The sequence below is a fragment of the Equus przewalskii genome, chromosome 2 (assembly GCF_037783145.1).
Source record: "Equus przewalskii isolate Varuska chromosome 2, EquPr2, whole genome shotgun sequence".
In the NCBI taxonomy this organism is placed as follows: domain Eukaryota; kingdom Metazoa; phylum Chordata; class Mammalia; order Perissodactyla; family Equidae; genus Equus; species Equus przewalskii.
In genome coordinates this window covers 110085806-110229984 of record NC_091832.1, presented here as the reverse complement: position 1 = coordinate 110229984, position 144179 = coordinate 110085806, and the positions used below count along the sequence as shown (strand labels likewise).

The window sequence follows — 144179 nt, the reverse complement described above, 5'->3', positions numbered from 1 at the left end:
CACCAACAGTGGACGAGGGTTCCCTTTTCTTCACATCCTTTCCGAAACATATTTCTTATCTTTTTAATGATAGTCATTATGACAGGTGTAAGGTGATATCTCATTGAGGTTTTGATTTGCATTTCCCTGATAATTAATGAAACTGAGCATGTTTTCATGTGCCTGATGATCATAAAAAGAAAACAAAACAAACAAATGACAACCACAATTAGACTATGAAAACCTAATTACAGAAACAAAAGGAGTGCACAAGATAAAAAAATATATGTATGACTATGGTAAGAATCAGGGTCAAAATGTTTACTGTGTTTAATCTTTAAATTTGACTCAACTTTCTATCAATTAAGACAAAAAAAAGGAGGGCAGGCCAGAGTAAGATGAATCACAGAGATGTCATGAAAAATGGAGAAGCATAACAGTTCTCTGTGAGAAGCAAAGGTTTTCTTAATATTTTATTTATAAATAGGTCATTATAGGACATAGAATAACGTAATAGAAAATACCTTCAATAGTGTTTTTGTTGTTGTTTTTATAGAAAACAGGAAAGAGTATTTTTATTTGACGTACTTGGAGGTGAAATCTGATAAATTTATGTCATTAAATACTATTCAGGAGTTTATTTGTATTTTTGATTCTTCAGCAAGGCTAATAGTGGGCTGAATCTTAGGCCTCACTCAGAAACGCTTGTTGGATGATTAGAGCTCCAGGGGTGGGCATCGCAAATGAATCAGTAGGAAGGATCAATGATAAAAGATGTTTTGATAACAGAAAATATAAGTAGATCCAATGGTTTATGAAAACTCCTTCTTGATCGTTCCCTTTTTCTGGATTCTGAGTATGCTGTGGATCATCCACCAGCAAAATCTGATGTAGGAAATAGCAGCCTGTGTTCTTCCTGTTCAGAGAAAAGAATTCACAATGTGGAAACAGCTGAGAACACATATTCAGAATATTGCTACAATGCAAATACTGCATAAAATGATTATTTTTTCCCTAGGAAGGACTGGTCGGTACTATACAACATTGAATTCTCTTGAAATACATAAAGTTTACTTTTTAATGTGTGATAACCTCTTGGTTAGCTTCTGGGCTATAAAGTAATATGAGGAAACCAGTCAGTCATATAGAGGGAGTAGGTCAATGTGGAGACTGATATTGTGTGTAAGAAGCCCATAGTGAATATAAATAATCAAGAGGTATTAAACAATTGAATGCCTGATTATTTGAATCAATCAAATTATCTTTTAAAAATAGCCTCCAGTGTATCTGGAAAAGATTCATTTTACCACTTAATCTCTGGTAGATTATGACAATGACATGCTTCCCCCAGTATAAGACGATAAAGAAAACAAACACACAAAAACTCCAAATTGAAAAAGTTAGCTAAATGACCAAACTTTTATTAAAAATTTTTTAAAAATCTATCTTTTAAGAATTTCCTTTTGAAACTTAACTCTGTTACTAAAGATATTTCACTCTAGGAAATAACTACTGTCCAATACATTTTACTTATATCAAATACTTCAATTACAGGCTCAGTGCTCATTATGAATATAATCAATATGCTTATTTAGGTATATTTTCAATACATGTCAAGCATATTTTAAAATAATTCAATTAAATAATAATTTGTTTATGAAAAATAAAATCACTTTTTATTTGTATAATAATGCAATACCCTGCATTATCCATTTTTACTGATACTTAAAATGTAAAAAAAATAAGAGGAAAAGAAAGACAGAAGGAAGGAAAGAAGGAAGGAAGAAAAAAGGAAGGAAGGAAGAATGGAGGAAAGGAAGGGAAGAAAAAAAGGGAAGAGAGGGAGAAAGAAGAAAATAGCTAAGATAAATGAAAATGCAGATGTGTGGCACTAAGGGAACTTGGACTTTCAAAGTGGTAGAGGTCATGTGCAAATCCACACAGATGTATCTAGCATAGGTAAAAGAGAAATATTTTTCTATACAATTTTACAGCTTATTCTGGAATTCTAGCAAAACCAAAAGAGAATTGAACTGAACATTTTGTTTATTAAATGTCGATGGACAGCATAGTAACAGAAATGACATTGCCTCTGAAAACTTCCATATACATACAGAAACAAGTGCACCATCTCAGAAAGTGTTGAGACCCACTGTCAACAAGAGAAAATACTCTAAACATTTCTGAAAAAGAAAAATAATGTTGAGGACTACCAGATATTAAAATGTAATTAACTAAAACTTACAAAGTCTGGACCTTATCAATACATCAGAAAAAATGCAGATAGAAGAGCATACCATGTTTTGCCTATCATAGTGTCAAAGATTTAAATGAATTGTAATGCTTCATGCGGAAGGGAGGAAGTGCAGTCTCAAATTCTATAGATTTTCAGAAGAATAATTTGGCAATGGGGACAAAAATCATTAAAAATGCACAGACCATGTGACCCCCAAACTGGATTTCTAGGAGTTTATCCTCTACAAATGTAGCTATACGCAAAGATACATTACAAGAATGTCTATCACCGTATTGTTTATAACAATAAAAAATTGAGAATAAACGAATATTCAACACCAGATGATTCATTAAATAAATTTATTTATTCAATGAAACGTGCTACGATTAAAGGTGATATTGTTTGTTATATCAATATATAATAATGAACTTTTATATACCATGCATTGATTTTGTAAGGTGTATGATTGTATGTCATATATACACATATATGTTCTAGAGAGATATATAGCCAAACTTTAATATTGATTACCCGAGAGTGACCAAAATGTGTAAGATTTTTATTTTCATTGTGATTCTTTATGTAATGCAGTTTACTTCTCCCTTGTGAGCATATAGTATATAATCAGAAAACAAGTTTATAAAAATAGTCTCTCTGAATTTCTAAACAGTAATTACAGAGAGATTGTAATGAACAATAAGTAATCCGTAAATATTAAGATATGTCAAATAAAATAGATAGTATTTACAGGGTAAAAGGCTGCAAACACTTATTATGTATCACCTAAATCTTTTTCAAAATTTCAGTAAGTAGCTATGGATTAATTTCTCCAATAATGGTAGAATTACAAATAATGTTTTAATTAAATCTCTCCAATAGAAAAATTGTAGAAATGAGTTACCTACATGAGTTTTTGTACATATTTATGAACAACAAAATAGAAGGACAATGGAAAAAACTATTACATTTCATATAGTTAAATATCATTTTACTCATAATTGCTCAATATTTAAAAAATCACTTTTGATCAAGGTGGTTATAATTTATCATTTAGTACCAGCTGGTCTCTGGTTCCATTTGATACACTGTAGAAAACTTAAGAAATAGCTTTCTTGTCCTAATGTGATGAACATTATGGGGTAATGAAAAAATTTACTAACTCTTCAAGCTTTTGCAGTTGTTTAAGGGGCAATGCAGTGGTCACACCAGAGCTTACCATTTCAAAGCCTTAAATTATTCCTAATGATTTGGTAATATGCAGCCTGTTTGGGGAAACCTCCACTTCCTTCTCACAAACAGTGGCCAAGTAGCAAGGCATGGTAACAAAAAATCAGCAAATGTAAACTCTATTCAAAATATATCTTGTTAGTTTCATATGTTGTGTGTATGTGTATGCTTCAAGACTGTTAATAGAAAATATTGATCACTTCACTGATTCATTTATAAACAAAGCTTTTGATAAAGATTGCATATATGCCAATGGCAACCAAAAGTAAATAGGCTTCAGATTAAATCAAATACCTATTCCTTCTTCTATACAGATCAAATGTATACAACTCTGCAAAATGCTAAGTATTTACAGTTTAAATTACATATAATAAATATAGTTCTAGATTCAAAAATGACTAATTCACAGCAATAAAATTTATTAACTAATCAACAACTTTTTTTATTTCCCCATACATTTTATTAAGCATGTAACAAGGTATAACAGTATGTAACTTACTGAAATCTGTTAACAAGGTGTAACATATATACTTCTCCTTAGGGAGTTTTCTGTCATCACCGCTTTTCCAAGCTCCATTCTGTTCCGGGCATCATAGACTGTATTTGATTAAGAAACGTACTTATACAGCAACTATCTGGTTATATCCAGACAGTTTCTTACTGACACAATGTTTTTTTGGAGTCATTCTATTCATGATGGTACCAAAGGGAAAAAAATATTCTCATAGCCATGGAAAGTCACTAATTAGAACTGACAGTTAATCTACAGGACAATAAGTTCATCTCAGTTCAGTAGACAGCTTTAATTTCATAACTTTTTGTTCACTCTTAATGGAATCAAAGCATTAATAAATCAAAGAAAAAGAAACTATCTTACTGCAATGATAATAATAAAAACACCACAAACAAAAATCAAGAAGCCATTTTTCTTTTCCATGTATGAGCTACACATACATAGAATTGCGTTTTGAGTGGGGTAATCCCAGAATCTGACCATCTCCTTAAGTATCTGGGCTTTCTTCCTGGCTGACTGGACACGTGACCTGTAGAAAGTCTTGAGGCGTCTCCAATAGGGTATACAGCAAGGACCTAGAGATGACGTTCAGTATGACGACCAGTGTTTGAATGCTGGCTCTTATTTCAGCTATGGCACTAAAGACTTTTCCAATTCTTGGTTCCCAAAAGGAGATATGCATGTCTCAAATGAATTCGTGGAACAAATCATGATTGGAAAGAATTGGGCCTCACCTCCTCCCAACAATCTGGATAGGAAAGGAAGAAGACAATAGGTAGCTCACACTTTGGGATGACGATGAGACCAGATGTTTAGGATTGTCAGCTCTTTTGCTTTAATTCTGTAGGGACATTTCCTCTGAATTCTCTAGAAAAGCTCACTTCTAAGTTTTTAACTGGCATAGAGGTGTCAAAACTAACCAGGGAAGAACCAGAAGCTTAAATCCCTAAGGCCTAAGGAAAATTCTAGTGCTGTAGAGGCTGCCTTTGATACTCATGACTTCCACATCAAGGAAATATACTTGGAAGTACATTTGAGGGGAAGCGGCTCTCCCCTAAGTTATTCAGTATGGTGGCCTTGGTCAGTACTGAAAAAAACAAAAACAAAACACAAACAACAAACCACCACCACCACAAAAACCTGCAGGCCCACTGACGGAATGAAATACAAACCAGAACACTGAAAGCAAGTCAAATCATCTAGTTACGCTAAGCAGGATGGATTTAATTAGGAAGCCTGAAGCATTATATGACACACACAACACAAGTTCCATTCTTCCTAACCAACTTAACATATACAAGGAATTAAAAATGCATCATTTCATCCACCAAGGGGGAAGAAGCTTCTGATACTACCAGACCTTGTTTCATCACTCCAGCCCCAACGTAGGGCTGAGACAGGTGAGTTCAAAAACTATTCCCGGAGCTGAGGAAGGCTCCAGCTGGCGTAGGCTGACATTAACAGTCAATAAACCAATGAAATCATGAACAAACATTTGGCCCTTTTGAAAGCAACTGTATGTGACTGCCGGCCAGAACATGTGAGAACAGGGATAGCCCGTGGCTCAATATTTACCTGCTGCAACATGAAAGGGCTGAACTTAGATCAAGAAACAAAAATATTACTAGTACTTTGATAAAAGTGCTAATTGAATGCAGTGGAGGGATCAGGAGGGAAGTCATCAGTGTTACCTGTCCCAGGCAGAAGTCAAGTTCCCAATACAGGTTTTACATCTCCTGTGAAAGACAGGGGGAATTTGTGAATCATACGGTGCAGTGCAGTGATGAGGGGATCACGGGAGAAGATTCCCTGAGGTCAGATGCTGGCCCCTCATTTACCAGCTCTGTGTCCTTGGGCAGCTCGGTTAAGAGTTTTATCTCTCAGTGTCCTCTGTATGTGAGGGTATAATGATAGAACTGGAGTCTCAAGGTTTCTATGAGGATGGGATAACTTAATATAAATAAAAATCTTGCAAGATTCCTCAGCTAAGAGTAAGTGCAATGTGTTAGGCTTTTATTACTAGCATTCGGGCATATACAAGACCATGTATTCTTTTTTTTTCTCCTTTAGGAGAAAGAGCAGAAGCCAAGAAGAATTACTCTGACACGTTAATAACTTTGCCCATTGGACTTGGTGTTTTAGGAATGTTACCTGACAGATGTCTAAGGATAGATCACCTATATCTAAAAATTTCAAAAAACATTTCATTGATTACTTCCTAATTTGTAGTTAATCCAAAAAACATTCAGCTTCATTTTCCAAATATACCATAAAAGGAACTGGTAGGTAATGTCAGCATAATACGTTTTATCCTAACTTTAAGTTATTTTCTGTTGAAAATCACTAAATCTGTGGGTCCATTTAGATATAATTATCACCAAAAACTACATAGAAAAAATGATTTTTATTTGAAAGCATGAAATAATCTAGAAGTATCAAGAAATTTTCTTAACATTTAACATATATTAAAAACCAAAAATCACGCCTTTAGATTATTAGGTCTTCTATCCTCAAATTACAGTGAAGATGCCTTCTGCTTGAAGTTAGACCCACATATTCTGAACTCCCTCAGTATTGGTCAATGAGGAACATCATTCACTTAGAATAAGTCCCACCCCTCCCCCAGATTCATCAGGAGTAAGTCTTATACTTGAGGACAAACCTCCCCCTATCTTACGTGCCTCTGTGAGTAGCAATCAAAAGGGAGACCCACATCTTCATACCTCCATACACCTCGACCCTCTAGCTTGCTACCACTGTTCTAAGTCTACCCAAGTCATTATTCCCTTTTTCCTTGCTTGGGTCAGTCATAACAAAAAGTCCCAGGACCACAGTTTATCCTTAATTTTATTTTTTAAGAATTTTTTTTTTGACAAATTTAAGGTTCACAGCAAAATTGAGGGGAAGATTCAGAGATTTAACATAAACTCCTTGCCCCGACACGTGCAGAGCCTCCACGTTATCAACATCCCACACCAGGGTGGCACATTTATCACCAACATCAACATTTGTTACCAATAGCCTACATCGACACTTCAGAGTCACCCAAAGTCCATAGCTTACATTAGGGTTCACTCTTGGTGTTGTACATTCCCCCGGTTTGGAGAAATGTGTAATGACCTGCATCCATCATCACGGTATACAGAATAGTTTCACCGCCCTAAAAATTCTCTGTGCTCTGCCTATCTATTCCTTCCACTCCCAACTCCTGGCAACCCCTGATCTTTTTACTGTCTGGATAGATTTGCCATTTCCAGAATGTCATATGGCTGGAATCACACAGTATGTAATCTTTTCAGATTGGCTTCTTTCACTTTGCAAAAGGCATGGTTTCCTCCATGTCTTTTCGTGACTTGGTAGCTCATTTATTTTTAGTGCTGGATAATATTCCATTGTCAGGATGTACACAGTTAATCCATTCACCTACTGAAGGACATCTTGGTTCCTTCCAAATCTGGGAAATTGTGAATAAAGCTTCTATAAACATCTGCATGCAGGTTTTGTGTGGGCATAAGCTTTCAACTCATTTGGGTAAAAACTGAGGATTGTGATTGCTGGATCATATGGCAAGAATATGTTTAGTTTTGTAAAAAGCTGCCAAACTGTATTCCAAAGTGGCTGTACCACTTCGCATTCCCACCAGCAATGGATGAGAGTTCCTGTTGTTCCACATCCTCAGCATTTCGCATTGACGGTGTTCTGGATTTTGGCCATTCTAATAGGTATGTATCTCATTGTTGTTTTAACTTGCATTTCCCTAATGACATAAATGTGGGGCATCTTATCATATGCTTATTTTTCATCCAAGTATTTTCTTTTGTGAGGTGTCTGTTAAGGTCTTTGGCCCATTTTTTAAGGTAATTGCTTGTTTTCTTATTGTTGTGTTTTAAGAATTCTTTGCTTATTTTGGACAGCTGCCCTTTATCAAACATGTGCATTTGCAAATATATTCTCCAGTCTGTGGCTTGTCTTCTCCTTCTCTTGACATTGTCTTTCACAGAGCAGAAATTTTTAATTTTAATGAAGTCCAGATTATCAATTATTTGTTTCATGGATCCTGCCTTTGGTGTTATATTTTAAAAGTCATCATCATTGCCAAGTTCATCTAGGTTTTCGCCAATGCTATCTTGCAGGAGTTTTATAGTTGTGCATTTTCTATTTAGGCCTGTAACCCCCTGAGGTATTTTACAAAGTATGTGAAGATAATGCGCAGGAGGATGGAGGAATCACAGTGACAACACTTCTGATGCTGAAGAGTTTCTGAGAACTCACAGCAGATCTTTGCAATGTCATTTTTGACCTGTGCATTTAAACCAGGAGCAGTTTTATTCTGGTGGTGGGAGCAAAAGCCTCATTGGAGTAATTTTAATAGAAAAACTTAGAGGTACTATAGATATTCTTTTGATGAGTTTTGCTGGAAGGAAGAACAAAAAATGGGGTAATAATTGGCAGGAGAAAGACAAAAAAGAATATTCTATTCTTTCTTTTTCTTTTTTAAATCTCTTTTATTTAAAAAAAGTTTTAGACAGGAAAAATAGTAACGTGTTTGCATGTTGATGAGATTCATTCAGTAGAGAGGAGAAAATTGACGTTATGGAAAAATGATTAGAGGGACATCCTAGACTACGTGAGAAGGAATGCAGACTAGAGCTCAGATGAAAGGACTGACTTCGGATATAAGCATTGACAGTCTATATACACACATAGTTTATATATGAGCATTGGTGCATAGTAGGGTAAGTTTTCTAAAAGTGTCTTCTGTTGGTTGACCAATTTTTCCTGATTCTTTTTATTCACTAAATATTTTAGGCTCCCGAAATACTGGGATCAATACATAAATGAAGCTCCAAATTCAGGCCTACACATAGTATTTAGTTCACATACTCTTTGTGCTGATAAAGTAAAGCTGACTATATGGAAACCTGGAGATACAACTCACTTATAAGTGTATTCACAGGGTTACATCTACCACAATTCCCTAAACCATAATCCATGAGGGTTCTGTATTTCAGATACTTCATGTCAAAGGTTTCTGACAAGTATGTTGGAAAATACCTAGGAGACAAAATCAGTAACTTGGAGGGCAGGTGCAGAAGCCATGACACATTGAAGAGCCCGCAGTGGGCACTCAGTCAATACTTGTCAAACAAAATTTGATTTGGGGATTCTGCGTTGGTGTCCCAGGCTATGGTGTGAGGTTCATAAGGCCAGCATGTATAGAAGTGAATACTTTACTGTTGATGAGAGAGATTTATACCTGCATGTCTAAGGAAGCCACGGGCCCCTCGATTTGCATTAGCTACTATGGTAAGCAGAATAATGACCCCCAAAGTATCCAAGTCTTTACCCCAGAAGCTGCAGATATCTTACCTTAAAGGGCAAAAGGAATTTTGCAAGTGTGATTAAGGTTAAGGACTGTGAGATGGGGTTCATCTTCGTTTGCCCGTGTGGACCTGATGTAATCACATTCAGAGGGGCAGGAAGATCCGAGCCAGAGGAGATGCTATGCCGCAAGCACAGTGGGAGTAATGTGGCTACAAGCCTGGAAACAAAGACAGTCACTGGAAGCTGGAAAAGGCAAGGAATGGATTCTCCCTCAGAGGCTCTAAAAAGAACACACTCTGCTCACGCCTTGATTTTAGTTCTTTACAACTCATTTATGATCTCTGACCTCCAGAGCCATCAGATGATAAATGTGTGTTGTTTAAACCACCAATTTTGCGGTAATTAGTTCCAGTAGAAACATGAGGAAGTGTTAGGAACATTAGGAAAGGAATGCAGCCAAGAAGGAGGATGTGCATTAATGAGTACATTACATAAACGCAGATGTACAAATACTGTGCTCACGATATGTAAGCTTCCTAGTGACCTATGCCTTAAAATTAAACGATGATGGACAGTTAAAGTAAAATATCTACCAAAGAGAAATAAATTGCAAGTCAGTATTAACAAAATCCTAAGTGTTGAGGTAAATGTTTTTAAGAAATTATTTGCATAGAAATAACTAAAAGTATTATATATAAAAATTTACCAATACAGAAAGGTTAGGTCAAAAATATTTATAAAAATATCCTATTGACTCTCTTAAGTGTTGATCCCTCTGGCCAAAAAAAAGCAAAGATAACTATACCCTTGTGAGGCAATCCTGTACCAAACGCTCAATAGCATTTTAAGTGGCAATCTGTCAATTCTGTCTCCTCCCTCCTTCCCCCCCTCTATATGCCACACTCCCACCCTGTGTTTCTCTCTCTTTTCTTCTCTTTTATACTTCCAAGTTTAATAGCAGATGCCAAGGAAAATAACTTGTCACTTTAGATCCCTTTCATAGCAAATACCAAATGTAAAATAAATGCCTACTTGGATGCATACGTGTGTGATTAATTTAGCGATCTGATGAAGCTAATACTCTGCACAATTATGTCCAGATTCAGGCAGACAAAGATGAGATAGAGAGGACTGTGACAAGAGAAACAGCTCTGAGGTGGTGATGGACCTATCTTCCTTTGGAGAGCTATGTCTATCCTATTTCACCCTAATTCTTCTCAGCCCACTTGATTTGAATCAGAATCATCTCTGTCCACCACACAACACAGACAGGTCATGTGACCCAAGTCAGGATAATCAGAGTAATTCAACTGCTGAATAGGGAAATTGACTCCTTGATAGTCACATGATTAAAGACAACAGGTCAAGTTCTTCTCTGGAAATTTTGGGAGAGCAATTGAGAAGGACAATCTTTCTTTCCTTGGAATTTTAGCCACTTTGCTAACACATGAAGAGAAGATATCTTAGAATAAAATCAGATGGAGATAAGTAAGTGAGTAGATGGAGACGCAGAGGGAGAGAACAAGAGAGAGCAAGCATGGGAGTGCACAAAAGCTTGATGTTATCATTTTAAATTCTTGGTGTAGCCTTGCGCAACCTCCACCAACCCAGTTTACCAGTTATGTGAGACCAGCTTGGGCTGGGTGTCTTTTATTTGCAACGATAATAGTCGTGATCAACGCAGAGAAGGTTTACTTTCTTTTATGCTATGATACATCTGTTTTAAAGGTAATAGAACAGGAAAAAAATGTAGTTCTGCTATGATAAAATGAAATCATTGATAGAATTCAATGATGAACAGTTGGTGGAAATATAATAGTCTGAAATTAAAACTCGAGTACATAGAACTAATCGAATCTAGTGCAAAATCACCGGAGAATCGCAATTTCGCACAAAAAGCAAGGGAAAATAATAAGTAAAATTACTTCAAGGAAGTTCAGTTTGGAGATATGAAAACCAAGAATCACTGCCAAAAATCACCCTATAATTAGAATCACTTAAAAATGACAGTTAAGCCTCTTGATTTGTTTTTGGACTGCTTTTAATGTAATTTTATAGACTGTAAATGAGTGGCAATGTTTAGCGTAGGAGGATTTCAATATAGCACCAAGATGACAAGTTAATATTTGCATGGTGCTCAGTGTGGGTAATCAGTTATAAAAGTGAGATTTTCCAGTTCTAAGGATTGTGCATGCCATGAATATCCTTAGTCCACATATTTACACATAAGAAGAGAAAACCTTTCTTTATTGAGGCAAATAGACTGCTCAAAGTGACTTTCATTTCTGCCTTTTCATGGAGGAAACAATAGTGGCTCATTGACTACCATTTTGGAATTCATTCCCTGAGCACATTTCTCTGTCAGCTGTTCAGGAGCTACACTGCGTTCAGCTTTCACTGGTTCTTGTAGGGTGGTGAGAATGTGAACAAGGCCAAGGATGAGATTTATGGTCTTCTATACCAATAATCCATTTACAACTTCCTATTATGCTTTAAATGAGAAGTACAGTTGCTTAGGAGAAGCAGAGCATAGATATATGTAGGTTTAAACGTAAACCAAAATATTTATGCATTAACTATAGTAATATCATTATTAAATTAGAATCCAAAGACGACAGTGTTTTCCAAAAATTTTTATTCTCGTTATAAAATAGTTAAAATCTCACTGTTAAAACTACACGAAAGGGCCTGCCCCGTGGCCAAGCGATTAAGTTCATGCGCCCAGGCTTCAGTGGCCCAGGGTTTCACCGGTTTGGATCCTGGGTGCAGACCTAGCACCACTCATCAAGCCATGCTGTGGCAGCATCCCCCCAGCACAACCAAAAGGTTTTGCAGCTGTAATATACAACTGTGGACTGGGGGCCTCTGGGGAGAAGAAGAAGGCAAGAAAAAGAAGATTGGCAACAGATGTTAGCTCAGGTGCCAATCTTTAAAAAAAGAAAAAAAAAAAACTACACGAAGGAAATGACATTTAAATACCATTCATAAGACAAGGGAACTTCCTCAACTTGATAAAGAATATCTTCAAAAAAACTGCAGCTAACACCATATGTAACGGCAAGAAACTCAAAGCATCCCCCACTAAGATCAGGAATAAAGCAAGGGAGTCCCCTCTCACTGCTCCTGTTCAATATGGTCCTGTGAGTCCTCAGTGCAATGAGCCAGGAAAAGAAAAGAAAAGGTGTGTGCAGATTGGAATGGACGAAATGAAACTGTCTTTGTTTGTAGCTGACGTAACCGTCTGTACAGGAAATCTCGAGCACACCTTGCAAAGCAGAGCACTCCTGATTCAGAAGTCGGTTCGGTGCTCTAAGCTTGCTTCAGCTTGGTTTTATGCCCACTCCCCACAGATTTCTGAATCTGCTGACAAGGAACGTATTGAGACGGTTAATTCTTAAGGCAAAAGCCACCAAATATTTTTTGAGGAAGCACTAGGCAGAATTGTCTAAGAAGCCAAATTCTTCATGATTTCTCAGTGCACATTTTCCAGTTCTTTTATTACTTGCTATATTGTAATGGACTTGTTTTTCTCTTTCTAGGTCAAGATAATTTTAAAATTTTGCTGTCATGAAAGAAAATTGGAAGATTTATTCTGTCTTTTTTTATTCTCAAGTTTGGATCTTACTAAACTGGAAAATTTTCTCACTTTCAGCAACATTACAAATGAGATATAGCTATTTTGGAATCAAAGAAATGAGAGAACTAGAGAAAGAGTTATTATAAAGGTTCTTTTTAAGTTTTATCTGGCAGAGCACAGGCAACAATGTATACAGAGCAATAATTTTCTTCCCTTGAAGGACTGGCTGCTATTGAAAGATGGCAATGCCAAATCCTCATGGAGTTTACAGAAATAAAACATCACAAATTACAAATATGCTGAAGTCTCCTCGCTTCTGCCCTGTCAACAAATTTAAGGTGTAATCAGAGAAAGAGTGGCATGAATGAGTCTAAAATATTATACTGAGGTTTGAGGAAATCTTAGAGAACAGTCATGGAAACCAAGGGAAAAAAAGAATTTCAGTAAAGGAATGAAAGTTCTGTAAGTATAATTTAATCAAGGAGAAATAATCTTAAAGGGGATCATTAGACTTGGTCATTGAAAGCACTTGTGTCAGAATGACGGGGGACTTCACCAAGGCAAAGGTCAAGAATTGAAGAGTATCATTTTGCATGGAGATTTGAACACGTGATTTTCTCTAATTCCTCTTAAACTTTCTAACGACAGTAATGAAATTTGAAAATATACGATCCACAACCATACAGAATAGCATAGAGGAGACGGCAGCCGGTGAGAAGTATCAACGCATTTTCTGGAGATGGGAAGCAGAAGGATGGATGAGAGGTAGATGAATTATAGCACAGAAAAACCTGAGAGCTAAGTGTCTGCACAGGAGGGTAATGAGAAGAAGCAGTTGTGCTATAGAAACCACCGTTAAAGTTTCCTATATTGGAGGCACAAGGTACCACAGTGAGGTAGGTGTAACCATTTCTAAGTTTCCTGAAGGAGGAGTTAGATTGTCCAAGACATTCCCCAAAGCAACACAGACATCTGAATGGCCCTTCTTGAAGAGGCAATAGATGAATGCTTATTCTCAGGAAAAATCATGTCTAAGTGATCCCAGTCTCAAGGGAACCAGGCATAGCTGAGGGTGAGGATGAAAAAGTGTCCTGACAATCGGGGAAGTAAAGAAATTGCTCATTAAACTTCATAGTTCCTATGCTATTTCTCCACTCAGTTACCAGTATGAAAGCAGCCAGATGTGGAGCACTAGGCCAGAGGTTTGAGACTTCATCTCTGAAAAGATTGACTGGCCTAAAAAGATCCAAACAAACAAACAAAAAGCAAAACAGAAACAAACAATACCTACAACAAAAAACTACAGACATAAGCAACTTGAGATTCCACAGAACTTTATCATGAAGTCCATCATTCAATAGGCCCCATCCTCCACACACGCTCACAAACACACAGAGCCTCAGTAAGCTCTTAAATATATCATTCTAAATGATGACGCAATAGCCAAAGATCAACAGACACTTCATGAAAGCCTATAACATAATAATGTTAAGACTATCTCCCAGAAAGGAGGAAAAAAGGCAGAGTTAGAAAATAGAAAAGGAAAATGGAATATTATAGTGGAGGATCCATTTCCAACTATTGTGCATTTTAGAAAGAGTGAGTAGAGACAACACATAGAAGATTATTAAAAAAAGAGATATTTCCAAAGTAACGTATATGTGTGTCCAGAATAAAAGATCCTACGACTGTCCATCATCACAAATGAGAAAAAAAGGATTCTGTCAGGGACTTTCATTCCAAAATTTTCAGAGTAAGGGGAATTAAAACAAATCCTAAACGAAGCAAAGAGGAAAAAGACCCAAACAAACAAAAAAAGTAGAATAATTGATTACCAATCTAGAACTCTAGATCCAAGCGTCCACCAAGGACGAGATGACAATTAAGTTATTTTTATCACATGCAAGTCCTTACAAAAGTTTTACTTCCCATGCAGCCTTCTTCAAGAAATTACTGCAGGGTAAGCAGTGTGGTAAAGGAAGAGTAAGTCATAAATGAGTAAAACATAAGACTCTGGAAACTGGGAACCAGCACTGGAGAGGGGAAGGACAGAAGGTAGAAGGAGATGAAAGGATATGTGGCTCTATTCCAGCTGGCGAGAGGTCACCCAGGGCAGATCGGAGCAGCTTCAAAAGAAGAATTAGGAAACACAGATTACTTCCTTTCTTCAACTGGAGTGAGAAAGATTTTGCAGTTCGTTTCAATATCTTGGGAGAATGAAGGAAGATAAACAGCTTGTGGGTTGGTACAGAATTAGATAACTGTGTCCTCATACAACAGTGGGAAATAATTAAATAATTTATCAGAGACATAATCCATAGTAGCAGTATAAGCATATTATTGAGCAATATGGTGATGAAAACCAGAATAAAGCAGAATAAAATAATTTGAATGTTTGCCTCTGTGGCACAGTTTGGCTAGTAGGCTGGAGCTTGGAGTAGGTTGGCTAATGATTTTTCTTTTAATTATTATTATTATTATTATTAGGCTCTTACTATCGTTTGGTTTTAGAGCATGTACTACTCTGATAAAACCATAATGCATTATTTTAAAGGTGAGTGGGTAGTGGGAAAGCAATATTTATTATTACAAATTACTTTTACAAGATGTCTTAATAACTTAGTTTCAAAAGAGCATAACTTGAAGTATGGGACAATGTTCAGGGTTGCCTTGAAAATGCAGATTTTTTGGTTTTAAGGAGGAGTAGATGAAAACACATTTATTTCCTGAAAGTAAAATTACTGTGGATGAATTTGAACTTGAGTTGATTATTTGAATGAAAAGAGACATAAATGATGGAGCTAAGTCCTGGGAAAGATGGAAGAAAATGAGCTCAAAAGTCATGAGTAGAGGAGTTACACCCTCTAATGGTAACCACACATCATTAAATATTTATCTTGTACCAATCACAAAATATCTCATTCTGTTATCACAGTAATTTTATGATGCAGTCATTCTGATTCCCATCTTACAACATGAAACCTAAGTTTCAGAGGTTAAGTGGCAGAACCAGAGATTGAACTATCTCGATCCTAAATCTGCCAAGTTAAACTTTCTAAGCCTCGGTTTCATCTGTAAAACGTGAGCAATAATAGCACCTCCTTCACTGGATCATTTTAAAGATGATTTAAAATATGTAAAGAACATAGGGCCACAGCTGAACAAGAGTGCCTCTTCAGTATTAGTTAGCGCTCATCATCATTTCTGTTTTTGCCATTAATATCCCAACTCATTTGAAAACGTACAATTACAAAGAGAAGTTAAGTCTGGTGAATTAGAAGCGAACTTGCAGCTACATTCACATTATATCGTATGGCTAAAATATCATTTCCAGGAAAGGAAATCTCTTTAAAATCATACCAGAAATAATCAGGTAACCTATTGCTCAAAAAAAGCACAAAAAGGAAGTACAGGCAAACTTTTTCAAATCACAAATTTTAAAAGATTTAAGCAATCACGACTAATTTCACGTTTGCCAAAGAACACTAAAGGCTTTATATAACACTCATTTGTAGCTGGGAAAACAGACTTCCAAAATATTGACCACTGTTACAATCGAAAATTAACACGTGCATCTATCAGTAACACTTACAGTGATGGTCTATGTGTGTGATTTAAGTATATAACAGTCACATGCACAGAAAACTTTACGGTGCTGCGTATCAATCTTATTTTCTGTGTTAATGGGCCCATGACTAGACAGGAAGGAAGCAAGGAGACAGGAAGAACTCTACAGACACAGAAACGCACCGGTTGAAGTCGTTTTTCATTACTGAGTTCTTGAATGATTTTCACTTTCCAATTTCTGAAAACCAGTTTTCAGAGGCAAAAGAAACCTTCAATCTTTGAGGATTCTTTCTTTTTCATCTGAATCTCAAGTCGTAGAAACCAAGTACAAGAGTGAAACTCACTCACTTAAATGGAGAAATAGAGGTTGTAATGAAAACCCAGAAAACTGTGTGAGCACATAACTCTTCAACAGTGATAGCAAACAGATAGTATGGGCATATACCTCAGCCTCCTGGCCTTAAGCTGGCGCCACTGCTTCCAGACCTTGGAAATCACACCATTGCCACTCTTTCTAATTCCGTCATATAGAATAGTTTAACTTCCCTTCACTTCTTAATTTCTTTTTTTAGTGTCAATATAATAAAAAACAAACGTACACAATTAACCAAACAACAAAGCTACGTAAAACATTACTACATTACTAATGTTACATGATATGTGCAATCAGCTGCTTCTTTGTCTCCAACTTATTTGTTATGTAGACTGTGTCCACCTTTTATTGATGAACCAACAGCTTTTAAAAGCATGCAGGTAGAAAAAATAGGCAAAATCAGAACTACTTGGCTGCAAAAAATAAAGCTGGCCAGGCCAAAATTATCTTGTGCAGGAAATGAAATTTTTTTAATGGCAAATAGCAAATTACATTAGTTACATTAATGTAATACAATATTTGTTGTTGGCTTGTCAGCCCATTTAAGTATTTAAAGAGAACTCTTTCCAAATCCTTTCTCTCTCCTAGACAATATGCTGCATTAGCTATTCAATTAAGGAATATGCTGTCAGCTTCATTTTTAATAAATGGTTTTAGTTTCTCTGATACACCTATGCCACTGTTAGAAAAATTAATACCAGAGAGTCACACTTGGAATCCAAATCCTGGCATGACTATTGGCTTAAGATTTATATCCTCAAACAAACCCCGCTAAAAAAATATATATGAATTCTTTTGGTCCAACAGTAGTTGCACCTGGAAATTAGGAGTTTCCATTCTACCTATGTAGAAAGAATCTGCCTTCCTGGGCTGAGCTCTTTTGTCTGCCAACATAAAATCAGTATCCTCATGGGAAAGTCAGAACCACAGCAACACTGTGCTTCCTATGGAAAAGAGGCTGAGCTGAAACATCTGACAGCTCTGCATTAGCTTGTTGCATTAGAAATTGATGTATCATTGCCCCTGCTTTCACGTTCTGAAGGAAAGGAGAAATGTGGAGCTGCCAGACATTTAAGACTCAGCCATTCATTAGACAAGAACTGTTATATCAAATCAGTGATTTTGCTCAACTGAAATGTCCTGCGGCTTGAGCTGTCACCAAGGAGGATGCCATCTATCCCTTCCCTACACTGTTTGACATGAAGGCTGGGGTTCATCATTGTGACTAACATTTGCACTCAGGATTTTCCTCTCTGAGGGTTTGTGCACATCCGTGTGTGTGTGTGTTCAGTTTTAGAAATTCTAAATTTTAGTAGAGATGTTCCAGTAGTAACAAAAAATAATAGTTTTAGCACACAGCTGAAATACCAGTTCTGAAAATGTAAATTTTGTATTTTCTTAAGCCTTCTGTTGACGTGACTCTCCCTGTTTACTCTTATAATAAGTGAAAACTGTCAAGAAAAGATGTACAAATGTTTGTGTGGAGCAGCAGAGAGAGGAAAGGGCTTAGGTTTTACGTTACTTTTTGAAACTTAGATTAAAGTACTTAGGAAAAAACTCTAAAGCAAAAATGCCATATTCTCTTCTTATTAGAAATGAAAACAAGTTAGAAGCCAAGCAAGAAGGAGGAAGGATGTAAGCATGTATGTGTTCTTTGCTTCTCCAGGACGGGGGGGGTCTTTTAATGTGAATTGCGTGAATTCTCTGAACATCGGAAATATCTATGTTTAATATAACCACATAGTTATATTCTACTTTCAATACGTTCTTTTTTGTTTATATCATTCTTACTCTCAATTGCTTTCCACAAAAAGAGAAATTGATTTCTATTTTTTTAAACTAGAAAATCTTTCAATCTTCATTATTTATATAAATTTAAATTTTTTTAATTATTGCTAAAAACAACCATCAAAAATCATTCATTTAATACCACACTCTAGACAAGGCCCTGAAACTGAATCATGGGAAGAAGAAACCCATTATGTTCAGTGAAACTGCTGCTTGAGATGACAGCCGTAGGCCACCCACGAGGAGGGGCTGCTTAAAGGTAAGAAGTTTTCTTTACCACATCTGTCCCAAAGGAAAAGCTAGACGTGGAAACTACAGGAAAAATGTGAAATATCAAGAAAAAGAAGAAATTGGCCAGGAAGTCAATCGCGACAAAGTCATAATATCTGAAGTCTAAATAGATATTTAACTACAGAAATTAAATGTGTTCCTATGGAAAGGTGCTAAAATGTCAATATCCAACCATTATGCCTTTGAGTAATAAGAAATAAGTCTCTATGGGGTCAAGCTTGCCCTCGTAATTTATTAAGACTTCTGTAGTACAACAAGACCTATTTAAGTATCTTTAAACCATGAGTGGTATATTTAAAAGGAGTATTTATCCTTATCCAAGCTGTTTGTTATAATAATTAGTCCTTCAAGGAAAGGAGAAGATACACTTCTCGTCAAATGGTTTAGCAATATGAGTTTACCAGAAATGATGTAACTAGGCTTTATGGGAAGTTCTTTAGTGAATATAAAAACGCACAAGGTTTCAATTTAATCAGATACATGAAATAAACTCAGAAAAGAAAATGACGGAAAATATTTTTAAATGTTCTCACCCCAATAGAAGCAAAAAGAAGAGAAATATCAAATTAATTTTTGATCTTATGACATTTTTTAATTAAAAGATCAGCAAACTCCTCAAGTCTTTATTGTATCCAAGTCTACAGTTACTGTCCTTGTGGTAAAGTATGTGAGTAGAAATCCTTCCAGGAGTGTTGACATTTTCCATTACCATAAGTTGTCAAATTTTCTGTATAAATGCTTGAATAGTTTTTCAAAATTTCCATTCTGGAATACTAAGGAAGCAGTGTTCTTGAGATTGTCTTAGGAATAATGTAAGACAGCGTTTAAAATAGAAAGCTCAATGAACGTTCAATTTATGATTTAGAGCTGAAATTAAGATTTACTATCTATTGATGGGTAATATGAAAACAACTTAGTTCCAACCTGAAGAGCACATAGTGCTTGAACAAAATTACAGCGCATAGATGGAACTTGTCATTCCAATGGATGACTCATTGAAAACTGTTCATAAAGTAAATTGGAACCTCAACGTGGAGTACTAGCATAGGTCATTTATTATTGAGAAAATGACTTTTGATTACTGTGCGAGGCATACGTAGCCTTTACCCATTTGCAGTGATTTGTACTGAAAACAAGTGAACAGCTGCATTTGCTCCCTCAGTTACAAAGAAATTCCAGCAGCGGTGTAGGTGGCATGTGAATTAAAGAGACGTTATCCACACACCCTCCGCCATTCCTCAAAGGTCTTTTGGTGCCTAACAAAATGAACAACAACATCTATATTTACAGGAAAGTTCTTGAAATTCTATCCAATCACCTTTCTCCTTCCTTAAAGCTTCTTAACTACACAAGAGAGATGCTGGGTATCTCCTTTTTATGCTGCTATTTTCCGCTTAAATTTGGTGGTCTCTTTCTCTATCAGAGGTACTTGTTCAGAGAAAAGACAGAGTCAAATGCAAAATGAAATACTTTGGCATATTTAGCATCCTCCATAAGGTAATGTTCTTGTTCTCAGTCAAGAGCCCTTGTTGCTTAAAATAAATAAACAACAATATAACACCACAAACATAAGATGAAAATTTAATAGAGCTTAGAAGCTTTTAATTTCAGAAAAACAAATGATTTCTTTTGAAAGCCTATGTTAAAAGTTATTCTCATAGTACTTTTGACTGCCTCGCTGTGTAATTTAGCACAGGTCTTCCTAATCCCTCATTTCCACATAAGTAAAACAGATAACTTTATTTAAACAAAGGTCTTGAAAAATCCTATGATACAAAATGATGCTTGTTGAAGTAATAACTTGCTGAAATCATGTAGATTTTGTTAAAGCATCTCTGTAAGTTGTAGAGAGCAGCAAAGTCTGGAAGAGAATTATAGAATGTTCATATTTTTAGGATGCAGTGACTATGTTTCAAACTAATCTTATATTTTGTGCTATAATTTAACAGAAAACTATCAACTTGAATAAATCTCATACTGTAAAACTGAATAAAAATCAGCCTGACTTGTTAAACAGGATGCATCCATCTTCTTGTTTGTCTCATGATTAAATGAGACAAACAAGAATGAACTAAAAATTTTAAAATATACTTAATGTAATGCTAAAATACAAATATAATGCTCATTGTTGGGCTATTTTCTCTCCCTATCCTTCAACATTTTTTTCTCTATCTTCCTCTCTTCTGTATGCATACAGCATTCTTTCTAAACCTATTGCCACACTCAACTCTAGGAATCCTCCACTTCATCATGAGACACCTTCGGAATACTTCTAGCATTTGTGAATTTCATGGCATATTATCACAAGATTTTATACTCTACAGCATATTGGTATCTATGTATCTCTATGTAAGTTCACGTGTCTGTAAACTATATGGACATGGAGATGTAAATCTATCTATCTACTCTCCAAAAATGCTTACAAAGCCCTCTGTTATCTCCTATATCCCTAGTCTAGAATATGCACAAATGGGCAACACGTGTGAACACACAAACACAACTTGATGAGTCAATTGACTGTATGATTGTTTAACTATCTATTCTTCCTCTCTAAGGAAGTGACAGAATTAATGTCAAAAAGAAGCAACAACGGTAATCTGTTTTTATTAGAATAACTTTTGGTTTTTTATTACCCATAAACACATCAGCAAACTGAGAATCAAATAAGAAGAAATGGGTTTAAGCTACAGTGAAGAATATTTTGCTTGTTGTTATTAACAATTCTACCTAGAATATATCATATTTATGAAAAAACTTGTATCATGCTTGGTCAGACAGATAATTTCCTGCATCTGTGCAGTTAACTTATACATTACAGCCTTCAAAATGTATACATATTGAAAAATGGAAATAACTATAAAAAGATTGATATAGGGCAACAAATAGAAAATAGTAATAAATATGGTAGCTATTAATACAACTATTTGTTGTTAGTGACGTAGAGTCAATTCCCACTCCTAGTGACCCTGTGTACAACACAGTGGAACCCTGCCCAGTCGTTTTGTGTCGTCTTCTCATCTTCTAGATCTATATCAGACAATGCTCTGCTGCTATTCATAGGGTTTTCATGACTAAACTTTTTGGAAGTGGGTGACAGTTTCTTCTTCCTAAATGCAACTATATCAGCAGTCTAATTGGTACATTTACATCATTCATGCTCAAATGCAACAATGTAAAAAAGAATTATACACCACAAGCAAGTGGGATTTATCCCAAGTACACAAGTCTAGTTTAACATTATACAATTAATTTATGTAATCCCTCATGTCAACAGGCTAAAAAAGGAAAATCACGTGATCATATCAATAGGTGCAGAAAAAGCCACTTGACAAAACCCAACACCCATTCATGATAAAAACACTCAGTAAACAATGCATAGAAGAAAACCTTCTAACTGATAAAGAATATTTACAAAAACCCTATAGCTAACATCATATTTAATGATTAGAAGTTTGACATTTTCCCACTAAGATCAGGTTCAAAGCAAGAATGTTCTCTCTCACCACTTCTTTTCAACATTGTTGTATAAGTTCTTGCAAATAGAACAAGATAAGAAAAGGAAATAAAAAGTATGCAGATTTGGGGGCTGGCTCTGTGGCCAAGTGGTTAAGTTCGCGTGCTCCGCTGCAGCAGCCCAGGGTTCGGATCTTGGCCGTGGACATGGCACCACTCGTCAGGCCACGTTGAGGCGGCATCCCACATCCCACAGCTAGAAGGACCTGCAACTAAGATATACAACTATGTACCGGGGGGTTTGGGAAATAAAGCAGAAAAAAAAAGATTGGCAACAGTTGTTAGCCCAGGTGCCAATCTTTAAAAAAAAAAAAGTATGCAGATTTGGAAGGAAGAAATAAAACTCTCTTTGTTCACAGATGACATGATTATCTATGTAGAAAACCTGAAAGAATTGACCAAAAAAACCCTCCTGGAATTAAAAAGTGATTATGGTAAGGTTGCAGAATATAAGGTAAATATACAAAAATCAATTGCTTTCCTATATACCAGCAATGAACAAGTGAAATTTGAAACTACAAACATAATACCATTTACATTAGCATCCCCAAAACTGAAATGCTTACATATGTCTAATAAAATATGTACAAGATCTATGTGAGGAAAACTACAAAACTCTGATGAATGAAATCAGAGGAACTAAGTGAATGGAGAGACATTCCATGTCCATGTATAGGAAAACAATACTGTCTAGATGTCAGTTCTTCCCAACTTGATCTACAGATTCAATGCAATTCCAATCAAAATCCCAGCAAGTTATTTTATAAGTATTGACAAACTATTTCTAAAGATTATAAATGGAGAGGCAACAGAACCAGAATAGGCAATACAATATTGAAGGAGAGGAACAATGTTGAAGGACTGACACTACCCAACTTTAAGACTTATCATAAAGCTATAGTAAAGAAGAATATGATGTTGGCAGAGGAACAAAGAGATCAGTGGAGTAGAATAGACATCACAAAAACAGACCCACATAAATACAGTCAACTAATCTTTGACAAAGGAGCAAAGGCAATACAATGGAGCAAAGATTTTTTTTTCAACAAATGGTGCTCGGATAATTGCACATCCACATGCAAAAAAAAATTAATCTGGACACAGACCTTACAGCTTTTACAAAAATCAAAATGGATCATAGGGGCTGGGCTGGTAGTGTAGTGGTTAAGTTTGCATGCTCCGCTTTGGTGGCCTGAGGTTTGTGGGTTTGGACTTACACACCAATTATCAAGTCATGCTGTGGTGGCATCACACATACAAAATAGAGGAAGATTGGCACAGACGTTAGCTCAGGGCCAATCTTCCTCACACACACACAAAAAAAAAACCACAAAAGCCATCATAGACCTACATGTAGAACTCAAAACTAAAACTCTTAGAAGATAACATAGGAAAAAACCCAGATGACTTTGGGTATGGTGATAACTCCTTAGATACAATACCAAAGACGTTATCCATGAAAGAAAGAATTGACCAATTGGACTTCATTAAAATTAAACTTTTTTCTCTGCAAAGACACTGTCAAGAGAATGAGAAGACAACCCATAGACTAGAAGAAAGCATTTGCAAAGTTTTATCTGATAAAGGACAGTTATGCAAAATATACAAAGAACACAAGAACTCAATGATAAGAAAACAAACTGATTAAAAAATGGGTCAAAGATCTTAACAGATACCTCATCAAAGAAGGTAGACAGATGATGGAAACTGGTCGTATGAAAAGATGTTCCACATCATATGTTACCAGGGAAATGAAAATTGAAACCACAGTGGAGCAACACTACAGACCTATTAGAATGGCCAAAATGCAGAAGACTAGATGCTGACAACACTAAATGCCAATAAGGATGTGGAGCAACAGAACTTTCATTCACTTATGGTCAAAATGCAAAATGGTACAGCCACTTTGGAAGACAGTTTTGGGTTTCTTACAAAACACAACATACTCTTAACCATACAATCCGGCAATTGTGCTCCTTAATGTTTTCCCAAAGGAGTTAAACATTATGTCCACACCAAAGCCTGCATATGAATACTTATAGCAGTCTTATTTATGATTGCCAAAACTTAGAAGCAACCAAGATAACCTTCAGTAGATGAGTGGATAAATAAACTGTGACATATCCAAGCAATAGAATAACATTCAGCACTAAAAAAATTTGCTATCAAGCCATGAAAAGACATGGAGGACACTTAAATGTGTATTATTAAGTGAAAGATACCTATATGAAAGCCTGCATACTCTATGATTCCAACTATACGACCTTTGGAAAAAGGCAAAACTATGGAGTAGTAAAAAGATCAGTGGTTGCCGAGGGTCTGTCAGGTGGATGAATAGTCAGAGCACAAAGGAGTTTTAAGACAGTGAATTTACTCTGTATGATATTATAATGATGGACATGTCATTATGCATTTATCTAAACCCTTAGAATGCACAAAACCAAGAGTAAACCTTAATGTAAATTATGGATTTGAGTGACAATGATGTGTCAGTACAGATATATGAATTTTGACAAATATACCATGGTGGTGTGGAATGTTGATACTGAAGGAATCTATGCATGTGTAGGAGCATGGAATATATGGGAAATCTCTATACCTAGCAACGTTTTGTGAACCTAAAACTTCTCTAAAAAATAAAGTCTATAAAAAAAAGATATACTTCTAAAATTTTTTCTTGAGACTGTCAATATTTAAAGTAGAGAATCTTTCATCTGCTGACTCTTATTGGTAGGATACATCTTCACTTGAATAGACTGATATAGATGTCACCGCATAAGTATCAGGGATAAGACAGGGAAGTAAATTGTCTTAAAAGTTACAGCATAACTTTTAGCATATAAATATTTGCATCTGGGCACCCAAATTGTTGTTCATGTAAAAATCAAACCGTAGAAGGAAACACTAGCATGAAGCAATTTTCCAAAATGTTTTAAAAAGCACAGAGGTTGAGTAAGAAACAATGCAGCTCAAATAAAATTAACATTTTCCCTTGTCAACACTCTCTTACAGATGGTCATTTGTCAGTCCAATATCAAAGAATCACTCTACGATGAAGGAAGAATAATTGATAAGGTGATGATTCCATTTTTTTTAGTACTTGCACTTTTAAGGATTTTAGTCAACTAAACATTTCCACCCATTCTAAAGTGATCATTCGATGGCTGCATATATTGGCGCCCAAATCCATACAGGAAATGAATAAGGGAGGAATGGTAATATTGATGGTTTTATTTTCCTATCATTTCTTCCTCTGTAAAGTTCCCCTTTCCTTCATTGTTAGAGTTAAGTTGCTTTTCATTTCAAGTGAGAAACACTGCCTGTGGCTCTGTAGAATAAAGGGAGTTTTGTTTGAAGCATACAGTGGGAGTTCACAGAAAACAAGAAACCACCGAACAACAAAGACTTGAAAATGTCTGCAATCTTGGAACCTCCAGGGACTTTAATAGCAAGTTTGCCTACGTCTCCCTAGGACACTGCCATTAACCTGTGTTGATGCAAAACATTTCAGTTCAAATCGCAAATTTCCGAGAGAGCAGAGCTGATTGCTTTACATGGATCAGGCAAACCACTCATATTCGGACAGCATGCCTTTGCATAAATATAGCCTCTGGGTACTCAGACCCACATATTAATTGATTGGGATCATTATAAGAAAGGAGATAATTATGGTCAATCAAGCAGAAAGCCTAATTAGTGCATAAATGGAATGACACTTTTGTACACTTACTTTATTATAATTAAAGTGTACCTGGATAAATAAATAAATAAATAAACAGCAAGAATTAAAACCAATAATTTAAACTAGCAGGGAATTTCAACCCTGCATCCCATCTAAAGCATTTACAGCTCTGGAGTGGGCATATTTTTTAAATGAATGATGTGGACATTTTTAACACTACATTGCCAAACAAAAAAAAAACCTGACAAAACAAAAAGTCCAATAGATTTTAGGTAAAAATATGCATATATTGTGGGCTTTGTTGTTTGCCTAGTGAGCATCCATCCTTCTTATTTGAACAACTATCCTGTTCCATGTTCACATTTTCTTTTCTCTCACAGGCATCTTCAGAAGATGATGTGATCCTTCTACACTGGAGACGTTGGGTGACGAGCCTGAGGATATCCCCACCTTTTTTTTCCTTGACCAGTGATGGGTTTGCAATGAGCATATGTTAAAATTAAGGCTCCTGGGAGGTCTTCAGGGAAAGTTTTCTCAGCTTTCCTGGGAGTGACATGCGGATGTTAAACCTTAATTATCACTGCCATCTTGCTACATGGAAAGAAAAGCTAAGAGGACTATGGGGAAATACACCCTTTTGGGAGTCCATCATCCCTCAGACAACCACTTATATACGTCAACATATTTCCTTTTTGCTTAATTCTGTTTGACCTGAGTATTCAGTTACTTGCTGATGACAGAATTCTGATATGCCTTTTCTCTTTATGAAATTTTGATAAGATATCTGTATAAAGGAATAGAGACAATGCAAAGTTATTCTCTTAGTAGTAAGTATAAATACTCCTTTTTAGGGAAAGGTCCATTTTTGTTGAAACTGGCTTTAGGCTTTGTGTAGAAAAATGAAGCTACTCTAAATACCAAGGAGGGAGAGGAGAGAGCAAGACTAGGTTCTACACGGGAAAACAAGTGAGGGTGCAGTCCAGCAGCTGGGGCCTGAAGGAGGAGCTCAGCCAGAGACATTCCGGCCAGGAGTTCCCCACGGCCCTGTGTGCACCAAGTGATGTGGCACCTTTTTATGATCCCACAACACTTTGGAAATAAAAAAAGAAGAGATAATTATAATATATTTGGTTATATTAAAATCCTGTGGAAGTCAGTAAAGGCATCTCAGTGAGATTTGAAAGCATCGAGAGAATAAACCCATAGGGACAGGAAACAAATAACATCTGTGTTATTAGTGGACATTGGAATGACATCCCCCAAAATGTTAATGGTGAGCATCTTTGTTGAGTTTTCCTCATATTTTTTCTGTATTTTCCAACTTTGTGTTGTTTTCGCTCCAGAGGAAGTAACTTTTCATGATCGTAACATGAGAGGTCTATTGAGAAAGCCAATGCCCGGAGGCAGAAGGACACTGGTAAATCTTAGAGAAAGTGAGACATTTCAGTGATGGTTATCACAATGTGGGTAATGGACTCAGATATCAGGTGGTGTTTGACAAAGCGATAAGTAAAATGTATCAGATCTGTCTAAAGAGTAAAAGCAAACCTCGGACACACCAGGATGACAAGAGTAGTAAAAGGATCTGATAATTGGATATTACAGTAAAATAGCTCATGGCTGAAACTGTGAATAAGATAGAGCTTATGACATGTTGTTAAAGTAAAAAGACCTTTATCTGCCCTCCCACAGTGTAAATCACCCTTCAGAGAAAAAGAGAGAACAACTCTTGTAATGGTTCAAGGGAGCCTGTCATCCCACTAAGAGAAAATAAGAAATCATACTAGTTGTTATCCTACCAGTATATGTAAATGTATATTTTTAATAACTTTTTAAAATAGAAGAACAGCTTTTATTTTTTAAATGACAAGGAATTACTTTTTTTTTTTTTAAAGATTTTTTTATTTTTTCCTTTTTCTCCCCAAAGACCCCCGGTACATAGTTGTGCATTCTTCGTTGTGGGTTCCTCTAGTTGTGGCATGTGGGACGCTGCCTCAGCGTGGTCTGACGAGCAGTGCCATGTCCGCGCCCAGGATTCAAACCGAGGAAACACTGGGCCGCCTGCAGCGGAGCGCGCGAACTTAACCACTCGGCCACGGGGCCAGCCCCCAGGAATTACTTTTTATAAGACTATTTTTTTAGAGCAGTTTTAGGTTTACAAAAAATTGGGAGGAAGGTACAGAGATTCCCCATATACCCCTGTGCCACAAATGCATAGCCGTCCATCACCAGCGTCACTAACCAGAATGGTGCAGTTTTTACGACGGATGAACCTACGTGGAAACATCTTAATCACCCAAAGTACATAGTTTACATTAGGGCTCACTCTTGGTGTTGTACATTCTGTGGGTTTGCACAAATATATAATGACATATACTGTTTATATTTTCTCATATTTTCCTCCCTTTTACACAAACAATAAAAAGATTTTTTAAAGAAATATCATGACCTACCAAGTGTAAACCCAACACTACTTTGTAAGGCCATTGAATTAATTCCACCTGCTTCTTTAGGAAAAAATCTGTTTTAACTAGATAAGTTACAAAGCTTTATTTTTCCCTCTCCCACCATGTTTTGCATTCTACTTATACCTATAATGTGATTAATGACAAGAATACATAAAATTATCCCCTGAATGAGTGAGAAGTTAGGGGAAAAAAGGATAGGCTTAGTTAATAAATTCTTGAGAATCTGATATTTAGTCTAATGTTGTGGATGTGAATAAAACTTTACTTACAAATTTTCAAGTTTCTACTTGTCTTTTATTTTAAATGCTACCATTACTAAGAGAAAAAAACACTTAGCCAAGGCCCCATTAAATCTTTTCCTCCTTCACTACACACTTTATGATTTGTGCTCTTTGTGAACTTGATACATCACAAGAAAACATAAACCCTTCTCCATAATATAACTGTATTTAGGAAGAAATTTTGATTTGCTGAGCATTTAGCATTACCAATGCTATTTCATTAAGTCTTTCTTTGTTCTTGGAAAGCTGAGTTTAGGAAAGTACTATGACTTTTCTTTTTCAATTGGGAAACATATAACACAACTGTAATTTTCTAAATATCTTTTTGAGATGCTGATCAGCCCCGTAGTTACTAATTAGTCACAAAACATGTATCAAACACCCTTCATATAGGGCATAGGGAACATAATAAAAAAAAAGGAAATCTATTATAAGATATTTGAGTAATTAACAATTCTGAGATGTTAGAGACATAAGAAACGAACCTGCAGACACAGATAAGCTAGGTAAATACTAGAAAAGTAGAAATAGCTTTTAACACTTTTGAAGATGAATAATGAACTTTTACACAAAGATAAAAGTCCAAGTGTTTTTCTTTACTTTTTATTATTTAGATCCAACTTTATGTTTCAAATTTCCAAAGACTTTAATAATTTCTTCTTATAGACATATAATAATAAACACAAATATGGTACCACAAAGAAATCAAATTATTGTAATGAGACGGTTACATTACTGCAGTAGGCAGAATAATGGCTCCACAAAGATGCTCCCAGAACTTGTGAATATGTCATTTTATACGACAAAGGAGAATTAAGATTATAGATGAAATTAAATTTTTTAATCAAATGGTGCTAGATTATCTGGCTGGATATTTATCACAAAAGTCCTTGAAAGAGGAAGGCAGAGGCAGGAAAAGGAGGCCAGGGTGATGTGATATGAGGAAGACCCAAGCTGCCTTTCCTGGCTTTGAACATGGAGTAAGGGAGCCACAAGCCAAGGAATGAGGCTGACCTCTAGAAGCTGGACAAGGTGAAGAAATGGGTATTCCCCTAGAACTCTCAGAAGGGAACCCAGTACTGCTAACACCTTGATTTTACCTCAATGAGACCCATGCTGAACGTATGACCTAAAGAACTGTAAGATAATAAATTTGCATCATTTTAAGCTGCTAAATTTGTGGTAATCTTACAGCAGCAAAAGAAAATGAACACTGACTTTAGTGCCGGAAGTGGGAAGCTGTTGTAACAAACACAAATTTGGAAATGGCTTTGGAATTGTGCAGAGGAGAGGGGCAGGAAGAAGACTGTTAGGATAACAGTGGGTGTTAACATTTCTGCAATCGAGGACTCCAGTGGAAGTGAGGAGCATGGTAGAGAAAATCTAAATTACCTCGGAAAGCTCCCATATCATTGTGAACAGACTGTTAGCAGAAAGATGGGTGTCAAAGGCGCAGCTGCTGATACTGAGGGCTGGGGAAGAAATGAGGAACATGTTGGAAGCTGCAGGAAAGACAATCCTTGTTACATAGGCAGTGTAGGGGAGGAAGACATTTCCTCTTCCCAAATGTGGGTTCGTCTGGCCGGAGAACGAATTAAATTCACATGAGACAGAATAGCAAGAGAAAATTAAACAAAGCTTTATGAGGAACCATGGCCCGGGGCCTTTCTTCCTGAATGAAGAAAGGGCACCGAAGAAGTGGGGTGCACATAGTGGTTATATACCCCCAAACAGGGTGTTTCACATGTGATTGAAATGTCCCTCCCACAATAGTCACAAGATTGCCCTGTCTGCACAGCGCTTGATGGACAGAGCAGGTAGTGGGTCTGCTATCTCGGTGGGCGTAGCAGGAGGCAAGTCTATTGTCTGGAGCTGGGCGGTCACAGGTGAGTTCAGCAATCAGTTCCTAGACTAAGGAAAGATGCTTAATCCTTAAAGAAATGCCAATGTTGGGAGGGGGAGGGAAGTCGGTTACAGGAGGTTACCAGACTAGCACAATAAAATGCAGATTTAAGTCCTTGCCTTTGATATTGATTAAGAGTTTCTAGAGAGAAGGTCATCTCCTTTCTTCTTCCTGGTACAGAGAGGGAGGCACATTTTACAGATAGAGATTTACCTTACAAATGTAAATGTGTCCTAACAAAGGGCAAGTTCCATTCCTCAGAGCCTCCTTCCCTGTCCCAGTTTATCAAAAGCAATCAGCCTCAAATAATCCTGATGCCAAAGAGATATATCTTGGGGTGGCCAATTCCAGGTCCCCACAGCAGAAATCTTGGCAGTTGTGTGTCCTGTAGTTATGTGGAAAACAGAACTCATGAGAGAACTTAGGTGGTATTAAGGAGGCTAATCAGCTGACCTTGAGATGGAAAGATAATCCTGGATTATCCAGGTAAACACAATGTGATCAGAAGGGTCCTTGTAAGAGGAAGAGGGAAGCCATTAGAGGAGGTCAAAATGATTTGATACGAGGAGGACACAACCCGCCATGGCTGGCTTTGAAGATGGAGACAAGGGGCCAGGAGCCAAGTGTCAAATAAAAATGGCAAGTAATAGGATATATTGGAGTATATGAGGAAGCCATTTTGGTGTAAACCTAATTCGGCCTGACCTTGTCTTTCCAAAAGGGCCTGACCGAGGCCGTTGAGCATGCATTGTATATCTGCTTTAGAGATTCCCTATGGCAAGAGCAAAAGGCCCTTGAGATAAAGGTGCAACTTCCCTCCCCCTCCCAACGTTGGCGTCTCTTTAAGGATTAAGCATCTTTCCTTAGGCTAGAAACTGATTGCTGCGCTCACCTGTGACCGCCCAGCTCCAGACAATAGACTTGCCTCCTGCTACTCCCACCGACATAGCAGACCCACTACCTGCTGTGTCCATCAAGCGCTGTGCAGACAGGGCAATCTTGTGACTATCGTGGGAGGGACATTTCAATCATATGTAAGGCACCCTCTTTGGGGATATATAACCATTCTGTACACCTTATTTCTTTGGTGCCCTTTCTTCCTGGGCCATGGTCCTCAGATTTCAGCTCAGAATAAACTCACCCAAATTTTCATTTACAGATTGGTTATGGATCATTTTCGTCGACACAAGGAATGTGGGTCATCTCTAAAAGCAGGAAAACACAAGGAAATGGTTTTTCCCCAGGTCATTCAGAAAGGAACACAGCCCTGCTGACATCTTTATTTTAGCTGAGTGAGACGGTGTTGGACTTCTGACCTACAAAATTATGAGATCATAAATGTGAGTTGTTTTAAGCTACCAAATTTGTGGTAATTTGTTGCAGCAGTGATAGAAAATAAATATAATTACCTAAAGCCACAGTTCTCAAGGTTTCTTTCCTTGTTTTTTGGTAACTAATATATCTGAGATAATTTCAAACTTAGGGAAAATCTGTAAGACGTACACAGAAATCTGTCTACCCAAATTCATTAATTTTTAACATTTACGCATTTGCTTTTTATCATTCATTCTGATCCCCTCCCTCTCTGGGTCCCTCCCCTTCCTCTCAGAGTTGAGTGTACATTGTATATAACATGTCATTATTGCTGTGTTTTTAGTACGCATTCCCAAAGAAATAACACATTTTTCTGACAAAACCACAGTAAAATTACAAAATGTAAGAAATGTTACATTAAGTTAAAAAATCTTTGCCTCTAAAGTTGACCGAGATTAGTCACAGAAATGTCAGCACTTTCGTAATAGTTGAAATTAACTTGTGAGAGAAAGCGTGAGCCCTGAGCAGTGGTTCTCCATGTGTGGTCCCTGGAACACAATTACCGGCATCACGTGCTTACTTACTAGTGAAGCCACTTCTCTTCCTATCCCACCACCAAACATATTACTCAATTAGAAACTGTATTACCCAGGCCCAGAAATCTGTTTGTTAACAAGCCCTCAAAGTCATTCTGATATGTGCTAAAATTGGAATATCGCAGGTCTACAAGCTTTAGGCAACTAAAATTCTTTACGTAAGGAAATGAGTGTATTGAACAAAAACAAAAAAATTACTGACCTGCCTGCACATCCTGTCAACTTCTAAGAAAGGACAACTGCGAAACCTAAAAGTCACGTATGTTTCTGTTGTGCTAAACTTCACTTGCAGGCACTAAGTCCACGGTGCTGACTGGGCTGTGAAGAATGCTTGAAAGGGACGGCATTTTTAGGACTGCCTAATCCGGTTTCTCTTCACCTCTGGGATGGTCAGGACACTCTGCATCTTACGTAGTGAAAGCGCTAGGCATTTTGCACAGAACACAAACCCTCTTTCTCTGTTTCTGCTCTTTGGGATATAAATGTTCACAAGCGTTTTCGAAAGCATCACACCAGCATATATTCTACTTACCAAGGATCTCAGAAGCTGAGAAAAACTGAGACCCTACTACATATTTCATATACTACATGTGAGACTATACTACATACTTCGTGCCCGAAGTATTGCACAAACCAAGGTCCCAAACAATAATTCTAAATAAAATGCAAGAAGGCTGTATCTAGCCAAAAGGATCTTAATAAGAAACAATCTAGACCTCTAAAGGTTTCTCATATAATCAGTGGACCTTGTTGACAAGGAATTACAAAATTTGTATAGGCTTTTTCTCTACTATATAAAATTCAGAAAGCTTGAGGAGTTACAGTAAGATGAAGACAAATGTTATAATAACTCTTTGCTATCTTGCATAATACTATCCAAAAAGAACAAGAAGGGGCCAGCCCCATGGCGTAGTGTTTAAGTTCGTGTACTTCATTACGGCAGCCCAGGGTTCTCAGGTTTAAATCTGGGCACAGACCTGTATACCACTCATCCAGCCTTGCTGTGGCGGCATCCCATATACAAAGTACAGGAAGATTGGCAACAGATGTTAGCTCAGGGCCAATCTTCCTCGCAAAAAATTTCAAAAAGAACAAGAAAAAAAAGAAGCTTCCATGTTAGAGGCACATGCTGAAGTGTTTTTCTGTGAAATGAAATGTTGTTGAGGTTTTGCTTCAAAATACTTCAGAACAAAAAATAGGAGAAAGAGAAATAGATTCAAGACTGCAAATGTAATAATTAGTGAAGCTGGGAAATTATTAAACTATTATTATTGTTTATTTAAAATTTCTCATAATAAAAAGTATAACATGAAAAAAATAATAAAAGATAAACCAAACAAACCTAAAAGACCAAAAAAAACTGAAAGAAACAGTATTTCTCTACTTTGAACTTTAAAAGAATTTTTTTACTTAAATGACTTCTGTTCGGGGCCGGCTCTGCGGCCGAGTGGTTAAAGTTCACGTGCTCCGCTGCCGTGGCCCAGGGTTCGGATCCTGGGCGCAGACATGGCACCACTCGTCAGGCCACATTGAGGCAGCGTCCCACATCCCACAACTAGAAGGACCTGCAACTAAGATATACAACTATGTACACGGGGGGTTTAGGGAGATAAAGTAGGAAAAAAAAAAAAAGATTGGTAACAGTTGTTAGCCCAGGTGCCAATCTTTAAAAAAAAAAAATGACTTCTGTTCTCACAGATGTGTGTTTCAGAGGAAAGTCAAGAGTTGTGGTAATAGAGGAATAAAAAACATGATATATTGAAAGAATTGATACTGTTTGTAGAAATACAGATTATATTACAAAGGTATAAAGAGATACTTTATAAAGGCAATCATTTCAAAAATAGAAAAAAAAACAGTATGGAGTAACTGTATCTCAAAATACTAATCTTTTTAAATTTGTTTATATTTTGTTCATTTAGCTCCCTCTAGTTTATACCAAAGCAATACACAGCAAATCTTTCATATTTGTTGTAAGATAGATGTAACCTGATGCTGCTTAGTGCACTAGTTTACCCCCCCAAGAAGAGCTGACACTGGATTTGGAAGAGGAACAGGAGGACGTGGAAGGGCATCTAAAATGAGAGTGGAAGATGTGGAAGGGAGTGGAGTCTTCAAAGTGGGGAGAAGCAGACAATGTAAGTAGCAAGATGTTCTTAATGGTGGAAATACCCTCCAGCCTATCGCTGGACAATATACTGTCCACCATTCTAGAAGACTTGTCAACCCCACAGAGAGAGGAGCTGGATTCCTTATTTGGGTTCAGAGTCAAGATAGGATACTTCTGAACATGGCAGAATCGAACAGAACCAAGAGGGCAGGTTCCTCTGAGTCCCGCGTCTGTAATCAAATGCCCACTGTTACATCAGCATTTGTTCCAAATCAGCCTGGGCTATCTTTTGCTTAAGATCTCTGAAAATGGACTTTTGTGTGTTTTAATGTTTTCATCGAAAGCAATGCAAAGAATATCCTTCATTTGTAAATATGTTTTTTCATTTTGTACTTATATCCATTACAATGTAGAATCCTGAAGTAAACATATTAATAAATATTTTATATATGCATATGCCTGTGTAACAGCCACACCTGTCAAGATATAAAGAACTTTTACCACCAGAATGTCTCCTCCTTACCTGTGCCTATCAGTCTCCTTTGTTCTGACTTCTATCACCTTGTATTAGTGACTTGTCCTTAAAATTTATTTAAATTTAAATAATACAAGATAGACTTGTTTTATTGGTTCCTTTTGCTCAATATACTGTCTCTGAGATTCGGGCAGGCTGTTGTGTATATAAGTGCATTAAAAATTTTTGTATTAGATAGCATTATAAGCATATACCACAACTTATTGATCCATTCTTCTTTTCACAGATATTTGGGTTGTTTTCAGTTTCCTTTTGACAGCAATTAGCTGTTTCCAGTTTAGTGCTATCTGGAGGAAAGCTGCTTTGAACAGTATTGTACATGTCCTTGATAGCCAAACACAAGAATTTCTTTTTAGACATACAAATGGGAGTGAAATCCCTGGCTCATGGAATAGGAATATGCTTAGTTTTAGTAGGTACTGTCCAAGAAATTTCCAAAGGGTTTTTTCTTTTAATCAATTTACACTTCATGCTACAAAATACAAGATTTCTAGTGGCTCCACGTCCTTGCTAATAACTGAAACTGTCAACTTTTAAAAGTTTATCCATTCTAGGCGTGTAGTGCTATTTCATTGTGGTTTTCATTTTCATTTCTCCAATGAGTAATGGTGTCAGGCATGATTTTATAGATTTATTGGCCATCTGGAGATTATTTTCAGTTAAGTGTATTTTCAAGATTTGTGTCCAATGTATAAATTAGGTTTTTTTCTTTTCTTCCTTGCTTGTGGTGGTTCTTTATAGATTCTGGACATTAATCTTTTCTATATAAAAATTTTAAATATTTTCTCCCAGTCTGTGGCTCACCTATTTGCTTCTGAAGACCGTATTTTAGTGAATTGAAGTGCTTACTTTTAATAAATTCCAATTTATCAATTTTTATGTCTAGTACTGTTTGTGACTCGCATAATATATTTTGGACTCTACAATATCATAAAAATATCTTCTATATTTTCTTCTATAATCTTTATTGTTTTATCTTTTGTGTTTGTGTTTATGATCCATATAAAATTGAAATTTGTATATTGTTTGAGGTGGCAGTCAATTTTGTTCCTGCCAAACTTATTGAACTGATCATTCCTTCCCCAAATGAATTACATTGTTTCTTTTGCCATAAATTAAGTGGACATGGTTGAGTGTCTTTCTATTTGTCCCATTTGTCAATTTATCGAAGCTTGCATCAATTATACACTGTCTTACCAAAGCTTTAAAGTAAATTTTGAAATATGGTACTATAATTCCTCCCATACTCTTCATGCTCTTTAAATTTTCATTGCCGATTCTAAGTCAGTTACATTTCCATATAAGTTTTAGGCTTTTGCAGTCCTTAAATTTTTGAGTAAAATACCAGTCAGGCCTTCTGGACTTAAAAGATTTTTCTTTTGTGAGGGGAGAGTAATTACATAATTAATATCTTTAATATAGAGAGGATTATCCAATTTTCTATGTTTTTTCAGGTAAGAATAGTAATTTTATATACCAATTTCTATTTAAATAGGGCATGAAATATTGCTTGGATTATATTCAGTTTCTATATCAATTTAAGGATAATATTAACAATATAAAATATGAATCGATAATTCACAATTATTTAATCAATTAACAAGGTGTATATTCTCAATTTTAGGTTTAATTTTTCTCAGAAATATTTTGTAGTTTTAAATTTCCAGATCATCTATGACTCTTTTTTTCTTTCTTTTTTTGCTGAGGAAGATTCACCTTGAGTTAAAATCTGTTCCCAATCTTCCTCTTTTTGCTTGAGGAAGATGTGCCCTGACCTAATATCTGTGCCAATCTTCCTCTATTTTTTATGTGGGTTGCTGTCACAGCATGGCTGCTGATGAGTGGTATAGGTCCATGCCTGGGAACTGAACTCAGGCTGCCAGAGCGGAGCACACTGAACTTAACCACTTGGCCACAGGGCAGGCCCCTATGACTTCTTTTTTGAGATTTGTGTCTTTGTGTTCAATAATTCTGATGCTACTATAAATGACATTTTTATATTTAATTTTCTGGGTTTTGTTGATATAACTGGGTTTGTATGTCAATGTTAAGTTTGATGACCTTACAAAATTTACATCTAAACTCTGATAGTTTCTTTACAGCATTTTTCAAAACCAAGACATTGAATAAAGACAGCTCTGACCATTCCTTTCCAATAGTCATGCCATTTTTCCCCTCACGTTATTGCACTGGCAGTAATTTCCAGTACAATACTTCATTCTGACCACAGAAGACATGCATTAATATTTTGCCACTGACTTTAATATTATCTGTAATTTTTAAAAAAAGATAGATAGATGTAGAAATAGATAATAGGTAAATATAGATGCAGATACTCCCTATCTGATTAAGGCAGTCTTTCTATTAGAAGCTGATTGAGAATAGTTATCATACATGGGTGTTGAATTTTATAAAATATATTTCTAGCATCTACAAGACGATTACATGCTTCCCTCCTTTATCCTACAAATGTGGTGCATTGTACTGATGAAATGTACTGATGCATTGTACCACTTCCAGTGGTAAAGCCCACTCACACTCCTGGCATTGTCTGCCCTTGGACACAATTAATCAACCTCTTTATGATCCTATTTGTCGTTATTGAGACTTTTTACATTTATGTCTATGAAAGTTAGTGTGCACTTAATTATCATTTTTATGACAATTTTATGACGGTTTTATTTTTTATTTCATTATTATTATTTTTTGCTGGCGAAGATTCACCCTGAGCTAACACCTGTTGCCAATCTTCCTCTCTTTTTTTTGCCCCCTCCCTAAAGCCCCCGTGCATAGTTGTACATCCTAGTTGTAAGTCCTTCTAGTTCTTCTGTGTAAGCTGCTGCCACAGCATGGCAACTGGCAGACAGGTGGTGTGGTTCCGCGCTCAGGAACCAAACTCGGGCAGCCGAAGCAGAGCAGGCGGAACTTTAACCCATAGGCCATCACGGCTGGCTCTATCATTTCTTAAAATCTCTTTTTTAAGTTTTAGTATCAAAGTTTTGTTGATCTCATCAACTAAGTTTGTAAACTAACTTTTTCTATTCCTAGGGAGAATTTGTACAAGTTTAGCATTATTTCTTCCTCACCTGTCTGGAAAGATTTATCAGTGAAGCTGGTCCTCTTGCCTTTAAAGGGTTTGTTATGTTTGTTTTGTTTTGTTTTATTTTGTTTTGGGTTGAAGAAAGGATTTTCGGTTCCAGATTCAATGTCCTTAGTAGGTATAAGCATACTCAATATTTTTACTTCTGGTGGTAGTTTTTGTTAAGTTCTGCAGAAAATTATCCATTTGCTATATTTATGTATCTATTGTCATAAACATGTTTTTACAATATCATCTTATTAATATTTATATGGTTATAATTCCATATCTCTGCCCAATCCTTCCCGCTGTTCCGGAAAGAATAGAGATATAATTAGAGTGTGCCCTGAGGCAGTCATCGAATTCATCACCCAAATCTCTTCCAGTAAACAGAATGCCTCTTTGACCTTACAGTACTCTCAAACGAAAAAGTGTAGCTTATTAGTTTATAGAAATTGCATATGTTTATGTGTTTGTTGGTGGAAGAATCCCAGATTCCACCTCATCATCTGCAATGCTTCCAGGCAGAACCAGTTGTAGCATATTTCAGTAAAAAGTCTGTCGTCTTTTATGTAAGTGAGTTGGTAGTTGGCTATATCATAATATATTTACATATGTCCTTTAAATATTAAGTATGTTTAAATATCTACAGTGTTGAATACACACTTTTAAACTAATAGGAAACATCCACACCATGGAAAAAATCCAGGACTTCAGTAAATAATGTTAAAGCCCAGAAAATTATTACATCATAGTATTTTAGTTTACTACCTTAAATTCAGATTTTTAGAAAATTCAGGATGTATCCCAGAGGAGATTTTGGATAGGGAGAACTTTGGAATTTGAGTTAATGATAGTAACAAAATCATAATTAGCAATAATGAAACAACAATATTATCTAACACTTATTAAACACTTTCAATTCACCAAATATTTGCTAAACATTTTACATGAATCATCATATTTAAAAATTTCATAATAATTAGAAGCAACTGCTGTTAAATGCTGTTCAATTTGTGCATATGAGGAAGTGAACTGAGGCAAGTTCATTAGCTTTTTTAAAGTCTCAATGCAGGAAAGTGCTGGAGCTGTAAGATGACAGAAACACCGTTCTCTCCACCCATCTACAGTGGGCGTAACTCTTTTGACCTAACAGCAGCAGAGCTGGTCAGGTGTGGCTTCTAGACTGAGGTACTATTTAACCAATTAATTCCTCATGGTGGATGAATTTATGAGCTTCCTGTATCAGTGTCTCAGTAGGAAGAGAGACGGAGTGAGGAATCAGTTAGCTCTAAAAGAACAGTGGCATTCTATACAACTGATGAGAGTGAAAAAGAGCCATTAGATTTAAGGATATCAGTTAAACAGAATTTAGCAAAAGCATTATTCTAGGAATAAGGTAGTGTTAAGTTTGTTAATTGTTAGGTAGGTACGTTTTCCAATAGAAAAAGACACCTAATTGATGGTCTGGAAGAAAGGAAAATTAACTCAGAACCTCAGATGTTTTGTTTAAAAAATATCCTAGATTGTTCAAGTTAGTGTAGAGCCAAAGACTCCTTGTCATTTTGTGAGATTAAGAAGTACACTATGTTAAGAAACCCTTAATCAAATGAGGGCCTTAAAAACTGCAAATATCATTAACTTTGAAATTTACATTATTGATTCTTAAAAATAATTGATTATTTGAAAATAATTCTCCCAAATGAGGATAACTGAGATCAGTAAGGTCATTTCCCAGACAGTAAACTTTTCTGGAGATGTTTTTAAAAATATAAAAAAGAAAATCTTCATTCTTATTTTCGGTTAATTTGAGCATGCAAACATTTTAAATGGAAAAAAAATTAAGTGAAATTGGTGTTCCTGAAATTCAGAATATACAAAAACCTTTCAAAATGGTAAAATCAAAAGCTCCAAATATAACAAATTCCTCCTATGCCCCTATTTTAAAATATGAAGACAATTTGAGACCGATACATAGTGGACAATAACGAACACTACATTCCCACAAACGCTCTGGGCGCCCTATAAAGCTTGGAGTCACAGGTGGTCTGCTCCAAAATTAGAATCAAATTCTGCTCCTGTGAAAAAACTTTTGAGTAATGAGTTTCAACTTCAAAATTACATTCAAGTGACAAGGTGATCTTTTATAACTTGCCTGCATATATTGGGTTTATTAGTATTTTAAGTAAGGATTTAATCTGAGATGTCTGAATAAAAGAACAGATGGAAGCTTTATTTAAATTTAGAGAGAATGAATACCACATGCTGAGCTCAATAAAGCAATTTAAATGTTTTCTATCTGATATAAATTTTATTTAATGTTATAATCAGCTTAGGAATTCTAAAATACTAACTATAAAACAACTAATCCTACCTATGTCTTTCATCTGTATATAACCAGAAAAATATGTTCTAAGAATATGGAGATCCTATTTTTAATTCTTTTGAGAAACTGGGTAAAACAGGTAAGTTACAATGCAAACCTCATTTCAGCTAGTAAATAGTATCTTCGAATTAACCAACAAGCGTTGTGATTCAAAGTCCATATTCTTCACCGCTGCATGACTCAGATATTCTGAGCTGCCTAATCAGCAAGACTGCTGAAAACTTTCTCTCTAGCTTAATATTCTTATATCCATGCCATGAAATATATATTATATAAATCTTTTTCTACTTAAATTCAGCATCTCTGCAATGTGACAAATTTCATGGTGTTGCCCAAAGGATATTAAACTTCCATTATTCATTGATTAGGTCCACCATTTTTTTTTAAAAGTCCAACCTGTCCCACAAAAGAAAAACTAAATCACTAATGATTTCAGATAGAGGGAAGCAAGGATTATGGTTGACTGCAAAGATGAGAATGTATTTTAAACAGGTTCCCAATGGAGTTGTCATGGGCTCCAGTAGGCTCATGGGTTTAAATGCCAGATTTTCTTCAATTACTATTCTTTGCATTCTTTGTTGTTGTGTGTCTCCCTTTGTGGTTTAGTTTCAAGATTTTTTTTTAAAAAAATCATTTTTGTTTGGCTCTCCTTTTTAACACCATAAAGAAAAAGAATACAAAAATATTTTTTCTCTTTCAACTATTTTCTTTATTTATTACAATGAATACCCCCAAATGGCATAATAGAGGTGAAAGAATCTAAAATATTTGCAGAATATTAGTCATTAAGGTTGATAAATAACATAGAATTTGTCCAAGTCAAAAAATACTAAATAAGAAGGGGGATCTTTGATAATAGCAGAGAGTTAGTATTAAAGGAACATTTGCAGAGGAAACAATTATTTACTGTGCACAATACTTAAAAAGAAATATTTGAAGTTATTTGACTGCTAGAGCCAAAGATCAACACAATTAAGGGGAAGATAAAAGAAGTTAGAAAACTAAACAGTTCCAGGTGTGCAAAGAATAAAGAAAAAGCCACCAATGTTTTAAAAAAAAAAAAGCAGTTGAGAGAATAGAAACCTGATGATCTTTATTTAAAAACATTTATGTATATGATGACCAAAAGAAAATATGCTCATTATAATTGAATTAATGGGAAATCTATAAAAAATAGAAATCAAAGCAAAATAAAAAGGAAACTCAAGAACCAAAACCTACAGTCATTGAAATGACAAATTTACAAGATGGGTTTATCACAGGTGAGAGAGAGCAGAAAAACCTAAAATTAAAGAAAGATCTATTGAAATGATTGAATCTGAAGAATATAAACAGAAGAAGATAGTTTATGGAAAAAGCAGAACACTGGGCTTTGTATAATATCAAGCAGTCTAACTTAAATATAATTGGATTCACTATAAATGAAAAGAGAGAATGGTGCAGGAAAATAATTTGAAGATATAATGGCAGACTTTTTCCCAATTTTGTTGAAAAATATCAAACTCCATGTTCTTTCTGTATCAAATTTCAAGTCCAATAAACACAGCAAAACTGCAAGCAGATAAAAAAGAAAATCCTATCACATTGTGGTATAATAATAAACACATATTTTAGTCTTTATCCCTAGCTCCTGGTCAGAGCTCTTGAAATCTTTGTAATTTCCCAAACAATAAAGGTGCTACTAAGAGCATCTTTTGTTCTAATATTTGGTCTTTGGCCACACTTCCTGACACAAAGCATCTATATCCCTTGGAATTTTCTGGGTGATAAGAATGTCTTTTGTTCTGATGAGGTGACTCTTGGTGGGCTCCTGATGGCTTCAGGATGGGCTTGGTCACCAGAAGGATCAAGCCAAGATTAGAAGTTGGAAGCTTCAGCCCTACCCCTAACCTCCAGGTAGGGGAGAAGGGCTAGAGATTGAGTTAATGATCTATCGTACCCATGTAATGAGGAGGCCATAAAAATCCCTAAAGTATGTGATTTGGGGAGGTTCCTGGTTGGTGAATACATCCTCATACCAGGAGAGTGGCATACCCGAACTTCATGGGGACAGAAGGTCCTGTGCTCAAGACCCCTCCAGGCCTTTTCCTGTGTATTTCTTCATCTGACTGTTCATCTGTGTCCTTTATCATACCCTTAATTCTAAAATAAACTTGTAAGCATAAAATAAAGTCGTTTTCCTGAGTTCTGTGAGCTGTTCTAGCAAATTACTGAACCCAAAGAGAATGTCGTAGGAACCTCGATTTATAGCCAGAAGCACAGATGACAACTAAGGACTTGTGATTGGTGTCTAAAGTGGGAGCAGTCCTATGGGACTGAGCCCTTAACTTGTAGGAAGTGAAGCTAACTCCAGGTAGGTAATGTCAGAACTAAATTGAACTGTAAGACATTCAATTGGTGTCCATAAAGCATTGGAGAATTCTCAATGCTTAGTGTGGAAAACGCACACAACTGGTGTCAGAAATACTGTGAGTGTAGTGGAGAAGAAACATGTGAGTTTTTCTTAGACACATCATAATCAAAACGCTGATAATCAAATATAAAGAGAAAATATTAAAGGAAGGCAGAGAAAAATGTACCACTGCATACAGGGGAATAACCTATGAGTTACGGCTGACTTCATATTAGAAACAATGGAGACAGACAACGATGCCATGGCAACTTTAAATCTCCAGAAAAGATGCTAAAGAAAATTCAGGAAGCTGAAGGAAAATGCCTTCAGATGTAAACTGGCGTCTACAGGAATGAAAAGAAAACACCAGGGATTTGCAAATATTTGGGAAAATAAGCAAGACTTTAAGTTTTCTCTGACTGAATTAAAGTACATATGCCAGATTGATCTCCTACTCTTTTTCTTTCACTTTGCCATTTTCATTATTTTCCTCTAGTCCTTAAAAATCTTGTCCAATGGGGCCGGCCTGGTGGCGCAGTGGTTAAGCACTAAGGTTCACCTTCGGTGGCCCTGGGTTCACCCGTCTGGATCCTGGGTGCGGACATGGCACTGCTTGGTACGCCATGCTGTGGTAGGCGTCCCACGTATAAAGTAGAGGAATATGAGCATGGATGTTAGCTCAGGGCCAGTCTTCCTCAGCAAAAAGATGAGGATTGGCAGCAGTTAGCTCAGGACTAATCTTCCTCAAAAAAAAAAATTTGTTCAAGAGTGTTTAGGAAGAACAAGCCTGGTAAACATCTGTGCCCAGGTGAGGAGAGAATGGGTAGGAGTTGGTATGCAATTTCAGAACCTGTGTAGGATGAAGGAAGCATGTATGTAGATGTTGTGTGGGGGGGATGTTGAATTGTAAACAGGTAAGGAGAACATGCCCATCGTGTGGCAGTCTGGCATGAGATGTTAGAGCACAAGCCAGTTGAAGAGTGATCAACATGGGGAAGTGGACCAGTTTAAGTAGCCAAAGCCCTAGCAGGGTGATGAACGTGTAGATGCCGAAGGGAGCGGCACATAGAATGAGCCAACACGTATGCATATTGTAGAAAGTGTTTGCGTGGGATGGCCGTCCAATATGAGGTACTGAAGCCTAAATGAAGCATGATGAGTAGCCTCCTAAAAAGACGACTTGATGCAAGCTGTTGGAGCCTGAGTGGTGCAAAGCTGTGTTCATGTGGGAAGCAATCTCACGGGGGGCGTCACAGCCCTAGTGGGATGAGGAAAACACTCTTTCCCTGTTGAATATATTTTCCTAGAAAAGTGAAAAATAAAAGCTAAAATTTGTTCAGATCATACTCTGGGAGTCATGCTTGTTCAATGTCCCGGTTACATTATCTTGTTTATCAAGCCTTTGCATCTCTATTTAAAGAAATGAGGAAAGAGAGATCCAGAGGCTAACTATCCCTGAGTCACAAGGAAAAGAGCCAGGACTAGAACTCTTTCTCTTGAATCATAGTCAATACCCATTTCCCTACTACCACATCAAGCTTTAAGATCAGCCCTCCCGATACCAATTGCAAAGTAACTCAGTGTTAATAAACAGCAAAGTACTGTTTTTAAAGTTTATGTTGAATATGTCAACTACATATTTTCAGCTCAAAGACCATGACAAATACCCACTGAAGATCAAAACAAAAGCTTTCTTTTTATGATGCTTCATAAATACAAAAAAATTTTCATGTGCATTGTCAACCTTAATGACAATTAGCATAGACTAAATTTGTATATTACTTTTATTAGAGAGATGCTGAATTTAAGGAGAAAAGGATTTATATAATATATATTTCATGGCATGTACATGAGAATATTCAGCTAGTAGAGAAACTTTTCTGCAGTCTTCTAGATTAGGCTGCTCAAAATATCTTGAGTCGTGCAGCTGTGAAGAATAATGGACTTTGAAGTCTAAAGCTTGTTGGTTAATTCGCAGATACTAATGTCCTAGCTGAAATGAGGTTTGCATTGTAACGTCTCCTTTAGCCAGTTTCTCAAGAGAACTGAAAATAAGATTTGAAATATTTGGAAGGTGTCTTGAGAGGGATGTTTTGGAGGGAGAACTTCTGTTACTCAAAAAATGGCAACAATTCTAAATATCTTCTCCCTGGACATTCACATCCTACCACTTTTGTAGTATTCTCTCTTCTCGTTTTTTTATATACTTTTCACAAGTTGCCTACCACCTAGTGGTTGTTGTTTCATCTCCCATTTCCCACCAAATCCTTTTTTCTCCATATTCCTTTAAGGCTTTAGGATAAATTCTCAGCTATGTTTACACAGCCATACACCACACAGCCTGAGCCAGAGCACTAAGGGTGGGCGATTTCGCTGCTTGTCCTCTTACATATGTCCGCCATGTATCCAGGATTCTCATACTCCTTTTAGGCTATCCAAACTTTCTCAATGGTCCTTCCTGTCAAATTACCAATTAGTAGCCATAATTCTTCTACGACTGGCTCAGGGTATGCAGGTGTGAGCACACAGACTATTGTAATAGATTCTAGTAAGGTGGACTAGCTTCTTTTTTCAGAGTAACTTGGCACTTGTATCCATTAACATTCTCGAGGCAATTCATTTGAGAAGAAGCCTACATCCATTTATCAGTGGAAAGAGGCGAGGAAAAGGGGAAAAAAATGAAAAAGAACAGGTGGGAGAAGCATGTTAAAATTTATGAGATATAATGCTGCTTCTTTATCTCTAAGTTAACGCACCCAGTCTTGATTTATCTGCATTTCCTCATCTAGAACCATGATGCTTCAGGCCTGGAATAGCTTCCCCTTGAACTAAGGTACTTGAATATTATTCAATCTTCACATCTTTTCTAACAAGCCATCTTCATCCAGACAACTGTGCTTATCATCCAACTGAATGCACTCAGATTTTTACAACATTTTTTTTTTTTTTTTGCCTATGCTTATGTAAATTAGATTGCAAGTTTAGGAAATGCTATACACTTTGATCTAGTCTGCACAACCCACGGCAATATACAAGCTAAGAGACTTTGAAATAAATTGTTTAGAAAATATCACTGAAAACAGAACAATGCGATTTCAATTTTAAAGGAATACTCAAGAATATATATTTAGATTCCAAGGCATGTTCAGTCTTCAACATCTTCAGAAATATATTTTCTCTATTTTATGCTTCTTTGTTAATGAGTATATCAACATTTTTTAATCGTAAATGTAGAGGTAAAGAACTTGAAGGACGAAACATGCCGCGTGAGCACTTTTTTCTCGGGCAATGCCAGAGAGGAATCTACAAAGAAAGGAGGCTTGTAATAAGACCTAACTAGTTGTGAGGAAAGACATCACAGGCATTTCCTGACAGAAAGACGGAGATTTCATCACCGAAGCTGCTTTTGCAGCCGCTGCCCAGGCGCGTTAGCATCGCCTTAGGGAGCAGGATGCCCGTCAAGCCTGCAGCAACGCGAACGGAATTGCTGCCGCCGCGCCGCCCGCGGACGACAGATGATGCTCACGCGCTGTTTATTTTCCTTCCGCACATTTTGATCTTGTGTTGCTTTATCTGTAAAAAATGCCAAGCCTTTGTATCACTAGAGAAGGATATCTAGGGAGAAAAAATTGCTATTAAATCTACGAAAAGGAGGAAAATGCTTCTTCAGCTTTTACGCCACTAGCCAGAATCTTGCTGCTGAGTAAAGCAAAGATCTATATTGATCATTCGTCAAAAATCTGTAAGATTTAGAGGGACACAATTAAAACATTTTCATCTGAAAATAGGAAAAGTACAATAAGAATTATATAGTCTGTAATACTGTGGTACTTCCAAATATAAGGAAGCTCCTTAAGCCAATTTAGGCACGTTGCTTGTGTGACCTTGAAAGGATAACTTAACCACGTAGATGGTTTCCTTATCTAGAAAGTGGGAAAACAGCATCTCTAGTGCTGCTTGAAAGAGAAGTAAATCAGATACTCTACAGAAAGGCCCAACATTTGCTAGATACTTAAGACAAATGAGCTCGCTTCCATTTCATCCCAGATTCTTCATTCCTATACAGGGTCTCAAGATCTATTTATTATAATCTTCATAGTTGTTCAATAAATATTTGCAGGGTTAATATATGAACACTTATGTGTTCTAATGCTCACCTCTGCTGGAAATATGACACTAGAGACAGATGACAAAAGGGGACAGAAGCAAGAGACTGTTCATAGCACTGGAAAAAAGGCCAGTTGAATTTAGGGTTTCTGTTAACATCTCAATTCACCTGCATAAATACAGTATTGGGCCTATAGGAGTGAAATCACATGAGATTTTGAGTTTCTAGAATCACCACAAAGGTTATATTTTAGCCTTTATAAATTTATAAAATTAAATAACATTTATAATATTAGCTACCAGGTATAAGAATCACAATGTGCTCACTATAATAAGTACTATGCTTTAATGTACTATCTCACTTTATTTTCATGATTAAAAGATATGGCTCTCTATGTGTATATTTGATATATATGTTTGTGTGCACACACGCACATGTGTGTATCTGTGTGTGTATATACACTCTGCCTCACATGTGATCTGTGTTACTGATCACATGTGATCTTGAGTTGCTTCATTAAACTCAAGCATGTTTCTCTTAAAAGCCAATGCCATTTCTTTTACACTGAACTGCAAACAACGTTATAAATTTGGAAGCAGCTTAAGTGCATTAAGGTTGTCTGGACAGAATTTGATATAATGACAGAAGTTAATTGAGCCCCTCTCCTACTTTAATGTGGAAAACTCCCTCCGTATACTCATCTATCCTGTCCTGTCCACAAGCACAAGAGAAAAATTCGTTATATATTTCTAACCACTCACTGGCCTAAAAAAGATTTCTATTTCCATTCAAACACACGAAACAAAGCTATGAAAAACACCAGCTGAAGGTAGGCAGACGTGGTGCTTATGGAAATATTCTGTAACTTTCCCAAGAAAGTGAAAGGATAATTATAATGGACAAAGAAAACTTTTGTACCCCTAGCTGACTGATTTGGTTACATTATGTGGCCTGGGATAAAAGAAAGTAGAGTGAGAGAAAGGAATTTTCTGTAGATCTTAACTGTTTTTCTACTAAATGCACCATGAAGAGGAACTGTAAAAGTTTATCATCTGCTAAATTTTCCCCTTTCACTGAAGTGTAACCCCAGATTTACTACTCATTGTGTTCTAACTTGCTGGCTCAAAACTGTCATAAACCTAAGAAAGTGCATTCAGAGATATAACGCTTTGCATATGGAGAAACTTACGTGGTACAGGAGCTCTGCACTTGCCAAATGCCACCCTCAAGCAGCTGGCAATGCTTAATTAAGTAGAGATTGAAAACATCTGTAGCTCCCCTCTTCATGCTTCTACGACAGAACTGAAGAAAGTCCCATCCTCATGTAGAGGGTCTGTGAAAATCAGAGATTGGCAAATAAGTTTAATTGAAATGACATTGGTTCGAAGTGCTCCTGCTTGTGAGAATCTGTGAAGAATTAACTGTAGGGAATTACGTTCTTATTGCAAAAAAAAAAAAAAAACCTAGAAAAACTGGCAAATATGGGACAAAGACATTTCATATTTTATCGACAGGCAAAACAGGAGAAAAGCCGAGAATTGTGGACCACACTTGCCCCACCTTACAGCCTGGAGGCAGTTTCTGAGCCACAGGGCTGGAAGTGCAAGCTAAACACAGTATGGTGGTCTCACTTCCTCGAGGAGACAGGGACTGGAGTTTCAGAAGGCATTGTTCCCCTCACGTTTATGCTTCTATAAAGCATCACTGCTCTTCTGGTTCTGAAGAAGATGGAGCAGACGCATTTCACCCTGCTCGTCCTTCTGCTTACAACAACTCTGGATACAACTAGTAAAGCAACTGACGGAAGACTGAAAGGTAGAAAACAAAAGCAGCTGGCTGGAGAATTTGAGACTTGAGGATGACACAGTGGGAGGACTTGTTTTGTTTTGTTTCTGTTTGCCTCCAATAAAAGTAGTTTCAATATTCCATAACTTCAACTATTGTCTTTATCAATCAGTTTGTATTATTTCTCTGTGATTTTTACACAAAGAATAAGTCCTCCCTAAACAAGGGGGAGAGATGGTGGCCCTGGTGCAGGGTATCCTAACTTAGAACATCATTTAACAGGACTCAAGTCAGTGCTCATAAGACAGCCCTCAGGCTTCAAAGTTCATCGTTTCCGTTTATAGCAAACATATTCTCCAACTCAATAAAATGAAATAGAATTGTCTTCTCTGCTTCCAGACATCATATAATACCATCCACCCTTCAGATAACCATTTCCCCTTAGTCAGTACTGTTGCATGCTGCGCTTCACCTTATTTAACTCAATACCAGGATGCATGAAGAAGGAATATGCAAAGTTTGTTAGATTCCATGGCCTAGCAGGGTAGATAACATAGCATTTCACTCAGATAAGAGAAACCCAGGCCTGAGGACAAAACTCTCCCACTGAGGAAGTAGCAATGCTTAGGATGCTGACTCAGCCTCTTGGTGGTAGCACACTATCCAAAGATGATGGCTGATTTTGCTGGAAACCCTAAATAAATTATGAGGGCACTTTGCACATGATGCCTCCTGGAGCTGTTACTTTGGGTTTCTGAAATGACTCCAAGTATGGCCAACTCTCTGTTGTGTACTTCAACCTGACACTGTTTCCTTTGAACTGCTTTCTGATGAAGTTCCAAAGACAGCAAAAACACTTGGGTTCTAAACACCAAAAAGAAAGTGCTATAACATAAGGATTCCTAGATTTACATAAAGATTCCTGGGTTTTCACACCAGGGCAGTGATTTCACATGTCATAACAACACTGGTGGAAAAGCTGTCTACCAGAAAAAAGACACTGATAAGAACTTCATGAGAAATCATACTGGTCTTGGCATCCTGTCTCTCATATGTCATCTAGTTTTGTCGTCTGTCATAATGAGGATGGTTATATGGAACTCATGTAGTCTCTGGCCAAGTACAAGAAGAAATGAACACTGTGGAAGCCATGGAGAGCTTTGGTGCCTAGAAATGCCAACATCCACAGAAGGTCACCATGGCTTCAATGTGGGACTCTACTATTCCCACCCATGATTTCTGTATCTTGGAGTAGCTCCTGCTACCCCAGGTCTGCTCTCATACCCTGTCACCTGTCTGCTTCTCTTTGCCTTTCTTTAGCTTTCCTTTCCCTTAACTCCTTCCTAAGTGTGGCTGGACTGTAGGGTAAAGTTCATGACCAAAACTAAGAGATACAAATTTCAAAAATTCATTACAAAGGAGGTGCACAAGAAGCAGAGGGCAGTGGGCGAGTGGCCTGACATCCACTTATCCAGGGAGCAGAGGTTTGGGGAGAAGGGAACCCCAGTGAACATGAAAGGAGCTCAGAGGTCAATGTTTGGTACTATGGGAGAACCAAAACAAGAAACTGAAGGACCAGACAAATTATGAAGACAGAAACCACTTACTAAAATCATGGCACTCCAAGACAAAGCTGCTCTTTGCAACAAGACAAAAACCTTCTTACCTGCTGTGGGACAGAGTGAGCCTGCCAGAAAGAATATCTGAGTACGGAAGTTAAGTACCTGATTTATTGCAGAGCCTGGAGAAATGACCACCCTAAGAACAGAAGTTTAAAGGACTCAGCTATATAGATTGGACCTCCAGAAGGAGGGATTAAAAGAAGTCATTACATCCCACACATCAACTGAACATGCAGAAATCGATTGGTATTTGTAATTGGGTTGTACTTTAGCATCTTGAAAAAATACTTGCTTCATTTTCTAATAGTAAACATATAATATCATGGCAATATATAGGGTTCTTTTTCTTTATGACTTGATTTAAGACATTTTCAAAGACTATTTTATGTCTGTATAGTTAGAAAAAAATTAAGTATTATATCTACCTCTTTACTTTCACTTATTTAAATGAGAAATATCCATCTCAGGTCAAAGATGATACTAGATCTGAAATCTGATAGTCTTCCCAAAGAACAAAGTTCCAGAGACTCCCTGGGAGCTGCTCAATGCTACTCTGAGCACAAGGTGATGTGGAACTGAAGAAAAATTTCATTAACATGAGATTTTCATTTTTGCTTAAGTTTATCAATCTTTCTGCTCAGACAGAAGAAAATGGCATGCTCCTTGGTCCCAACTGAAAAACTAATTTTTTTTAGATGACAATAAAGTTTATGTTATTTTATTTTTTTCTAAGTTTTTCATTATTTCCAGTTACAATATAACACATAGGAAACTGAACCAAGTGGTGCGGAGTATCATTGTAAGAATATCAACTGAGTCCCACAGGATGTGTCTGTATCTCAGATTGTAGCACATCTCACAATTACTCAAAGCTCGCCTCTGATAAAGTAAACTAAATCGTGAAAGTCAGAAACTGCCAAGGTTAGCTGGCACCACTGTTCACCATAAAAGGATGCAATCCTGGAGCACCTGGGATGCTGAGGGATCAGAAAACAAAACCTACTCTTTTCACCTGTCATTTATCTCAGAAGAAAAAGAAAACTGAAATCTTATTGGGTTCGTTGAAGTCATAATTACTGTTGAAGGCTGAACAGTCTCTTAGAACTCAAGCACTCTGATTGCATCGGAAAGGTACCAGACAAAATCTTTTCTAAATATATATATTTTAATTATCAAAGAAGAAATAGGGGAAAGTATGACCATCAGAAGGTTGAATAGAAATAAATCAAATTAAATCAATATTAGTTGTGTGTTTTCTAGATGTAAGACACAGTGATAGGAATTTTGAAGGCAACTAGGAGATATCAAACATAGTTCCTGCTTTAAAAGCAGCTTACGTTTTAATCTAGTAGAGAAAGGATATAAATACATTGGATTATAAATAATGATGCAAGCTAGAATTTACAAATAGTTTGTCTGTAAAAGAAATAAGATAAGATAGGAAGTTCATGATAAATTACAAATGAAAGAAGCAATCAATACAGAAGAAAAGATATGATTTGAACTGTGGATACTTCACAAAACTTTTGTAACAATGTGGAATTTGAATGCAGTCTTGAAGGATGAATGAATATAAGAGTATATCTTACTTTACGCATTAGATGTGAAAAAAATGTATAATTATTTAATTCAAGTCAAATGTGGTCCACTGGCTGCAGGTGACTGCTACTTCTATGTCAAGTTTGCACAAAAGAATCTTTGCTTCTGGTAGGACCCTGGTATTTAAGTTCTCTGCTCTTTGAGGCTACCACAGACAAGTGGTTACGCTCTGCCATGTGACCACCCATCCTGGGCCCTGCTAGGGAGTAAGCAGTGCTCTCCTATACTCTTGTCACCTGCTCAGCTCCTTCTCCTCTCACTCCTGGGCTTCCTCTCTCTCTTTTTCTCTCCCCACCCACCCTGTCTTCCCTTCACTCTCCTTAATAACTAAAAGTCCCTCAAGGTCTTTGGTCTTCTGGAAAAAAACAAAGCCAGGAAAATGTGTTCTAGTGCAAATTTCTTCTTTCTCTCTGGGAAAATAAATTTCCCCTAGTCAAGAATCTCTATGCTTGGGAACCTGCTTGGAATAGTGAGGAGGGAATAAAAGAAAAGCAAAATATAAACTAATATCTGAAGAAATTATCCTGCCATATATGAAAAAGATTATGCTGGGAAGTCCAGGCTGGGGAACTTGGACAATGAAATTTAAGAGACAATGAATAAACCAGTCTAATAACTAGAGATGATCAATTCTAATTCTCTAAAAGAGAATTCAAATAGAAAAATATTTTCTAAATATTCTAAATTAATATTAAAGTTAAGTTTGGGAAAAATTTAAAGAACATTGAATACAAGGTTAAAGGTCTTATGTATGACTCTACCTAATGAAAATCATCGATGGTTTTTAGAAGAATGATTTAATCAAAACACATTGTTTTAGAAATGATTGAAGATTAGAAAACACACTAGATTGAGGAAGGGAACGGCTCAAAGAAGGAAGAGTGAGTAGACAGTCAGGGTGACACAGAAATAAGGGATTTTTCTTCTTAGCGTATTTTGTTTATGATACTTATGTGTCGTATGTGAAATCTTATGGTAAATTAAAGTGCCATGAGTTGATTGGCAAAAGGTAGGGTCAGTAAATTAATGAGAAAAGGGAGTAGGGAATTAAAAAAAGATGACGTTGAGAAGGGATTCAGAATGCAAGTGGTGTCTTAGGATTAGTGTGGGAATGTGACCAATTATTCATAAGAAAATTTAAAATATATATGATATTGCAAATCATTTATTATTCTGAGAAAAGCAAGAGACATGGAGTTCGACACTTTGAAATCCCACTGATTGGAGGAGACATTTGACAAATGAGCAAAGCAGAACAAAAATTTTATTTAAATAAATCATGTCTCAAAATGCCAATGCCATGGGGGTCTTGAATGATGACAAAGTTTCCACATTTGCATACAAAATGCAAATCAATTGGGCAAAATTAATTTCCATTTTAATTAACTTTAACTTTAAAAAATTCATTTGCTTTGGTATTGTCAGAATGTCTCACTCTTTTTTTGTTTTTTTTGAATCTTTAAGAGAAATTTGGGGTTTAGGAGATTGCATTAGAAAAAGGAATTTTAGAAGTCTAGTAGAATTAGCAGTTATTCAGAGAAAAAAATAATCTCTATATGGAAATGTTAAGGGATTATAAAAGGTTTTTTATTATAATCCTTGTGTAGAAGGTAAAACTTCATTTGCTTTTTAAACTGGGCATGGTGAAGAATTCTTAATTAGATAAATATTTTGTATGGAAATGGCAATCCAGAATCCTTGGGTGCCCCTGCTGCTCTGTGACCAATTAGCTTGGTAATCTCAGCTCTTCAATCTTACCTTCTTAGATCTTAGCCTCACTTCACAAGCCTTTTACCTTAATTTTCAAGTGGAAGAATTTGAACTAGAATCAGAGATCTCAAACTAGATACGATGGCATCTTAGTAGCTTCACACTGCTGTAACAAAATACCACAGACTGGGTGGCTTATAAACAATAGAAACTGATTTCCCTCAGTTCTGGAGGCTGGAAGTCCTAGATCAGGGTGCCAGTGTGGTCAGGTGAGGGACCTCACCCTGCTTCCAGACTTCTTCTATCCTCACATGGCAGAAAGGATGAGGGATCTCTGTGGGGTGTCTTTTGTAAGAACAGTAAACCCATACATGAGAGCTTTGTCCTCCTGATACAATCACCTCCCACAGGCCCCATCTCCTAACACCCCCGTCTTTAGGGGCGAGGATTTCATATATGAATTTGAGGGAGAGCACATTCAGACCACAGAGGATAGCAAAGGTGATTTACTTGGCCTATGGTATTGATTTTTTAAAACCGTTCCAATATCAAACAAAGATTTACATCAATACCTACATATAGCTTCTTTTGAGCCCTGGGTCCACTTTCTCACTGAGTTGCTGTTGTCCTATTTGGACTGGTCACAGAAGTGAAACTTCATCAGCATTATCTATGTTGTTGGCCTGGTCCTTGTAGGTATTGAAGTTAGCAAACTCTAATCTGGATGATTACTGAGTTCCTGAAATATCTAAGAACTCTCATTGGACACTGTCAAAGGATAGAATGTGTATAGAGGTGTATGTCTGTGTATGTGTTTTTAACTTAGTTTACAAATAATTTATTGTATTATTTTCATTGTGTATATTTTTCCTTGTCAAGCAATGTGCTGTTCCTCTACAAAGATATTTCTTAATAATTTAACTAATTTTGTTATTGCGTATATTATTCTGTTGTAAGGAGCCACAGATATTTTTGGAAATATGAATGAATTATATCTCTCTCTCTAGCTATATATATATATATATATATATACACTCCATAAACATATACTATAAATATACATATACATTACACACATATGTGTCTGTGTGTGTATGTAGACAGCAAGAAAGAGAAAGAGAAAAAGAGAGAGCACATATTTGATTGTCTAAATTTAACTGATATGATGGATTATACATTTCTGTAGTGTAGATTCACAAGAAGCCATCCCATGCTGTAACTGCTATAGATGACACTGAATGGTGCTACGGCTTCATATGGCAAACGTGAAGTTGATGAAACATGAAATTGTGAGCAACACAAAGGACTTAATGTTTTATAAAGTATTTTAATAATCTAGCAAATAAAACATTAGCTATTTAATCACTAAAATGGAATATAAGCATTAAAAATATTAGCATATTTTAAAAGAGAAAATCAATTTTATTTTTTCTTCTAGGATATATTCATATTTCATTTTGTCTCATAAATATTTACAAATGTAGTCTGCACAAAATTTTACTTTCCATGTTTTGTTTCATAGCATTACATCAGATACATTTTTCCATGTTGAAATCATGTTCATAATTATCTTAATGGCAGCATAATATATCATCAAATGGTAGCATTTTAACTTGCTTATTCAATATATTTTATCTTCATAATTTTATTGCTGCCGTGTGCTTCTTTGTGCATATAATTTTTCTCTTCTTTCTTTTTCTCTGTCTCCTATTTCTCTTTCTCATATCCCTCCTTTCCTTGTTTCTTCTTCTAATCTTTTTCTTCTTCTTTTGAAGTGTTTCTATAAAGTACTTTCCCAAGAGTGGAATTATTGAGTCAAAAGTCAAAGAGATTTGTCTATAGTTTATGATATACATAGCCACATTCTTTTCCAAAAGGAAGTATGAATTTGTGTTGCCCCAAGGAATGAACCAGTTTTGTTTGAAACTTAGTGACACTTGGCTATTATTATTTTAATTTTATGCTACTTAAATTAACTCACAGCTATTTAAAACTTTTGATATTAATCATGAATATTTTAACATAGGACTTGTGCTATTGAAGTAGTTAACTAAAACCTCCATATTAGTAAATAAAATGTAGAAATAAAAAATCCAGTTCATGTGTCCTAGCATCACTGGAACACAGAATAATAAAGGATTGAGAGAGAACTTTCCACTACTTACTTCAGCTTACATTGCTGTGGGTATAATCCTTTTTTATAAAACCCTGCATACGTTCAGAATCGTGTTTCGGTTGTCACTCCTTATGACAGTGAACTGTTCTATCAAATGCTACTTTGCTGAACAAAATTTTAACTTGTCTTCTGGAATATCTGAGTATTTCATCTACTTTAATTAAAGAAAATGAGCTGCCTTAAAAGTATTTGCTTATCTAGGCCTCAAATAAACAATTGAATATGAATTTTTCAGATGATTGACAACTTGGAAGAAAGTAATGCCAACATTTAATTCAAATACAACTAAAATCATGTGACACACACTAAACTTTACAAATCCAATTAAATAATCATCTGAAATATTCTTGGGAAGGCTGTTTAAAATCAAAATAATATGTACAACAACCTATCCATTTACGAAATCAGTAACTTATATGAGAGGAAAAAAAAAGCTCAAACAGCAAAATCTAAAGAAATTAATGAAAACTACGAACACACACATCCACCATAAATTTGTACGTCAATTTAAATGCCTGAAGAAAAATACTATATTCCTAGATAGAAAGGCAATGTTTTAGAAATGTTAGTTATCTCTGAATAATATACAGATTTAATAAAATTTCAATCAAAATTATAGTGGATATATCAAAACTTGAATTATTGTGAAAGACTCTAAAGTCCCTTAGGAAGAATAACAGGCAAAAGTGAGTTAAATTTGGAGCTGGCCCAGTGGTGCAGCAGTTAAGTTTGCATGTTCCACATGGGCAGCCTGGGGTTCTCTGGTTCGGATCCCGGGTGCGGACCTCCACACCGCTTGGCAAGCCATGCTGTGGCAGGCGTCCCACATATAGAGTAGAGGAAGATGGGCACGGATGTTAGCTCAGGGCCAGTCTTTCTCAGCAAAAAGAGGATTGGTGGCAGATGTTAGCTCAGGGCTAATCTTCCTTAAAAAAAAGTAAACTAAATTTGTTTTAAAAATGAAATAGGAAGAGCTTTTTTTCACTACTTGATATTCAAGTTTGTTAGAATGTGTGGTAATTAAAATACTGCTGTCAGGAGGCAAGAACAGACTCTCATATCGGACAAATCAGAAACAGACCCTCGGATCTGTAAACGCTGAACATGATAAAGGAACTATCACAAGCCAATAAAAAAGGAGTGGGGTTTTCAATAAACTGAATCTAGATAATTGGCATTTGAAGGTGAAAAATAAAAACAATCTAGTGTCTCATCTTCCATCACCCATCAAAATTAATTCTAAGCAAATAAAAGACAACAACATGAAATAAAAAATAAAGGACTACTAGTATATACTTTAGGGGAACATTTATCGAATCATGGATGGGGGAATATAATGAGCTTTTAATGAATTACAAATGAGCATGAGAAAAAGGGAAAAAATTATCACTCCCTTAAAACATACACATCGAAAATCATAGTCACAATATTAAGATAAAATCAACAAGGCAAAATGTAGCAAAATATTGGCTGATAAGTAAAATATGTAGAATGCTTGTGAAATTTGTAAGAAAAATCCCAAAAGGAAATAAAACAAATTAATGTACAAGGAATCTATAGGAAAAAAAACAATTTTAATAATAATAAAGAAATAGAACAATAATTATATTATAGTAATATAATGAACACTGTTATACACACTGTGGAGAATATTAATTGATCTGACTAATCTCAAAAGCAAATTTTAAATTATTTGGCAGAAATTTAAAAAATATCCATTTCACTTCTAGGAATCTATCCAAAGGAAATAATGAGAAATATAAAATAATATGCATACACTAGGATGCCATTTTCTGTATAACAGTTTATTTATCATGGCAAAACATTAGAAATGACCAAAATCTTCTAGTATCGCACTATTCAATTGTATTAAAAAAAAGTACAAGTAGCAAAAGTATGTGAGTGAATTACATCAAAATGTTCACAAAGTATTCTTTATAATGGGATTAAGTCATGTATTTCTATAATTCTAATATCGTTCTGTAATTAATACATATTACAATATTATAATATGTAATTCAATATTTCTAATAAGATTATAGATTACTTTTAGCTTATAAAACAATAAGAGTTATCTAAACTTGAAATAAATTAAAGTTAGTTAAATTTTATTTATTCATTTCAGAAAGGATGCATAATTAAATAAGGACATTGATCTCTTGTTAGTTCTAAATAATTAAGCCAAATTTTCAGAATATAAAAGCATTGAAGATAGATTTTTTCTATCAAAAAATGTATTTTCATTTTGGATTTTGGGATTACTCAATCTATAACTTCTTTTCAAATTCTCTTCTTTCAAATCAGAGTAACTGAAGTGTTTTAATTTATATAATTCATATATTTAGCAAGTTTGTTAATTTATGCTTTCTTTCTTGTGTTTCACTACATTTTAAATGAGGACAATAATTAGCTAAGGGCCTACAGGTAATTGAATTATTTCCTTCCTGTTTACAAAGCTGGTAAAAAAAATTAAACTAAATTTATTGACCCAGCAAAAAATTCCAAAAGTCTATATCCTTTGTGTGTTTACAAATACCATCTTTATATTTTGGAAAAAATAAGTCTTTCAGTATTCACATTATTTAACTTTCCTTACATGTGACTCTCAACTTATCAATATGAACAAAGGAGAAATTTAAAGGACCTCTGGGACTCTAAACATGAAAGCATGAGGGAGCAAGTTTTATGGAAAAATTTTCCCTAAAACAAAAGGGTGGCATCACAGTCTCTTTTGATTCTTGGAAATATTTAATTTTTGCTTGTTACTTTTTGATAAAATAGTAAACTATGACTTTTTAATTAAACCACAAGAGAGTCTGTCTTTGTGAAGTTAAATGACAATGATCCATTTATGTGTGAAAGTTTTGTTCTACTGATTATTATTATTGATTCTGAAAAGCCATTCTCATTTCTATAGTGCTTAACACAAAGCTCATCAATAAGAAGTTATCTGCCACATAAAGTTTCATACACAAAAAGAAATGAAAACTTACTGCAGTTCATACACATATAGCATAAACTTGACGATGAAATATGTCATTGGAAAATTTCTATAGCAATAGAATGTGAGTAAGTGATATAAACAGAAGTTTGAAACCTGTAGTTACTGAATTCTATTCACAATCAAATCCAACTCAGGTTTCCCCCGGGCCACTGAGATAGTGAGTTATATTTCAGACATCAGCTAGTAGAAAAACAGTGACAATATGTTAAAATGAACTTTCAGTGGCTGAAGCCCTGGGAATCAACAGACTGATTCTAGGGGGATGAATGTGTCACCGCATAGCACCATAATTCTTCTTCATCTAAAAGATAAAGGACATACTCAAGAGTGCCTAAATCTTTTTGTGTCTGTTTCATTTTTATTATATATACTTGGATGGGAGTACCTTGGACAGTGTTTGTGACAACCAGAAGAAATATGACAGTAGTTAAATAATAAAAGGGAATATTTATTTGACAAAAGTATGGTATCAATTTATACCAAAGTATGATCAAGAACAACCTCCATTTGGCTATTGGAATTACAAACTCAATAATAAAATAGAAAATCACAGAAAAAAATCTACTCCAGCAACTGGCCCCATGGCTGAATGGTTAAAGTTCTGCTCCCCTGCTTCAGCAGCCCCAGTTCATGCCTTCGGATCCTCGGTGCAGACCTGCTCCACTCATCAGCCATGCTGTGGTGGCATCCCACATGCAAAGTAGAGGAGGATCGGCACGGATGTTAACTCAGGGCTAATCTTCCTCAAGTGAAAAGATTGGCAACAGATGTTAGCTCATGGCAAATCTTCCTCACCAGAAAAAAAAAGGAAAGAATTTACTCAATAAACGTTCAATGTAGCGTACAATATGGCTGAGTAAACCTAATAAAAAGAAGTTGTTTCAGATTCTAGCTGTTCTAAATGTACCAAGAATAATATTTTTATCAGATAATGTAACAGCATTGACAAATTCAATCATTTATTTTCTCTGAAGGAAAAATTTAAAGCATAGTCTCTGAACTCAATACAGTCAATATCAATAGATTAGAAATTAATAGATTCTGTGATAACTTATTGGGAGCTCTAAGTTTTAAAGCACCTTTTTCCTTTTTTCTTTTTTATTATTCTTTTACTATACTTCTTTCTCTTGGTCAGTGTTTTCATTGGAGATTTGTTTTAAAGCCATTTTGAGAACTAGAAGCAGATATACTGTAGAAATTACATGTAGCAGAGTGTCTTATGTCTGATAAAGGGGTCACATTTATTAGCACTTTAAAACGGGAATTTGGAATATTTACCACAACTGTGTTGATTCTTTAATCTGCCCTGTGTACTTACAAACAGTTGTCATTGTTTGTATAACTGATTACATGATTCTTTCCAAAAATAATTCTTCTCCCATCTGTTTACTTGTGACTTTGGTACCACAATAACTGCAGAATTATTTGTGTTCTTAAATGTTTGTTTCATATGCCAATGTTTAAGCAGTGAAAAGCATGCTCTGAAATATTCTAAGGAATGTTAATCAGATGTTTAAACTTTATTATTTTAATAAGAATTTTACTAGATGATGGAGATCATTTTTACCTATACTGGAAGCCAACAATTACAGAGCCTTTCTTCAGTACCAAAATCTTGTTCAAAGAAAACCTGATTCTGTAATTATTATAGTATTATTTGCAGAGTGTTAAGTTTGTGAGAATATTTGTAGCTTCATTATTCGTCTCTTTCCACGCATAGAAAGTAAATGCTAGTATGCCTTTTTTGGGAGGCTATTTTGACAATAAGGTTAAAAGCCAGGAGCAAGAGAAATCACATAGCACTAAATTATTCTGATACTTTGTGTCAACAGTGGTGCCATTAAGTAAACAATTAATGGATTGTGGCTACAATATCTTCACCATAAACAGACTATTATTATACGTAACTCCAGTGTATATATGTTTAATTTAATGGAGTCTTTTGAAAGTTTTATGAAGACAATTATTGCCCCAGTGATAGGCTATTTAGACTACTGAAATCATTATAGCTGGAAGAAATCTAAAAGTTCTGAAAGATATCACTCCCTCACTTTAGAGATACAGAAAATTTCAGAGCACAGGTGGAAATAGATATTTTTACCAATCACTTGAGGTTCTTGAAAAAAACGTAGATTCCTAATATAATACTACGAAAGATTCTAATTTTACAGGTTTGCGCTGGCCTCCTGGAGATCTGCATTTTTACAAACTTGCCAGGTGGCGTGATGCAGGCAGTCCACGTAGAAACACTGAAATGAAAATACAAACACCCAGGGCCTCAGAATCTAAAGTCAATGTTTTTTCTATTCTACCAAAACTTTCATGAACATTATGAAGTTTTAAAATTCAGTTAAATGAGGTGTAATTCAGCTTAACACATAGGTTAGGTAAATTATAATTCAGAATTGTGTATCAATCATATTTTTACCATGGGATTCATGTTTTGACCATAAATTACGGTGGTTAGTAATCAGAAAAGGCATCCTTTCTTTCTGGGGAGCATTCTCTTTCATCTATTTAGGTAACAAACAATGGCTTTAGTCATTCTCATATATTGCGCTTCCAGGAGCAGAAAGGACGACTAAGATTTGATTGCTGGTTCCTGGTCAAAGATACAGCAGGGGACTCAGAATTTCCCACTGGTGGTGAGACTTCTGAGGAAGACACAACTTTGCCCTAGAGCCACTCTGGCAATACACAGTGGCAGCCTTCTCTTTGCTGTCTATTATTAACTAATCCAACTTTAAAAAACGAAAAAGTACTGATGCTCTCTACTTTGAAATTGGGAATTGTTTTAAAGGAAAATCACTGAAATATTGTTCTTTACATAAAAATATGCAACAAAATGGATTCTAGAGTTTCTCTGTAAAATATACTAAACAACTTTGTAACGTGGTAGAAACACAATTGAATTTTTTCCCATCTTTCGCCAGCCTTCACCTTTGGTGAGAGCAGTTCACATATGTTAGCAGTTTATCTTATCCCCCATCACGCAGTAAGTAAACTACATCACTTTTGTGCTGAGTGTAAATAACTTTCTAAAACACACTTAAGTTTCAAAAGCCGAAAAATGTGACTTTACAAAAGCTTTCTGTGCAATTTAAAGATAATAATCGGCTTTCAGCACTTAAATAAAAAGAAAGATTTCCAGCATTTAGATACTTGGCATAACTGTTTTAACCCATCACCAAAATAAACACACAATTTTTGAAGAAACCGTGTTGTTTATTGGAAGGAGTATGAATATTTTGAGTTAAAAGTTCTAAATTAAAGGCTTCTCCCCAACATTTATTTATAGGTTTAACAGGTTGTATCTCTCTAAGCTTCAGCTGCTTCCCATTTAAAATTAGTCTTTAAAAATGCATCCACACGTCTAGGGTTTAATAAAATGGTATTTACAAACTGTGAAATCACCTTATAGATCACACCTATATTTTAGTTTTCTATTTAGAAAATATTATCTACTGACAGTGAATTTCTAATTCAGTTATGAAAAGTTATTAAATAGAATTGTCAGGGGCTGGCCCCGTGGCCGAGTGGTTAAGTTCGCGCGCTCCGCTGCAGGCGGCCCAGTGTTTCATTGGTTCGAATCCTGGGTGCGGACATGGCACTGCTCATCAGACCACGCTGAGGCAGCGTCCCACATGCCACAACTAGAAGGACCCACAACGAAATATACAATTATGTACCGGGGGGGGCTTTGGGGAGAAAAAAGGAGAAAAATAAAATCTTAAAAAAAAGAAAAAATAGAATTGTCAACTAGTTTATAAACTATTCGAAAAGATGTGTGCATTTTTGGCACCCTAAAATCCACACTCCTACCCTTTTGTCCTCCGTTCTCTCCCACTTCCTTCCCTCTCTTTCTATCTCTTCTTCCTCCTCCCTCCCTCCTGTCCTATTTCCTTCTCCCCTCCCTCCCTGCTTTCCTTCCCTCCTTGCATCCTTCCATTCTTCTTTTCTTCTTTCTCTCTTGCAGCACTTTCCTTACTTGTTAGCACTACAAGATGTTCCAGACTCATCTTTTATTTCCCCTGCCAACAGCCCTAGAATTATCTATTTTTCCAAGCGTCTCTGGTTCCTTTAATTGGATTATGGCATTTAGAAAGAAATATCTGGGTATGTGTATTTGTCCTTGCCATTGGGGTGTCACTGCTTCTTGACCTTCTTAGTGGACTGAGCTAGAAACCATACATATCTATGCTGGCCCATGTATGCACATATATTTAAATGTATATCTATCTCTGTATGTATTAAAAATAAACACAAGTTCATATTAACAGGTCTGATTCTAACCCAGAACATCAGTGTCCATCTAGCATTCTCTGCTTGTTTATTTTATTGTAACATTGTAAAAGAGAAGTATGGATTTCGTCTGCAATCTTTTTATTATTAGTTCAGCCATGGTAAACATATAACGTAGAATCACACTTACTAATGGTAGCCCTGGGACAAACAAATTTGCCAACTAGAGCACAGTTTTTGTTCACAGTTCTTTATGTTTTCAGCCTTCCAATATCTGAGAAAACATTCTTTTCCAGAGTTGTTTAGCTTAGCTCCTTTCTTCCCCACCCACTTCTCTGAGATTACATCATACAATTGAGATAGAATTAGATTCATTTCAATGTCTGCATTCCATTCTGGCTTCCCTACATCCCGATTGTTTTTCAATTTGAATGCAGTAAAAGTCATTCTTTGTAGTGTACAGTTCCATGGCTTTTGAGAAGAGTCATGTATCTACAAATGCAGTACCAAAACCGAGAGTCCCATCAACCTAAAAACTCCTTTGTGAGGCCCCTTTGCAGAAACTATTGCAAGAGTTGGGGGAGGGGCAATATGGTCTATTCACCATCTCAACTCTCTGTGTGTCAAATCCTTTGGACTGCCACTCTGACCTTCCGGGTCTTTATGATAATTGCAGCTTCCTGTCTTCTGGTGATTAAGTGCCAACTCCTGGCCTCATGGCCAGACCATCATCCTCATGGATATCAAGGAGCCCAGCTCTGTGAATACCTCTCCTGCTATTAAATCACGTCCACAGTGGAGAATCACTAACAAACATCTTAGTGATGCTGGTGCCCCTCTCACCAGTATATTCCTGATGACTGCCATCGAATAGTGTTTCCTCTGGCCCTCTGGTGGAATATAATCCACTGGTGGATATTCTGGCTTCAAATAACATATTCACTCCAATAATCTCACTTCCTTCAGCCCCTTTAGTCCCTTCTCTGCTAATTGTCAGAGCAATTTAGCCTTATCCATCTGAGCCAGCCTTAGCCATCATTTCCTAAGATTCATGCTAGCCATGAGTTCACCTCTTCCCTTGGGGTCCTTCCTAGAGCGTTATATCTCATATTCGAAGAAAGTGCCCCCAAGTCAATGAATTCTTGCTTATTCAGTCTTAAAGGTTTTGGCCACCTTGATCAAGCATCTGCAACACCTGGCTCCTGCCTGTAGACACTGGTTCTTCCAACTCCTCTGTCCTCTCGCATAAAGCCCAGCACACCCCCAATCAAATTATCCTGAGATTTATCCCTAGATAAGGGCCTTACAGCCAAAAGAAGAGAAACTGTTGAGTGGTGGTGGTGGGGCGGGGTGGGGGGGGGGGGGGAGTGGTACATGTTAACTGGGGAGGAGAAACCTCCACAGCATTTTCCAGTACAGAAGAAGTACCACGACAAGGTCCGAGAGTCCAAGTGGTTTACAAAGCCGGTATTCTCAGGAGTAGTCATCTACAGATCAGCACTCACGTTTCAGGGGCCCAGCTTTTTTTCCTACTGGGACTCCAACCTTAACATAACGGACCTGCAGTGGCTGAGCATTTAAACATCTCTAAAGATGGGTGAGTCTAACTTGTAGGGGTCACAAAGTCCTAGAACTATGTCTTTTTGCCTCTGATTGGCCTGACATGGGGCCCGAGCACATCTCTGAAATAATCCTTGGTACGAGAGGAACAAGAGACTTCCATTGAACAGCTCAGGGTCCTGTTCACTGAAGTCAGGGCAGGAGTTAGCATCACCTGAAGCAAAGGAACAGCGTGGGGGATGATTTATTATTTATAACTACAAGCCGGAGGGTGTGCTAGGCAGCAAACCTGCAAATGCCTGGGAAAAAGCTTAACATAGGTTGGTTCCTATTTCTTAAATATTTTTATGTTCTGAGTTACTTGGAACCAAAACAAAATTTGTTTAAACAATAAAGACCCCAAATAAAACACAAATTTTGGACAGTGTCAAGCCATATAATCCATAATCAATCTATAAATAAAATTTTCGGTTGAGTTTATTATGAGCCAGGTCTGAGGTCAGTAGCCCCCAGGGTGGGGTGGGGGGGTTCCTTCCCCAAGGAAGGAAGCACATCTGAAGATGTAGGGTGTCCAGAGTGGTTATATACATCTTGGAGCATGGAGCATACATCACACATGACAGGAACATCTTTTATGCTGCTGTCTCTAGATGCTTAGCTGGTACAGCAGTCAATGGTCACAAAGTGAGCACAGCAGGTCAATAATTAATCCTTAGTTTTCAGGAAAAGATGCTTCTCCTTTAAGAGATGCCTGTATTGGTGGAAGATACATCCCTATCTTTAAGGACATCATTCCTGTCTTTGGGACACCGTAAATGTTTACAGCAGATGCACCATTCATGCTCAACAGACCACATCAGGCTCTTTTGGAAAAATAACGTCAAGCTGAATTAGTTTTAAACCAAATGGCTTCCTCATATACTCCAATACATCCTATTGCTTTTTTATTTATTCATCAACAGCAAACCTCACACCTTAGATCTAACAATGTTCTTTCAATCAGATCCAAAAATGTTCTGTCAATTGCAGGCCTTCCGCTTGTCTTCTAATCCTAGAACACAGGAGAATGGAGGCGAGAACTCCTGGTTTTACAGTCTCACATCAGTTGGTTTATCCTTTCCTCCGTGTAAACCCACGGCTTCGGGCCTCCTGTGTGACAGGGGCGTTGAGTCCAATCTGTAGATCTAGACTCAGAATCTCAGCGCTCTCCCGGGCCGAGCTCTGGCCTGTCCGGTGGATGCGCGTGAGGGAAATAAAAGACCCTAGGAAGGCAGTGAAGCGGTGGCAGCAGTAGTTAAGGATAAATTCTGCGGAGGCCAAGTGGCAGAGTCGCTACACTCTGCTAATAATTATCACCACTATGAAGCATGGGAGCAACTGTTCCCCTTCCCACCCACTGTCCTAGGAGTGGAGGGTAAATGCCCCTCTGTGTGACTGTCACCAGCTTTGGAGTGATCCAAACAGCCGCCCCGGGCACCGCCTCAAGACTCCGACCAGCTTCCCGGCCCATCCTGGGCGGCCGCCACCAACCTGCCCGCAGCGGCCAGGGAGAGATGCCGGGGTCCCCACGCCGCCCAGGCCGGGGACAGAAGGACCAGAGGGGCCGATCCCGGCGCAAGGCGGGCGGATGGGGGGTCCCTGCCCCTGCCCCTTCCCCTTCCCCTTCCCCGGCGGGCAGGCGGGCGCGGGAGGCGGCGGGAGGGCGGCGGCGGGGAGCGAGCGCAGAGTCCCCGCCCGCCCCGCGCTCGCCCCGCCCGCCCCGCCAGCGCCGCCGCCTCCCGGAGCAGCCGCGGCGTCCGCGCTCCGGCCGCGGGCCCGGCGAGGGGAAGGGCCGCCCGGGGAGCCGCGGAGGCCGAGGCCCCGGGGCGGGAGGAGCCGCGGCAGCTGCAGCCCCTGGTGCGGACCCCGGCGGCCGGTCCGGTCCTCGCCCGGGACCCCGCCCCGGGCGACGTGGGGTGCGGAGCCCAGAGGTGGCACCCACGGTGGGGACAAGTTTCTCGCGGCTTGAAATGAAGGGGTCCTGAAACAAACACTCGTTTGATTTAATCAGCTTAACAAGTTTCTTTAGACCAAGAGGAAATACTTTCCTAGAGTATTTTCGGTTGAAAACATTATTCTGAAAGTTATCGTCTGCTGTGGTTATTTGCGTATGTATATTTGTTAACTTTCTAGCCAATAGAAACCCTTAAATTAAAATATTCTGACAGACACATTACAGGATGGCTGTGGCGCTTGAGCATCATGTTATCAGTTTAGTTAGCATCTGTCTTCCAGGACTGGTACCAAAGCCAGTCCCTTGGCGATGCGTGTTGCTTGTTACAGTCGTGGCTGAGTCCCACCAGGTTCGCAGCCCTTATATGGCGAATTTTAGTAACGTGTAGCGTAGCACGAGGTTGTGGGGCTGCTACCAATACTGCTGCCTTATTTAAGTGAAGCCAGTTTCCAAAGGGCCGGGGCCACGGGGAGTGGGTACTGCGGTTCTCTCTCTGTCGTGCGAGCCTTAAAATTTTCTCCAGCGCTCATTTCAGCTTGTTGAAGTTTAACTTCAGGTAAGTGTGCCCATTTGTTTGGCCTATCCAATAATAACGATTCAATTGTAAACTTTTAAAAGAGATGAAGCAACTATGTTGCTCTTGTTTATTTACTGAGACAATTTAGGAGTTGACCTAGTGACTGCTTTTGTTCTCTTAGTTGAAATTATTTTAATTAAATCAAGTAAAACAAGACAAGCAAAAAACCCCATTCTTTTTTATCATTCTGAGTTATTTGTAAGTCTCTTGAAACATTCCAGTATTGAGAAGAGGGGCTACGCCCTTTTAATTGTTTAAAATCTCCATCAAAAACTTGCAGTTGTCTCTTTAATGGGTTTATTAAACAAACTACTTGTCTTCTTTCGCTTGAGGGACTTTGTCAGAAACATTAGGGATTCCTACTTGATACAATGTATTTTATCACCTTCAGTTAGTTACTCTGGGTACCCATTTGAATGTCAAATTTAGTTAGAATTGAAGTATTATTTCTTTTATAAACAATTGTAATCTAGCAATATATGTAATCAGGAGGGATTTCGAGAAGAATACTCTTTTAAAGAATGGAAATGCGTATGTTAAAATACTAATGTGTAAATATTGAGACACAAGTGAAACTGATCTCAAACACTTATATAGTCTTTCTTTGCTCTTAGCCATATTAGAGCAGAATAGTTTGAGAGTTTCTCGAAAGTCTGTGTAGAACATGTATATTTCTCCTTTCCTGGACTTCAAAAATAAAATACTCCTTTAAAAACAGGGCTGTATATACCAAGAGGCTTGCTCTGTCTCCTCCCCCTGAACACAGTGTCTGCCTTCCCTATGATAAGCTAATTGTTTTTCTTTAAATGCATTTAATGGGAAAAATAGGAGGTTTTCTCCTCTAATATGCAAAATCTTGATTCTAAACTTGTCTCATTATTTAAAATTTTTCTTTAGCATCTTTAAAATAAGGGAATTTCAAAACAGTAAAATATCTTAGAAGAACACATGCATTTTTGTGAAGAGATTTATTACTCAGTTTTGTTGATTTACAATATGGCATTTTCTTTCAACTAATTTTTGGGGAAAGATAGTGTTTCTGAAAATTATAGCAAACATCTGAGTAATTTTGATAAAATTTAAAGTTAGTTTTAGTGATAGTAGCGATAGCATTTTAACTTTTTTTTCCTGAACCATATATCATGCAGATGAAGTAAATGAACTGGAATTGAAATATGTCATGGTTAGTGTGGGTTTGGGGAAATTGTAGCTTTAGTATTTCTTTTTCCAGTTAAGGGAGTGTTTGACTATATAACTTTCTTGCAGTCAAGCTGTGCGTTGCTGCTCTTTGGTGCAGAGGCCAATTTACTTACGCCCACTCCACAAGCAAACTTCAGCTCTTTTTCAAGGTAAACTGCCGTATTTATTGTAATATTTATGTGTGGTCAATCATTAGACATGAGTAAAACTGTGCTTACATATTAATTAAGTTCCCAGCTGTTTTTTATGTTTCACTGACAAAGTTTCTGAGTGACGTTTCCCTAGCTCCGTGTTTTCCAGAGGCTTCCTGGTTTATGCTGCAAGATTTTGCATAGTTCAGTGATCTTTTTTACTTTAGTACTGCATGTGTCAGCTTGTAGCCAAACTAACTGTGTGTGTGTGTGTGTGTGTGTGTGTATGTAGATATATGGGTACTTTATTATGTATGATCTGAAATATATAATTTATAGGATAAATAATGTAATTATACTTACCGTAATGTGGAGATGTAATATCTGTTTCAGTTATCTATTGCTGAATAACAATCCTGGAATTTAGTAGCTTAAATTAAAAGCTTAAATTATAAGTTTAGTAGCTTTTAATGTCTCTCGTCGTTGTGCGACTTGACTGAGCTCAGCTGGGCAGTTCTCCTGCTGGCCTCACTTGTGGTCTCATGTAGTTATAATCAGATGGCGGCTGGGGTGGAAGCATCTGAGGGGTTTATGGTAGTGCTTCCCTCTCTCTTCAAGTAGCCCCGGGGCCTCTTCTCTCATGGTGTCTCCCTGTCATGGTGTCTCCAGCAGGGTAGCCACATTTCTTATATGGAAACCCCAGGGTAAGCAACAAGCACAACAGTAGAAACTGGCAGGCGTTCTTAAGCCTTAGACCTGGAACTGGTACAATGTGACTTTCTCCACCTCCACTAGACTAAGCAGCTACAGGGCCAGCCCATCTCCAGAGAAGGGGAAAGCACTGCCTTGTGATGGGGAATGGCAAAGAATCTGTGGCTGTCTTTAATTCACCACAATGTCCTTCACTAATAATTTTGCAGATGAATATCACAAGATTTTAGAGCCAAAAGGCTCTTAGCAATTGTTTAGTCCAACATCATCAGTTTACGTGAAGGGGTACTGGAGCAAAATATCACAATAGAAGACAGAGTCAGAGTTATTACCCTCTCAACTTTTTTTTATTTCTCATAAGGCATGGAAAACTGCCTGGGATATAGTAGGCAATAAATACATACTGTTGACATGGGAATTTATTAGTAAATGAAACCTAAGATTCTAGTAATATTCTACTTTAAAGGTACTCACTTTTCTAACTTGTTAGAAATATGCCTGAATTTTCCAAAAGGCATTAAGACTTGAAAGATATTTTAAATGGTGGCATAACAAGATATTTCAGGACGTTTTCGCATAATTATTGTGCCTTCTCCAAACGCACACACATCAACACAGAAGTGGAATGTCATAAGACAGTGAATCTAAGGTAAATCTTCTATTCCTGAGGACTGTGTGGCCCCCTCATGGTCTAATACGCAGGTCATTATGCCTCTTCACACTCCTCTCACCCCATGAATGTCCTCGTTTTAGACTGTAAATGTGTACTTCTCAAATAATCAATTAGGATGGGAACCTGTTTTTATTGCCAGAAAGTTACCCTGCTCATGAAAACACCATTGATGATATTGTTTTGTGCCTGAACTTAAAAATACAATAGTAACAAAATTCTCTGTATATACAACATAAAAAAAAGTTCTGTTGGTTTAAGTGAGGTACGTACCGAAATGTGTCCAAACTTTCTGACCTTTCATTGTGTCTATCCATCGCGTCTAACCCCCCCCCCACCTTTTCTAACCAATGTTTTCATTTTATAGTCTCTACATCAATTACCCTAATTTAAAAACACCAGTGAAATTCTACTCCTCTTTATTTTTTCTCCTTAGTTCCCTTCTTTGACTCCTAGGTGTTTTAATTCTGATGGCAATTGTTCTTTCCTCTCTGCTTAGACTCGTCTTCCTTACTTATGAATCCGTTTGCCTGTATTTCGTTTGTCTCTGAACTAAACTATGTATTTATTGTCTTTCTTAATTTTTGGACTTGCTAATTGTCTATTTTTCTATTGGGTTTTTCTTTTTTCTATTGATGTATTAGATATTCTTTCACAAAGAAAAACTATGTATTAATTGGAAATAGTAGCATTTGTTTGCTTTTCCTAGTATTTTTCTTCAATCTTGTAACTAAGAGAAGAAATTAATTTTCTTATGAATTCAGGTTTCTGTTGTCAATGTTTCTTTTTCATTATATGCTGTAAGTAGAGTGGTGTGTTTCCTAGTTAGGAAATGAAGCTCTAATGGCTGTGCTTCCGGAGTACTACATGAAGCCTCTTATAAACTGGATTTAAGGAAATCCCAATCATATAGAATAAGGCTTATGCAACCTCTTTTAGAAATACCAAGTCTCAGCATCTGGTGTTCCTTTTCCGTTTTTTTGTTCCTGTGTTGTAAGAGCCCTGTTGATGATTGTTTAAAGGTTATGTGACTTTTCACCAGCCAGTCACAACGCTGGTTCTGATGCCTCTGTAAAAGTGGGAATGAAAATAGCCATACCCCCTACTTCACTTAGCTGTTATAAGAATGTAATGAGCCTCTGGCTGTAAAAACACTTTACAAATTATAGGTCATTTTTCATCTCGGTTTTGGTTTGTTTATAAGGTGTGAAAACTAGATTTAATCATTTCTGATGTCTCCAGCAGTTTGAACTATGTGAGAGTCTTTAAAACATCACTAAGGGAGAGCAGCACCCATTGATTGGAACGTAGTAATTGTGTGGTGAAATCGGGTGAGCAGAACACCTCTTCTGAGGGTTGGAATCCCCATCATCTGTCCACATGGTAAGTTTGGCCTAAACGTCAGACATTTTGTGTCAAGTTGCTTTGGCCTCCTGGACTTCAGCCTCTTCAGGTGAAGAGTATAATTCTAAGACACTCTGGTTTTCCTGAGTAAGTTATTATCCATCTATAATATAACATTTAAAATACTTGAAGGTACTTATATACTTACTTTCTACCATCTGTTATTGTAAGAAATTCAAAACTTACTTCTCGTATGAAATGAATTTACTGGCCTCTAACCCTTAACCAAATATGTCATCATTGTGCTTGTACTTTTGGAGAACTCAACTATTTTCCTCTTGTCTTACATATTTGTATACTGAAAATTTTTTTCTGCCCCCCCTCTTTATTTCTTATTTACCCTTGTTAGATGCGTAACTGGATAGCTTTGAAAGAGCTTGAGATTTAGAGTGAGATAACCCTGCCTTTAAGTCCCAGTTTTGGCAGTTTTTATCTGCGGTCCTGAGCAAGTTCTTTAATCCTTGTCAGCATCATTTTCCTTTCTGTAAAATGAGAACATGGACCTCATAGGTTAGATACTTTATCTTTGAGAATTCAAAGGCATATAAAATGCCTAGCACAGTAAATCCTCAATATATTTATTACTTATCATGGTAATTAGATGTTGAGTAAGGATGGTATAATTAAAAAACACTTTGCTGAAATTCCAGAATGAGTAAAATGAGTTTCCTTAAAAATACCAGAAGTGTAAACTCAGCAAGTGTGATCATTTTTGTAGTTCATTTATTCAAAAAACATTTGAGTGCTTGCTATGAGCCAAGCACACTTCCAGCAGCTGGCTGTGTAATGACAGACAACAGGGCAAGTCGCTGCCCTCATGCAGCCTGCCTTCCAGGGAGGAAAGACAGAAAATCAACTCACAAATAAATATGTATGGTGATTTCAGATGTGATAGGAACTGTGAAGACAAAACAGATTATGAGACAAAGAGTGGCAGGGTGTACAAGAGGCGGAGGAAGTCCTGCCGTGGTGCAGGAACTAAGAAAACACTGCTGGAACATTCCCGCTGTGATGGCATGTATGATTATTATTAAGGGGAGGAAGACCAAGCAATGTAGCCAAAAGGACAAGGTCGGGAGCACTTCACAATTGAGGTCATAGCTCAGGTATACTCAGGTGAAACAGGAGGACCAGAGCATCAGAGATAATTGTATACCTCACTAATTTTTAGGGAGAGTCTTATTCCTAAGTTAACTCCTGAAACAGTTTCATTTGAAATTCTAGATCTCAAACTACCCTCCATTTAATGTTTCACTTAATGTCTTCAAATTAGGTGGTAGGCTTCTTGTGGATCGCATCATGCAGTGTGTTTCTTTTGGTCTGTCCCTGACCCTGGCATGGTGTAATGCAAACAGAAAGTGCTCATTTTAATGCCCTCTTTAATTAATCATTTAATGTGGTACTAGAGTATCTTTTCCTTTGTGATACATAGTAGACCAGCTACTGGGGCCCCCAATCATTTTGTTTTAAGGAAGGCCTCTAAGTGGACAGCTCACTTTACTGCCACACGCCACCTCCCCACCCCCAATGACTTTGGAAAACTCGTCAAAGCTCAATGGTCAAGGCTCAAAATACACCTTAATTTATGCATGTAGAATCCAGAAATTGTCTTTCTTCTACTAGAAAAGCCTAGATGCAAAGTGAAAAGATAATGGGTTTCGGACTTGAGCAGACCAGCGCTGAACTTTCAGATACACTCCAGAGCAGAACTTTGCCAGCTTCTTAACCTTCTGAACCACGGTCATCTCATATATGAAATGGAGATGATAGCACCTTCCTCATAATGCTTGAAGAGGCTGAACAAGAGCGTGTCCTCAAATGATGGTTCTATTATCTATCCTACAAAATGTGCTTCATCTCAGGAAGTGTTTTGGGTGTTCGCAAATTCCCATCTTACTGTGTGCGCCAACTGCAGGTGCACTCTCCATCAATTCATTGTGTGCCTAAAAATTCAGCCTATTTTGAAAAGGGTGCATACAGCATAAGAAGTGAGTGTATGTGTGTATATGTATTTGTAGCTATAAAAATACAGAGTTATAGAAAGTTATTTTACAGACATTAATTACTTTTCTTATTGTCTCTAAATGGTTCTCCAAATGTAATAGAAGAGATCTTTTACAGTTGTCCTAAGTATTTTTTTGTTTGTTTTTAAAGATTTAGCAGTATTCACAGTCAAGGACTGTCACAGTCTCGTTATTTTCTGGCCCCTGGAGGAGAGCTGTGCTAATTGAGTACATTTAATGGGGAAAATTATTTCTTCTTTGTTTATGTTCTGCTTCAGCTCCTGTTCCTCTACTTATTAGTGCTTGTTACAATTTATTAACCATGAATTATACATCTCAGTAAATGAAACGTTCCTTCTCTGCTGCCTGCCCCCCACACTGAATTTGCCAGGTAGAAAATTTGCATAAAGTTAAGAACCAGTCAGTTAGCTTCTTGAGAATAATGTCGTTACTGACCAATTTCTTGTAGTGCTTGACCTCAGAACAATTCACCAGCTCCTGTGGACCCAGTGCTGATTTTCCTTTTCCAGCCAGGAGCGGTCGTATCAGCCAGGCGCAGCACCGTGTACCTGTCTTTACAAAGCTGTTTACAGTCACGTCTGCTTATTAGATTTCCCTGGTTGAGAGCTGCATGTTTTCTTTGCCCTCCCATTCTTTGTATCCAGCAAACCACACACACACACATACACACACACTTCCCTATTACAAATATGGTGCATTTTATGATGTTTTCTGATGTTTTATTTCATTATTTTTTCCACCTCCATCCTCAAACCATTACATTGGAGCTTTAAATAAACTGGATTTTATGCCATACATGGCTGTTGACAAGTTTTCGTTTTGTCACTAGAGATTTTTCTCTTAATACATTGTGTAACAGATTAGCACTGTTATGAATACATGTGTTTTTGAAATTTGCATTGATTTATTCTATGTGTGGAATCATCAAATCATATATTTCTCTTCTAAAGGGATACTCTCAAATTCCTTGGTATAGTTTTGGTTTTTTTAATGAAGAGGCAGTTTTTTAAGGCTTACCCAATTTACTTGACCTCTGTGTGCCTCGATTTTCCCATCTATTAAAGATTGTCTTAAGGGGTTGAAGGAGATAATCGGTGCATAGTTTCTTGGCACAAAGCTTCCTGGCTGGTAACTGGCTGTGGCAGTTACCTCATGAAGAGATGGGGTGGTTGGCACATCTCCTTGAGCCTTAATGAGTGTGGTAATGGCTTTTGCTAATAGAAATGATTCTGGACCAATGTCCCACCTCAGGCACTTTTCACCTCCTGCCTCTTGATATGTTACAGCTAGGAGCTCTGAATTGGCATGTAAGTTTTCTGACTAGCCTTGAGGCTGCCATACTGGAGAGGCCATGTGTAGGCTCTCTGGTCCCCAGTTTTAGATGAGCCTAAGATTCCAGCCACTTCCATCAAGACATCATACTTGTGAACAAATCAATCTTGAGTGTTCCAGATTAGCCCATCTACCAGCAGAATACCACAGAATCATCTATTGATGCTCCATACAACAAAAGAATTTCCTGGTCAGGATCTACCTGAATTCTTCACCCACAAAACCTTGAGATTTGAGACAATGGTTGTTGCTATATAAGCCACTAAGTTTTGGGCAGCAATAGATAACTAGAACACTGGTATATCGAAATAAAAAGGCTTTCATATCCTGTGACATTACTAAAATTACTTATTAATTTCTAATATTTTTCTATATATATACTCCTTATGTATACATTCAGAATATTCTGAATATACATATGATTTTCTAAATATACATTCACCTGTGAAAAATGACTTTTATTCCTAGTTTTCCAATGTTAATTAACTCATTACTATGCCTTCTTGCAGTGCCTAGGGCTTTGGGACAGTGTGGGATAAGCATGGTGATAGCAGCAGATTAATGGCCTTTTTGGCTTCAAGAGGGAAACCTGTTAAGAGTATTGTGTTCAGTACGATGTTTGCTTTAGGTTTTTTGTAGATGTACTTTATCAGATTAAGGAAGCTCCAGTCTATTTCTGGTTTCCTAAGAGGAATTATCATTATTATTATATTATAATAATTATTATCTGAAAAAAGAATAGCTCTTGAAAACTGTTTTTAAAAAATTATTTGCAAATTGTTTTTCTCGTTTTTCTAATGTGAAAGCTCTTGAGGTTATATGTGTTAGGATGATTATTGCTGTAGCTTTAGCCACTAGAACAGTACCTTTTTTTTTTTTTTAATTAATTTATTTATTTTTTCCTTTTTCTCCCCAAAGCCCCCCAGTACATAGTTGTATATTCTTTGTTGTGGGTCCTTCTAGTTGTGGCATGTGGGACGCTGCCTCAGCGTGGTTTGATGAGCAGTGTCATGTCCGCGCCCAGGATTCGAACCAACGAAACACTGGGCCGCCTGCAGCAGAGCGCATGAACCTATCCACACAGCCACGGGGCCAGCCCCCTAGAACAGTACCTTTTGAATAAATGTTATTGAATACAGCAATAAATAACTGAAAAATTTGTTGAATGTGTGACAGTTAAACTTTCATACTTTCTACTGGTATATCTATGGAGCTACTAATCAATTAAATTTGAAGTTGCGAAAAATTGATGGAAGGAAAGCTACTGTAAACATCAGGATGGGTGAAGTCTTTTCTATTTTAAAGGCAGTTAACAGTATCAAACATTACACCAAGTCTGAGAGTGACACAATTTCATAATTGTATTGATCAACATATATTCTTAAATTTAATATTTATATATATATACTGTGTATTTATTAAAAATATAGAGACACCACTATGTAACTGATAAGGAATGAGTTCCAAGATCTTGAAAAAGAAAATCAAGTCACAGTATAGTGACTAGAACATAATGCCATTTGTATATAAAAAGAATATATACCCAATTCTAGATTCTTCCACCTATTTTATAGTGTAGGAAACTAAGTTTTGGAGGGATTATGTAATTTGTCAAAGGTCACATATCTGTCCGTCTGTCTATCTGAAGGTATTCATAATAAGTTAGTGAGACGGGGCCTTCCTGGAGAAGGGACTGGAGAAGTGGAAGGTTAAGGACAGGAATGAAAGAGACTTCTTATTTTATTACTTTTCATACTTTTTAATTTGTGTCATACACATACAATGTCTATTCTACTAAACACATAAGTAATTTTTAAAAACTGCTGCTGTATTTAAATAGGTTTATTATGATGTGGCATAGTTTTCTACAATTGTACTTACTTTTTAAAATTTTCACTTCCAATATTGTCGAGTTATCCTGTTTGTATTTTTTTTGAGACTCTCCAAGGGTTTAAGCAAGAAAATTTTTAGAGTGCTACTTGTATACTAATAATCTTGTTACAAAGTCCATGTGCATATGAATAATACAAATGTATTTTTAGAATAAGTGAGGTTGCCTTCGTTCCTGGAATTGAATGAAACATGAGCCTTGACACTAGTATGTTTGACAATACATCTCAGTGAAAGTTTGCCTTCTCAATTTGAGATTTTTGAAGGTTGTAATTATAATTTTACGAGGTCCTAAAGGCCTTTTTCCCCTAAATTTCTTAGACCAAGTGAGTAAGATAATTTCCAGAAATGTCACAAAAATGCTGTCCCTATAGTTCACGTTTTAAAATTACGTTATGATTGAATGTCATTAGCTACAAGCAATGAAAATAACGATAAAGACATGATCCTTAGTGTGATGTGTGCAGTATAGTTTTTAAAGAATACCTCATGCTGTGTTTTAATGGGAGTGAATCTTAACTTGTTTGCTATGCATGAATATGCTTTCCCAACAAAAATGTTCCTTTGCTTATAAAAATGTTTTTCTCAAGAGTAGTAAATTTGGAAATCTATTTATGTCCTTCTGCCTACGCATATGGCTACCTTGTTCAAAAGAGATAAATTCCTGCTGTACTCCAAAATTGTAAACGTATTTTGAAAAGTTCTGGAATGCATTGATAAGGAGAAGTACTTGTAAATAAATTATATAGTCAATTATGTAAGGGTTAATGTTACTTTGAATGTAACTGGTGTTAAAGAAAAAAATATTCTGACACTAGTTAAAACAAAAAGGAAGACTTTATTCAGGACTATTGTGATAGGTAATCAAGACTATGGAAATTGAGGAGAGAGATGGGGCTTAACTCTGAACACAGTAAACACTGTGATTTATAGCCAAGGAGCAGAGGCAGTGGTGGGGAGCGCGGTCAGTGGTCAGTGGATAGAAAATTGCTAACAGGAGACTTCAAGAGTAGGGGGATTCTTACTGAACCAACATAATAGAATTCTTGTTGAAGGCAGGCTAGGGTGATCTGATATTGAGAGAAGGGGATAAGGAATTTGATCAGATATCAAGGATGGGGGGGTATTCTCACTAAAGTGACTTAGTAAGATTCTTGCCACAGCTGGGCTATGCAGGCTCAGCAAGGACAGAAGCCAAATGATGAGGCCCAGACAAAAAGAGGGTTCAGAGGAGGCTGTCTAAAGTTTGGTGATGGGGAGAGTCTTTGTCACCAGCCAGAATATGGCAGATGCAACTGCAATCAATAGAATGTGAGGCATCCCCAGGCTCTATTAGCTTCTAGGGCCATCTGGCCTGGCAGACATTTTGAGCATTAACATTGACTCCCTGCTGCTTTCTTGAGTGGGCTGAGCTTCTTTCAGTATGCCACGTGCTGAGCATAAGGGGACACCTGACCTTCAGGAAAATAGGGCAAAGGTCTGCAAGAAGAAACCACTAGATGTGCCAGCTAAGAGTAAGCAGCAGCTGAGGTTGGGAGCGAGGTTGGTCGGTCCCTGTACAGGTGCTGCACCATCGGGCTTGCGGACATTGCAGTTAGCTTGCTGAAGAAAGCAAATACATGAAAGGTCTGTAAGTTAAATCATGTTGGTGTGCCATTTCTCTTGATATTATCTACTTTTCACCACCTCTACTCTTGTCTTTGTTTTGAGTTTGCAGTATAATTACTCAGAATAAAAGAGATATGACCTCTTGATGACCTTTCTGAAAATTACTTGCTTATAGGTTAGTTTTGCCACCTTTGCAGATATTCCTGGGTGAGAACTTTCCATTTATCAATAATAGTTCTGAAAATGTCCTTAACACAGTTATAACCGTAGCTCTACTAAGGTCACAGCATGGGGACACCGTGACATTAAGGAGTAGAGGATTGTCATCAACATCTTCTTAATTCTGGCCTAACGACAGGATGATTATCTTGGAAGTCCTTGAATGCTTGAGGAATGGCCAAGACGTAGGTTCTAGACACTTGGATCAGGTTGTATCTGTGCAGTGGGGAGGTGAGGGGAAAATTAGGAGAACGATGCAAGAAAACTCTGGACTACCGAAATTTATCCAAGAAACATTATATGGCAACTGAATTTTTCTGTTCACCTCTTAAGTCCTAAGAAATGAAGCCCTCCTTGTTTTGTGTTCCCTCATCACAAATGTCTGTCTCTCTTCTTCCTCCTTGTCTTCCAAGAGCTCCCTTCTCTGTCTTTCCCTGAGTGATTCCCGAAGTTCTCAGTGATGACGGTCCTGAGCTGTGCTGGAGAACATGGAGAAGTGGGCGGTGCAGCCAGGCCTGGGAGGGGTCTTGCGTCAGACCACATCTGGGTAAGATCCACAGCTGCCTCAGCACCACAGCCAGCGTTGTCTAAGGACGGAAAGACCATATTGCAGTGAGAACTGTTACCAAATTGTAATTGCTACTCTGCAATCTTGAGAACTGAGAAATTGTAAAATTTGAAAATAAAAGAGATACTCTTCTTTTCCTACTGAACATGTCATCCACTTAACTCAGCTGAGCACGGAGGGAGAAAGCACTGTCAAAACAGTACGTTCGACTTTATTTTGTAAGAGTGTTGTGTGTGTTACATCTTACTTCATTTCTTTTCTCTTGAATTATGAAAATGTTAGTGGCGCTTAGTTAGTATCTGCCCTGATATTGGGTCCCCTACAGTGAACCCAGCATGTGTGGGGTTAAGACCAAAAGCACGCCTTCCCGGGTCCCTGCTTCTTTTTTTTTTTTTTGAGGAAGATTAGCCCTGAGCTAACATCTGCTGCCAATCCTCCTCTTTTTCGCTGAGGAAGCCTGGCCCTGAGCCAACATCCGTGCCCATCTTCCTCTGCTTTATATGTGGGATGCCTACCACAGCATGGCGTGCCAAGCGATGCCATGTCGACACCCGGGATTCTAACCAGCGAACCCCAGGCCACTGAGAAGCGGAACGTGCGAACTTAACCACTGCACCATGGGGCCGGGCCCTCCCTGCTTCTTTAGTTACACTCATATGTAAATATTTCTTTCTTTGACCTCTGACTCCCTGAGCTTTACAACCAAATAGAAGTTGCAAATTGTTAAAGTCCAGGTGGCCTGCCACTGAGATCACACTAAAGTTTTAGCTAATTGTGTGTCCTTGAAGTTTCTTTACAGAGAAACTAATGTCCAGAGAATATGAAGCTTCCCAGAGGAATCCACTGGCCACCAGAGACAAACAGCCGAGGATGCCCATCTGTAAATTCTTTATCTTGCCCTGCAAATAGCCTCAAGGCCAAATGCAAACTGGTGGGAAAACACAGGCCAAAACTATGTACACCCCCTCCCCTACCAAAAACCCCCAATAAAAATCCCTACCCATTTCTTAACAAGGAGCTAGCAATTCTTGAGGCACCAGCCCCTGCTTTGCTCCCTCTGCCTGGCAAAGTAAAACCTTTCCTTTTCACTCAAGACTCTGCTCTTGTTATTCGGATTGGCATCAGGTTCAGAGACTGAAATTTCGGTAACAAAAGATTTGCTTATTTGTGAGAAATCTAAAGATGGGAGAATGAAAAATGTGGCCGCCCTTTGTTGAGCACTCCCCACGTTCTCTGTGCTGAGGGATCTTCCTGTGCTGCCTCGGTGAATTCTAGAGTTTCTGCTGTCTGGAACCTCTGTGTCTGGATAACTCACTTAAACGTGCCCAAGCTTACACTGTTGAAGAACAGTCTTAACCCTATTTTGATTTGAGCCTATGGCTGGTGATTTAGGAAATTGAACATTTTTTCTTTTCATTGTTGTTTGGGTGGCAATCTGTGGCTAAGGACACTGAAGGACAAGAGGTTGCTACCCCGTATCTGTAGGGTTTTTAGATTTATGATTTTTTCCCAAGCTACTCAGGACCCATAGTATTTGTAAATTGCAGAGTTGTAGAATTAGTTTAAAATTTAAATAAAATTATAATTATTTTTAATATTCAAATTTATTTCTAAACTCCATATCCTGTAAAGTGCACAGAGTTTAGAATTGTTCAAACTGGATTTGAATTCAGGTTCTTCCCCATAAGCTTTGTTGACTTCAGGCAAACTAATTCTGCTTTCTGAGTCTCATTTGTCTCATCTGTAAAATGAGGCTAACCGTGACTTACCACTTGGGGTTATTTATGAGAATTAAATGACATAGTCTTATAAAGTGCTTAGCACAATGCTTGATACTGGTAAGTTTGCAATCAGTGATAGTTTTTATATGATATTAGAATAAGAAATCCTATGGATTAATTACTGGAGAGTTCTAAGTCATAAAAATAGTTATACAATATTAGTAAGTAATAATTTACAATAATATCAAGAACATAGCATTTTAATAACTCAGGTGAGAGCACTTAAAGTTGAGGAATTTGAGTTCTAGCCCTTCTCTCTTCCTCCGCTTCTGATGAAGATGGGCAAAATGAGGAAGTGAAGGGACCACCAGAGACCATGAATCCAGCCATGAACAACTAAATTCCAGCTTCTTTTTTTATCATTTATGAATAAAGTAATAAGCAACTTTCTATGAAAATAATCCAGAACCAAAAATTGGAGTGAGTTTATTCTCAGTCAGATATGAGGACTAGCTTAGCCCAGGGCCTTCCTTCCCAGGGATGGAAGGGCACCAAAGAAGAGGGGTGTACAGAGTGGTTATTTATCCTCAAAGAACATGTTTCACGTATGATTGAAATGCCAATTTTATAATAGTCATGAGACTGCTCTGTCTGCACAACGATTGATGGACACAGCAGGTAGTAGGTCTGCTGTCTCGGTGGACACAGCAGGGAGCAAGTCTGTTGTCTTGAGCTGGGTGGTCACAGGTGATCGCAGCAATCAGTTCCTAGTCTAGAGAGAGATACTTACCCTTAAGGAAATGTCAATGTGGGGGAGGTTGCATCTTTATCTTAAGGCCATTTATTCTTGTCTTTGGGACATAGCAAATGTTTAAAGCAGGTATACAATGCATGCTCAACAGCCATGTCAGGCCCTTTGGAAAAACAAGGTTAGTCCGAATTAGGTCTACACCAAATGGCTTCCTCATATACTTCAATATATCCTATTGCTTGCCATTTGTTTGTCACAATAGACACTTGTAGATAGTATATAATGAATTCTGATACAAATAAAAACAATACCAAAGTGAGATTTAAGGAAATCAAATAAGGCAGAGAATAAAGGCAGAGCCATGGAGAATAAAGGAGGGCAGACACCATCTGTTTAACTCCTGTGTGATTCAAATGAATGGATGTTTTTGCCTCAAATATAACTGTGATATTCAAGAAACGGCAACAGGTGCCTGGGTCACTTTTTGTTTTCCTAAAAACAAGCAAACAAACAACACACAAGATCTGTTTCTCTGTCTTGATAAATTTTGGGCAAAGGACAAGTAGAAAAATGAATGAAGGAGAGATGGGAGGAAAGACGTAGGGGAAGATGAGAGTTTAGTTGACGGGAACCAGAACATTAGGGCGGGTGACTGTTCATCAATTTCAGCTCACATTCATTCCACTCACATTGCAGTGAAGGGCCGACTCAGAGAGCAGTGGTTAGAGTTCCTGATTACTGCAGGACCTCCACACCTGAGACATCTGCCAGTTCTCAGTTTAGGGAAGAAAAATTGTAGGAAGTAATTGATTTTTGTGTTAACTATTGTGTTCTGAGGAAATGAAAAACATTCAGCAACAGGAGCATAGCATGGGTGAAAGTAGAGATAGTTAATTACGAGGAAACTAAACCCTACCCTCATGTCACCATGTCTCTAAACATCACCAACCACATCTACAAAACTCGTATTTACCAGACCCTTCTTCCTTTACCCCCAAAAGGTAGCAAAACCCAAAGCCCTATCTGGCTTGAGCTTTGCAGGGATGTTGTAAACCTTCTTTTCCAGCTCCCTTTTCCTTGTCATTCCACAATGGGCAGCTTCCCTGAGCTGTAAAATAAAGACGGGCAAGTTTCAGGAATGTGAGTGTGGGTTACTCGTTAATCATAATGTTTCGGTCAGCATAATGGTTTGGTTAATCAACGAACCTGTTGTCCCCTCTGCCACAGAACAGTCAGATGATAATATCCTTTCAATCCTGAGGTGTAGATTTAATGACAAAAACCCAAAGAGATTTGGAAAAGACATGAGGAAAACAAGGGTGGTGCAACCTACAAATGAACTAACATTTTCCAATTCCCATAGCTATACTTTTCCTCTATGCTATGGTCCCAAGAGTATAAGACAAAGAGGGAAAACACCTTTGAAGATATCCTTTACATTGTTTCTTCTTTTAATAGCTTAATTTTTTTCTTGAGATATAACTGACATATAACATTATGTTAGTTTCAGGTGTACAACATAATGATTCGGTATTTCAATATATTGCGAAATGATTACCACAGTAAGTTTAGTTAACATCCATCACCACACAGTTACACGTTTTCTTTCCTGTGATGAGCACTTTTAAGATCTACTCTCAGCAACTTTCAAGTGCACAGTACAGGACTGTTAACCATAGTTGCCATGCTGTACAGTACATCCCCATGGCTTATTTATATGACGTTTCTTTAAGGAATTTTAGTAAGTCCAAAACGGACAAGTCATTTTCCAAGAAAATCCTATAGACTTAACCCAGGACTAAATGAATTGAAATACGTTCTGTTGATTGATTTGGAGAGACTAAATATTAACATTTTCATATTACTAAATATCACTCATGCAAACAATCATACAGAGAAATGTGTTTAGTTTAAGATGAACCTATATAGCACCTATATTTAAACATTTCAACTGAGACTCATTTCATCTATTTTATAAGCAAATAAAATCTAGTCCACTTAAATTCTTTCACAGAGAACTTTTACACTTTAACCCATATTTTAATTTGTTTTGGCATACATAATATCTTCATCAATATAAATTATTTAAATTTCATAATATAGTAGAATCTTTTTTTTAAAAAAAGTTTTAATCTGTCACCATTTGTGCATCCTCTAACATCTACTTCAGTATTGGTGCCAGATTTTTAACTAAGCTTATTGTTTTTGCATTTATAAAGAATTTGTCCTGTGGGATTTCTGTCATTTTAACTAAGTAATTCAGTTGTCTTATCTTCTAAAATGACAATTTTATCATTGTGTTTATATAACATAAGCTAACGGTTTTGTTATCTAATTTCTATTACCTTTATAATTTATAAACATATTTTTCTGTTTTGTCCCAGACAAAGGTCAGCCTCTTTTCTATAATGAGGTGTCTCTCTGGCCACCTTGCTGGGCAGTCACTGCCATTCCTACCATCCTCCATTCACAGTGGCCGCTGAAGGACTCCTCCCTCACCAGGGGTCAGACTGCCCACAGTCCCCCGGGAGATGACATATGTGTGTAACCAATCAGGATGTCACCTTAGGAAACACATTGTCTTAAAAGATGCTTTCATGAATTGACTTTTTCCCTCATATGCTGTTTGCAGTCACACACACACACAAATGTATATGTGTGTATTATGTTCTAAAGGCTCTAATTCAGTTTTTAAACATGCATTCCTTGCCCCCACCACACACACACCCAGCCAGCCTCTGGAGAGATGTATTTTCTTACATATGTAGTTCTTAGGTGTGAAATAATAATTCAGATGCCATCAGTTTTGGAGAAGCCAGATTGAAAATCAAAGCAAAATTACTTTTATCTACATATAACTTATCTAGATAGAACTCTAAATGTGTCACAATATGCAAACATTTAGAAAATTTGTTTTGCGTTCATATAATTATAAATGTAAATTCTGAATATTGTGAGATTGTTAACCAAGGCATGGGTTTCAACTTCTCCTATTCTTAGGAAATGGGGCATTCTAACCAAAGTGATTATTTTAGATGTGTTCCATTTTATACTTCAGTGAATCTGCTTAACCTTCTATCATTGTGGAGATTTTCGAATTACATTTGTTTGCAGACTCTCTTGTATATAAAATATTGAAATATTCAATAGGTGTTCTTTTCATAAATAGAAATTTAAAAAGTTTTTCTTGTTCAAAAGTATGAAATGAAAAAAATTGTTAAAGTAAAATAGTGTTCTTAATTACTAGTGTGAATTTAAACCAGCCCCTCCTCCAAAAGTATTAAGGATATTGACAAAAACAATTTATTTAGTAATGAGGCTTAATGTGTTGCTCATAACAGGTGAACAAAGATTTTTTTTCTGTTGTGGAATATTAATAAAAATTATTTTTCAGGGAAAACAGCATCATTTTTTTGCTTCCTAAATTGTGTTGGTCTTACGTCCTCTATTTAGAAAATATTTGATGTAAAATCTAGAAAAATAGTGCAGTGTTGACTTTTGTACAATAGTTTAAATATATGAATGCATAAAAATTGATTATAACTTATTGTGTGGTAAAACAAAATGAAAATTTTCACCTATAGGGTCAGAAGTGTTCTTCACATATTCACTATACAAATATTAAAATTTCTCTGTGAGTTATCCCGTATCCATTCGGCAGATTAATTGACAGCTTAATTTAACTGACATGATTGTATAAAGGAAGACTAGAACAGGGGGTGAATGCTACAGAAACATATTTGTTCAAAGATATTTACTTAGTGCTTGCCATTGACTAAGAACAGGGGTTATAATGGCAAACAGAACAAATACACTGTAAGCTTTCCTGGATCTTACTGTTTAGTGGGAAAATCAAATAATTATGCAAAGAAATGTCCATTTACAGACGATGTTGCCTACTTGAAAGACATGTGAAGAATAACGTGAGAAGCTGTAAGGCAGCAGGCTTGGTTTAGAATGGGGGTTGTTTTTACATAGAGATGCGGGAAGATTGAAAAACTCTATCACCACAACTACTTTCACAGCAATCTTCCTGGATTAACTCTGATGATACATATTTTCTACTATTTTATATTTTTCCTATTATAAAATAAGCATTTGTTCTCAAATTCAGAGTCAGAAATAAGGAATCATATATATATATACATATACATATATGTACACCTTATAAAACATGGTCAACAGTCTTGTAGAACAACCAGCCTTCACTCTCAGGTTAAAATTTTTCTAGTGAGGTGATATTTCAGGCAATTCTCTTTGGTACTCAGTGTAAATCTTGGCCTAATTTGTGCAGTCATTAATCTAAACTCACATAAAAGTAGCTTCTTATTAACATTCTATTTTGACAGCTGGGACCTTGTGTTACCAGAGGAGGAATCAGAGCAAAAGGATGGCCAACTAGGGAACGGCCAGGGCAGTAGGAAGAGACTGACACCTTGTAAAGAGTGGACCAGTAATGCGGTAATATCCTTCTCAGAGTGGAGGGCTAACAGTTTTGTAGGATATTAGTGAACAAAAGCACTGGGCAAGGATAGAAACAATGACAATAACAGACAATATTTATGGATATTTATGATGTATCAAGAATTGTGCTTGATGCTTTGTATTCTATATTTTATTGGTCATCCCTATAAGGTAAATATTTCATTTTTAGCACTTTAGAGAGAAAGACACTAAGGGTTAGAGAGTTTTGGTAACATTCCAAAGGTGACTGTAGATGGTTAGTGGATGTGGTAAGCTAGAAAATACCCCTCCAAAAGGTATCCACCTCCCCATCCCTGGAATCTGAGAATGTACTTTAAATGGCAGAAGGAAGGATTTTTGCAGATATAGTTAAGTTAAGGACATTGACATGGGGAGATTATCCAGGCGTACCCGGGTACAATCACATGTATCCTTATAAGAGGAAGGCAGGGGGATATTTTACACACTGACGCACAGAGGAGACTCTGGTGTGACCATGGAGGCAGGGATTAGAGTGATGTGGCCACAAGTCAAGGAATGCTGGCAGCCCCCAGAAGCTGGAAGATGCCAGGAACAGGGTTGTCCCCTGAGCCTCCCCAGGGAGCACAGCCCTGCTGGCACCTTGATTTCAGTCCAGTGATGTGAACTTTGAACTTCTGGCCTTCAGAACTGTGAGGAAAAAGCCATTCTGTTGTTTTGAGGTTTCAAGGATGTGGCAATTTGTTACCGCAGCTGTAGGAAACTAATAGAGTTATGAAATAAACCAGATATGTCTGTCTCCAGAAATAGAGCTTTCCACCACTTGCCAGACCATAGATATAAATTACAAGGCATAAAAATTATCAATTTTTCCTTAGCACCAAAAGCTGAAAGGAAAAAATTAAGTAAAACGTGTGTGTGTATGTGTATATGAATATGTCATGTATGTATATGGTAAATTATGAAGCCTAAAAGTCTTAAAGTAATGTTTTAATTTTACAATCAATGCTCATGCACACACACACACACCTGTTCACAAACATTGTTTGTCTAATCCAAAGTTAGGGAAATGTTTCTACAATGCCATACCATTTGTTTATTATACCATATTCCTGAAGATACAGTTAACTTTTATGAGTAATTGAAAGTAGTTTGAGTGTTATCATTCCCTAAGGAGGCGTACTTTCCTCCAAATTTAAATTTGTACTTGCTGGCATTGTAAAATTTATCTTTGCTTATTTTTCTCACTTTTACTCTTTCACTGTCTTTTAAAAGATTAGTTAACCTGGTAACCATATAATTTTTTCATTCATTTTTCTGTGGCTTAAGTCTGTTTCCTCTCATTCATTTCATTATCCTTGCATTCCCACACTGGAACCATTGAGATGAATCCTGCACTGATCTTCTTCTGAAACATTATGAGTTTTGCAGTTCCAAGTTCTATCCTTGGATGAATAAAATCAACTTTGCATTCGTCTGAATTTTTAAAAGCACATTTTAACAAAAAAGGCAATCAGATATTTCGGCAGTATGTTTTAGTGAAGTTCTAAAACACATAGTAATGGCCATGATAATTTCACATGCTTTGGGGCTGGCCAAAGTTAAATTCAGTGGCACAGCAGTTAAATTCACACATTCCCTTCGGCAGCCCGGGGTTCGCCGGTTTGGATCCCGCGTGTGGAAATGGCACCAGTTGGCAAGCCATGCTATTGTAGGCATCCCACATATAAAGTAGAGGAAGATAGGAATGAGATGTTAGCTCAGGGTCAGTCTTCCTCAACAAAAAGAGGAGGATTGGCAGCAGATGTTAGCTCAGAGCTAATGCTCCTCAGAAAAAAAAAATCATCCTTCTCCCACCCTTCAGAAGCCCTCCCTGGGTCCCCTTCACATCTGGTATGAGCCAGCCCTTTGCTCACAGCACTGTTGTTGTGGTCAGTTTTTCCAGGATTCTCAGCTTTGGCTAACTGAATGAATAGAGTTTACTAAAATAAGAGGGGACAGAGCATTTCAATTAAAGGAAATAATAGATGCAGTGGCTACAGCGTGGACAGAAAGATAATTATTAGGAATGACGGGAGGGTTGCTGATGCTAGGGAGGCTGGGCTTATATTTCGAAACACCTCACGAGTTATGTGAAGGCGTCTGGATTGTAAGTACCACCAGTTTTCCTGGCATGTCCAAGTGATTCATATACTTTCCTCCCTTCCTGGTATCATTTAGATTCAAAAATAAAGCCGACCATATTCTTCCAATATTCTATACCTATTTGTACAATGTTTTTATAACTCAATGATTTTAACAGCGACACCTCAGTGGTCTCTATATGAAATGGCTCTTTTCATGTACAAAAACCAACATAAGTTGGACTTTCAACGACGATAAAGCTATATAAAAGTAAAGGCTAACAAATAAATGAGATTATCTCAAGGACAACAAAAGTAGTGATAGAATCCTGGGAGCCAGGAGAGTACTTCTTATGACAAACATCTTCCTTCCCTTTTGCCTGTGCATTTGATTGTTGCACCAAAGAGGATGTGTGATGGAGCATCTCAAGGAGAGAAAATCAATCAAAAATTGTATAAAACCATTCCACCAGCACCATCACAACAGCAGCAAATCATTTTTAAAAACTTCTAGATGTCAACTAGATTTATTATCTGAAGTAAGAGGACCTGTGGAGATCATGTGAATGGAAGAAGCATATGGCATATGATATTTTATGAGCTTAGTGTATGTGTAGTTTTGAATTTTTATCAACTGGAAGGGTTTTATGTTCAGTTTTTTTTCAAATTAACTAAATTCTCGGATTATGTGGCACTTTCAGAAATTCCTGCTTTCATTGTGAAGACTTATCCTTTAAAGAAAATCGCTCTTCAGAATCTGACCTTGCTATCCAATTTAAGGTGTATGCTCCTCTCAAGGTAAGCGACATTGTTTGTTATGGGCCCATATGCGAAATGACCAACAGAAATGTGACAGACTTGGTGGCAACTAGAAAATAAAATCCTGTCGGAAGGCCTGGTCTACTCGGAGTGTATTCTGCTCCCCCAGTAGATCCTTGTTTAATTTCGTGGGGAACACTTAGGTTGTTTGTAGTAAGTGTCATTTTTCCCACTGAAATTATGAGCGGTGAAAGGAATGTGGATGCTATCCCAAGGGTGTGCTGAATGGGAGATATAGTCACATCCTTCTCTGAAGCCACTAGTCCTGTCCCCCAACCCTCAAACACAAACATACCAACATCAAGCCTGATGGAATAGCTATAATAATTCATGAAGTCTGCAAGTCTTAAAAGTAACATCTGAATTTCACCACGTAGTTAAGTAATGGTAGATTTAACTAGATGTATTTACAGTACGTTTTAAAATTCTCTATTTAAATCTATTTAAAATAAGATTAGCCTTTGCCTAATGCTTCTTGGTGTTCTGTGGGGCCTCGCTTGCCTGTGGCCCTGGAGCTCAGTGCCACCGAGGCAGTAACAATCGTGTACTACCTCGGGCTGGACAGGGCTGGAGGGGGGATTTTGCTGGTCTCATAACCTGGGCGAGACTGTCTGATGGGAAATTGCCCAGACAGAGGAGCCTGAGGAGTAGATAGTTGGTGGAGGATATCGCAGACATTAATAACGTTAAAAAGCAAACTCAGGCACATTAAAGTTTTCAAGAGTTTATTTGAATATACATGGATTGAAATCTAGCAGCGTGAAACCGAAAATGGTTAGGAATGCAGCACCGACAGGAGCTAGGGGAGAGGTTTTTATGGAGAAGATGGGGAAACAAAGAGAGGAAATTATTGGATTGGCTGTAGTTTAAGCGGGTGCCTTATTTGGGAAGGCCTCCTTGCCTGCCTGTTGTGATCTGTTGTTCTTCAGGTTCGTTTTCTCCATTTCCAGCACGTTGACTCTGGTTGGGTTTTGGTTTGCTTGCATCGGCTGCTATGACGTTACAGCTGCCTCTGTCCAATGGCCTCCTTGTTTAATGACCTTAACAGTAATAGCTGCTGGTTTCTAATCTGTCTTTGTAAAGTGATCTCGAAAGTGCCACCAGCTTGTTCATAAAACATTTATATTTTCAATTAAAATGAGACAATACAGTGATAGCATTCTGCTAACCTAAGTATTTATAGTGAATATACGTTTCTGTATTTTGAAATGCTCCCTAACATTTCTTGTTTAGAAAATAATATGAACATTTAGAAACCTTTTGGCTTAGACATTAATTTCTGGCTTCTCACTGACTCTTCCATTCTGTGATAAATTCTCCCTACCCTGTTAAGGGAAAGAGAGGGTGTCAGGATGTTTGTCAAGCTTCTGTGGCCCCTAAACCATACAGAGGCATGGCACAGTCTGTCTTTTCAGTGGCCAGAGACCTCACATAATGCCCAGATGTAAAGAGAGGTATTTTTAAAAAGTTTTTCAACAATGCTTTATTTTTTGGTTTTGTTAGAGAATTACACGATAAGCAAGTGATTTGCTATTAACCTATAAAAATACAGTATTTCAATTGCTGAGCATCAAAGCTGATCTTGTGCTCAAGGGAAAAAATAGTAGAATGGAATTTATCACTTTGTCTCCATATGCTTAACTTGGTGTTTATTCTTTCATGTGCTATTTGTATACGTTATGATAAAAATGCTAAGTTAAAAAAATAATATTTATTGAATGAAAGTTGAATGAGTAAAGTCAGTTCTGTATTCCTGTTTTTTATGAGAGAGGATTCAGATTGCAGTTCAGGCAACATATTCATTTATTTAACAGATGTTTTGTTGTTGTTTGTTTCTTCTTTTTTTGTTTTTACCTTTCGACTCCCTTCATCCATTTCCCTGACCCCAGACTCTGGTAACCACACATCTGTTCTCTGTCGGTGAGCTTTTGTTTTCTGTCAGATTCCACATATAAGAGCAGTCATAAGGTCTTTGTCTTTCTCTGTATAACTTATTTCACTTAGCATAATGCCTTCAAGGGCCATCCATTTTGCCTCAATGGCAATATTTCATTCCATTTTATGGCTGAGTAATATTCCACTGTGTATATATACGCCACAATTTGTCCATTCATCTGTGGATGGGCACTTAGGTTGTTTCTCTATCTTGGCTAGTGTAAACAATGCTGCAATGAACATGGGGGTGCATATATCTTTTCAAATTAGTGTTTTTGTTTTTGGATAAATACAAAGAAGTAAAATTGCTGGATAATATGGTAGTTCTAGTTTTACTTTTTTGAGGACTCTCCATACTGTTTTTTTCCTGAGGAATCTCCATGCTGTTTCCTTTCTTTTTTTTTTGAGGAAGATTAGCCCTTAGCTAACATCTGCCGCCAATCCTCCTCTTTTTGCTGAGGAAGACTGGCCCTGAGCTAACATCTGTGCCCATCTTCCTCTACTTTATATGTGGGACACCTGCCACAGCATGGCTTGCAAACTTAACCCCTGTACCACTGGACCGGCCCCTTCATACTGTTTTCCATTGTGGCTGCATCAATTTACATTCCCACCGCAGTGCACAAGGGTTCAACCCCAAATTTTTTACACAGAAAAAATAATCTCTCTAAAATGAAGAAGAAATAAAAGCATTTCCATAAATATAAAAACTGACAGAATTTGTCATCATCAGATATACCTTAGAGAAAGAAAAAGAGCATTCTTCTCTAGAAGGAAAATGATTTTTAGTCAGAAATGTTGAAATAAAAGAAGGCATTAAAATCAACCAAGAGGCTAAAATTTGCATAAATGTGAATTATATAGTCTGTACAAAAACATAATGATAAGGTCTCTGGAATCAAAGGAATTTGTAAAGAAATCCTTACTTTTAATAAGACAGTTTAGAGGCCAGCCCAGTGGCGTAGTGGTTAGGTTTGCACGCTCTGCTTCAGCAGCTTGGGCTTCGCTGGTTCGGATCCTGGGTGTGGACCTAGCACTGCTCATCAAGCCATGCTGAGGTGGCATCCCACACGGAAGAACTGGAAGGACCTGCAACTAGGATATGCAACTATGTACTGGGGCTTTGGGGAGCAAAAAAAGAAAAAGAGGAAGATTGGCAACAGATGTTAGCTCAGGGCCAGTCTGCCTTGCCAAAACATAAATAAATAAAAGCACACATTCACAAACAAGGCAGTTTAGCAAGGTAGCTGGATACAAAATTGATGCATACAAAACTACTATACGATTTTATACCGTTTGAAATGAAATGATATAAGCTACCAGATCCATTCATAAAAAATGTGAGGTAATTTGAATAAATCTAGCAGAAGTGTAATATCCTATGTGAGAAAAGTTGTAGAAATTTTCCTGAGATTTACTTTAAAAAGACCTAACTTAGTGGAAAGATATAATACATTCATCATTTTGAAAACACTGTACCGTAACAATATAAATTCTTTTCACATTTACGTATAGATTCAATGTAATCCCAATGTGTGTGTGTGTGTGTGTGTGTGTGTGTGAACATGTGTGTAACATATGACAAGCAGATTCTAAAACTTAAATGCAATGTAAAAGGCCAGAAGTAGCTACGAGATTCTTGAAAAAGAAGAACAAGCTCTCAAAACTTGCTCTACCAGTGTAGAGGGATAGAAAGATCGATAAATCGATACAGGTAGATGAGGAGAGAGAGAGAGCTTTAGTGCTGGGAGGAGAAAATAGATACATGGGAGGTAATGGCGAGTCCAGAATCAGTCTCACATATGTTTATACATTTGATTTGAGATTTTCATCTCTTTGATTATTGATTTCTTTCATGCAAACAAATCATTTATCCTGAGGAAAAAATCTAATTATAAAGGTACATGAATTTACATTTTAGGTTATTCCCATTTTGTTGCCCAATTCAAGTTTTTCTGTGCTTTCTAGTGACTCCATTGATTTTCCAATATTAGTAAAATTATTTCAACTATTTTGAGAAAGAGACTGTAAGATTTATATTTACTTAAATATCATCTGCCTGAGACAACTGCTATTCTCTGTACCTTCAAAATTAAATTTTATTTATAAAAGTTTTGCTTTATTAAGAACGTATGTATATATGAAAAGTGTTTTAGGTGTGGACTATGAGGACACAGTTGTTCTCCTTCTAAAAGAAATTCAAGGAACAAATTGATTCAAACTTTTCTAGTGAAAGATCTTATTAGGCACATGGTTGCCTGATACAAGGACCTAGAAGGAAAGAAGAGAATAAAATAAAATCCACTACGACATTTACCCACCTGAATTCAGAGGAGTGACTGTGAGAGAAGAAGGCAGAGAGAAAGAACTATAAGATGTAATGGGTAAACCAGTGAGACACTCCTCTCCTATTTCCAGTTTATAAGAGTTGATGAAAAATGAACACATCAGAACGATTAAAGTGAAAATTCCTAAGCACTGAATAGAGCCAAATAAAATGTACTTTTACTATATATTTTTAATTTATTTAGTATTCAGAAGTACAGAATTCAGTTGATCAAACTTATGGCTTCATGGCATACGAATATTATTTACTCATGATTTTTCTCTGTTAATTTCTTGTTCTATTGTCTTTACTCTTCATCCCTCAACCGCAGAACCATTTCCCCTTCAACATTAGCCCCCATTCTTGTGGGTTAAATATGTTTGCTTTCAATCTGCTATCCAGCCTTCTTGTTTTATATGTGTATTTGTGACTACTTGAACTATTAATTTATATTTTTGATAAGTTTACAAATAAATTTTGATATAAATGTGTTTCTTTTAAAATTCACTATGATCTATTTTTCATATGTTTCTACATTCAGCTTATGCAAATAGTCCATTTATTCTCATCACTACATAGTATCCTATTACACACATATAGCTGATGTTACTTCAACATTCTCCCATAAGAGACACCTAGGTAGCCTTCTGCTGTTTCCTAAAAAGGAATATTGCAGTATAAATCCTTATGCATATCTCCCTTGTCCACCTGAAAGAGTTTTCTAGGCTTTTTTGCTTAATTTTCTCTTTTTGAAAACATGGCAACATTTACACAGTTGAACAGTTCTTTACTGAGAGTTAAGATATAACCAAACAAAGGTGGAAATAATGAAAAATGAGAGCAAATAAGAAGAAAAGACCATGTGGACAAACCTAACGAGAAACTAATAAGATAAGTCATCTCGCTAACATACTATTTGGAGTTGTCTAGAAACAGCAACAGGATTAAGAGACTACAGTTTTTTAAAAAATCATGCTATTGGGTATAGAATTTTAAAATAGGAATGTTAAAATGAACATTGGCATAAGAAAAGCTTCATTATGCTAAAATGAAATAAATAATAAAAATTGAAATGATTTAGTTATATACACTCTATACAAACTCTTTTAGAGGCAAATTTATATTTGATATATAACACACCTCTTGTAATAAAGTTATGGTATCCTTATCTATTCTATAAGGCATTATTTTTAACTAATGGGGTTAAATTTAACATTTTAAGTGTATATAATATATACAATGTTTGTACATTAAGATTGAAGAGAAAAACAATGCTTTTCTCAAAAAAATGAAAAAAGCAAATTGTAAATTTAAAAAATAGGAAAAATACCACGTTTTACATGTGTGTTTTCCAAATTATGGTGTGTGGTCTACTTAATGCCTACCAAATAGTAAAATCAGAAATTTGTCGTAGTTAAGAATTGTTTGAAACATATAATATTTTAAAAATCTCCTCCCAACTCAGAATACCTCTCCACAAGTGTAGAGGAGAAAGACAATAATCTTAATGTTGCATAAGCAATAAACCAGAATGTGAGGCACATCACAGGCAGTTTGTAAGAGAAAATTGTCAAAGACAGAAAGAAATCTCACCCTAGTATGTTGCCAAGCAGATCGATGCATTGTGTACATGTTCTCAACATAGACAATAATTAGTCCTCAAGAAAGAAGATTTGACAGCATCAATTCTCACACATAGTTCATCCTAAATTCACCTGGTTATTGGGGTGAACATCTATGTTTGCTAATGGGCTTTATTGAAAAGAAGAATGAATTTCCCATGTCTTTATGACATGAAGTAATTTTGCCACTTAGGCAAGTCATCTACTGAAATTAGGCTCCTGCCCTCCCACACAACCTAGGAGGTAGGGAAACTCTTTCCCTTGATGTCGACATTTCAAAGAAGTGGTTCCCAGGTCCTAGAGAAAGTCATTCATGGGTCTTAAAGCTGGTAAGAGGCTTATTAAACTTCTAAAAGGATTTACATACATATCCAACAGAGAAAGAACTTATAAGTTTTCTAAAGTAAATATTCTAAGAAAAGGGAGGGAAGAGAACTCTCTTCCCTTATTTTCAACAGAGAATTAAACCACTTGTTTTTAATTTCTTTTCCCTTCTAGAATCTATATTGAGTAGACAGAAAATTCAGTTCTCCTGGAAAATTATACATTTGAACTTTATATAGAAGAAATATTATTGGATATTTCTATATGTATAAATATTTTCTGATCAAAACATGCTATAATCAAATGAGATCATAGGAAAACCATGAAAACTATTTAAAAATTTAGTAAAATATATTAATTATAGGAGCCTTGTATATATATAAGATATTTATTTGAGATATTAATTTATGTGCATTATATGTAAATATATATTGAAATTCAAAAATATTTATATATTTTATATAAAACTGTATTTGTATTTCAATATAAATCAAAGTTTTAAAGGTCATATTCTTTCTGGAAGAAAACCATCCGTAGTTCAAATTTACTTGGAAATTCACATGCTTCAAGAAATCAGAACTAGTGTTTCTAATTCCAAATACGACTTAAGGCTAACATAGACTTATTACCACAGAATTAAGACTAACACAGACTTATGATAACCTTCAGTCCTTTTTACTCAGAGAAAATCATCAAGTTAAAGTTGCACATTTGCTAGATATATACTACTGGTTGATTGAAATTCTCAACCCATTTTTCTTTCTAACACATTAGCAGTAACAACACTGTTAAAAATAGCCTTGAATTTTGATGTCTATGGAGTTATGACAAGCACAGCACAGACTGTGAAACCTCTCCTATTACTGACTTATGTTAATAGAGATACAGAGTTATTATTGCCTGTCAAGCCTGCAGTTGACAGGAATTCAAGTTATGCAATCGAAAGTTGCCCTGAATTTTCACTGAAACCATTTTGCAAATGAGTGTTTCTCTGCGATCATAATAACAATGTCCAAATTGTGACATAGACTTATTGAATATCTTCCTTTTTGATTTTTAATAACAAAACATTTTTTATTAAGGTATTTTTTACATACCATAAAATTGACCTATCAGAAGTGTACAGTTTGATAAATTTTGGGAACTGTCTATAAACATGTACCCTCCATGCACAATTCAGATATAGACAAATTTCCTCTCCCTAAAAGCATCCTTCTGTTCCTTTGTGGGGGAGACTGTCTCCCACCCCTAGAGCCAGTAAAGGCTACTCTGCTTTCTGTCACTGTGGTTTTTCCTTTTATAGAATTTTATATAAATGGAATTATATTGTCTTTTGTATTTTACTACTTTCAGTTAGCATAATGTCCCAGATTCAGCTAGGTTGTGGTATCTATTCATTTTTTTACTTTTTATCATCATGTAATATCCTATAGAATGTTTAAGCCACAATTTGTCCGTCACTGGTAGATGGACATACAACTTGTTTACAGTTTTTAGTCATTATGAATAAAGCTGCTATGAATATTCACAGACACATCTGCGTAAGCATATATTTTCACTTCTCTTTGATAAGTACCTAAGAGTGGAATTGCTGGTTTGTACGATCAGTGTATGTTTTACACTATATGGTAGAGCTATATTGTTTCAAAAGTGACCGTTTGGGATGCCCACCAGCTTGTATGAAAGTTTCACTTACTCCCCACACTCCTCAAGTCTGAGTATTTTCACTTGAGCCATTTTAGTGTATGTGTGTGTAGTTGTATTTTGTGGTCATTCTAATTTGTGTTTTTCACTTGAGCCATTTTAGTGTATGTGTGTGTAGTTGTATTTTGTGGTCATTCTAATTTGTGTTTTTCACTTGAGCCATTTTAGTGTATGTGTGTGTAGTTGTATTTTGTGGTCATTCTAATTTGTGTTTTTCACTTGAGCCATTTTAGTGTATGTGTGTGTAGTTGTATTTTGTGGTCATTCTAATTTGTGTTTTTCACTTGAGCCATTTTAGTGTATGTGTGTGTAGCTGTATTTTGTGGTCATTCTAATTTGTGTTTTTCTGGTGGCTCGTGATGTTTAGCATCTTTTCACATTACAGTTTGCCATCGCACATCTTCTTTGCGAAGTGTCTACTCCTATCTTTTGCTGAGTTTTCATTGGATTGTCCTATTGTTCGTGAGTCATAAGAGGCCTTCCCATATCCAGCCCATGGTTGGATTTGCAAAAGTTTCCCCGGGTCTGTACTTTGCTTTTCTGTGTCCTGAGTGATGTCTTTCAAATAGCAACCATGTCTAATGTTGATGAAATATATTTTATCAACTTTCAGATACTTTATTTTTTGTGTTGTTTAACAAATCTTAGCCTAACCTAATTCTCAAAGATTTTCTCTTATGTTTTTACCTTCCACCTGGATGTCTGTATGTGAGAGTAAAGGTACTGGATAGTTCAAAACAAAACAAAAAACTCCTTTTTCTGTGAAGCTTTTTCAATTTCAGGTAAGTCCAAAACTCTTTAAGATGAATTATTCTAGGAAAAGGCAGTGTATTGAATTAGATATATTGACAATAATTCTAATCAAAGTGTCAGTATTTCTCTGTCATTTTTCTTAAAGTTTCGACAATTCATGGTCTCATAGTTGCAAGAAATGTGTATTCCAGTACAGTTCCCTTTAGGGGATTGTGTTAGCCCAGGGAAATCGATGAGAACTATAATAATGTAGAGAGATTGATAATAACATAAAATTGCTTAGAGTCAATTTACATGGAAAAATAGCCTAAGTAAGACTCTAGGGATTGGTGAGCACTATCTATAGATTACCTATTCTGAACTCTTTTTCCAGAAATTTTCTGTAGGGCTGTCATATTTTGCTTAAAGATCTTTTTATAAATAAACTTTAATTTCAAAAACATATCCATACAACTTTGTCACAACTATGATGTTATGTAAAGCAATTGCCACTGGGAACATATTCGGTGGGTTTTTTCCCCTATATTTATTGTGATTTAGATCTTGTGAGAAATGCCACCTTAATTTTCTTCCAACTGCATTTATGATCTCTAAATAGACATGACAGTGCATCTCACTGCAAAATAGCTTACAGATTTGTTAAATATCATGATATTCACATCAAAACAAACTGAAATTTCTTGAAATTAGATATTTATTACTAAAATATGGACATTTTATTGTTACCAAGTCTTGTAATATCTACATATTCCTTGTAGTTAGAGAAGTGGCTTATTATAGTATAGGAAATTTCTTAATTGATTGTTTGTGAATACTGAAAATAAAAGATGAAGGAAAGAGACCAAGTACATGAAGAATTTCCTCCTTCTTACTGGTAAATGGTAAACTCACATTCATATTGTAGCATATTTTGTTTTTCAAAGAGGGCCACATGTCCCTTCTCAAATGCTATTCTTACAATGTGACTGACACTCTTCCACCCAAGACTTGGGATCGATGTTTCCTCCTCTTGAATCAGGGTTGCAGTTGTGACTGCTCCTCTCCAAAGAGAATGCTGGAAGTGAATTCTATGTGATTTCACATCTTAAAAATATTACAGGTTCGAGGCTGGCCTGGTGGTGTAGTGGTTAAGTTCATGCACTCTGCTTAGGCAGCCTGGGGTTTGCAGGTTCGGATCATGGCTGCAGACCTACCACCACTTGTCACAGTATCCCACATAACACAGAGGAAGATTGGCACAGATGTTAGCTCAGAAACAATCTTCCTCAAGCAAAAAGAGGAAGATGGCAACAGATGTTGACTCAGGGCCAATCTTTCTCACGCACACAGAAAAACATGTTACAGGTTCTATCTGGCTTTCTCTCTGTCAAAATACATGGCCATGGGACCCAGTCACCATGGTGTGGGAAAGCCTGAACCAGCCCATATGGAAAGACCACATGGGCAGGCAAAATGGATGGGAACCTAGGCGCTGAGATGACAACCAGCATCAACTACCAGATATGTGAGTAAATGATCCTTCAGAAAATTCCAGGCCCCAGTCTTTGAGTTTCGTACCTGAGACCACAGACATTGTAGAGCAGAGGCAAGCCATCCCTGCTGTGCCCTGTCTGAAATCCTGACCACAGAACTGAAGGTTCCTCTGTGCCAGTGAGTTTTATAGTAATTTGTTAGGTAGCGTTGGACAACTGGAGTAGTATTTAATATTTTTAAAGAAGTGAGTATATTTTGGAATAGTGAACACAATAGATCAGAGATTGCTTTCTACCGTTCATGAGACTTGGCCATAAAATTAATTTATGTCTATGTGTTAGTAGGCTTTGTCTCACTAAGTCGAATAAACCATTTAAGTTAGTTTTCTTAAGTTAACAATTCTAAATTGGTCTTAGTAGAATTATAAAAAGAAATAAGCTTTCACATCCTACATAGAAGAATTTAGGAATTAGAGCCCTCAAGAGTTTGCCCATATCTGATCACATGAGCTGATAAATGGGACCACTATTAAAGTTCTTAGCCCTTACCATAGGTTATGGTTGCTCTGGTTGGCACATCCTTCGTATTTCACTGTTTTACTAACATCGCCAACCCCCTCTGATTTTGACTTTCAGGAATCAAGTGCAGTAAAGACATAGTCCAGGAGCCTGACATCATGACTTTTCTGGGAGAGAATCCCTGATTTATGAAAGCAAATTTCCTGTCCCCAGTAATGGGGAAGAAAGGGATGGGTAGTGAATACTGCTTTTTTCTCTCAATGGGTAGACTGCTGTTCTTCTTAATGTACCTTGAGTGGGAAAGTGAAGATATGCACAAACTAGTTCAGAATCTATTTTCACAAAGAATATAGTGGAAAGAAACTGAATTTTTGAAGCCAGATAGAAACAGTCTTTCTCTTTCGTGTTATAGCTATGTGACTTAGGGCCATTTCTTTACCATATTTGAAAGTTAGTTTGCATATTTGTTCAATGAGGTTTAGTAAACCTATCATATAGAGATGTTGAGTGATAAATGAGAACGTAAATGTAAAACGTCTAGCACAATACAAAACTTGACTCAATATATAAAAAATAGTGGATGAAATAGCTGCAAATGATAACCCAGGAGGCAGTCATTCCCTCTTCTCTTTGCAGCTTTCCCTTTCCGTGGGAGATCTTATGTAGTCCCACGTCTTCAAGTATTATCTATACAGTAAATTTATACCTGCATCTCAGAATTAGCAGACAAAAATAAGAGAGTGTGCTGGAAACAAAGATGATATAATCTTAGCTGAAAAGGAAAAGGAGTGAAGAGAAAGAGAAACTTGGACATAAAAATGATAGAAGACTTGTCTTGAGAATGGGGCTTTGGAATGCCAAATTTTGGACATGAAAAAGAGAGTGTTTTAAGTTATGGAGCAGGAGTTTCAAAGGGCACAGTCAATGGGTTTGTATTAGAAAAGAGAAACATGATGTTAGGGTAGGAAGACAAAATGGTGCTCTGTAAATATAAGAAGGCAAGAGGAAATATTCTTGGCAGGGGAAAGTGGTGCCGTGGAGTCTGGTGGGTTTAGTACACATGATCTCCTGGAGACAGGTGAGCATTCATGACTCACGGTGATCAGCGATGGCCTGTGGGCGTTGGATGGCTCTCTAGTGTGGGGTTGCTGCTCCTTTTCACTCTGTTCACAGCGGTGGATATTCGTGGCAGCAGACAGAAGCCAGAGTCTGGCCATAAGAACTTTGTAGCTTGACATACAGAGTTTAGGTGCTATCTTGCAGAAACGGTGTTGTGTGCCACGTGCAGATGAGTGGCAGAGCAGAACGGTTTTTCTTGAGGAGAATCCATAATTATGACAATGTAGCACAGTAGTTTAGTTTGAATGTCTAGTTGGTTTTGCAGAAAGAAGAAATACAGTTGTCCTCTATGGCTTGACTTCTAGAGAACAAGTGTGACTGCTAAGCACAGCAGTGGAAGAGGGCAGAATTTGACAGAGCACTCATTAATGTAAGTGACCTCAGCATCCTATTATAGAGAGTTAAGATAGAAAAGAGAGCCAATGACAGCTGCAGTTTGAAAACTCAGGAGATTACTTTGCTGGTCATACCTAGTAACACTTGGTGGTGAAGTGGGGGGAAAAAGGTGGCGAAGGACATGAGAGAGACCCCAAAGTGAAGCTTTAGATCCTGCATGAGAGAATGAGTCAGAACTTTACAAATATTGTCACCTTTTTTTTTAATCTTAGGGTGGTGTGGAGTCAGAAATCTGGGTAGTATCAACAAATATTTGAGTTTCCAATTTATTCTTAACAAGGTATACAACTCATCTCATAGTTTCTGTTTATGTAGTTTTTTCATTCTTGTTCCTCCTTTTCTGTCATTATTCTTTTTCCATTGATCTTTGTCTACAATAGAAGATAAAACATTTTCCTTTTGCAGTGAACGTTAAAGTTTTCTTTTTATTAAAAGCTTTCTTGAAATTCTCCCCTTCTAATTATGTACCCAGTTTGCATTCTAATTTACTTCCTTTTAATTTTCCATAGGTAATATTTTATATTGTTTTAAGTTATCTTGAAAATAACCCCTCCATTGTTGTTTGTTTTTCCTATACAGCAATAATTTATCAACTCTAGCTATACATTGGAAGTCCTAGGAGGAACATCTGTGAGGAGTACCCACCCCCACGCTCGGATATATGATTTATTTAGTATATCTCATTTCTGAGAGTTTTTAAAGCTCCACTAAGTGGTTTTAATGTACAGACAGGAATAGAATGATTGAATTAGACTATTTTCATTTCTGAGAGTTTTTACAGGCCTCCTAAGTGATGGCTTTAATGTACCGGTAGGGATAAGAATCATGGACTTAGAATACTTAAATTAGGATATTCAATTAGAAGTGAAAAATTACCATGATTTGCTGCTCCCTTGTTCAGTACATTTTTTATAGAAATGAGAAATCCTCCAGGGGGATTTGGTCGGCACTATTGAGAGTTTCTGTGAAGGAGGTGTCATGAGGGTGCCAGTGTCTGGAAATGCTTGTCTGCAACACAGCATTTCATCTATAAGCCACTTGGCAACACCATGTCAGAGCTTCGTATGGTCCCTAACATTTTGAAACTTCTTTTCTGCATTAATCAGTTCACTTGTGTATTTTGAGTGGTGAGTCCCAGGTGGCTCCTTCATGATCTCTTCATCACTAAATACAGGTTCCTTTTTCAATAAGCAGTTCTGGCAGTAAAATAAATCTCATACACTTGGGGACCTTGTAGGAGCGTGTTGAAAATTTTGGTTGTTTTTGTTGATGTGTAGTTATTGAAATTGTCTTTGTCTATGCAGTCACAGGTGGCCACATTTATTCTGCTTTAAACAGCTGCAGAGGTTGCTAGAAAAATCTAAGGAATAGCTTGATTTATTTCTGGATTTCTTTTATATACCACCTGCTGATTGATAGCATTCATAGAGCTTTTCCTTATAATGTTGTTTCAGAATAATCAAATCTGTTTACTATTCCCAGCAAAGGCAATCCTGAAAAGTCGAATGCTGTTGTTTTTGATTGTTTAACAAAGTTACAATATCTGTTCACCCATTCGGGCTTATAATTCCTGTTTGTTTAGTTATTGCTTCATTTCTCCCTTTAATGATTCCTTGCTTACATTACATATTCATTCAATGCTCACCATCCAGAGAGAGCCACGTGAGATGCTGTGAAACCTTTCTCTGATAGATCTCAGTCATCAGATCTATTCTGCCAGGGCACTGTCTGCGGATTCCAGCCCCGCTCTCCCACACAGGCGAACTGCCAGGTGCAGGTTCATTCACTATACAAAGACGGCAGTTGTGTTAGCGACAGCCTGCTATGCACTGAGTTGATGTCTAGTTACTAAATTCTTGGGTAGTTACTGAGATGTAGCAAATACCCAAGGAAAGTTGTATGGAGGAAAGAGCACGTGTAGTCACATAAATCTGAGGCAGAATTCTTTTGCCATCTTTAGTATGCTGAATGGCAGTAGGTGTGGAATTAGTTCTTCCTAAACCTAAGTGGGAGAGTTGTTTTAAGGATTAGATCTGACAGTTTATTGAGATTTTCCAACACAGTGCTCAAAATCTCAAATGGTGTTCATAATATTTGTTGGCATTATTAATGGTACTAAATATTAAAGGATAATCGAGGTCCTTTTTTTCCTTTGAACGTTTCTGCCTGCAGTGAATATCCTGTCCTCTACCTTCGTGAGCTGAACTGGACATTTTAGTTTCCTCTCTCACTGCAGACATACAGTAGAGTAGCGTAAGCTTGCACTCCAGTCTCTGTCTTCCTTTCTCTAGATTCAGCACGGCATCTGCTTGATTTTCAGATTTTGACTCTAAATTTGGGAGAGAGGAGGACAGGAGTTACCTTATATCTATAACTGTTGAACATTTTTACATTTCAACTATATTTAGACCTTCCATCCAAATCATGTTCCTCTGTGGTTCCAAAATGTATTTTTTTATTTATTCTTAACTCACAAACAAAATATGAAGATGACTTATGCCCCGCCTCCGCCTTCTGAGTGAAGAGGTGCTGAGGAGCTCTTTACTTCCGTAATTGCTAGGATTTCTGCAAACCACCAAAACTGGAAAAAGCATAGAAACCACAAAGGAGACCAGCCCTGAAAAGCATCCATAAGATAAGCAGGAAAATTAAGTAAAATGGAATATTAGTCTTTAGTTTAGATTTGGATGTAATCTCTGCTTGCAGGGGTGAGACATATAGCTTGGCAGCAAGGTAAGTGAAATCTTCTTTTTGGGGAAATAAAACTATTTGAGGAGAAAAAAATAGAGCAGTTTGTCTTTGCTTGGCTCTCCATCTACACAAAACTGAACTCTCTGTACAGGTTTCTATGGTGACTCCCCTACAGTCAAGCTTTGGAAGCTCTAGGATCCTTATTGTCATCTTCTCTCATGGTATTCCACCTTTGGTGTAGCGGTCTTGAAGTAATTTCCCCAGTAAACAGTCTTACTTTTAGCAGAAAAAGCCTCCACAGTAAACAGAGACGATATGTGCTGTTCACACTTGTGGAGTTTAGAAGGAACGAGAAGCCAGGAGGTCCTTGCTTTAGGTTTGAGTTTTGACTGTTGCTTGGAGAACCAAGAATCCAGAAACAATGTTAGGCCTCTAAAGATAAAATTTATCTTTATGGGCCCTGTTCTCATGGGCTTTACAAACTAACAGGAATAGCTACACATTAAACACAAAAATAAATATAAAATGTAAATATAAATTTTTTAAAAAGTCATATTAAACATATTAAAGAAAGAGCAATATGTTATTAAATAATTGCAAAAGGCTATCCAAGTTGGCCATGAAGCTATTTATAGAACACTTTTCTTAGGAAATGACATTTATGGCAGTTCCTGAAAGATCTAGAAGTTTAGTAGCTGTGAGGGAACAGGGGCATGTTTACGCAAATCTTGGTAATCTCTGTGATAGACTTTTCGTTACAATGAAAAACCATGTTTTAGAGAAATGCTTAATATTTTTTTCCAGCTTTGCTGAAATATAATTTAAATTAAGAAGGTCATCAGTTTAAAGGATAAATTTTGATAAATTTTGGTAATTGTATACAGTCATGTAAACACCACCATTATAAATACAGAACAATATCATCGCCCTAACAGATTCCTCACGCCTCTTTTCAGTTGATCGCTTCTCAGAACAACTGGATCCAGACAACCGCTGACCTTTCTGTCACTATATAATTTATTTTCCTAGGCTTTCATATGAAGGTAATTAAGAATAACATAACCTTTTGTTTCTGCGTTTTTTAACAATGTAAGATTTTGAGATTCCTACATGTTGTTATGTCTATTTCATTCATTTTATTGCTGATTAGTATTCCACAGTAGGATGAAACCATATCCATTCACAACATTTGTTAATATGGTGCCAGATTTCTTCAAAAGAATTATTCAGTATTGGGAAGCCATCAAGCTCATGGTAGTGGATATATGTATTCCAAAATTCTAGTTTTCTCTTGAAAGTTCAAATTTTACTGTGGAAACAGATATTGATTGTTGTTATTCTTAAAGTGAGTGACTAACTTCATTCATTTTTGAGAAAATGTTTTCCAAATGTCCAAATCTGTTTAAGTATTGTTCACCTATCAGTTGTGTTTTCAGTTAAAAAATTGATGTTTCATGACGAAAAGGTATTAATTCAACTCACAACTGAAATAATTGCACAAGTGCTTTTTCTTGAGACAACCATCTAGTTTGTTATACTGTGCTGTCTCAAATAGGAATTGGCAAGAACTGCATAAAGTCTGAGATTTTATCCTCTTTGCAAACTAAAATATTAAGCGGCTACAGTTCAGGGATCTTAGAAGAAGACATAAGACTCATGGCTCAGAAATAGGGGATATGGCATTTTACTGACAACAGCAAGAGTAGCCAGAGTTTCAGCATGTGTGCCAGCACTGCGAACTCCAGTTCCCACATAGTGAGGTGAAGAGGTACAGGTGATAGCAGCATGTGCAGTGGGGTGTATTACAGGAAAAGAAGCCCGAGCGTGGGGACCCTGAATCTTATAAGAGGCTAGGTCTCCCTGACCTCTGCTTCAGTGAGAGACATTATTTTCATTAAACTAGGCAGTGAACAAACTTTCGCTGTGATTCAGAGGAAGACACGATCTTTATCTTCCAAGGCTATTTATAAGGAAAGGACAACGAGTGTGTCTTATGGTAAGATATCCAGAAATATGCGATACTTACGGAGAATTGTCTCTCAACAATATTGACCACTAGTTTCTACACTTGTTTTGGCTTCTGGTGAATTTTTCCATGAGTACACAATTTGGTGAGCTTCTTTGATGAATCTGATCAACCAAGGCTGGGACCAAACTGTTCAACTGGTCTCATAAAATAGTTAATTAAAATAACCCTCAATAAGACTCTAAGAAGCAGAATAAGACCAATGTATGTTATTGAACTCAACTATAGCAACAAGATTCCAGACCCAACCAGCTTAACAAACCTCATAAACAATCAGTGTATACCTTAGAAATCCAGATGTCTTTCTCCATAGGTTTGAATTGGCTTTTTCACATGGACTAAGGCATTAACACAGGGACAGCAAGGTGTATTAGGCTTTATACAGACCTTATATTGGCTTTCAAGGAGGATATTTAGGGCAATTGCGTTATTCATAATAACCCTGACCAGTGACTTGAGGCTCATTTGAATGCCTCATAGGCTGAAAAGATGTCATTAATCAGCTAAAGTCTGGGACATATTTCATACTAGCTTTTCTAATTTTATGACTCTCAACATAGGGATCACTATCCACATAATGTTATTCTTCCAGAAATCTCTTCAGTTAACCAAGGGCACTCTCAGTTTGGAGATACTGCTGCAGTCATCAGGGTGCTACACATAACATCTCGTTCATCTACTGGTGATACTTGCTTAAACACTTTAAGCTGTTTTATGACAACCCCTATAATACAGGTCATCATGTTTCTGTGAAGGAGGTTCATTAAGGCTTTGCTTCTACAAAAGAATTATAATGACTTGGGAGTTGTTAGTGATCCTGGAGACAAAATGTTGCTTACAATTGTTGGGGCCTCCCAAAATAAGATCTATAAGAGTTAGGGGCATGAGTTGACCGCGCTTCCAACTGGCCTTCTGACTAGTTGGTAGATCTTAGGTTACCAGATAGTTCAAATAATTGAACACAGTTCTTATTTTTGGAGGAAGTTGTTTGGGGAGGGGATAATGGCAAACCTGAGTGTCAGTTAAATTTAAACTGTTTGCAGTAGTTTTGGGGAGCTCACTGTGGATTTTTTCCTTCCTGAAGAAGCTTCTTGGGGTGACACTGAAAGACAGAGATCATTAATGTTCATCCTCCTTGTATCTTCTGGTGTCTAGGTTCTTCCCACCAAGTCATGACGAGGTTACGCCCTCTTACTACTGTAAATCAGAGCCCCCTTCCAATAACTGTAAGTTCACCATTTTTCCACTCTTCCTCTACTTGCAGAAAAAAACGTCAGATGCACGAGGAGCAATGATATTATTATAAGACTTATGGAGACCCACATGTCCCCTACTTCACCCCACTTGAACCACGGTAGGTGGGACAGTCAGCAATGTTTTCCACCAAGTGGTCATTTTCGTTGTTACCCAGGAACATGTCAACCCAACAAAATAATCCAAGCAGTTGAATGAGATTGTTTGAATCCTCTAGGCCCCTGTTTGGAAAGATAGTTATTCAGAAAGCATGCCAATCAGGCCGGCCCATTAAGGAAAAAAAAAAAACATGCCAAGGAATGTCGAGGAAGAATCCAGAATTTTCTATAGAGGCTTATGTAACTCTTTATCACTTTCATCCTGATCATTACTCAGGAAGTGGCACAGAGGAGGTAATTCTTTTCTGGAGACAACTACATTCAATGACTAAACTGCCTTTTTGAGGAGTATGGACCAGGAGGAGACGAGGGAGGATGTCAGTGACGTTTTAAGTCAATTTTTGAGGAAGCTGTTCCCATGCTCAACAATATCAGATGACTGGATGGTAGCTAGCATGGAAAGTACATTGAAAACATTTATCATGAGTCCATTTTTCAATAGCTTTTTCAATAAAAGATGCACCATTGTCAGAGTTACAAATTGTCTCGATAGCCAAACACATAACACAGATTAGCTTTTAGGGCCACAGCGTGGGACTGCAGTCAGTTGTTTGAGCTGGAACAGCAACAGTGTAACTAGAAATGTGTCAAAAACAGTGAGGTACCACCAATGGGGGTAAGAAGTGTGAAGTAGTCAGACTGCTGGGAGCAGGAAAAGGGCAAGGGGGCCACGCAATGTGGTCCCCTTCACCTAGAGGCAAATGAGTTAGATTTTGACAGGAATGAGAAGTCTGGCATGCAGTGGGAGCTTCTGCATCAGAATAGAGTCTTTACTTGGTGCCTAGAGTTTTGATTGGTGGATGTGTTGTTATATCTGGTCTGATTATAGATCTAGAGAGCAATCATGGTGATCCAGTTCTCTCATGAGAGAATTGCCCTTATTCTTGGCATCTTTATTAGTGACCCAAACAGTTTGATTGCAGCTATGATTTGTTTCCACAGTCCACAGCCCTGATAGATTACCTCTAATCTCCCAGTCTGTAGTTTTCCAAGTGGCAGTCCAAATAGCTAGGCCATTGGCAGCAGTCCAAGAGCCAATAAAAACATAACAAGGTTCATCAAGGGGAGTATTGCTCAGAGCTATGAGAATGGCCTTGATTTCTGCCCACTTACTGTAACCGTCACATCTACTTTCAGTTCTGGATTACTGCTACTCAAGCTGATCAGCCATAGTGGCCCAGTGGACACCATTGATTTCCAGGTTAGCTGAACCACCAGTAAACCAGGCCCAGCTATTTAGGGAAAACCATGAATCAAGGGCTCCAGTGAGTCAGCAGTGTTGTTCCAGATAGCAGAGTGAGAATAAAGTTTCTTTCAAAAAGATAGATTCAATGTTTTTATCTAAATCCTAGGTGCTATGGGGGATATGTCAGCTCTTAAATGTACTATTTCCATTTGATAAGTGAGACTTTGGGGGCACTTCCAATCTTGTTAGTTCTTGAGTCTGAGTTGACCCACCCCCAAAATGGGAACATCAGGTGGGAGAATCACATGGTTTCCTTGGATGAGGCATTAAGTTTCAGTAAGAGTCCAGTAGCAGTCTGCTCTTTAGATGGGTTTTCCTGGTAGCCGTTTCTGGGAGATGATAAGTATAAAACCCCAAGGGGTTCTTCTGGGTGTAGCTGCCTCCCTTTCCCAGAGGCTCCAAACATCACGTCATCACTTAACAGAGACTTCTAGCTCTAAGGAATCTTAAAATTACGTGGACCCAAAGGTACTAGCACCTCTCTACCTGCAGCTCTTTCCAATCTGTAGACCTGCCTCTTGCATTTAAGGGACAGGGATATACAAGCATATAACAAATATATTCCAACTGTAGCTTCAGATGTGGAGTCTACAACAACAGGACATTGACTTGGCCCAAAAGGCTTACTCAGTATGTCATGTTAGTGTCCCTTTCCCAATCTAAATGTTGCCCAAACTCAGTCAGTTATGGTCATTAGGAAAGGGGGGAAAAAGACCCTCAAGATGTCAATAATAATGGCATTTTGGTATTTGAAACAATTGATGTTTGCTTTTACTTAAGTTTAGAAAATTACTTTTTAAAATAAAATTATCAAATTTCACATAAAATATATGAATAGACAAAACATAAGCAAATCTTAAGTAGATAAAAAATTCTGAGATAATATGTTTTGCAAATTGCTATTTTTAAAGATAACACTCTTTTTCAACTTGAAATGGACATAGAAATGTTATAAGAATCTGTTCCATGCACCTTATAAAGGTGGTTATAATACATTAAATATACAATAACTTGGTGGAATTCTAGTTTCTTCTGGTCCTTATCCTGTCATCAAATTAGTTTTCTTTGTTATCCTCATGTGAAAAATAGTGGCTAATATATTCTGGAGACCAAAGGAGAATTTTGATATTAAAGTCAAAATGGTCAGGGGAAATAAGAAAAGGATAAAAGCAATTAATTATTCTCTAGTATTTGAGAGATAATAGTAATTTTGCCATAGATCTTTTCTATTGTTTGAACAGTCTCTAAACATACTTCATAAGACATTGTCATATGTTACTCAGTTAGTGCAAATAACTCGGCATCTATATTAGTGACCAAAACAGTTCCATCAGTAGCCATGATTTGTTTCCACTCAGTTATTACAAATAACTGAGTAGCATATGTATTAACATCCATTAATACTTACCATTTTCTCCAATATAAAGTGTAAAAAATAATCCTCAATTCTCACATTTAATATTCGAGGCTCTAAATAGAAGGTTTTAAAGCCAAACATTAAATACTGATTAATAATTTGCATCAAATATGAATTTATTTTTTATTCAAAATAAGCAAATTATTTGTAATCCCTCTGCAAATACTGATTTAATAAATAAGATGTAACTTTAGGAAGTGGTAACTTTTTTAAATGAAAAAATTTGTAAGACTTAGTTTAGTGGTATAGTTAAAATTTTCATTTAGAAATTTAAATATATAGTTTAAATTAGCCAGCAGTGTGATGCATAAAGTAGTACAAAGAGCCCACATTAATATAAAAATTCTATTCAGAACAAGGAACCATTTCTCTGTTCCTATTATTTCTTCCTGAAGAAAAAAAATACTCCAAACTTAATGGCTTAAAACAGTTTGTCACTATCTTTCACAATCGTGGGGGTTGAGTTTCAGCTAGAGATTCTTGCCTCAAGTGCCTTATATGAGTACATAGGATGGCACTGAGTCTGCAGTCATTTACCATCCCAGCCAGGCTGGATTTCCAAGTTGTCTCAATTTCACAGACATGGCTGGCAATCAATGCTGGATATAAGCCTGAAGTTCAGCTGGAGTTTTAGAAAGGAGCACCTACACATGGTTTCTTCATGTGGCTTGGGTCTCTACAGCGTGGCAGCTAAGTTTTGGGAGGGAAGATTCCAAGAAGGAACATCCTGAGAAAGAGCATTCCAAGGGGATTAAATAGAAACTGTGAGGTTTATTAGGATATATTCTCAGAAGTTCCAGAATGTCACTTCTCTGTAGTATATACTAAAGAAAATCACCGATGATAGCCAAATTCAAGAGGAATTAACCACTTTTGTTGGGAGGAATAGCAAGGGATGTACAGACATCTGGACCTCACAATCTCCAGTGGTTTTTCAGAACATATCTTCAGTACTGATTCTGCTGTCTTCTAAGAGCTCAGTAGGAACATATGAAAGGAAGACTTTACAGTTCTTGACATTATATTATATATTAGTTCATTCACTTGAGAGAGCAATATTTTCACTATATTCATCATATGAGATTCTTTTATGCAGGAAGAGTAACAGATTTGTTCTGTTTTATTCCAAAATTCAGACAGGAACTAAAGTATGAATTCCAAAGAAATAACTTCATTTAGGTAAGAAGAAATTATAGTAATTAGAGTTTTCTAAAGATGGAACAAACTGTCTCAGGAATTGTTTTTTATTAATACTTGTAAGCATCGAAATGAGGTTTGGATTACCATCAGTTAATGAGATAATAGAAGTTTCTATTAGTTGACTTTACAAATTCATTTCATCCATGTGTGCTCATGCTGCAGTAAGGTGATGAGCTGCCGAAATATCATATATACCGTTTGTTTTCATTTAAGACTTGTTTCTGTATGAAGTTAGATATCTTAAAACCATTAAAAATGTTTCTCCAATTTTCTTTGATACATTTTGAGACAGAGAAGTTGTAGTATTCTCTGGGTAATTTTAGATTTAATTTAGTGAATAGAAAATAATCTAGTTTGAAATTGATATAAAAATCAGATATGTAACAGAAGAGTGCTACTGTTTATAATTAGAGTAATTACTTTTTAGACCTAGATGATTTTGCCTTGGGAATTCATAAACCCATATTACTAAAGAAGCCTTTTTAAAAACGTGAATTTGATAGCTAAGGTGACAGAAACCGATAAATTAATAACATGTGTAGATTCACCTTTATGTTCTTTTAAATTAGTAGTTAGATAGAAATATCAAAGTGTTATCTTGTTAGTCATTAAGATACTTCTAATATATCAATCAAAAATGGTCCGTAAGGATGACATCAGAGAGAATAGCAGACTAAGAACCTCCAAAAAGCCTAACTTCCATGAAAGGAGTGAGAACACTGGCAAAAAAAGTCAAAGTCAACTTTTTCAGAACTCTGTAAATTAACCAAAGGTTTACAACAATCTGGTGAGCTTTTATTCAGGGAGAACAAACAAAGAAATTCAAAAGGTACTCTAGAAGATATCTAACACAAAAGAAGGCAGTAGTAGAAAAATAGAGGGACCAAAAAGTAAGACAAGTAGAAAACAAATTGCAAAATGGCAAACATAACTCTTACCATACCGATAATTATTCTCAATGTAAATTGTGCATTAGATATTCCATTCAAAAGAGGGAGATTGACAGAATGCGTTAAAACAATGTGATTCAACTATGTGCTGTCTACAAGAGATAAACTTTAGAATCAAAGACAAATTGATTGAAGTAAATGGGAAAAGAATGGAAAGACAATGGATTGATTCTGTTGGAATGGAACAGAAAGATATACATACAAACAGGAATCAAAAGAGAGCTGGATTGGATATACTAATATCAGACAAAACAAACTAGTACAAAAATTATAACTAGAAACAAAAGGACATTTTATAATGATCAAAGTGTTAATGTGTTAGGAAGACATAAATTTATAAATATATATGCACAACAAATATATGAAGCAAAAATTAATATAATGCAAAAATAGACAGTACAACAATAATAATTGAAGAATTGAATCCCCCACTTTCCATAATGATTCAAGCAACTAGTCAGAAGATCAATAGGGAAATAGAGGACTCGAACAATACTATAAACCAATTGGCCATACAACTATAGAACACACTACTCATAACAGCAAAATGTACATTCTTCTCAAGAACATATGGAATATTTCCAGGATAGACCATATGCTAGACTATAAAACAAACCTCAGTATTTTTAAAAGCAATTAAATCATACAAAGTATGTTGTCCAACCACAGTAGAATGAAATCAGTGAATAATAATAGAAAGAAATTTGGGAAATTAAAAATTAGGGGAAATAAAACTTAATCCACTCCTAAATAACCAATGCATCAAAGAAGAAGTCACAAGAGAATTTAAATAATACTTAGAGACAAATGAAAATGAAACGCAACGTGCCAAAACTTTTGGGGTGCGGCTTTAAACACATATTACCTGTAAACGTCTATTTTAGAAAAGGAAAAAAAAAAATCAAATCAACAACCTAAGTTTCCACTTTGAGAAACTAGGGAAAAAAGAGGAAACTAAAATCAAAGCAAGCAGAAAGAAGGAAGTAATAAAGATTAGAACAGAAATAAATGAAATTGAGAGTAGGAAAACAACAGAGAAACCCAATGAAACCAAAACTTGGTTCCTTGAAAAGTTTGACACAATTGACAAACTTTTTGCTAGACTGGCCAAGAGGAAAAATAGAGAAGAATCAAGTTACTAAAATCAAGGTTGAAAGAGAGAACATTACTACAGATCATATAGAAAGATAAAAATAATTGTGAGGGAACGTCATGAATAAGTTAATGTAAAAATTAGCCTTAATGAAATGGATAAATACCTATTAAGACACAAACTACTAAAACTGACTCAAGAAGAAATTGAAAATATGAACAGACCTATAACAACAAAAGAGATTGAATTAGTAATAAAAAAAAAAGAAATTTCAAAAAAAGAGTAGCCCAGGACCAAATGGCTTCAATGTGAATTTTATAAATATTTAAAGAAGAATTAACAACAACCTTTCACAAACCTTTCCAAAAAACTAGAAGAGGAAGAAACACTTTGCAAATAATTCTACAGAGCCAATATTATGCTGATGCCGAAACCAGGCAAAGACATCTCAAGAAAAAGAGAGGTGGAAAGAAAGCACATTCATCAACAAGGTAATGACTACTTCAAAAACGTTTTGTTCTTATAAGAATCTTACCTACTCCAATCTATGTGTCTTTCGCTTACCTTATAACCCTTTAATGCCATATATATATATATATATATTTATTTTTTAAGCTATTTTTCACAGCTTTTCTTGAATTTGGAATATAGAAGGGTAATAATTTAAAGCTAGCTTTAAAGAAATACACCCATTTAAATTCAAATATCACTAAGTTTCTCCTAGTAATTCTCTCTATTTTCAATGTCTGTTCATCATATAATCTGTTTCTGAACATCTACACCCAATGACAACGTTTATAGTAGCTTTAATTTACTGAATTTTGTTACTCAATTCAGCTTAAGACCTGAAGAATCAAAACAAAATGTTAGGGTATTTAGATGAGAAATTGTTATCATCACCTTTGAAGTCAAACAAACCTGAGCTGCAGCCTGGCTTTATTCCTTAATGTTTGTGACTTTATCCTTTTTCATTACGGTTTCCGTACCTGTAACATAGGTATTAGATTATCTGCCTCATGTGATTGTTTTGAGCAGTAAAATAAATGAGATTGAGAGGCACTTGCATAAAATGCCTGACAAAGGTGGAGACTTAGTAAGCAATAGTTAGTGTATCAACATAAAAATGTTTTGTTAGTACAGTCATGCATTGCTTAATGATGGGGATATGTTCTGAGAAATGCATCAGGTTAAGCGATTTTGTCATCATGCGAACATCGTGCACTTACACAAATCTGCGTGGTATAGCCTACTGTACACCTAGGTACTAATATTACGGGACCGCCGTCGTACATGGGATCCGTCGTTATGTGGTGCATAACTGTGACTGCTCTATTTTAGAGACCTTCTTTGAGAAACACTCAGTCAACTTTGGGCTTGCTAAAAATTCACATTCCTACTCATACTTCGTGAAATTCTGATTCGTATAAGGAAGGAGAAGTAGAATAGAAATTTGTATTTTGAAAGAGTATCTCTGAGACTTCTTATGTTTATGGTAACTCAATTCTTACCATTTCTTTAAGGACTAAAAAAGATTATCTCTCTAGATAGCCATAGAGAAAATGTTATTTCGAAATGCTTCATTTTGCTGTTATATGGAAAAGGACCACTGTTTTTTAGTAGTGTCTAATATGCTCACTTAAATGATTTCATCGTCAATGAATCCCTTTAGAATGATGGTTCACAAGTCCCGGAGCACCTAGCTTTTACTTAGCCGTATACTGTTACCAACACGATTCTTTGGGCATCTGAATTTTTAATAAACTGCCCATCGATTTTTTTAACCTACTAGTATTTACAAAGCACATACTTAGATATGATACTACCTAGGCAATATTTATGAAAGATGATCACATTCACTTCCTACAATTATAGGAAATCTATGAAACATTCTACTAAAACTTAGTCTTCACAAATTAAACAAGAGATTTAGATAATGTTTAACCAAGAATAATCAGATTAAAAATTATTTTGTTGCCAAAAAATTGACTAACACAGAACCTTGCATTGATATTTTAAGGTCTTGAGACAGAAAAGATATTATCTGTTCAAAATTAGCATAAGAAACTCAGTAATGTACTATAGTTCTTTATAAGCCATTTAAAGGGGATTACTATGAAAATTCAATTTTAAAATGATTCTCTTAACATATTAATGAAAGGATTTCAATTTATCCCACCTAACTAGGTCAGAAACACTAGCAGGATATTAGGTTCAGGAGTTGTAATATTTTATGATGATCTTATTTTTCAAAGCACTGTTTGCCAAATTGAATCTTGGAAGGAAGCTGATGTACCATTGGATTCTATAATTATTGACTTGGCCTGGGCAGGCTGCTGCGATAGCTATGACTGAAAGTTGATTGCCCAGCTGTTGCTGGCACATAAAGGGACCGTAAAACTGAGCATAGTTTCAACTGCCTTCTCAGGTTCTCTATTCTCAACAGATACGATAGTTTGATGAGATTTTTTTTGACTTTTTTAAACAGTCCATGTATATTTAAGGATTTATTCATATTCAAAATTAGACACTGCTGATTAAAAATAATAAAATAGAATACACTACCTCAAAATGAGAATTACAAGGTTACTTAAGACTTGATAGTTTAATAATTTATATATTTAAAGTATAAATTTGTCAAAAATGATCAACTCATATGTCCAGGAGCTAATAAAGTGATCATGGATAATTAATTGAAGTAAATAAATATTACTTAAATTTTGTTTATTTTCATGAATTAAACTTTGAGTGTGATATAATATTTTGCATATGCTTGTTGTCACAAGTAAAAACTAAACTTTGATGAAGTAGATAGAAGGAATTAAATATGATATATTATAGTCTCTAATGCATACAGCAGCCTGAGGATTGTGTAGCATTACTGAATTTAAAAGTCCATTTTATGTTAGATTATGGCTTAATGTTCATGAAATTATTCATTTAGGGTATCTTTTACATTTGATTGTTTTAGTTAACTTTTGCTGTGTAATTAACTGCCCCCAAACCTAGTGGTTTTAAAAACTTATTTGGTCCCAGAGTTTGTGGGTTGGAAATTTAGGTTGGCAGAGCTGGACAGTGCTTCTACTCTCTCAGCTGATTCACTGTGTGTCGGCTGCCAGCTGCCAGTCAGCTGGGGACCAGGGCACCGGTTTTTCTAGGGAAACCCTAGCCATTTAGGCTCATCTCTCTTCCATGAGATGTATCCTCATGGGCCAGAAGCCTAGCTTGTTCGCATAGTGCCATGTTTCCCAAGATCAACAAGCAAACCTACCCTAAGGCAACGGCGTTGTTAAGCTTCTGCTTGTGTTACATTTGCTTACTGCCTCATTGGCAAAGCAAGTAACGCGGCCAATCTTAAAGTCATTGTGAGAAATCCTTACTGAAGGGCAGGGAACTAGGGAGAGGAAAGTTTTATAGCCATTTTTACAACAAACTACAGTCCTCCCTCTGGCTGCAAATCATTCCCAATCTTTCCAAATAAAAATATCCTCAATGCCATCCTAGGACCTCCAAAGATCTCATAAAATCGTGGTGTCAACTTTGAAGTCCAGACTTTCATGAGCTTTAGTCATATATGGGGGCAACTCCTTGAAGACAGCTACTCTTGATCTAAAAATTAATGATCTAAAAAAGTGTTTTCTGCCTCTGACTCACCCAACATACAATGTTGAGACAGGGGCTTACCTGCATTGGTCACTTCTATTCCCGTAATAGCTGCTGCTGCTTAGCATTCTGAAATCCAGGGCACATATTGCAATGTGACACAGAGTACTTTCTCTAGTGACAAAGAATATACCTTCCTTAAGCCTGGATTTTGCTCCTGGAAGTGACTCCTCTGTCATTGTGTTCTCTGATGCTGTCAGGGAATTCCTCCTCCATTCAACATTCCTTGAGACTCTTGGCTCTGCTCTCTAATTTATTGACTCTTTTTTCCAGGACTTCCTTTATTTTCTCTAAGAAATGGTCCATATTTGCAGCTAAATAGCCCTGCCAATGTGCTTTGTGCTTGTAGACAGTTGGGGGTCCAGAGACCTCTTCAGGTTTGGAGTAACTCAACTTTTTACTCCAAGCTGTTGGTCCTTTTGCTAGTTCAATTTTAACCCACATCAATAAATCAATGCTGCATGTTTTAAGGTTTTTTGCAGAAGCTGTTCGATTTTGTGTCAGATTTTTCGTGTTAACTGTCCTCTGTGCTAAACCACCACAAAACTGTTTTACAACAGCAGCTGTTAATCACATCACAAACTATAGGTTAGCAGTTTAGGTTGGGCTCAGCTGGGTGATTCTTCTGCTCATAGAAGCAGGACTCACCCACATGTCTTTAAGCAGTTAACCAGTTGCTAGGGTTGGTTGGTCCACTGGGGCCTCAGCTAGGATAGCTCATCTATTCTCCACATATTCTCTCTTCTTCCAGCAGAATAACCCAGGCTCGTTCACATGGTGATGGAGTTCTCTGTCTCAGGTTGAGTTTCCCAGAATCAAATCTGGAGGTAAGCTGTGGGGTGCAAGATATTTATTTGTGAGCAAGATCTATAAAAAGAAGAAAAAAGAAACATATTTGGGAAGAGGGAGAAGTCAAATTGTGAAATAGCTCCAGCAAATCCTTGTTCCAGTCCATCAGGGAGCTCTTGAGTGAGTAGTGACTCTTGACAGGCTTCAGCTCCAGCGACATGAGTCTCTGAGGCAGACCCGGAAGGAGCTGAGAGCGGTCGGTTGTCTGCTAACTGCATTCCCTGAAGCTGGACAGCAGGTCCTTCCTCAAAGGAGGATCTGGAAGATGCTTTTCCAAGTCTACTGCATTTCCTAAAGCAACCAGTAAACAAGCCCAGTGTGTCAGTTTTGCTAACGTCCCATTGGTCAAAGGAAGTCATATGGCCAAATGATGCACTAACAGAGGATATGGCCACAAAGAAAGGATGGATTTGAGGCAATTTTTGCAGTCTACCATATTGTGAGTCTAGTGTAGTAATGACCTTGCAGTAACAGCCTAAATTAAAAACAAGAGAAAAAAAGAGCATGGATCTCTACCTCTTCATGTTGAAAATGAACTTTATTCTGCCCTAAACATCAGTCTAAAAGAAGTCTAGACTTAAGGAACCCAAGTGAAAAAAATGGAAGTGTAAACTTTAAAAAGAAACAGCCAGGGTACTCATAAGAGTATTTTGGTGAAGCAAGAGAATAATATGCTACTTTCTCGCAGAATTTAGAGAGCTCAGAAGAATATGCCTCACTGATGTATGTTTTAGATATTCAAATATTTTGGGTCAGAAATTACAATGTTTTTTTTTTCTTATGACGTTAAGATCATTTAGAGTTGAATATGACCTAAATGTTATTTTCCTGGTAAGGACTGACATTTTCAATTTGGCTTCTGTTTAATTTTCTCGTTCCAAACAAGAGAGCTTCTAAGTTATTGACAGAAGTCTCTGAAGACAGAAGCAGCTTATACTGCTGTCTGTTTATGGAAGTTTTTGAAAAATAGACTCATGAGTTGGCAGAGACAGACCCCACACAGCCTGGCAGAGCTGATTATCATGTCTTAGCAAATGAAGAGAGCCCTAATGCATGGAGAACTCTCAACCGTTAATGCTGGTTTTCCCACAAGGTTACATAAACTCACAGTTTGCCAGGGGTAGAACATCTTGCTTATCCTTCCACTGATTGACTCAGAAATTTCATTAAAAGTACAAAGTATTCTCCCTTACTCACTGTTAGACTTAAAGTTCCAGGCTTTCATTTTATGGATAAAAATTGTAAATAGTTCGGGTGGATGATAACATGATTTTCATTACACTGCAAATCATAAAATGTATACTTTGGTTTCCAACTGTGAAAATATTGTGACACAGGTTATTTTGTTTCCTGAAAGGATCAGCCATTCAAATGACTGTAATTTTGCTTGTAAAAATGTCCTGTGCCTAATATAAGGGAAATGTTAACATTCACCAATATTATAGGACAGTTATTCCAAATTGTCCAGAACTTCATAGTGTGTTGACTGCAAATATTCCTGAGTGATTGTGTATGGGATTTTCACAGAAAATGACACTATTGCATGAGTAACCCTATGACAGATATAGGAACTAGGATTTCAGTATTAGCCGGTATAGGAAAACACCATTGCAGGGTTTTGTTGCCATATCCTTTTTCAGTTATTTGACTGGGAAGCATTTTTATGCAGACCTAATACTCTTAATGAATTGCCTCAGACATATGGTCATATCCCAACATGTTTATCCATCGTGTCTTTATAAATTCAAATATTTGTACAATGGCTTTGGATATAGAAAGCAAAGACACACTGGTGAAGTCATTCCCAGAGTTTGCTGGGTAGTTTGGATAACAGAATCGAGTTTCAAATTGATGTCTATTGGTTAGGATAAAGGCTAGTCCAAAACATAAAATACCTGTGTACAAGATGGCAGAAGCATAGCGTATGACAGCAGATAGAAAATAGGTACATTTGGTATATTGAAATACTCTGTGTGTATTAACTGAAATGCAGAATAAAACTATAAGTTGGAAACAAGAAGACACGTTTTTCTTTGCCTCCACTTTCCATTTAAATTATTTCTGTAGATCCTTTATTTCCTTAATCCTAGATGAAAGCATAAGAAGTTTCCATAGGGTTCTGTCCAGGTGACATGATGTCCACATGTGCTGTACTGACTCTCCCATGGAATTCAACAGTAAAATCTGGACAGAATGCGTGGGGATGGTATTTGAGGACTGAAAAGTAAATAGGAACTGTCAGACCAGAGAAGAACACCAAAATCTGAAGTACCACTGAACCTACGTGAGCTTGGTTTTTATTTTCCTGTCTAATCCTTCTCACCCTCCACATGAACTTCACTTAGCTGGAAACCTGGATAGAGCATCATGACACAGACAGAGAGCTCTAGGAGAAGCCTTCTACTTCTGGCTGAACGAGCAGGAAACTGAACTCCTAGAGCTCAGAATGAGTGGGGAAAATCCTCTGTGATTTCTTTTCTTCTGTTCTCTTGTGCCCCAGACCATAGACAGGTCCATGGTATTGGCAGCAGCAGTGGCAGCAGAGAGAGAAATAACGTATTACCTAAATGGAACAATAATTCAAACAATTATAGATTTCTCATCAGAAACTATGGAGTATGAGAAGGAACTGGCACAGCATATTTAAAGTATTGAAAGAAAATCACTGTCAATGCTAAATTCTATAGCTAGTGAAAACATCCTTCAGAAGTGAAATCGAAATAAAGACATTCTCAGATGAAGAAAAACCAAGAGAATTCATAGCCAGAAAATGTCCTCTAAAATGGTTGCTAAAGAAAGTTCTTCAGACAGAAAGGAAATGATGCCAGAAGCAAACCTAGAACACTAGGAACATGATGAAGCAAGGATGAGCAGCAGAAATGATAAATATTTGAGTAAATACAGTTATTCTCCTCTAGAGTTCTTATACACCTAAAAATAGAACTTCAAAATGTGCAAAGCAAAAACTGAAAGAACTAAAAAGAGATATATGAATCCACAATTATAGTTGAAGTCTTCAACATTTTCCTCTCCCTAATAGATAGAAATGGTAGACCAAACATCAAAAAGGATATAGAGGAATAGAGAAACACTATCAAGCAACTGGATCTAATTGACATTTATAAAACACTCCACTCACCAGCAGCAGAATGCATGTTCTTTTCAATTGCCTAGGGAACACTTATCTTGGGCCATGAAACAAATTTGAGACACATTTGAAATAATACAAACTATGTTCTCGTACCATAACGGAATTAAACTAGGAATCAGTGATAAAATATAACAGGAAACTCAATCAACACTTCAAAATACACAAAGCAAAACTCAAAGAACTGAAAGGATAAATTTAAGCATCCACAATTATAGTTGGGGTCTTCAACATTTCTCTATAACTAATAAACACAACTAGTAGAACATCAGATTGTTTTGCTTGCTTGAAGCATTTGTGCACTGGAAGCCCATCCATTCTTACCTGCAGCTGCCACCTCTCTCTTGCAATGTCATATCATTTATTAAAACTTCAATTTCTCCTGGATCATTCCCATCCACATCCAAATTTCCTGTATTATTCCCATCTCAATTAAATTTTTTTTTCTTGACTTCACACCATTCTAGAAAATACTACGTTTTCCCTTTATAATACAAACCTGGAAAGAGTTGCCTGTATTCCCTGTCTTCACTTGCATTCCTCTAATTGCATATTGAACACACCTTAATCAGGCTTATATTCCCATAATTCCACAAAAGTTCTGGTTCTCAAGGTCAACATAGGCCTCCATGTTGCCTAATCCAATAGTCATTCCTTCCTCCTCATGTTCCTGGCCTATTGGCAGCATTTGACCTCCGTCCTTGAAGTATTTTCTAACTCTCCACTGACCAGTGTCACTGGCTGCTTCTTTTTCCCCTCTTCTGGATCCTCCTCAGATAACTGACCTGTGAACAAGGAAAGACTCCACCCCCCAGTATCTGCTTTTTCTAAATTTGGTCAATTTTGCTGCATCTTCTAATTACTCAGTCCAAAAAACACATAAAAAAACACCTTCCATCTTCAACGCCTCTATCTCACCTCTGACATGAAATCCACCAGCAAATCCAGTTTGAAATACATTTCCAATCAGATAACTTTTGAATGCCTGCACTGTTTAGCCTGTGTTTATGGCAACATCATCTTTGCTTAGATTTTTGCATTAGCCTCCTAAGAGTCTCCTTCCTTTTATCCTTGTTTCCGTGTCCACCCACTCTATTTCTCATATCGCTCTTGAGTGTGATCTTTCCAAACTTGAAGTTAGGTCATGTCATGTCTCTGTGGTTCTGCTCTCACAATAAAAGCCAAAGAACTTTCATAACAGACAAGGCTCCACGTGATCTTCCCCCTCCTGACAATCTATCCTCGATTCCTTCTGCTTGCGCGCTCACCAATGCAATTCCAGCCACACTGCTTATGCTCTTCTTTCAATGCATCAGGAATGTTCCTGCCTCGGGTCCTTTGTAGCTGCTCTTCTTTCATTGTCCTGTGCTGTTGTTCCTCAGATATGTCTGTGGCTTGAACTGGCAACCCTATTGAAAATATTGTCTCTCTCATCACTTTGTGTTATGACTCAACTTGTTTTTTCCATCATTCTGAGTACTTTCTACCACTTGCCGTATTATGTGTTTATTTGTATATTTGTTTTATTTCCTTGTTTTCCTCCAATAGAAATTAAGCATTATAAAAATAGGATTTTTCCATTTTTGTTTAAAAAAGATTTTTTATTGAAATATAATTTACATATAATGTTATATTAGTTTCAGGTGTATAACATAATGATTTAATATTTGTATATATTATGAAATGATCACCACAATAAGTCTAGTTAACATCCAACACTGTATACTTACAAAATTTTTTCTTTGTGGAGAACTTTTAAGATCTATTTTCTTAGCAGCTTTCAAATATATGATATAGTATTGTTAACTACTGTCACCATGCTGAACATTACATCCCCAGAACTTATTTATTTTATAACTGGAAGTTTGTACCCTTTGACCACACCCCCATTTTTGTTGTTGTTGTTGTCTGCAGTCTTCCCATCATGGAAGGTAAAGACTGGCACGTGATTGATAGATGTCCAACAAACATTTGACAAATGAGTAATAAAATGTAAAGATAGCCATTGTGCCTGAAACTTAGAGAATGAACATCAGGAAGAATAGTGGATGATGCGGGAAAGGAAAGCCAGGGCAACGAGAAGCCACTCCATGACCCGAAGAAGAGAAGTAACATTAACTAAGTTAGAGTGGTAAGTGATCACTTTGTCTGCTGTGGGAAGAATAGATTTTAGGGGAACAAGATTAGAGAAAATTTAAGAGCCTAGTGAATAGTCTAGCTAAGAGAGACTTTTGGCCTGGACATGCATATTAGCAGTAGATTCTGTCATTTGTAATGGAGTGGGTGGTGGTACAATGCACTGAAAACTGAGATGTTCTCAGGTATCCAAGAAGGCAGTTTGATGTGGGCATCTAAAGATCTGTGCTGGAGATATCGATTTGGGAGGCTACAGCATGGTATGTAAAAACAAGGGATCAGCTGAGATTACTTAGTTAAGGAGTATAGATGAGTGCATGAGCCACTCCAACAGATATGTTTAGGAATTTAAACAGGGCCCAGAAAACAAAACTAAACAAAAAAATGAAAAGGAGTAGACAATAGTATGAGAGGTATAAGCCAATGGTATAACGGTGTGAGCTAGGACAGAATAGGAAGCCAATAGAAGCCAAAAGTAGTATAGAGTGTTTCAAAATGGAGAGAGGTGTTAATGGTGCCAAGTGTCCCAAAGAGAGAGTATGTAGGTTAAGGATATAGAGGCAGCTGTTAAATAAGCAATGTGGCATTTCATAAAGTCCATAGAATTCATTTATTCAATAATAACAAAAATGAGATGATACAAAACAGTGTATTATACTTAGAAGTAGCATTAACTTTTATCACAGAAGACAAAGTCACAGAGCTGATATTCTAGTAATCAACACAGACATTAGGTAATTGATTGCAAATAAATCATTTTGTAATGATATTTTTCAAAGATGCCATTATACAATCATTTGATCTGGCAATCTTCATTCAAGGAATTGATTTCACAGATATATTTGTACATACAAAAGAATAATATATGCAGGGTTATTTTATTGTACCGTCATTGATTGCATCATTATTTCTGATAGCAAAATGATGTTGAAACAAGATGTTCAGCCATAGGAGACTGGAGAAATAAATTACGGCATGTCAGTAAAGCTTCTGTGTGGCTGAAATATGAGTGAGGAATGTGCTTATGCACTGATATGAATTTACCGCTAAGATGTACAGACATAAAATATATGAAATATATATGTAGATATAAAAAAGTAAAGAATTGAATATTATTAATAATATGATGCCATTATTGTAAAGAAAACAGCAGGACAAAAGAGTACGTGTGTTGCCTTGAATATTTATAAAATATTTTTAGAATTTTCTTTAAAACAGTATCTTATTTTTTTATCTACATCTAGATACAGGACTAGTTATTTGGGACACAAGGATGTGAACTAGACTTTTACAGTGTATTAGTTTGTGAATTTTAATATATGAGATATATTACTATACAAAATAAACATTTAAAATTCATAACTTTGAGACGAGTGCAGAGTGCCAAGTGTTTATTTTCTTTTTGTTGTTTTTTTTTGTTTTCATCTGTTTTATCAGAGGTCTAAAACATTGGAGACAATACGTGACAGTTACACCCTAATGGGGCGTGGGAAGAGAACCACCTGTCATGAATTCTTTTAATTACATTCTCTTCCTCTTCCTCGTAATTACAGATGATTTATAGTGAATCTCTGGTCGCTGATATTAATGCAAGTGTATCATACCCTTAGGTAAAAAACAATTGTAATTGATAGGCTCAGAAACATTTTTAGAATAAAATACAAATCACTTCCTAAAGAGAAATCAGTCTCAGTCGCGGTTCCATAAATTGTATGTTTTGGAGATCACTGCTTTGCTTTGTATTGAACTCTATCCATGGCCAACATGAGTGTTAGAATCTGTTTCTCCTGTGAATAATTTAATACCTAATATCATTCAGTTTGTTGTAATTAAATATGTACATGAATAAATTCAAAAGTATTCAGTGCAGCGCAAACCAAGTAGCTATACTGTACACATTGAGCAAATTTTCAATATCTTCAGGGTTCAGAACCATGTCTTATATTTAAAGCACATAATTTTCTAGATGAGTATCAGATTTTTCATTGATATATGGGTAATCATAATTGATCAATTCTCTTCACAGAGTGGTTGGGAGAAACATAAGATTAAGTTTTGAGCTACCCGATGTGAAGGTGCTCAACCAGGACAAGGAGTCAAACTGAACATAACAACTAAGCCTTTATTCTTTACCACAGTGGTAAGAGCAGAAGGCTAAAGAGAGTTAGGAATGTTCCATTTCTACCCATTGACTGGTATTAAGATATTGTCAGTGCAATGACAGGCAGCGCAAGTAGAGATAATCTTCTCACAGCTAAGGAGCCTTGAATAGAAGGCTCCTGCCATCTTATGAACCTGGGGGTGAGGGGAAGGGAGAGGAGACGGGCTGGGGGTGGAAAGTACTGAGTCAGAGTGGAGAAGTGTCTTAGTCAAGGCTCCCCACCCCAAAAGAAGGTCATAGCAAGAGCTCCTGAAAAGTGCTCCAGCCTGAGGTCCATCCCTTCCACCAGGAGGCCCACCCAGGCTAGGAATAGAGACATGCCTATGAACGTGGCTGGCCAGGGAGGGAGGGACTTGGGGGAGGCGAGTGGGGCTGGGTCCTTGCCTGCACCTCCCTCCAGAAAACTGTAATGCCCTGGGTGTTTACAAAGTCTGGATGCGAGGGCTATTTTCCACTTTGAGACCTCCCAGGCAAAGCTCTGATGGCCTATGGTCAGGCTTGAAAGATCACACGTTCTAAAACTTCTAGCATTGTTTATATATGTCATACACATTATTAATGCAATTAAAAACCTGAATGTACAACCAATATTTCCTTATACAGAGAAAATAATTCTATAAAATATTTAAATTTACAAAAAGTGTCATTATTTTCCCTTTGTTTTAACCTCCTTTTATAGGTGACTCTTGGGGAGATTTTAATATTAAACAGGACGAAAATTGTTAATATGGTAACAATGTAAAATAGTTTGGGAAATAATAATAATTATACTGATTAAAATGCAGAGGAAACTTCTCTTTGTTGGGGACAAGTGGGTATTGGTAGGTGAAAATATGATTTGCATCCAAATATGCTTAGAAATTTCAAGTGACTCCATGAGCAAGTTGTAAATAATGACAGTGCATGGATATATTAAGATTTTAATCATTTCTGATAGAATTTGGTCTTGATTGATTTCATCTTCACTGTTTTATGGATGTCTGAGTCTAGTTGGAAACAGTCTTTAGGCTGCTCATCTGGCAGCAGGTGCACTATTTGCATAAGTAGAGTCTTACATGTGGGCTTGTGTTTTTGGAAGCCTCTAGATTTATGACACCAAATTATGTTTTATGCAGACGGAAGAAAATCTGATGACGTAATGGATGTTAGTATAAAGAAGAGTTAATTTAGTTCCCTTTAAAAATAGTAAATATTCTTACAGTAGCTCTGGTATAATTTTGGGTATATGAATTGCTTGCTTCATTCATGGATGTATAATTCTTATGTAGAAAATTTTAAAAGTAAATAAATGGCTTTGATGTTTAAAAATCATCTGCTTCTTTATTTTATTCAATTTGAGTCATATGTTTGAACTCTTTAGCAACTCTGTATTAGGTTTCACTAAGATTATGGATGTTATATGCCAACTCCATAATTATATATTAATTTAAATAATTTAAAGTAAGCATAATGACATACTTAATAATTTTTTTAGCATATATAATGTATTATGTATTTTTTTGGTATGAAAATACTTTAGGGGAAAAAAGTTGAAAAACAAGTTTCTTGTTTAAAATATGATACTGACCCATTTAGCTCCTGAATATTCATCTCTTTTAATTCTGATGTAAGAGACGTAGCATAGCGAAATGAGCGTTAGCTCTGACTCAGTTATTCTTGGATTCAAATCTGTGCTCTATACTAATTGTATGGCTAAACAGAAACTAATGAGTTGTTGCCTCGGTGGCATTTAAAAGATTATTAAAACCACCACACATTAATATTGAAATATTTTAAATCATATTTATGTATACATATGATATATGTGCATATATCTGTATAATATTGCATATATGTGAATATATATCTCAGATACTGAATACATAAATAAAATTACCTATCCTTCTTCAAGTAATTTATAGTCTAGTGATGGAGACAGACATAAATAAGTAGGTAGAAATGTAGGGTGTTATGGAAACATGTGACAACTTAAGGATAAAATGAAAAATAGAAACTCTGGGAAAAGGGAATATGATCCATTCATGTAGGAAACATAAAGAAAGACACAGAAGAATGAAACAAGATTGTATAAATGGGGAAGCAGTTTTTTCTTTATTGTTGATGGTTAAGCAAGAAGGAAACAGAGAAGATGAGGGTGTGGATGGGAGGCAGATTTTGTGTGTCATGGAAGGGAGTTTAGACTTTATCTGGTGGGACAATGATTATATTAATCAAAGAAGTAAATTTCTCTCAAAAAGATCCTTCTGGTAGTCATGTGGATAATGGATTTGATGAGTTAACTTTGGCAGTAGGAAGATGAATTAGATGATTATTGCCATTTTTAGAAGAGAGATGATGGCATTCTGAGCAAAGTGTTTAACGTGGATAGAAAAAATAGGAAAGCATAACAAGTATTTATAACTCATCTTAAAATTGTTTTAAAAGCATCTCTCAGTACAGTTTAAAATCTCACATTCTTATAATTTTTTTGACATTTCAAAATAGATATGACCAAACAAAGCAATGTTAATTTTAGTAGAAGAATTACATGTGAATATATAGATAGAGAGATACGATGCGCACACACATGCAATGTTCATTTGTACACGTGTGTGTCAGTTTCAGTCTGGAGTAGCTTGAGTGTGCATGCTAGAACACAATAAAACTCACTTTCACAGTTGAGCCTGAAAAGTAGAAAAATAAGAACATGGGGAAAGTTATTCAGATGTTTGAGGTTAAAGAGACAAAATATTTGGACCAGCCAGTGGCTGAGTGGTTAAGTTCCCACACTCCACTCCAGCAGCCCGGGGTTTTGCTGGTTCAGATCCTGGGTGCGGACTTGGCACCATTCGTCAGGCCATGCTGAGGCGGCCTCCCACATGCCACAACTAGAAGGACCTGCAGCTAGAATTATCTGACTGTGTACTGAGGGACTTTGGAGAGAGGAAGAAGAAGAAAAAGAAGATTGGCAGCAGATGTTAGCTCAGGTGCCAATCTTTTAAAAACAAAGAGAAATGTTTTTTCAAAGTTATTGTTAAACCATAAATATAGTTACATGTTTTATTTTATGTTTTGAAAAGTTCCAAGGCATTTTTAATTATTTCTAAATTGCATAAGCTGCTTTCAGGGGAAAACAGAGTGCCACTGTTACATGAGAGAGAAAGTGCGTCAAGGTTTGATCTTGGTGTAGGAAGCAAAGGTTTAGCTCCAGGTGAAAAACTCATACAGTTTACTGTAATTTCAGAGATGTTTGAACAATAAGTATAATTTATGAGCCATCACTATCCCTGTAAAAGCATGTTTTCATGACTTCTGTAACCATCTAAAACATTTTTTAATTCCATGGTGTCTGTGCAAACGAAGTTTAGTAATTCTGAGGAGTAAAAAAGTTTCCACGTTTTAGTGAAGAAAGAGTCCTTATGTCGTTTGATTGGCAGAAAATGCAGCAGAGACATCTATGATTTCTGATAGAGAGCTAAGCCAAATCTACATTTTTATTTATCCAATAATTTATTATGAGGTAATAAACACACACAAGAAAGGGAATGTTGAAATAAGCATCCGTGACTCCATTCCTTAGGTATAGCCAATTTCACTACTACATCGTACTTGTTTCAGATATTTGAATCATTACAAACACATACAGACAAGGTGGAAGCACTCTGTTCCCGTTTACTATTTCTTTGCTTCTATTTTCTTGAGACTCATTTTGTTATTACTTTTTCTTCCACTTCGTGATTTGAAAACAATATATATTTGCAAACTTCTTTTTCTGTTTCATACTTTCACTCAAAGCTACAAGATTTCACCTGAGTCCTCTCTCAGTCAGATATTAGAGACCTTGACACAGCTTTTCTGCTGTTACTAACACCTTTCAAATTTCATTTAATACCTATGTAGACTATAATAATGGAGCTGTATATTTATAATATCCAGTGGACATTTGTGATATCTTTTTATCAAAAATTCTATTGATATATAGTACACTTAGAGAAAATTTTAAAAAACATAATTGTGCATCTCAATTAATTTTTACAGAGTGAATAAACCTGTAGAACCAGCACACAGATAAAGAGGAAGACGTGACACATGATCATTGCCCTGGAAGACCCTTTGTGCCCTGACTCTGGCCGGTATTCCCTCCTGTGACAACTACTATCCTGACTCCTAATAATTTTAATTGTTTGATTTTTGACAAGTGGAACCATATAATCTATTCTCTTTTATGACTGGCTTCTTGCTTGTAGTGCTATGTTTTTGATACCTATCCACTTTGTTGTGTGTAGATATAATTTGCTCATTTTAATTGCTATACATTATTAAGTTGTATGAATATACCTCAGTTACGTTTATCTAAATAATGTCAAGGACATTTGATTTTATTTTTACACTTTTTGGCTGTTAGAAGCAGTGCTACTATGAATATCTGCCCCAGGTGTTTTGGTGCACATGTGTATATATGTCCACCTTGAAATAGAAATACTGTACCGTTGGGTCTGCAGATGTTGCTTTCTGGCAAACCACTGCTAAATGTTTTTCTAAAGGATATATGTCAATTTACCCTCCCATCAGCTGTGTACAAGAATTCCATTTTTACTATATTCTCATCAATACATGGTATTGTCTGTATTTTTCATTTTAACCACTGTAATGGGCTGTAATGATGATGAATTGAGGTTTTAATTTGTATTGTCATGATACTTAATGAATTTGAACATATCTGCAAACCTATACCTGCCATTTGGGGATGCTGCATCAAGAAAAGTCTACTCACTTCTTACTTATTTTTCCATTGTTTTCTACCTTGTTCTTGTGCATTTGTGTATATGTGTATACAGAATATATTGTGTATACAGAATATATATCCTGTAAGTCTTTTGTTCGATGTATATGTATTTACAATATTGTGTCTCACTGTGTAGTTTGCCTTTTCATTCTATTATAGTTTCTTTTTGATTAATGAAATCAATTTTATCGATATATTTTCCTTTATGATTAGCACTTTGTGTGTCCTGTTGAAAAAAAACTTTGCTTACAAGTTCATGAAAATATTTTCTTATAATATCTTTTCAGTAATTTGCTAGCTTTCATATTTCGATTATAATTCATCAAGAATTAATATTTGTGTATATGTCAGGTTGAATGATATTTAACTTTTCTGTGTGCAAAATTAGTTGACCCCACAGAGTTTCCTGAAGAGACCATCTTTTCCCCACTACAGTGAAGTGTTATCAGGTAACTATATTTGTAGGCTGGTTTTGAGACTGCTGTTCTGTTCCAGTCTGCTGCCCTAGCACCTATGTTGCCTGTTTTTGATTTTTTTTTAAGTAACTCTTCATATCTGTTAAGTGAAATAATGCATGTTTGTGCTCTTTCCAGATTGTTTTTGCCATTATTGGCATTTTGAGTTTTCATATAAAGTTTTACGTTAGCTATTTAATTATGAGAGAGAGAGATCTGTTAGTATTTTTACAGAGAATGCATTAACAGTATTTTTTTTTTTTTGAGGAAGGTTAGCCCTGAGCTAACTGCTGCCAATCATCCTCTTTTTGCTGAGGAAGAGTGGCCCTGAGCTAACATCCATGCCCATCTTCCTCTACTTTATATGTGGGACACCCAGCACAGCATGGCTTGCCAAGCAGTGCCATGTCCGCACCCGGGGATCAAACCGGCGAACCCCGGGCTGCCGAGAAGGGGAACGTGTGAACTTAACCGCTGCGCCACCAGGCCGGCCCCACATTAATGGTATTGAATCCTTAAAATATGAAATCTTCCAAACCAAGAATCATATATCCCTTCACTTATTTAGTTTTCTGTTAACTTTTCTCAAGTATGTTTTGTAGTTTCAGTGAAATTGGTTCACACATTCTCCTTAGTTTTATCCTGGGTATAGTCCAGTTTAATCTTACATAAGAATATTGATTAGAATGAACTAATACCAGTTCTTAGGATATTGTGGAATGAATTCTGTTGTCTTGCTTTCCCAGAGCAGTGCTTTATAAAATAGTACTTCAATAAGCTGATTGCCAGTGGGCACGAGAGCTTTCCTTTATTTCATCCTTAAATGTCATCTAATATTTCTGCCTTCTATGCTATTTTTTGATACAAGGGGCTTATATTATTTTGTTGTGATTTTCACTCATTTCTTTCCCAGTGACTACTGAAATAACTTTGAATTTGGAAAATTTTATTAAATGAAGTTTGGCAACATGAGTCAGAAAATATTTATGTAAAAGTTTTCAAATCCATTTTATTTGTTAATACTTTAAAACAATAACATGCTAATTCATCCTTAGTACAGATCACAAAGGAGACATAATTTATTTATATTCAATTAATTTTATTATTTTATGGAAACATCTTTTATTTGAAATTACGTATTTACATAGGTATGCATCTATGTAAATGATTACAAGAAATTAAAAACTGTTATTTCTAGTTTTCTTTACTCTAAGTGTCAACCCTACAAAGGATTGAGACTCAGTGCTAAGAAAAATTTGTCTCCCTGCATATTTATGTGCTGAATTGCATCCCCCCAAATTCATATCTTGAAGTCCTAACTTCTAGTAAATCAGAATGTAGCTGCCTTTAGGGATAGAGCAGCTAAAGAGGTGATTAAGGTACAATGAAGTCATATAGGTGGGTTCTTAGCAATGTGATCGCTGTCCTTATGAGAAGTGGAGATTACGACACAGACGCACTCAGGGAAGATGGGAAGACAGAGCAGAAGATGGTCATCTGCAGACTAAGGAGGAGTCCTCAAAAGGAACCAGCTCTGCCGGCACCTTCACCTCAGACTTCTCGTCTCCAGAACTGAGAGAAAATAAAATTCTGTTGTTAAGCCACCTACTCCGTGGACCTTTGTTATGGCAGCCCTACCAAACTAATGCAGAGAAAATATATCAAATCGTAGACAGATTATTTCCTTTTAATCTAAACCACAAGTGCAGTAATGCCTTTTACATTTTTAAGCTGAATAATTGAGGAAGACTTTAAAATATGTTTTTATACACACTTGTCCCTTGGAGTCTGGCCAAATATGTCATATTTTAGATAAACTCGCTATATATCTACTTATCTATTCCGGTGCATGTGTGTGTGTGTGTCTGTCTGTCTCATCATCTCTCTCTCTGTCTCGCTTCTCTCTCTTTGCTAGAAAATCTAAACACAGATTTTCATAACTCCCTGCAATGAATTCTGAACAATTCATTCACCCTCTCTAACTTTCTGTTTTTTTTAACCTTTGGACAGGAAGAGTAACACTCACCCTTCCTCGGTACATATGAAAGCTCTACAGCCATAGACTCGTAAATAAAGTAGCTAGCTTTCAACTGAATAAGCAAGTTGGAAAAAAAATCATTCTGAATTCATTAGCAGAGCCTAAAATTAAGCATCAAAGATATGTTTGATCCTATGAGTGTATGTGAGTGTAGCTACCTTCAAAATTCCATGACCGTTTAGAAAACAGGATTGGTTTACATTCTGTGTGCTTCTTATGTGGTTCGAATTTGAGTCCCGAGTCTCTGTGTGTCTGTCACGGTGTTTCTTCGCCCTGACAGCGCTTCAGAGTTGCCTGAGAAGCTTGTTCTCCTGTAGCATGCCTGGTCCTCAAGGCAAATCTTCAAGACACTGAGGCATAATTCTCAACGATTATGATTTAATAGGAGCCTAGTGGGTCCCAGCCAGCTGTATTTTTAACAACCTGGACAGACAATTTGGAGTCCCAGGTTGAGAATTATCACTTGAAGCAAATTACCTCATCTTAATAAGCCCCTCCTCCTTGTTGTCATATACAACATATTATTATTGACTGTCACCGAACATTTTCTTGTTATTTTTTAATTAAAAAAATTTTAAGATATAATTGACGTATTGTGTAAGTTTAAGGTATGCGGTGTGTTGATGTGGTACATTTTTATATTGCAGTGTGACAAGTACAGTAGCGTTAGCTAACACCAATATCATGCCACGTTATTATTTCATCTTGTGGTGAGCACATTTAAGACCTAGTCTCTTAGTAACTTTGAAATGTATTCTGTAGTGCTGTTGACTGTGATCACAGTGCCGTGCATTAGCTCTCCAGAACTTACTCATCTTATAACTGCAAGTTTGTGCCCTTTGACCAGCATCTCCCCAATTTCCCACTCCATCCCCCCACCAGCCCTGGGAACCACCATTCTAGGCTCTGTTTCTCTGAGTTTGACGCTTTTAGGTTCCACATATAAGCAATATCATACAGCATTTGTGTTTCTCTGTTTGATTTTTCTCATTTAGCATAATGTCCTCAAAGTCCATCCATGTTGTCACAAATGGTAGGATTTCCTTTCTCATTTTCTTTCTAACTTCTAAGGGGTCTCTGGCTTGGAAGTATTATGATAAAGCTGTGAAATGATTTGAGAATATTAAGAAAATAAAATATTATTTTTCAGAATTTTGTGTTACGTGTTATATAACATTGATTACTTAACTTTCAAAACTAGAATATTTTTTTAAAGTTTCAGTTAAATCAACAATTAGTTTTGGTAGACGTTTTTGTTATTCTGAGTAATTTTGGAGGCTCTGTGTGTTCCAGGAATCAGAAAATATTTAGAAATGTTCTTTTTAATACTTAATCCTTCATTACAACATAAGTGGCGAGGTGGGAAATTGTAGGGGAGATTATGGATATGGGCAGATAGGTTTTCATTACATGCAGTAATAAACCTCATATTTATACAACTAGTGATAGCAACTCAGTCTCTCCAGAAATTGCTAGGCTAACTGTCTGTAAGGGAATAATTTTTCACCAAATATAGTGCCAAAATAAGGGTTAATAATAACTTACTGATACGTGAGAAAATTTGATGTGAGATTAATAACGGGGAAAACTATGACATGAAACCAAATTATTTTCACTGTATGCATGCATTTACTTTTACATTTAGCATTTATTTTTAAATTCATGGTTCTTAGAGATTCAAATTCATTAAAATTACTTAAAGCAATCCATGCAACATTTATGACATAAAATATTATATTTTAAATATTATTAGGATGCTATATATATCCTATACTTTATATTTGGAAAGGATTTTAACATTTTAAATTTAAATTGTGAAAATTAAAAGGATATTTACCATCGTGCATTTGAAATTATTTGACTCTAAGTCTAGCCCCACAAACTTTTCTACAAACAAAATTTCTATTAACAGCAAATGTCTCATTTTTAGAGATTCCAACATTCATTTAAGATTTTATACTTTTTACACAGATATTTTGAAGCAATTTTTTTTCTTCTAGCCTCAAATTTTACCCCCAAAGGTGTAAAACTGGTATAACTTATAACTGACATATTTTTACATCTTGTCACATACACACAAATGTTCCAAACAACTATTTCACCATTTACGTATATCCATCACACAGACGTGAAGTGATTTTGCTGCCATGTTTTACCAGACTTGTAAACAGCCTTCATCCAGCTGTGTCAGAGCCGCATCTATTATAGCTGATGTATAATTGGCAAGAATAATTCTCCTCTCTTTAAAACCATAATTGTAACAAACACCTTCTAATAAGCATACAAAGTACAAAATAATCTGCCTCAATGAACAATATATTTTATGAAGTCCAACTACTTCCACTTAATGAAGCAATTATCAAAAGGTAAATCTGATGCCAAAGAGTATTTATACCGGCCAGTTTAAAACATTGTTAGTCTTTAAACCATTTCAAAGAATATCAGAATTTTTACGTATAAACCTTCTTTTTAAATTAATATTTTTATATTATAATTAAATTGCAAGATTTAAAAAAACACAATATAATAGACTTCAATTAATTTATTTTTTCCAAGTGTCTGTAGCAGAGGCATATGATAGATGATTATCATGCAAATAGTTATGTAAGATTGATTATTTTAACCTTCTCTTGTTCTTACATTCATACACGGTTTCTCATATTGACTCATTCAACCATTGCCAAACATTCAGTAAGATTCTTCAATGATGTGCTGTAACTCTTGGAATTCACATATGGGCATCAATCAATAAATTGAGCAAAATTCTGGATCATTAACCATTTAGATAAACATTATAATTTTGATCTTAGAATGTACATCTTCAATTTTATAAAATAATGAGCAGATTATATTGTGACTATTTCATAGTCTAATTCTGTATTCAAACATACCATAGAAAAAGCAAATCCATGACAATTATCATTGCAAAACTGTAGCATTTTTTTTCTAAATGCCCACCTTCACATGAATAAAAAGCTTCATTTCTACCAAAATTCTCTAGGTTCTGAAACATGATATTTCTTGACAACAACTTGATGTGGTTTTATCGTGGGAAGGCAGTTCTAATTTCAAGGTAGAATAATGAAGCTGGTTAAAATGACATTTTTGCTATGCTAAAGAAATAATTAGTTTTCTTCTAATAATATATGATATGCCAAAGAATTAGGAATTGTGAAACCTTCAAAAAGAAAGTTCAAAGAGTATTAGCCCTTATGTTATCATAGACCACCTTTAAACCACACTGCATATTCATTTTACTTCAGTCTATGCAATGCTGATTATAATACTGAATTGAACTTAAGATACTGAGCTGGGATCAAATATTCTGTTGGGATTTCTGTATTCCATTGGTGGCAAGTTATATCTGTTAAAGTTATTTCAAAGTCAGTTTTCAATATAATGTTTTCCACTTAAATATTTATCCATTATAAATCAAACATGAATATCTGATTCCATAAAATGGCTTGAGACCTGACTGAAATACACATGCAGAGAAGTTCTGAAGTTTTGAGAAAATAATCGAAACATCCTGGAAAATGACATTATTTACAAAGCATGCATATTTAAAGTCTTTATAGTCTACTTTTATTGGTTACTTAACTAAATTCTTTCATGTTCATGAATAAACATAATCATATATAATCAATAGAATATCAAAAATTTGATAGAGTTATGTTGTGTGTTAAGGATGAGGACTTTTCTAATTCAGTAGACGCTGGATTGGAAATATAAGAAACTACTGGGTCTCCACCCTCTGTATCCGGCATTAAGCCCTCCTGAGCTGGTATTCATCTTTTTTCACTAGTGATTCAAAGTCAGAGATTAATTGTCTACCTTTCAGGTTGCCTCATGGAGAGAGTAAAATAATCGGTCACTCACCTAACCTGATTAACCCTGGGTAATCACCCAATATGGCTGTAAAAGGAGCTAAAAATAAACAAAGTTCACCTATTTAGAAACAATTTGGAAAGTGGTTTCAGGATAAAAGGAATAAACCTTTCAAAGCAAAAGGATCAAATTCACCTCTTACATCCCTTTAGAGTGATACATTCACGGATGCTGATGTGTTTTTTAAACTATGTCAGCATGGCTATGAGACCAATGCCAGTGAAAAATTTTGTTTACAGTGTAACTTCCATTTCTGCTAGAATTTTGAGTGTTAATACCCACAATATTACTTCTAACTCAGTCCATCTAGTGATAAATGAAATGGCAAATGAAAGAAATTTAATGATATCATCAAACGTTCTCAGCGAGGAACCATTTGCTTTCCTAGAGCGTGGCTTTCGGCATTCAAACCAAATGTGATTTATGTAATTGTTTTTGCTGAGTTAAAATTTGAAGTGATAAATGTTAAGAAATACTATTAATACATAGGCATATTCATAGGCAGCCAGCAGCAAAATTAAAAAGAGAGTTTTAAAATTTACTGTACTCCTTGCAAACACAGGGTGTTAAGTGGTACATTTTCAGAGGAGACGTTTACTCTAACAGTCTGCAGTTATTAGACTAGATCTGCTGAAACGACAATGAAATGTATTCTAAATATTGCCACACTCACAATACCAAATCAGAATAAGAAACCATGGATTCTATTTAAATATTGATATGCCCTAATATAAAGTTCAAGTCTCACTCCTTTAAATACTCAAGTTCAGTGCTGACCGTGGGATAGAATTGTATCATCTGTGCCCTCCTCTTTCACCTCCTGTCATCATCATCATCTCCTAGAGTTTCCATATACACTCTCTCATCTTTAGAAAACCCAAGCAAATAGGTATTATGATTTGCATTTTTGTGTGTGAGTAATCTCAGAGAAATTATGCTATTATACATCTCCCAGATGAAACTTATTTCCAGCACACATGACCTGCAAGATAAGCAAGCTTTGACCAAGTGAGCATTCCTTGCAGCAGCAGAAAGAAGAGAGGATACACTTTTTTATGGCTACACTTGTTTAAGAAAAAGAGAAAAGGAAGTAAGCCAGACAAACAGTTTCATATAACAGCAAAAGGCATGGCTATGGAGCTAGCATTAAGTATTCCATGGGGATGGATATGAAGGAGAACGAAAAGGACTTCAAATTTTCTTCAAGAATTATCTCCTACCATGGAGGTGAGAGGAATACATATCATCTCTTTAGAAATCCTAGGGCTGTGTTGAAGTCCACCAATACTTGAGGATGTCCAAGAAACAGGAATACAATTCAATGATGGTTCATTTTTCTTCACAACAAAACAGACTACTAACCAAAAACAAGTGTTATCAGAACTTAGACCTGTTTTTATCTCAGACCTAGGCTTCCAAGGAAACATAATGTGTCAGAGCCTTTTGGAAACATTGCAAGGACTTTAGTAAGAGTGGTAAAAAAATAAATATTTCTTGCTGGGATACAAATAATATGACTGGATCTGAATGAAATATACACATAGAAGATGAATCTTAGTAAAAGAGAAAACTCACTCAAAAAATATAACCCCGCATTAAGGTATTAAGCTGTACGTTGGGTATTAAGCTCTACCCAAATATAGTGCAGTGGAGTTGGGGTCAGTAACAGTGATCCACACATGGCCCTGTGGTGTGACCGCCATTACCACAGTCTACATTGGCTTGGAGAGATGGGCGCGCAGCCTTCATTTGGTAACCTATTTTGGTGGCAACTTGATTTTTGGTTGGGAAAGAGCTTCTTCATAGATGTCATCTCCTCCCTCTCAGGGAAGAAGCTGGCACTGTCTTTGGATAGTCCATTGTTGTAAATATTGATGGTCTTTGAAGGGAAGGAGGAAGCAAAGATGATCACCAACGATGTTAAGGTAGGTATATATTACTTCAACATTTCAAATTTCACTTTATTTCTCCGCCTCAGATGAAACAAGTATATCATATACTTCTCTCTGAATTATGAAAGGCAGTATCAAAGTATGCAGTGTGTCATGATCTTAAAATTTTTTCTACCTGGATCCACAATTACAAAGTGGATCCAACGTTTTAAAAAAATGCCTTTGAAGAGACTATCTACCATTAAAGCATATTGCTAGTCTAATCAGCTTAAATATGAAATCAACATGAATAGATCTTAATAATAATTACTTGAAGAGTTTTCTATGAATTAAAATTCATGCATATGGTAAATTCAGACTTTTTTTGAAATCCAAGTATGCTATTTATTTTCTATTATACTATTTTAGAACTCTGAAAATTAGCTTAAGTAGGGAGAAATAGGCACAGAAAAACACATTTGTTCACATATAAATGTGAAGATTTAAATTGACTTTCCAAATTTATGAAACATTCTATGTGTACACATATGAAGACCATTGTGCTGTGTTCAGATTACATTATATTTCTCATTGTGTAAAACTCCTGCATGTAAATAAAGAAAAACAATTATTTGAAAATGTTTAACTTTTGGAATGCATTGTGTTGCATAACAACGTGGTTTATTTATTAATAAAGTATAAATAAAAGTGATCCACAATTATTTTAGTTTTCAATCAAATCACTGAATGATCTTATCTCTTTTACATTCTACACTGATTACTTGCAAAGAAAGCAGAGATGGTTGATTCCTAATCTTTATTCTGTACAGCTTTGTCAGTTTGGAAGAATATCTAGGATCAAATCACAGAGTAAAATTACATCTTCCTAAAGATGCAGTTTTTCTCTAGATATTAAATATCTCCCAGATATTAGCAGTATTAATTCTGTTGTTAAATAAGCTAAGAATACACTACATGTTACCAGGTGAGTGTGCGAAGACTAGAAAAAACCCACTCCATATTCTGGATGATATTTTAGTCTCTCCTCTTTAACATAATAGAAAATAATTAATAACAAACTTTTATTTAAGTTTTCATTTAGTTATTTTTGAAAGCCAGTGTTTTATATGCAGCCAATTAAAGGTTCGAATGCATTGCATGCTGAAAAAAATAGGATATACGTAATTTTTGTCTAATATTTCCATTTCAAATATTAGGTTGAAAACTTTTCAAATTTTTATTCATATGCTAATATTTACTGCAATTTTAGAATATGGCAGTTTGGCCATTAATGGGTTTTCATGCAAATACAATTTTATTCAAAGCAGACAGCGCCTTTGTGTTCTTGAGGTGAGGCCATTTCCTGAGAGTATGCAATGTAAGAAGCCGACCAATCACGTCCAGGGGGAACTGAACAAGTGTAACCTGCTGTGTCACCTGCTCCTCGTTAAGTAGAAATCTGTTTGTAAATTGCATAAAGGCCGAAAAGATGTTTTGAATTGTTTGAGATTTGATCTAGTTCTTAATTCCATTAATTGAAAAAATTCTATTTATTTATCTGATTCTATGTCACAAGTTGATTGCATCTCAGAAAACTAATTCCATGGACAGGGAGCCTCCAGTGATGGCTGAGGTCCTTCTTCATGGTCCTGAAACCCACATGTTCAAGTTTTCCGCACTTGTGATTGCCATTCCACGTGCCTGGCACAGAGGCAATTAACATGGTATAATTAGTAAGGCGTGGCTCCCATTTAAAGTGCTTATTGAGGGAGATGGATTGATGGATAGATAGATGGAAAATAGATAAGCAGATTGATAAATTGCATGTGTAATAGTAAAGATGTCCTTCAGTTTTATTTAAGCACAAAAGGCTTTTGGAGGAGGTAATGCTATGGGAGAAAAGTGTAACTTGTGCTGTGTTCTGGAAACTGTATGTGTGAAGGATAGAATGTGATAGAATGTGAATGCGAGACTACAGTAAGAGGATGAGTCAGAAATCTATCACAGAGATTCAGACAATGATGACACTTCTGAAACTAAAACAGGGGTAGTAAGAGTGGGGAGGGAAGAAAAACTTTAAGCAAAATTGGTCTGGTAACATTGGAAGAACGTGTTGCTGATTGTGTGAATGACGTTTGTAATAAAGAGTTAAACTCAACTTTGGTGTTTGCCTGCCAACAGCTTCCAGGCCTCTCACCTGCCTCTTCTGGTGCCCCACACCTGGGCAAGCTGAGGAGGAAGCAAGTGCCCCCATCTAGCTGCTGCAGGAGATTCAATCCACCCAATCTCCTCCTTCTCGTGGGAACCCTCCCCCAGGCCCACCCCCAAACTCAATAAAAGCCCTGAGCCAGCCTGCTTTCCTTGCTCCCTCAAGCCATTTTCGAGCTTGAGACTGCTCTGCTCATCCCAGAGGCCTCAGTTATGTAAGTGATAAACCTTTTCTACCTTCTTGGTGTGTGTGTGGCATCATCTGTCTCCACATTCTAACCAACTTTCGTGTGGAGGTTCTTCCTGTTTTTCCAAAGAGGCCAGGTCCCAGCAGTGTTGAGGAGCATTGAATTCAGCATGACTTCCAGATTTCTAGTGTAGGTTACAAGGTGTTGATGTCTTTTTGATTCTCAAAAGAAAAAAACAGTGAAGGGGTTGGATCATAGTGATGAAATTAGAGGTTGTGGTGGTTTTTCACTTTTATACCTATTGCATTTAAGGTGCATGTTCAGGTTTTAGTTTTTTAGTCCATTTTTTGGCTTATGAGCTCAAAGGAGAAAATACAGAATTCAAGGTCATTTTAATAAAAGGAATAGTTGAAAGTATGAGAAAACCCAAGGTCAGCCAGAAAAAGTGTTTTGAGAGTAAAAGAACAGGAATTATCCACAACTCATATAATTTACCTTTTCTATTAAATGTTCATTATGGAAATAATAGTGAAAGCATTTCACCCGTTTTTACATATTAAGTTCAAATGACAATTCAGTGTTAGATTAGAAGAAATAAATGATCCTAGCATCAGATGAATTCTCTCATTTAATATATATAGCACTTCTCAAATTTTTTCACAATTTTAAGTATTTTTTGAGATATTTCAGAACTAAACCAGCTGCTTCTAGTAGTTTCAGAAGCTGACTTCCACACTATATGGGCTAATTACAAATATTCCTTTACGTTTGAAATGTTTTAATAGCATAGTTTCATGCAGAACTAGACATTGGTTTGCTCCCAAATTTGTTTAAAGATGCACCTATTGTTGATACACAATTAGAAAAGATAAAATCATCGAGGACTGTCTCCTGGTTCCTGCCATATTGGGCCCTCATTTCGCCAAACCATATTACAAGGTGGAAAAAACACAGAATAAAAATTCGGGTAAAACATTCTTTCCGGACGTTGCGTTGCTGAATGAGACTAAATCCATCTGGAATAGACGGATTCTCCGTGCTGAGTGGACCTCTGCCCAGCTGATTCGATTCTTTATTTCTTTTTGTCACTTAGAAGTATTTGGTTTCAATTACCATTATTGCAGCATTTCTATATCTAAGCACACCATCTCTAAACATTACTACACTGCATTCGAGTAACCCAAAATTCTATGCTCTGATTAACTTATTCAGATGGATAGGTAACTAAATTTCTTTGGCCAGTAAGGTCATTTCAGTAACCCAGAGAAGCACAAAACAGCGATCTAAAATTAACATATCTTTGTAATTTTGTTACTTACAATGGATACTTCTAAAAAACATGAAAATGTAAAATTAGTTTAATCTGGGGGGAAAAGAAAACCTCATTTTTAAATCTCGTTCCTGCCAATTCTCATAAAATATATGTACGTATTTATTAAAATTCCTAATCTTATAATTAAATGACAAAAAGGAACACTTTTCCTATATTTAAAATTTTAACACTCATATTTCTCTACTTTTTACTTATATGAAGTTGTCTTGAAGATCGGAGAATTAGATTTCCTATTCTTTCCTCTCCCTTAAACTTACCTTTTTAATTCTTATAAACTCATTGCCCCTATTTTTTAAATCTAACACATTTAGAATCAGTTTTTCACAAGCAAAATTGTGTATAGGAATTAAGTCAGTTGATTGGAACATTGAAGTCTGATCTCATCAAAAACAGCCCTTCTCTCTCTTTCACCTGGAGTTGCATAATCTTTGCGACACTAAAACAGTCTGTATCTAAGCCATCACTCATTTTGATTTATGAGAGAAAAGGTAATTGAGTTCATTTTCTAAGACAAGGTACTTGTTACACAGAATAAATGAAGAGTTAGTGTAACAGTTGCCATCATAGGAAGCTGGGACATGTGTATTGTCTGAATTGGATTTAAAATATCCTGAAAAAACAACTTCGGGAACTATTGTGTAATATTTTAACTGAAATCATCTGGCAATATATTCAGGAAAAAAGATCATAATGAAAATATAGTTTAAATATAGTGTTTTGGCTTTATTCCGGTTAGTGCCTCCAGAAGGCAGGCCTTGTTGAGGAGAACCAAGTGCTCTGGTGTATTTCCAAAGGGTTCCTTTTCCCCTCCCCCTGCTGGAAGCAGGAGGAGAGTTTTCTCTAATATTTACAGTGCAAACCTGGTAGATCTCCTGGACATAACCAGTACCAGGACAGGAAAACCTGAACTATGATTGACAAATTGTTGGTGGCTTAGTGTTGACAAGCAGACATAAGCATATGTGAAATGAATGACAGCAGTGATGTAAAAAATGGGAGGAAGGAATTAGGATTATTATGTTATTATAAGGTACATGCACTACTTATCAAGTTGTTAATGTTATTTGAAAGTACACTTGAATTAGCTGTAAATGCGTGTTGCAAACTCTATGGCAACAATTTAAAAATAATAAGAAAAGTATAACAGATATGCTAAAAAAGGAGAAAAAATGGAATCATACACATGTGATCACAAAAGGCAAAACAAGTGAAGACAAAAATAGAAACAAAGAACAAAGGCAGCAAATAGAAAACAATAATGGATATGTAATATAGTAATCCAGTGGTACTAATAATGACTTTGAATGTCAACTGTCTAAATGCACCAATTAAAAGACAGAAATGGTCAGAGTGAGACAACAAAGAAGACCCAAGTACATGTTTTCTACAAGAAACCCATTTAATATATAAAGACACATATAGACTACAAGCAAAGGGATGATGAAATATATACCATACTAAGAGTAATCAGAAGAAAAGCAAAATTAGCTGTATTAATTTTAGACAGAATTGACTTCGAAGTGAAGAAAGTGGTCAGTGATAAAGAGAAGCCTTACATAGTGATAAATGGGTCAATTCTCCAAGAAGACATAACAACCCTTAACGTGTATGTAGCTAACAGTGTCAAACTAGTGAGGGAAAAACTGATAGTGAATTCATCCATTTCTCTTGGCAGTTCTTTCATAGTGGAGACTTCAACACCTTCTATCAAAATAGACATCTGGCAGGCAGAAAGTCAGTAGGACTGTTACCCAGAATATACAAAGAACTCTTATACTCAACAATAAGAAAACAAACGACCTAACTAAAAAGTAGGCAAAGACCTTAGCAGATACTCACCAAAGAGATATACAGATGTACCACTGTGCCGGGGGATATTGATGAAAGGAGAAGCTGTGCATGTGTAGGGGTAAGAGGTATATGGGAAATCTCTGTATCTTTCTCTTAATTTTACTGTGAACCTAAATCTGGTCTAGAAAAAAATCTTAGAAATGTTTTTGAAAATGATACTGATAGTATTTCAAACTAACAAATTTTCATGGAACAAAGTAGGCATACCAAAATATGATATACCTCTCAAGAAATGTCTGATCAAATTCTGGCTTGGACAAAAGCTGCCATTTGAAAGCCGCAAAAAGTTTTGTTTTT

General features: G+C 36.4%; 1 long non-coding RNA gene across 23 annotated transcripts; it reads left to right on the top strand.

Moving 5' to 3' along the window:
- The first annotated feature begins 66709 nt into the window (after nucleotides 1-66709).
- On the top strand, nucleotides 66710-133695 carry LOC139081836 (uncharacterized). 23 transcript variants are annotated; one of them, XR_011537264.1, is made up of 11 exons: nucleotides 66710-67491; nucleotides 68779-68861; nucleotides 71467-71607; nucleotides 79115-79468; nucleotides 89009-89105; nucleotides 104944-105030; nucleotides 107169-107239; nucleotides 113706-113822; nucleotides 117746-117818; nucleotides 122903-123119; nucleotides 129303-133695. It is a non-coding gene; the product is annotated as an uncharacterized lncRNA (long non-coding RNA). The 23 variants fall into 23 exon arrangements; XR_011537272.1 differs by lacking the exons at nucleotides 107169-107239; nucleotides 122903-123119 and adding an exon at nucleotides 107278-107367 and having other exon boundaries at nucleotides 79115-79248; nucleotides 117743-117818; XR_011537254.1 differs by lacking the exons at nucleotides 104944-105030; nucleotides 107169-107239 and adding an exon at nucleotides 107278-107367.
- Nucleotides 133696-144179: the final 10484 nt, after the last annotated feature.